Here is a 144,179-nt window from a genome sequence, read left to right as displayed (position 1 = left end):
GCTGCCATCACCACTCTTTGAACCCGGCAGTCCAGCCAGTTTTCCACCCATTTCATTGTCTACATACTCAGCCTATATCTCACTGGTTTGGCTATAAGGAGTCTTCCAGAGATCATGCCAAGGCCTTGCTAAAGTCAAGGTGTACAACACATGCTGCCTTCCCCTTTTCCACACAGCCACACATGTCACTGTAGAAAAAAATCAAGTTGGTTGGGCAGGATTTGCCCTTGGTATGTCTGTCTGAATGGGTTGCTGCCAATCACCTTCTTGTCCTTCCAATGGCTGGAAGTGGCCTCCAGGAGGATTTTCTCCATCACCTTTCCAGGGACTGAGCTGTGGCTGACCAGCCTGTAAATCCCTGGTTCCTCCTGCTTGCCCTTCTTGAAGCTGCGCGCCACATTCGCCTTTCTTTCATCCTCAGGAATCAAAGTAATCAAAGATGGTAGAGATGAAGCTAGTGGAGATGAAGACGGTAGAGAGCAAGCCTTGCAATGACACTGGCCAGCTCATTCCACACCCTTGGGTGCATCCCATCTGGTCCCATGGAACTGTGTGTTTCTAACCAGCTTAATGCTTCACTCCCACGGACCATGCTAGTATGCTCAGGGGGCTGGGTGGCCTGACGGCAAACCTTTCCAGTGAAAAGTGAGCCTAATCCTCCAGGTGGAATAAACTAGGATGGAATATTTTATCTGAAATGGTTACAGTTTGGCCAAGTAACTGGTAAACAAGCTCCTCTAATGGGAGCTGAATGACTGAATAGGGTTAAAGAGGTGTAATAGGTGTATGAGAGAGTTATTTTTTTCTTTTGGAAATTACTCAGACTAGAGATTTTGCAGGAATGTGACTGAGGTAAGGCCTCTTGGAGTCACTTAGCATGGTAGTAGCAACGCGACCTGTGTATGCAGTGTTGGATTTACGATTTTACCTAGCAAGTTCCTGTGAAAGAAATTATGAGCTTGACTTGTGAAGTGTTTTTTTTTAAAGTCTGTAAGAAAGCATCTTATTTAGTCTAGAAAGGATAAATGCATTATGCATAATGTAATGTGATCCTTATCTGATGAGATGTCTTCTTAGAGCACTGAAGTTTGAAAGAATAGCAGAGGCAAAATCTTAATGTCTTGGCACATTAAGTTCCTAAATACTTGTACTGGAAGCAAATGAGTACCAGAAGCACATATGCCTACATATATTTTAATAGTAGCACAGATCAATAAAACAGGCATATGAGTCACACCTAAATAATTGTCTGTCTTTTAAATCAGCTAAAGGCCATCTCAAGTTGAACACTGAAAATTCCTGTGGTTTTCTGATTTATTTTCTGTTACCAAGTTGAGATTTTAAAAAACTTTATTTTATTATTAGCATAAGATGCACTATGGACAGGATTGATGGCTTGCTATTCCAGTCAACAAAACAGAAAAAGGATTTCTTGTCTTCTTGCAAATGCTTCATACATTCCTGGAATTTTCCCCTTCTAGTCACAGTGTTTTATTTGGCAATTGAGAAGTATGAAAAGAATGCTTATAAAGCCATTGCTTATCAATCAGGAAGTCAATGGATCTAATTAAATTTATTTAAAGGGTACCCTAAATTCTAATTGTAGAAGACTATCAAATAAATGTTGCCACTAGTTTACAAGATGAACAAAACTGATCAAATACTGCCGGAAAACTTTACAGACATTTTAGCGACTAGAGGGGAATAAGGTCAATGGATCAAATGTTAAAAAAAAAAAAAAAAAAACACAAAAAACTAAAAATAAAAAAAAATATTGATAATACACTCCTCATTTGGCAAAGAGGGGATTTTTTGTCATAAAAATTGCTCTGAGATGCAGCTGAGTTCTACTCAGGTATGAGTACATTTCTGTTCTCATATCACAGAAGACCAATGCAACCTGGTTTATCCTCAGACTATCCATCAAAACGAGGATCTAATATGATCTCCACCCTTTGGATGTGAGAAGCAAGAAGAGAAGTGCTGAAGCTTACAATGATATCTGAAGCAAAGTGCAGAACTGAGTCCTACTCTTATAATTCCCAGAACAGTGCTTTAAACGATCCTTCCCAGAACAAACCAGAGGAGACACACTTCAGGAAGGAGACTGACTTTAACATGAATGTGAACACTGTATGTCTAGGACAAAGTGGGACTTATCTGTGTTTTATAACACCACCCTGTACATCAACCTATCTGATTATGATTTTTTCTCACAGAGCTGACGCACAAATCTCTGGTAAACTCAACGCAGATTCAGTAGCCAAAAGCTCCTAACTGGTCTGCCCTAACTCTCTGCTTGGCCTTTATCAAACAGTTTTACAGTCCTATCCAAAATTCATTTAAATCATCAAGCTTAAATCACACTTAATTATTGCACCATACACTTACATATAAAGCTTATTTCCTTAGCTCATCTAACATCTCTAGTTAACGCAGTTGTCTCCACTAAGGTATCTCACAGATCAAACCGGCATATGGCTTTCTCTATCTAATGTGAGAGCAGACAAAATCCAGTACCGCAGACCAAGGGTGTTTAACAGCCACCTTCATTATGTGACTTGTGAAATCAATGATAAATTCCCTTTGATAAGAGTGGGCTAGAACGGCACCATAGGGAAAACTTCCTAAATCATCAGGTCATAAATTTACCCATTGACATAAACTGGACTGCCTTCCTTCTTGTACTCAGCTGTTTACTGTCTTCAAATGTGTGCGTTTATTGCAAACCGAACTTGTAGACAGCTTGATTCACAGCTGTAATCAATGCTGGAGTTTAACATTTTTCTACATATAGAAGAAAGAATCCACCTTGACTCACCCATCTCCTGATTCAGTTTTACAGGAATTATCCTTAAAAATACTTTGCTTCTCATGAGTCAGGCTTATTTTGTAAAGTAATAGCCAAAACAGTAAATACTAGGCCCCGTAATAGACCCTTTTCTAAACAGTAAGTTTAGATATGAAGGAGAACTTCAGCCTCTGAGTACAATGTTAAAGATAAAGAATTACTGCCTGTCTCATTTATATATATACTGCACTTAACACAGAATTATTTAACCCTATTGCCCCCTCTATGATAACAAAGTGTAAGGAAACATTTATATAACCTTAATAATGGAGAAGAAATACGCTTATGCGAGGCTATATAAGATTTCAGAAGACCCGAGACATTCATGATTTTTTATGGGAGGCACACAAAGAGTTGTTGCTTACATCCTGAAATGGGATGAAAACAAAGTTTAATTTTAGGTTTTCTAGTTGGTCTTAAACCAGAAGACATTTTCATGAACAAAAACTAGGCAGGGTGGAGCGAGCTGTGAAACCCTTCAAAACAAGGCTGCTGAAACATTCAAGGTCAGGCTGGATGGGGCCCTGAGCAACCTGAAGTGGTTGAAGATGTCCCTGCTCATTGCAGGGGGGTTGGACTCAGTGACCTTTAAAGGTCCCTTCCAACACAAACCATTCTATGATTCTATAAATACTGTATTACAAAGAGATGGATACATATGTTATTTCATGCTACACTCTTATTTCCTTTGGCATATCAGACCTACAGATAACTTAAATGCTGATTAGATTCTAAAGCAGTGGGATGCACACACAACGGCTGCCATGACACTGCATTAAGAATATCAGTGCCACTTACAGCACTTTTTTGCTAGACTTGGAGTTATTGCTGTGGTGGAATAAAAATGGTTTGTTCTTTTAAAACATCGACCTTTAACCAGTGACTGTGCAGCTTTAAAAGTATTGCATACAGGAAACGAAAGAGGAGAAACTTATTTAGAATGAAATATCAAATGTGTACTGCCAAAGATGATTAATTAATCTGACAAAATTCTTTCATAGCTTTGCTACCATGCTCCTTTTCTTAATAAGATTCTAATTCTCTATTCTGGTCACTTCACAATGTTCTTGAAGTACAGGATAATTGTGTTATTATATATTAATCTGCATGCTTAAAAATGATATTCCCTTCTTAGGAATTTTCATAGCAGGCTTGGCTATTGAAAACTCCTGTTACTCAGGTGTTCCTGTTTTACTCCTTTACAGCACATTTAAACTAGAATATCACCGATTATTATGACAATAACTTTAATACACTTAAGTTCAGTACATGCTGTCTTTCTGAAGGTAATCATCACATTGCAGGACAGAGTCTAAGACTGAGAACCAACAAGCTCTTGCCCATGCAACAGTCACTGAGTGGTCAAGACAGAGCATGAAGTGGACCATTGCCTTCTCTCTCATACGTCATTAGACTACTGTCTCCTTGCAGTCAGAATGGCAGTGTCCTCCCTCCCCATGTCCATACATATATCCATTGTGAACATATCCACTTCAGTTTCCAGCTGCCTCCCCCTTTGTCACTCTCCCTAATCCTTAGCATCTTAATATATCTCCACAGTTCCTTCTTGACCATGGGAAAGGTCCATTCTTTTGTCTGTCCCTGTGCAGAAAATCTGTTTTAGTATTTTATTCCCTTTGACATCTGGAGAAAGGTGGTGAAAAACACATTGGCCACTTAAGTGATAATATCTCTGGAAAGCACCCTGACTTCTCTATTGAGCATCAAACCATAGGGTATTTTAGATAACAGAAGTAAACCTACCGACCTTCAGAGGATCAGCGAGAGAAATTCTGTCTTTGTTACTGACAAATATATAGTAATCTCCTGCCTGAGATTAGAAGAGCATGTAACTGAGGAACACATGCAGTCCCCAGCCATGCATTGCTGCCCCACACTCTTACCAACTGCAGCCAGCTTCAGTGGCATTGAAGCTGAGCAGCACTCGTGCCAGTAAAAGCTAGACTGTGATCCTGCTCTGCATTGACTCAGCTGCCAATTATTTCAGCTTTGGAGAAGCTGATAATTGACACAGTGAGTTTCAGAGCCCTTCTCCATGCTTCTCAGGAGGGAAAATAACCACACACAGTGAAGCAACATACTGCTGTATGGACATACTTCTGTCCTTAAAGGCTTCAGAAGAGCCATGGTCCTGCCTCTGCTTTTCCCCCTTCCAGCCTTACGTGAGACCCCCACGGAGCCTGCAGCTCTGGTCCTGGGACAGACTTTTCTTTGATGCAAGCAGACAGGGAATGGGCTTTGTACAGCTGAGCTGTGCTGCTTTTCCTGACAGTGGTGATGTATTTCATAGATTACAGTCCAGCAAATAATTATATATATACTGCCATTTATTATTGTAGTCTCTCAGACTGTCCATGACAGTAAATGGACCCTGCAGTGTCCGTAGGCTGGATAGAAGTTACCTATTTATACCAGGGTTCTCATTTGGCGGATAGTAGCCAGGCTCATCTCTGCTTCTCGGCCTGTCTAATGGCCAACTTTTTAATTGTCTATTAGAAATAATTTACTAAGTTGTTATTTGCTTCCTCCTTCCTTGCAACAAGATGTCACACTATCCTCAGCTGTTCATAAGTCACAACTCAAACCAAAACAACTCAAAGCTAGTTGACTTCAAAAGCTTAACCGCTGCCTTCAGGCACTGCCTTTTTTCAGCTGACCATCATTACTCCTTGGAATCAGCTGATTTGTATCAAGCTATTTCTCATTTAAACTTTGCCATTAGATGTTGAAGTTTTCACTCCTGTCCTGAAGTCTTTCCCTCCTCCAAAGCACTGGAGACCCCCTGGAGAATCCTGTGTTAACAGCCACCGTGAGCTCCGTGAAGACAAGCTCATCTTTCCTCTTGGAACAAAGCTCAGTTGTAAGCCTCTGTCTCCAAAACGAGGCCAATGACATCTGCTAGGATTGAAGGATCCCAGCCTTTCCCTTATTCCTGTGGAAAACAGGTGTGAGGGCCCTTCAATTTTCATGACAGCTTGGTGCAGAGTCCCAAGAACTCACTCAAGATCTCTTAACTAGCCCTGCCCAGAGAAAATGATAATGGTAGGCAGATATTAGATGTGTTCCAAAAATGGAGAACAGGAAAAAAAGGGGTCTTGTAGTCCACATCAAAATTATGTGGAAAATATGCCTGTGCCTGTTGAAGTCTAGTACATATAAACTATTTTTCTTTAGTGACTATAGACTTCAAGTCTTTACAGCTTAAAATGGATTGTTCTAGGGTTGTACAAATTAGTCTGTCTTACAGCTTTACTGCAGACCATGAGACAGTTGTTTACCCTGTTAAGACACAAAAGGGCAGGTTCCCCAATACCTTTCTGGTAGAATATGCCCAGGAGTATTTTAGGAAATTCTGAAAGGAGGCATGCAGTCCATGCGTGGTTGAGAGACTGACAGTTCTCATTAGGTCATGGGATATAACCAAGAACATGTGAGGCCTGAATAAATTTGGAGCAATTAGATTACTTGTAAAAAAGGAAAATATGACAGGTTGCAACAAGTCATATGCTATTCTTCTTCTTTTTTTTTTTTTTTTTTTTTTGGAACATACAGACTTGTAATCCCATTACATATGTTGTAAACAAACTGCCAGCCATAATTTTCCAAATGTGTGATTTAGGGACAAATCATTTCACTTTCCCTGTATTCTTCTCTTTTTTCCTTCTGTGATGGTGGCAGAAGACAGCATTTTTTCTTTAACAATTGCTGAGAAGTTACCACCCACACTGTATGCATGTGTGAATAAATAATGGTATATATTTTTACTGATTTTACTGTATGATTAAATCCAGGAGCATAAGTTGAAGAACAATTCAGCAAACTAAAATAATTTAACATTCACTGCAGCTTTCTTTTTGCAGTATGTAAATTTTAAAAAGACATGCAGGCATTTTCTTCCTCTTTCAGATAGACACTGGCCCTTAGGGGAAACAGAGAATTTGACACTGGAACTTTGTGGAGGACCAAGGTATCTGTTAAGGTCAGTGCAGCCTGTTGAAGTGCTCTGCTTTCCATGAGGTATGTCTGAACAAGCTGCTCCCATAGGCTTTTTCATTTCAGGTCCATTCTCTGTTGTCACTTATCACTCTGAATAAAACGGAAAATAACCCCAGCAGTGCTCTTAACAGTGTGTGTGCAGGCAGGGCAGCGCTGAGGAAAGGGAGCGGCAGGATTGGTGCTGAAACTGAGCCAATTTAGCAGGCACTGAATGATTCAAAGAAATCTATGACATGCTCACTATCATAATCTTTTTAGACCTTGTACTAATGACCAGAACATTGCCGTGGTCCCAAGGCTAAGTAGAACAGATTTTATCACAAGGCTATTTCATACTATGATAAAAGACTTGCCTTGAAAGATTTTTGTTTCAAAGATGAATCAACCTCCAGTTAGTTCTGCAATATGTGTGCAGCATTAAAGGTTGAGATTGTGCTGGACTACAGAGGCTGATGGGTGTGATTCAGACCAAAGTGTACTAAGAGCTCACGAACCAAGGTAGCATTCATGCTGCCTCACATTTTTGCTCAAAGATAGATTTACTTTCTAACATTACATGTACATATATATATGCAGTTACTCCACTTGCATAGATATGCAACTTATTTCCATCTTTTTGTGTGCTCAGTTGCAGACTTTCACTTTTAAGTAAATTTCTAAACGTATGGCTGACAACAGTCTGGGAAAAGGGGCCCAATTACTAAAAACACTAAGGATCTTTGATACTATAGGCATAGGATTTGTAATTGGACAGTCATAGAAAACACATAAAATTATTTCAGTTATACTTCAAATGAACTATTTGGCAAACAAAAAGTTGTGCAGAATGTAGATATAGCTATCTGTATTTTTTACTTGTGCTAATAGGAGTAATGCTAAATGCACTTGAAAAGCTTTGTCTTCTGGTCCCACCTTACACTTGTAAATGCTTTCACCACTAGTTATCTAGTTCAGAGTAGATTAGGAGTTTTCAGAACTGGAGAAGGCCAGGTCACAGAAACTTCCTGCTGAAATTCATATACCACCTCCAAGAGGAGAGACTCCTTCAGGTCTGAACCTCTGCACAAAGAGCTCTGCGGTATTTGGGGGTGCTGTTTCAGTGCAGAAAGGGGGAGGGGAAAATTAAATTGCAAAATTTGGATGCAGGATGGGAAATTCTTTCTTCAAGAGGCTTAGTCAGAGTGTGCCTGCCTTGTAACTTGACTTTTATCAGTATTGAAGTTATCTAGGCTTCCTTGACCTGAAAGACTTAAAAGAAACAACATATCTAAATAACAGACAACAAATACTGTTGTGACTGAACACAACAAAGAAAAATCAGGTTTGCAGCACCTTGGATTCATTACACTTTCATCAGAATCAATTCATGTGATTAATTTGATTACCACTTGTTCTTTTAGATTCAGGGGAGTCCTAACATGTAACTTTTCATACAGCTTTACTCTCACACAGCACTAATGACAAAAGAGTATGACAATCCCCAACCCCAAGTCACTCCAGTGCTCACTCACACCATGAAATCACGTCTTTAATACATGTTCTCCATTGCTTCACACCCACATGAGTTGTCTCTCATGCAAGACACCTGCACACCTCTGGGTGAAACCAGACTTCCAGCTTCACACCCAAAGCCCAGCTGAGCAACCCCTGAAGTTATTCCCTTGAAAGGTCCCCACTGGCCAGAAAGTGCTGCTGCTGCTGCCGCCTGTTCCCATTAGTCAGTGGTGGGACCTTTGCCTTTCTCTTGGAGCAGAATGAATTCTCTCTTCAGAAAAACCCACCATCAGTGCTACCACTTACATAGACTTCGCAAAGTGTATTTTCACTGGGAGAAAGTCTGGAGGAGCAGCCTCCATCCAGAAATCAGTATCACACACAGTGAGCAGGAGAAGCCCCCAACCCCCTGTGTACTTCTTAATGTCCCAGTCAGAAATCATGTCCTCCTGCCTGTCATCCATGTTTAATTAATTCCTCTTTGTGGGATGGGAATCCTCTCGGAGTAACCTGGAGAATCACCTTATGCAATGGAACAGAACTGAGCCACATTCTAGACACTTCCTACAAATTTCAATTTCATGGAATTTAGTAAGTGATGGGTTTTTTTAAAGTCCCCCTACTAACTTACAGGACTGTAACTGGTTATTAAGTTTGGTGGAACAGGTACACAAAACAATTGAAAGGCTCTTTCTGATTGCATGGAACAGGAATTTTCCATCCGCTACTGAGCAACTGTATTAGGAAAGGAAGTATTATAGACAGCAGCAGCAGCAAGAACAGCAGGCTGTCTGGTTAATCCTTTTTTTCTTGCCCCTTTCAGGAATGAGCAGGAAGTAAACACGCACTGTGTTCAGACTCATAATTTATTAGAGATTAAAGAGAAAATAATCCGATCTTCCAGATACCTCTTAATACCAAGCATGCCTAAAAGTGATGCTTTCAAACATCCCAGGGCCAGAAGAGCAGGCTGTGCTTTTACCATATAAGGGTCATTTGTTCAGGAAGAGACTTAATATTTCAAGGAAAAAGACAAAATGTTGCCTCACTCAGTGCATCCTATTATTTTCAGTGGAATGTTTTCCCTCCCAGCAATTCTGCCCTGAAAGGTAATGATCTGACTCACACTGTCTGGCCAGACAGGGACACAATGCTATCAAGCAATGGGTGGAGAGCAGGGAATTAAAAACTATATGTTTTAATGGATGTTTGGTATTGTATTGGTATTGTACCTGATTCAAGCAAAAATGTCTAGTAACAAACTTAACTAACAGCTTGTCTGGATCAAATGCAATTCCCAAACACCCTTCTCAGATGCAGAGGGACAGAAATGTAAATCTGGACTCCATTCAAATACGCAAAATATCTCCTTCCTAGTGGCTGAGCAAACATCCCATTATGGTTATACACCCACTAACACAGAGGGCTGAAGGGGGTTGCTGCAGACAAGTGAAAGACCTGGCCTACAGTACATAAAATCCACAGCTGAATTTTGTAACCAAGACCTTTCCTATTCTGTAATGGGAAAAAAAGATTTTAGCTCCATTAGAGGTCTTGCACTTTGTGCTGAAAAGTTCAGCTCTTCAGTTCAGCTAGATTACCAGTGAAGAGCTAGTCATAAAGCCATACCCAGCACAACTATAACTGAATTTACCAGAAATCACATGCATACATCCAAGGGTATAAACAAAACCCAGATAAATAGTTGTCCTTTACTCTACATCATAGTTGTCCAAGTTGTTCTTTCTCCTTCAGCAGTTTGCAGAATTCTTACCTACTTTGTCTGGAGCAGCTTCATTGCTAAAAACATCTTCTAAGATGAATAATAATAAACATCTTTGGTTACAAAACTACTGAGCAAATGTTTTCTTAAAAAAACCTTTTTTTTTTTTTTACATTAGACTGGAATGAAAAAAAAAAGAGAGAGAAAAAAAGCTGGAGATAAACCACAGAACAAGTTTTCAAGGAACAAAGACGCATGTGCACAAATATCCATTGCACCGCAATCACACATGCCTTAGAAGTTCTCTAACCATCAGTTCAGCTACATTCTGAGTGCAGCTACAACATCTAAGGCATGAGAAATGTCTGCAAAGTATAACTGCATTGACAAATATGAGTGTTCCTTCCACACATGGTAACTGTTTGCATGTACAAATACAGAAGTTAAGTGTGTGGCAGTTGTGTGTGTCATTTATTTCTAATGCTCTAAGATGTATATATGGCCCTGTCAAGGACAAAGAAGGTAGAAGCAAGTTTTTCTTTGTGTATGCTTCCTAACTGGTAGATAAAGTTGCATTAAGTTGGCTTAGATCCTATAAACAATGTGCAACTTTGTTTGCAAAAATTCTGGGAATTATCTGCCATGGCCACACACATAACCACAATGTCAAATACATTCTAGCCCCCTTGCTATTATCTCCTTTTCCTTGAATTGTGACTACTATAGACAAGCAGGTTAACGGGATTAAAGCGGTTTACTCATCAGTAGAAAATATTCTCTTGCCCACACCATTTCTTTGGGATATTTAAACAATTTTACATATGCAATACTACAACAGGAGCCACAAGTTTTGGAGAAAAACAAACAACTATCTTTCAAAATACAAGTCTTGATTTTTAAAGAAATGTTTTGGGGAGAAAAAAAAAAGAAACTTTAAAATGTCCTTATTTAGCTACAAAACCACCCAGTTAGGAAGACAAGAGCTATGTGTTGTTTTCTGCTCACACATCTCTTTGCCCAAGCCTTTCAGATCTATCACTTAACTAATCAGAGCAGCCCTGATAAAGCAGTAATGGACAAAAGTCCCTCATGAAAGAGGGACCTAATTTGGGATGGGGACCATTAGGCCAAGTCAGCTGCAAATGCAACAACAAAGATAAAGCACAGCTTCTGCAGCCAGGGATTGATTCAGCTGCACCACTGGCAATCTGGCACCACTCCCGTGGAGACAGTGCAATTTGCAACAAGCATATTGTTTCTGGGGAGCGAAGGAAGGATCTCGGGGAAGAGCAACTTCGTTTGTTAAGTATTTGGGCATGTTTTCTGCATCTGTTTTTCATTAGAGCCTTGCAACTGCAGCTGTAAGAAAAAGATGAGTCAGACATCCACTCCCTTGGTGCTCTGTGACCAGGACAGTCTAGTTACAGAAAGAAGAAGAACCAGTTTTTGGAAAGCTGAATGACTTCACCTGAGACAGTGAGTGCAGCCTATATAGTTCAAAGCAATCTCAAGCTGCACACAAAAGGGCAAAAATAAATCTTGTAAATCGCTGAGTGTGTCTTCTAGGTGAATGGAAATTAAGAGGCAGAGGGGACAGATGCTTTAAAGTGGGTGACAGACAGCAATGGTGAGACTTAGGAAGGGATTTTTAAAGCGTGGCTTCCCTCTTTTTAGAGAAAATATGGAAGAAAGTACATTGTGAAAAAGCTGACATCTGGTGAAGACACAGTCCGTGAAAAAGTCAAAGGCTCACCTAGCTAGATAATGTCTGGTTTTAGTTATTTTTGAATTATGGTAGTTGTGCTTCTTCCATTACTTTGCACTCTATTGTGGTGTTTCATGGTGTAATAAAACTAAGTAATCTGAAACTTTTCAAAATTACTTTCTGGCCTCCCTTACTCAAGAAGTCTTCCCAACAGTTAGCTATGACTTGCTTCCAGGACTGCTAGACTTCTGGATTGGTAGCTTAGTTTGGGATACAGGAAGTATTTTTACATTGACTTTTCTAGAAAATGTCATGTAGTTAAGTCACTACAACATGGACAGCAAAACTCTTTACTTGCATGACATATCTTTATTTTTGACACAAATATGTTTTTTTTCTGTCTGGAGATGCACGATGAGCAAAGTTTCTCATAACTAACTTTGCATTCATAGAGAAAGTTCACATATCTTTCTTCTTTTGTGCTCTCACATTAGCTCTCCCTCTTACTTGTTTGGTGCAGTGCAACTTCAGTGCAAAAAAAAAAAACAACCCTCTTGCAAACCTTCTTAAGAATACAAAAACATTCTTCCTATTGAGCTTAAAAGCTCCCTGTGGTATAGATTGTCTTTTTGGACCTAATTTGGGTAACACCTTGCACTGTCACGTTCTGTTATATGGCTAATGGTCCTAAATACCATGACAATACAAATGTCACAGTTTACTAGTGCATGTTAACTAACTTAAGTGGAAACTTTGCACTACATTTAACAACATATAATAATAACAATGTACAACTGTACAATAATAATAATAATGGCCTTCCAATTTCTTTTATATATGTGCATAATTTAGGAAAACTTGCAAAAATGGGATGGTAACATTTGGATTGTTAAAAGCACATTAAAAACATTCAAATTTGTGTACAGAAACCTAATTATTAGGGAAGCTAATTATTTTATTTTAAAATGCAACTATTTTTTCTTCCAAATCATTTTAATGAAATCATAGGATAATTCAGATTGGAAGGGACCTCTGGAATTAATCTAACTCACTGCTTGAAGCAGATCCAGTTAGATCAGGCTGCTCAGAGATTTGTCAAGTCAAATTTTAATTTCTTCAAGGACAGAGATTCCACATCCTCTCTGGGCCCTGTTCCAATGCCTGATCACTCTCATAGTTTTTCCTAATATCTAATGGGGATTTCCCATGTTCCAGGTCATGTTTGTTGCATCTCATCCTGTTGCTGTTCAGCACTGGGAAGAGTTTGGCTCCATTTTCTCTGCTCCCTCTCACCAGGCAGTTGGGGACAGCAGAGAGATCTCTCCTTCCCCTCCTCTTCCCCAGGCTGAACCAGCCCAGCGTCCCCCATGTCCCCTCATATGCCCTGTGCTCCAACCCTGACCATCACAGGGACCCTCCTCTGGACCTGTCCAGGTCCCTCTGCACAACAGTCTTGCCATCTAGCACATCAATTGCTCCCCTCAGTTTGGTATCGTTGCCAACTTTCCAAGACTGCCGTTCATCCCATCATCCAGGTTGTCAATAGACACATTAAACAGTACTGTGACACTTCCTCCTTGCCTGTGTCTCAGACTTTGGTTATTGCATGCCTGTGGATGAAGAGAGAGCCTGCCTGCTGCCAACACAGGGCACAAGCTTCCAGCCTCTCCTATCCCAAGGGTCTCCAAAACGCTCCTTGTCCACCCATGGCCTCTGACTCTTGCTTCTCCTTGTACTATGTGGCTTGGGTTTTTTCCTCTGCAGGATGTCTAAAAAGATCCTGTGGAGATCCTGTCCCTCCTCCCTGATGCTACACAGTCTACTCATCTCCTGCCACTCTTGAAATGACTTCTTCAAACATGAAATCTACGACTGAGATTCAGAAGAGACACGTCTTCCTTGTCACCTTCACCAACGTGAACTTGAGTCAGTAGACTTCAGGAAAACAACAAGTATCATGTGGCAGTTTGACATTATCATGAACTGATACCTTGTCCAGATATGAGCATTTTAACACCTCCATATGGCCTCAGAAGCCCATGTATGGCACCCGATCCTGTGATTGCCTTCTGAAGAGAGAGGCATCTCCCTGAATTCACAGCAAGTGCCGTGTTTCACAACAGGCATTTAAAATAAAGATTAATGTTCACACCGCAAATATTTCTACATCAGTTCTGCCCTGACGTTACCACAATGACAATGTTTTGCTCTCTACAAGATGCTCGAGGGTTTTGCTGAGTGTAAATATCCTTAAGAGAAGCTTCTCGTCTTAGACAAAAAGCAATAAATGACATGTGAAACAGCTCATTGTAGGTGTCACCCAATGACTTTTTAATGCCCTTCTGAAATGCAAATATCTCCTTGCTGCAGGGGTAGTTGTAACTTACTGTTTAGATACTAATAATCAGTCTGTGTTTGACTGACTCTAAAGAAGAGTTCAAACAAAAGGGCCTGTTCCTACATGCCCTGGCAGAGTTACCAGCAGCATTATCCACTGTGGCTCTGCAGATGGAGACCCACTGTTTAGACGCTCAAGTATAAGTGGTATTCCTAAATATCATGCTTGCGTGCAGAAATGATCACCGTCCAGCTCATAACTCAGGGGGAGGGGAAAGGTTCAAACTAGTCAACAAAAGCTTATTCAATGCCATGAAGCAAAAGTTCACAGTTCAGGCTCCTTCCTGCTCCTCACTATCTCTTCAGCCTGCAATCAGCTGACAAACAAAGAGAAAGTAACTGTAATTCAGTTTATTGAACCAAGAAAAGTTTTATCAGATAATAACCCAGATAGGTATTTTAATTCCAGTGCTTATCTTTATGACACATATACTGACTGACTGCAATAAATTTGAAATATTTATCTGAGGAAAGGTCTTAAGGGTGATTACTATAAGGAAGACTATGCTCTTCAGAACCTGTAAGCCTGAAAGTCCAGCTATATTTCCCCAAAATTCAAACAGGGTATTTTTAAAGAATAATTCCTCTCCCTTCAGTTTCACTCAGAGTGAAGTAGAGAAGGAAAAATTGTTCATCTGCTGTCACTGAGTACCAGTTTCCAGAGCCATCGTTCTCTGAGAGTTTGCAGCTCTGGACCCAGTCTCTGGCCGTCCCAGCTCTGACCTGGAGACAAACGAAACTTCCCCATGCCTCGAGTGAAGGCCATAACCACTGTGTGATCATCTGCAGTATCTCCTGCCAAAGTACACAGAAAAACAAAGAGACCTATAGCTGTGAAAGCAGAAATGTCTGACATTAATGTGTCTCTCTCATTTTGATGAGAAATTTCCAAACATTCCCACTAAAAACTTCCATTTCAAAAGACTTAACATTTCCTCTTCTGCCCTGTAACAAATAACCAAGACAAATATCTAATCTGAACATTCCCCACCCATGTCTAGCCAGGAGATGAGCTGCTTTGTACAGCCATTTTCACTGTCTCCGGATCTCTGTGCATGTAAAGAGCTTAATTTCTTGTCCCTGAACAAAGTGCAGCTGGCAGAGATAGCAACTTCAACCAGATCTGTGATGAATGAGACAAAGACACTGGAGGCCTGGGACAACACTGTTCACATATGCTGTGAGGAGAGCACAGGGAGGGGTGACCTGAAATAATCACTCATTTGTGCAGAGAACATCATTCTTGGCTTTGTAGATAGTGATCCCTTCACATACTGACTACTGCCAGGACACTGAGTCAAGGTGTTCAAATGGCGATTCAGGCTACGGTCGCTTCTACAGCTGTTGGATCAGTTGGAAGAGTTGTATCCCACTGCAGATAATTTTCTCTTTTTTTTTTCATATGCAGTAATATTAAGAGGCAAGGGTGATAAATTGTGTGGTTTCTGTGGGCTACGTTACAAAGTCCAAGAGTTAAAATTAACAGGCTTGAGGAGGTGATTTGAAAATGCCATATCAGCAACCTGTTAGACTTTCTTTTTCACTCCCCACCCATAATCACCTGCTTTTTCAAACAGGCTGACAGTGGTAACAGGCTAGTTCAAGTTTGATACAGGTATGTCATTAAAAGCAACAAGAAAATCCTTCCTTGATCAGTTAACTGCAATTCCCAAGACTAAGTCTATTCACTGCCAGAACGGGTATAATGACTCATCTCCTATGTTAAGTAAGAGCCAACAACTTACTACAATATTGAATTTCTCCCAGCCCTGCCACATGGAGAATCTGGGACAAATTAAGTTAATCTCCTTCAGAAACATGGCTCAAAACACATTTTTAAGATTTTTACTCCTGTCCTTGCCACAAACAGAGACATTGTCACCTTTCCAAGCTTGCAGGGGCAATGAAAAATAGAGCCTCCCTGAATGGGAGAAGAGGAGAAGGAGAGGTAAAAATCTCTTCTGATAACATCAAACTTACATACTAAGATTCAGGCTGCCCTGCATAGGCTTCTTATTGAGATGATCTTCTGCTCAAAAGAAATAACCTATACTTACATTTCTGAGTGACCATTTCTATGCTCATTTTCCCTGTAAAATGTTTGTCCAGTGACAATGAAACTGAGCTTTCAATATTAAGCCAAAACTGTCATCTATTTCCATTAAATTAACAATTTCCAACACCTGATAACAGGGTGTGAGAGGATGGAAGAAATTTAATTAAGAGGCTCTCTGCTCTCTTTGGAGATTTGTATCCTCACCTAAAATGGAAATAAATATCTGTATTGTATGTGCTCAGCCAAGCAGTTCAGTGTTACATGAACAACAGGAAACAGAAGACATTTCTTTGTCTTTATGCAAGTTTGAAAAATACTAAGAAAACAAGTTGAAGACAACAGGAAAATGACATTAGGAAATATATCAAGTATTTCAAGAGAACCCCCAATATTACTGAGGCAAATCTCTGCCTTACTATAAAGAATTCCTTCTTTCACCTAAGAAGCTGAACTGTGACTATGCCTCTAATTTCTGGTAGTCTGAACTATGCTGCAGATTTGCTTGATGTTGTCTTCTGCCATCTTCCTCTGTATATCCTGCCTGATGGGAAAAGGCCAAGGGGGAGGCAGGGGCTGTCAGGGCTTTCTCAGGCACCTGCGGGTGAGTTAGCTGGAGTCCTCTTCTTTTCATCTTTTATTCAGTATTGATGAAAAACTCAGTGAAAAATCTAGTGAGTGAAGAGAGATCGTTCTTATTCCATGCTTGCATAAACCCAGATTCCTGAATATGGGAGACTTGGACTCAGTAACTTCAGACAAGTTACTCATGACTGGCTTGAATGCAAGATTAAAGATAACCTCAAGTCATATGCTGAGTTACCTAACGCTTCAGTATCTCGTCCTTGGAGTGAAATCCAAAAGGCCAGAAACAGCAAGGAAAGGTCCCTGTGCATTGCACCAGAGGAGTGAATACCCAAGGAAGGTGCTGTAATAGAACCAGTTGCTGCTCAGGAAACCATCTGTAGCTTGGCAAACACTAGGCAGAAAGGTGTGCATGAAACCTCACTCCTTCCTCAAAAGCAGCCACTAGGTTCCCAGCTGCAACCAGGCAGTCACATCCTCCTGGACACAGAGCCCAGGGTCCTCCTCTGCAGATAAGCACTGGTCTCCAAATAAACTGAGCCAAACAGAAGTGATCCCTGCAGCAAGCCTTGTAGCGAGGTGCTGCGGGGCTGGTCCGACTTGCTTCATGCGATACAGAGCATCTGTGTGAAGGATTCAGCTAAGGCTTTAACTGAGGTCTTCAGCCCTCTTCTCCTCTCCCTATCACCAGGACACTGACTCAGCTGCCTTTAGAGATTAACCCAAATATCCCAAAACTATACATTCAACAGCACCAATCGACAGGAGTTTTTTGTCCCTGGTCTCCTGCCTTGACCACTCAAAAACATTGGTTTCGTGGTAGAAATTAGGTTAAAGTTTAACTGGCATTCCAGTGGCTCATACTAACATTGCAGCAGTATTGCCCTAAGTGTCTTGCACTTGGAGGAACACTGCTGTTCTTCCCATCCCCAACAGATTCAGCATTTAACAAAGGCAATCCTTTGTTCCATGAGCAGAGGTGAACATTTGTATTTAGGAGCAACAGGATTTCCCCCACACCATCTCCAGGCCACAGAAAGAGGCATGTGATTTATGTGCAGGCAGAATGGTTAGACGGGATGGCAACTACTTATGATCCTATATTAAGAAAATTACAGGATATGAACCATTTTCTGTGGGCTTTTTTTTTTTTTTCAGTGGATTTCTAGTTTAAGTTTCTACTGACTCCTGAAAAGCACCAAATGTACAATTACCTTTTTTGGCCAGTCTCAAATTTTTTAAACCTGGTAAAGCTATAAAATTCTCAGGTAGGTTTTTGTTTGGGTTGTTTTGTTTTTCTAAACACTCAGATCCTTTCAAGATCAGCTTTAATGCACCCACATATTGTATTTATTATCATTTACTTTCATGTGCTATCCACACTTAATAGGACAGAATAGGATTTTGCCAATAGTAGCAAACTCTACATACTTTTCCCAGCATCTTTTGCCAAATGGCCATAAAAGTCTGTCTGGTAGATGGCCAATGAATGCTGGTGGTCTATAACCACAATTTCTCAAACAATATGGAAAGAAATCTGCTCTGGAATATCTTTGATCTGCTAGCAAACAAAGCATTTATTCACTGGGATGAAATAACAGGCATTCTTCAAATCATGAATACAAACTTTCTGAAGAGAAAACAAAGATCTCTGCTGCTCCGTGCAGTGGGACCACAGGCACATTCCAAAATTTGATAATATTGTTAAAGTCTACTAAGCATTGGTACCTGTATTTTTGTCTCTATGATGAAATGAGTATGTTGTATACAGGAGAAGGGCTCCTATGGCTAATGCAGTTATTACTATATGCATCCCTAACTTGCTGCTACTGCAAGCAACACAACCCAGCAGTGCTCCTGCCTTTGCAGCTGAGTGATCAGGTGTATCACCCTGCAGTTGTAAGGAAGGAGTGGGCTGTGGGTCTATCCCATACGTCCTGCCTACTCAACAGGTGACCTTCCCAGCTATTCTCTGATAACAGTAAGTTAACCAGGAAGTTCCCAACAGCACTAATGGTAGGGTTTGCTTTCACTGAATTTAAAGCTCCTTTCAAAAACAGCCTGTATATTTTTTTTGCCTTTGCTGTCTTCCTTGTGAAAAAAGGCTCTAATAGCACTGCTAAATGTGAAAATCAAACACAAGCTTCTGTCACACATTATTAACTGTTCACTGCATCTCTCACACGTTTCAGGTGGGATTTAGAGACCTCCTGGGCAAAAATTTACACATGCACTTTCCTGTTTCATTCAGGTCCAGCAGCCCTGCAGAGAGAGCTCCCAGAGGCTTTCAAAGAGGAATGAAATCTTTACTGGGAGCTTCCAAACAAATCTGTCTCCACTTTTCAATTTCTGGTTGTATTTTTTTAATACAGAACAGCTCCATAAACTCCAGTGGGTGTAAACTCAGCCCAGCTTTCATTACAACTCACCTTAAGATCCATTAGGAAAAGAAACTTCTCCAACGGGCCACATCTGGCACACTGAAGAAAGCAGAGTACAGAGGCACATTTCCAGAGATTTCAACATCCCTGCTTTCCTTCTGATACCCATGTAGTTGGCTGTGGCACACCTGCATGTGTCCTTGCCCTGGAGCAACAACCGTCCTGAGGAGCTGCAGGGATGCACCTCTGCCAAGAGCCCGTTCAGACTTATCTGCAGAATGACTGAGCAGAGCCTCTCAGACCTTGTGGCAGCAGAGAACCCAGGTCTGTGTGAAAGGGTGAGAAATCCGGGTGAGCTAGAAGGCTATATGCAGGCTGGAAGAGGAGGTGGTTGTTATAAAACAGCCATCAAGGGGTTAACAGCACAGCCTAGAAATGCTTTGGGATAATGCCATGCGCCAAACCTCCTTTCCTTCCTGTTCATTCAGCAGGAGTCGTCCCCCCTGCACACTATTAGGATGCAGCTGAAATAAAAATAGCCTTTTCCCTGCAATTCTCTGGACAGGCTTCAGCTGGGCAGGGTTTTTTGTGCAGGAAGGGGGATGGAGCAGAAAGGGAGGAGAAGGATTCATCTGAGAAATCCCTTTGCAACTCTTGCCACCTCAGGCAAAGGCAGCTGCCTGGGTATCTGCACTAATGTCAAGGTGCTCCCTGCTTACAGCCTGTATGCTTCACCAGCCCCCACAAGAGTCTCAATTTCTCTTGCTGGCACACCAGTTCCCTGCAGCACTCCAGAGCAGTGGGATGGTTTGTGCTAATCCTGTTTTCACTGGTGACAGAGAAACACCACCATTAGACATAAAGCTATGACCCTACTCAAATCACAGAACAACACAGTACAGTAACATTATTTGGGATTTTTCTCACCTTCAGCCATCTAAAAATCAGGAAATGAGGCTACCACAGCTGTTTAGGGTTCCTCTGCATTCAGAGACAGTCACTTTCAGGAGGCAGCTGATCCTATTTGTCTTAAACACTCATTTTAGGGTGATTCTGATTTTTCCCTAAGACTAGATTAATATGCTCCCCAGTAACAGGCATTTCCCATCTGTAAGTTCCACCCAACTGAGAACTGCAGTTTGATGCCTTCCTAAGAACTAGACACATACGACTCATAAAGCTATAGTCACAATAAAATGGTGGTGCCAACTCTTACTAATAAAAGTATATCTGAAATGCCATAGAGCCTAAGTCTCACCAGAAGTCGGTGAGATCTGTTAGCAAGGGTTAGGGCTCTATGTTACTTTTGCAAATATTACAGCAATTGCAGATTGACCCTGGAAATCTCTGTCCAGTCCTGATGTCTATGTTTCAGAGTATATTCTGACAAAAAAGCCGCAAGAACAATCCTTAGTCTTGAAAATTTTCCTTGTAATAAGAGATACTTGAGAAATCTCACTGATTAATGCAACAAAAACTTAAACAGTGATTTGGTCACAGCCTGTCAGTACCTACATTTGGGGGATATTTCCAATACTATATGCTTCTTTCAACCAAGCAAGTAAAAAGACATGATGTCATTCAATGGCTGGAAGCTAAAACTAAACAGAATCAGGCCTACAATAAAGATGTATATTTCTTAAAAGGAGGAGGATTGGCCACTAAGGTGGTGATTGGTTCTCTGCTAGTGAAAGCTTTTTGATAAATAAAACTGATCTTTCCACAGACATACTGATGTGCAACTGTGGGGTCGATACAGAAATTACTAAGCGAATTTGATACTCCATGCAGTTTGGAGATGGTAGTAGTTACCCACTTGTCTTCCTAGATGTACAATAATCTCTTTGCTTCAATCTTTAGGGCTTTCCTCAGGAGTTCTCCGTGCCGCTCAAAAGATGGAAAGGAAGAGAAAGGACATGGGGAGGTATTATAGAATATTTGAGACAGTGATAGGTAACTGATGAACGAGCAATTCTCAAGTGGGTTTGTAGCAGAAAGCAGCAGTGTGCTTGATGCAAACCACAACAAAGTGATGCTCTACCTGTTTGATGTGACAATGACCATAAGAGGTGGATACTTGCAATCATTATGACACTGCAATATCTCATTTTTTTCCTTACTAGTAAAATCCATAGTGAATAAGAGAACAGATCCTCAAAAAATAAATCTTGGTTGGCATTTCAAGAGCTATGGCAGCCAGCAGTAAAAGGGAAGCAAGAAACCCTTCTAGACTTAAAACCACAGAGGAGATACAAAAAATTACTTTTTGTCCTCTTTCTCTGAACTTCTGGGTTTTCCTACCAGCGAAGGAATTGAGAACTATATCCAGACTGTCCAAAAGAGGAGCATGCCAGGTGCATCGTTCCCACCATCACACTTCGTGCTGGAGCGGGGCTCGGGTGCTTCAGGTGTGAATAAGACCACACAGGGTCAGCAGCCAAAAAAAGACATTCCCACCCCAATCCAGTAAAAGCACAGCTGGTGAAGACTTATCAGGCAACACACACGTACACAGCTTAGAAAACCTGCAAGTGGCAAACGAGGTTATGGCCAAGGAAAACAGGTGGAGATTTATCGATGGGCTCTTTGCAGTGTTCTCAAAATTCCCTGATAAAGGCAGAGGCTTAGTTATAACGAGTCTGCTGGCAGAAGCAGTGCATTTTCCTCCATCCAAGCGATTGGATGATCAGACTCGTATGATTGCCTTTTGTGTGCTGACTCACCAGAGGGCAGCAGCTTTCCAGATGTGATGTCAGCCCATAAAAACGCGAGACGTCCCTCTCGCTCTCCCGGTCGGACCGTCCCTCCTCGTACTTTACCCTGATGTCAGCAATCCCATTTTGCATGCTCGGCTGGCAAGCTAAAGATCGCAATGTTTTGGGATAATGGCAAGTCAGGTCAGGTATCTGATGCATGGTTAATCCACAGTTCAATCTCTCAGTGTGTCTGTAGTATCAAAACACTCTCATGCAATTAGTCTGCAATGAGTAACACATCTAGGATGATCTGCTGCCTCATACAGACAAATTTTTCTGTCACTCCATGGCAAATCGAAAAGATTTTTTTAAAGACTCGTTACTTTAGCAGCTAGATATGCTGGCAGCAGGACACCCCTTCTTCCCCCCAGTTTTCTACTTTTAACTGAAGGATGGAGAAAATTACATTTATCCTCTATTAAGACAGGCAAAAACTCTGTCTTCCAGGAGTATCCCCTGATGGGGAGAAAGTCTAACATCTGTGTATCTCTGGTGATGAGTGTGTCTGCAACTGCCCTTCGTTATTAGCTCCACTCCCTTTCCTATCCCCTCATTTCCCATGCCAAAATCAGGATAATATTTCTCTCCCAGTGGGGAGGCTAGGAGAGTTTCTGGGAGGCACTGTGTTACATGTGCCATACAGCAGCACAAAGCACAACAAGCAGGAAAGCTTCATCGCAGCAGCATTTCTGTTCTCGCTGCCTGGCTTCTGGGTGGCCTGGTGTAAAAACAACGCCTCGAAACTTCCAGCAAAGACTTGGTGGTGTCATTCATTACTAAACTGGAGATAAAATAACTGCATAGACTGAAGGACTGAGTCCACTTCCATTTCAGCTGAATGGGAGCAGTGCCACTGTTCACAGTAGGGCCTGCAATGTGCCACCAGCGACGTGCAGAAAATGCCTTTAGCATCCATCCCAAGGGGAGACCATTGAGGGGGTCCATGGGACATACATCCCCTGAGCAGCCACCAGGGCAGGACTGCCCAAGTACACGACGCAGCCATGGCATAGTGAGAGAGGGAAAAACAAAACCCACTGGTGGTTGTTCTAAATACCTCTGGCTAGTCCAGTGCTCCTGGGAAGGTGAGAGGAATTGGAACAAACATTATGGGAATGCAAACTCTTATCAAAAAATCCCTATCAAGAGACTATAAGAATTTGTTAAGTACCAGGGAAGCGTGCTATACATGCGCGGGACTGCAAGCTGGAGCACAGTAGGTTCATAGCAACATGTTCAAAGTACAAACCCCTCTCCTCCCACCCTTTGCACTTGAGACCAAACTTCTCAAAGATCCTTAAGTGTTTGGTTTCATGTGGAAGCACTAACTCAGAACAGAAATTGTGATTTCTGCATAACAGAGGGGACTTCCACCTTCCACCAGCAGGTACCACTTAGAGATTAATTATTTGGAGCTTAAACATGTATTTTGGGTACTACTTGACCTGAAGCAGCAGTCCCAGATGAAATGACAAGTCTTTTAGGTTAGTCACTGTACACATACACACTGTCAAGAAAAGACAGGCCCTGCCCTAAGTCATTCACTGCCTAAATACACTGAAGGAAGGACAGTAAAGGAGGGACATGGAGAGGTGAAAGGGCTTAGCCAAGGTCCTACCACAGCAGAGCAGGAGCAGGTCACAGTATCCCCCGGTCAACTGGCCTCTCCATCGTCATTTCTGCAGTGGGTGCTCACCAGCTTTCCCCTCCCTGCAGGCTCAGCTCTCTGTGCTGTTGATATAACTTCTGGAGCAACATGAGAGGTGATGGTACAGAGCAAGAAACACTGGTGGGGAAGGGATGCAGGTCCTCCAGCATGTCCAGGTAAACACAGCACACCAGAAGGAAACTGAACAAAATGGTTTCTTGTGAAGGAAAAGACCTTTCCCAGTGACCCAGTGGAGACAAGGGAGTGCTTGTGGCTCACCGCCCCGGCAGCAGGACCACCCATGGCCACCCAGCCGCCGTGGACACACACAGAGGGGCTGCACAGATGCCCTCCCCAGGGCCGTGCGCTCCGGCAGCCCATGCAGGACCCTCTCTGGCTTTTAGCACACAGGCTCTGGCTAGAAGTTGTCTACATGGGGAAAACGCCTTTTCTCCAAGGTACCAAAGGTTTTATGGCTACACTCAGGCAGAAAGGGACTCCTCCTCACCCGTGAGCGCCTCTCCGTCTGGTCCATAGTTGGAAATTCAGCCTTCAAGAGCGAGGGCTAGAATCCTACTTTTCTTACAGAAGTACTGGCATGCAGTAAACCCTTCACATGCCCTGTACAATTCATCAGGGCGGATATACTGTTCTTTAGCTACTATCCCAAATCACCTGTTTTTTTCCTCTTCAACTGAAATCTCATTTGGTTCAAGTCTTTCTAAAATATCGTAATTAAATTAGTAAAATTGTTTTCTCTATCCCTGTTTTACTAAACTTGTGTACAAGCAGGTTTTTTTAAGGTATTGGTGGGGGGGGTAAATCAGGATAGGAAAGACTATAGCTTTGGATTTATGAGAAGAGCACAAATCTAGCATGAATCAGGTTGCATGGAAACATGTTTTTGCCTAAAGTGTTAAATTTTTTTTCCAGGGTCCTTGACAAGGAATTAATAATGATGTAGCCAAACAAACGTTTAACCACTGTAAACTGTGGAGACTTTCTGACAGCTTTAACAAAGTTTGTCCTTCCAGCAGTCCCTGTCAGGTACTACGATATTGCTCACCCTCAGGAAGGGTGGCACAGAAGACTCACAAAATTTAGATTTAACAAGAGCAAGGGGAAGCAGGCAGGAAGGAGCCACATGAATTATTTGTAAAAGCTGCAGCCCTGCAAATTAATTCTTAGTGCAGGAGAAAGACAGTCCTGCAGAGCTTACAGCAGTCAAAGGGCACCCTGCAGCATCAGCAGGGCTGCAGACAGAAGAGGGGTCAGGTAAAATGTAGGACGAGGGTGCAAAGAAGAGCTGCTGGAAGCTGGTGCCATCCATTTGGAGGGCAGTGAGTTAGGTTCCCCAACTCATATTTTGGAAGGAGCTCCCTCTCCGTGGTGGGGTAACAGCACTGCAGGTTTCACCTTGGAGAGCACAAAACAGCCCCACTCCTCCACAGGCTCACCCCACAGATGTAGACATTGCTTTCCGCTGTGGCTGCTGGGTGACTTCAGAGGAAGGCACTACCTGCTAAGCATGTCTGGCCTTCTAAGAAATAGGAAGAGTTTTTAAACACCCACCCTCCCAAAACCACAGTTCCTTTAACAGATGATGATTTTATCACCGATGACTAAAATTGAACACTTGCAAGCCTGCAGCTCTATTTTTGTTACCAGGCTTAAAACCTCAGTCCCTGGAGCCACCAGGACTTCAGGCCCAGTGGTGTCCCCCCAGGTTTCCTCTGAGACCAACCTCCTTCTCCCAGGACGCCTCTGGAAGCCCCCGTCCTCGCTCACCCTCCCCTTCCCACCGCAGCAGCACCCCAATTCTCTTCAAGTTGGGGACAGTTCATGCTCTCCAGCGGGTTTGTTGCCTTTTGCACCCTCTTCATCTCAGGCTAGTCACAGCACTGCTCATTCTGCTTTTCAGTTTGTTGCAGTATGAGGGATAAAGCGTGTAAGTAGCCATGGAACCCATCGAAGGGGACACTTCGTCATTTTTTTTTGCTATCATTTGCATGACAACTCTTCATTAAAGCTTGTACAGCATTGTCCTTCGCAGCTCAGCCAAAAATATCTACACTACCACATTAATACAAAAAGAATTATTTAACAACAAGAAATCTAAGCTTCAAGGAACCCTTTTGCAGAAGTAACTCTCGTTATGTAGGGTTAGGTTTCTATGCATAATACTGATTTTCAGAGAGTTGATAGCTTCCTAAGGAAAAAAACATCATTTAGATCATGCAGTATAAAACCAGCTGGCAGCTACTGGTAGCAAACAAAATATAGCTGCAAATGTTTACTTTTTAATACATAAGCAAGAGTCTTGTGTCTTCCTGGAGCCTGACTGGAATTCAGATATTGTTTGACTTTTTCTCCCCCACAACACATATTTGATCTTATAATACTTTCGAAACCTTGAGCAAATAGAATACTGCAAGTTAAACATTACTAGTCAAATGTACCCATTACCATGACTTCAAAACAAGTGCTCAGAAGAACTTAGATCTGTAAGCAAATATTTTAATGAGGAATTAAGAATAACCAGTCTTTACCACAGCTCACTTTCCTAATAATTCACCTGCCAGCTCTGTGAAGATTTCTGAATACACCACCATCCCTAGCCCTTCCTACAGCTTCTTTTTGTTGGTGGGTGGCTGGGTTTTTTCCCCATCAGAGAAGCCCAGAGCATTTGACATCTGTTCGTTATTTACCCAGTGCAACACACTTGGCAAGTGCAGCCAGTTCTCCTCATTTCACCACAAGAGCAAACCAAGGCACAGCGAGGCAGAGCCTCACTGCCAGTGTTAATGGCTTACATGGCACTATGACAATTTACACCAGGTAATGATATATCCAAGGATGTTAAATTAGTTGCCAGGGCTATGAAACAAGTTTGGGCGTAGCTGATAGCAGAGGGAGACATTGCAGTTCTGGTCACCTCTGCCAACAGCACAGCACCTGCAGATTGGACCACTGGCAGTCCCCAAGAAAATGCTGTAGGAAGGGAGTTTGTTGTCAGGAGTCTCAAGAGTACTTTATTTCCTTATTTGAAAATTAAAAAAATAACCCACTGGTCCGCATAAATACATGTATTTGAGACATATTTAATAAAAATATCTCAAATATTCAAATGCAAACATGCAATGTTTATTTTCAAAATTATAGTCACTCATCTCCTCTAAACTGAATTTCCTGTGAGCAAACATAAAAGAATGAAATTTAAATTCAAGGGTTTCAATTTATTTTTTTTTTTAATTTCTAAATGTAGACGACTGATTGCTGACCCCATCAAAAACAATGCCAGAACTACCAGTTATCTCAGTGGAGTCAGGATTTCACCCAAAATAATACGTGAACTCCTGCAGGTAACAGCTGAGGACAAGGATCCTGAAAATGGCACCTTTGGTTGCTTTTATAGCTTGGGGATGAGAGGCAGATACTTTTTTAAACTGAACATAGACTACAACATGCTGGCTTTTATCTCTATAGCTTTCTCAGTGTCACACTAAAGCAGTCCAACAAATATCTTTATTAAAAACAAAATGTCTTGCATAAGGTAAAAGTTGATCTAAGCATCCCTTTAGAAACAACAGTATTGATGTTACCAATAGCCTGAAGTAATACCTACACTTTTATTAAAAAGGATCTCTGGATTATTTTATTTCACACAGACTGATGTTACCATAGCTTCTCTAACCTTCTATGTTTGGAAGTATATTTTTCTATTTTAAACATTATTCTTCCTCCTTTGTTGTCCTCAGAGCTATATTTTAAGATAGTGTGACATTAGTTCTCCAGCAACAAAGCAGTTTCCTGACCCAAAACTACATTTTCATCTCCATATCAAATCCAGTGCAATTATATTTACTTCAGTAATTTTCTCAGAGCTTTAATAAGGCAAAGCAACTTTATTTATTTAAAGCTTTTTTGAGTGCTTGTTATTGTTGTGTGTAAGTGCCAGAAGGAAAAGGAAGGAACAAATAGTAATTTTCAGGATATAATTTTTTAATTACAGAATTCTGCACCAGGCTAGTAAGAACTGACGGAGTTCTACGAATAGAAGTGTGTTAAGAGGCTAGTACGTGTACCTGTGAAAGCAATGGAAAGATGCTTTAATGTTCTTTAGTATTGCTAGCTCCAGAAATTATGGGGTTTAGTTGCCTTTTTCTTGAGCAAACAGGTGTTTTCAATAGCATTAATTCAGAGCCCACAAGCTTTGAGACTATGTGGTCCACCAAAACCATTAACAGATCCTTTTTTTATTTTAACAGACAAACGAATGCAAGCTCCACCCTGGCCTTGGAGCCAAGAGAGTGGGTGTAAGTCAGTGCATTTGCTTTCCTTCTGAAACAGAGATTTCTGAGTAGTGTGAACTTCACATTTGTCTCGGAATACCCATACCATTTCTTCTGGTGCATTCAGACATAAATTGTGTAATATGTAAAACAGTAGAGCTTCATCATGTTTTGATTTGTGTCCCGTCCTGTCCCCCTTTAAAAATTGTACAGCGAAGACCATTAAAAAGGTAAAGTTATTACAATAAAAAGCTGGGTCCCCAGCTCAGGCAGGTTCTGTGGCTGATGAGAGGACAGATACTTCCACTTCTGCGAATCCTTTCTTGGGCAGGTTTGCCTGAAATACACACAAGTACAGGAAAGTTAACTGACTTCAACTCAGCAACCTGACCAATATTACAAAATAGCACTAACTTTTTAGCAACCTATAGTAGAACAGCTATGCTTTTATGGTTATTTATTTTTAAAAAATAAGGACTCCAGGACTGTAAGAGTCATTTCCTCCCTGGCATTAACAGAACTTAGACTTTTTTGTATATATCTCGTCTTCTGGGTTTTACAGACCCCTGCTTTGGGACACTCAGTGGGTACAGAGCTGTTGTCTTCCCAAAGGCCTTTCACCTTTCTGGCATTAAAAAGGGATATCTGTAATGTTTGCACTCTAATGGAAACCAGACATGGCAAGAATGAAAGCAGAGCCTGAATCCCACAAAGCAAACTTTGGCCCCAAGAGGCTTCAGCTAAAGCTAGCTTTCTTCATCTGTCCCCTTCTGCCTGGATTTCTCCTTGGCTAGACAAAGGTCTCCATGGCCACCAACATTTCCATGCCATCTTTCACTGTTGGCATATGGTGTGTGTGGCCTCTCTTTCCCAAAATCAGATTTTAGTGAGACTGGAGCAGCTGAAAGGAAGGTGCTATGGGACCATCAAGAATAAGCTGTTTCCTCCCTGTATGTGAAGAGCATGTTTTTGGGGGCATGCACTTGAACAGCTGCAGTTCTTTGGTTTCTTTCTCGTAGGAGCATGACAGCTCCTCAGCTTTTGTTTTGCCCAGTGGTAGGCTCTGAAGTGATTTCCATCCACCTCTCTCAAGATACTACAGTGACAAAAATAAAACCCACCAGGCCCATTCCTACCACAGCCATAGCAATTACTTTGTGGTTACAGCCCAAGGCACGAGGAGAAGCCCAACATGGGCTCTGACATAACGGCCTTCAGCCTTCAGCTCAGGAGCCAGTCACAAACTGTAGACAAAAATATTTCCTCCTGAAATACAGAGTTCCATGAAACTAATGTGCTTTGTCAAAAATGAAATGGTGGTTGTATTTTGATGGGAAATTTATTCTAAAAACTCTTTAATGTTCAATCACTATTTAAAAGTGGATTTTTTTTAATTAATCAAGTGGCTTCAGTTTCCGTTTCAGGACTTTGAAAGCAAAGCCCTCTGGTCTCTCTGTCCTTGAAAAACTTTGCTGTTTTGACTTTCTACCTTGTTTCTGTAACAAAGCCTGAGAGCTGAAATGCAGCGGGGTGGAAGCTGCCTTCTCAAACACGCTAGGGAGGGCTAGCCACGGGCCCACCAAACCAACACTCATCTAATAAACACCACTCAACCCCTGTTGGCTCCATGCAATAACAGCCTTGGATTTCTTTCAGACAACCCATCAGTACCTTCCCCGCAAGCCTTTGCTCCCCTCCTCATTCTCCCAGGCCCAGGGAGTACCAGCAGCAGCTTATGTCCCTCACTCCTCTTCCCTCCTTCTACACCAGGGGTATTTTCTCAACTGCTTTCCATTCTGGAGCACACTTCACTTTGTTCTTCTGCAGAGGAGGAAAGAAGCCAAATGAGAGCTTTTTAAAGGGTTTTCCTTCATCAGAAGTCTTCTGAATGTTCACTTGCACTTGAAATAAAACCGAAAGTCAGGGCCCTTGAGTGCAATGCAGCAGTGCTCCTGGTTTTTTACTGCTCTTGTTGAAGCAAGTAAGCTACAAAAACTTGCAATGGACGTGGCCCCAGATTATACTTGACAAATTGGGTAAGTGTACTCTTGGCTGTTTGATATCCGATTATATTAGAGGCCAGATGCAAATGACACACGTATTACGTTGTACAGATATACATTTGTCCAGAGCAAATCCAGTCCACATCAGAATAAAAATCATGTTAGCAATACTGCCAGATTTGAAATACTCATGTATTTTAGCCCTTGCTCTCAACTGTTACCCTTCAGGGCATTACAGAGTGTCTTGGAAAACAGCTAGCATTTTGCACTCCTCCTCTGCATAAAACAGCTGAAACTGTGTTTGTTTTTAAAGTTGCCTAATAATTGAGAACTTCCTTGCCAAGATTCAAGCCTGAAGCCAAGTGCAGAGACCATATGAACATCTTGGAGTGGGGGAAGGACAATTTTTGTGTAAAATAAAGAAATAAATTCCCTATCACAGGGAGAAAGTAGAGGAAGATCAAAAATCAAAGCACTTAAAAATGAGTAAAGGACCTGAAACATAAACATGGGGGGGGGGGGAATTATATTGTTTCCCCATGGATATATCCTTGTATTATTGCTTCTAAGATATTCTTAAAGCAACCATTTTTTCTAGAAAAGGGGATGAGAATAAATTGAAATTCCACAATTCTTTTAGAAGTGCAGCTTTCATGGTTCCCTGCATTGACAATATTAAAGACACTCAGATTTCAGTGACATGACATTTTTAAAAAGCTTGGAGCATCAGACTTCCAAGTCAAAATCTTTTTCTTTGAAACACAGAATATCAGCTTTTTCACAGGACTACAAACTTAAAGCAAACAGCCAACATAAAACTGAACAGATAGTTTCCTGAACCCTCTCCATAAAAGCTGGCAAGACTATCTGTCATCTGGCAGTTGCAGTATCACTCCGAGACTCAGGGCATCTGGGTACCATTCCCAGCTGTGTCCCAGTACTCCTTTATGCACTTTGGACAAGTAATTTACCTCCATATGCCTCAATATTCCAAATGCAAAATGTAGAAAATAGCTTTATGCTACTCCATGGTACTCATATTATTTATACATGTACACGTGGCCTTTATTACTCCAGCCAGAAGCATTTTTCCCATATTCACTTGCAAAAGCTGTTGAAATTCACCGAGGTCTCCTTCGCTGGCTTTAGTATTGAACACACAGCCTTCGCTATTTAGTTTTAAATAAATAAATTTAGGATGCAGTACACCTTGAAAACCACCAGCTCAGTACAAACAATAATAATGAGAAGAAAGCAGCTGTTCATCAGTAAAGATAAATTCCTTGAAGCTTGGAGTCGTTCATTTAAAATACTGCAAGTTAGATCTCTCACCTTGCCTGGAATCCCAAGTCTCCCCTAGGCTCTTTGCAGTGGTCAGAGGAACCTATCCCTTTCAGAAAATTTAGGTTTGAAACAAAAAATCAAGACTTCTCCAAAGCCTGAAACTGCTTTTTGCCTGGTATGACTCCTGAGACCAGTGTGCATGTGTGTATTTTTTTCACTGTGTCCACTTTATGAATGGGTAAAACAAACCACAGAGGTTAAATGATTCACCTACAAAGCCTTTGGACACAAATAGAAGGTCTTGGTAATTTGCATTTCCAACCACCAGATCTAAGAAAAAAGACCAGTGCCTCATGCCAACCAGAGGTAGGTACCAGACAAGTCCATTTCAGAAGGAGGAGGAAGCTCTCCAACAAATGTGATGCAAGTGCACTCGTTTTAACTGAAGAGGAAGCTCTGCCCTTAAGCCATACCCTTCCTGGTTCATAGAAACCTCTCCAAGAACCAATTTACACAGCTGAGTTTTGAGTTTCATAGGCTAACGCAGTATTTTCCTTACCATTCCTTGATGTGAGAGGTACATCTCATAGCAAGCTGGCAGAGATGCTGTCACTGGTTACAAACTGGGAAAGAGCCAGGAGTTCTCATAATCCTGCATATGCCACAGGCATCTAGCTGTGGCCTCAAGCAGGCAAACGTCTTCCATGTTTCATGCTACCAACTAGAAATAGTATCTGCAATCTGTGAGTGCTCCAAGGCTCACCTCAGTCACTGAGCTCCACAACTTTCATTAAAGATTGGAGGCACTTCACATAGTGCTCCTCTTACACCACGACATCAAAAAAGAGCAGTGCAGCCTTGCAGCCAAGCTTTCAATTTCAGACCTCCATCTTCCTGCTCTGAAGGAATGTTGCTAGTCTGTGAGTATTCCATTCTGTTATTATTTTGAAAACTATTTTGGTTAGGCTGAAGGCCTAACCATCATAACCATCATACCTGAAGGCTTCCTGAGAAAACGCAACAGCTTTTGCATATAAAACTTCTACTTCGTGAGGCTCAAGCCCCTTCTATTCCATCTCCTTTGTTTGTGTTCAAATTTGCTTCTAGTAAATAGTCTTGTTTTTCAGATTCAACCACTACGAAGAATTTCTGAAAATTTCTGAGAATTTCAGAAAATTACTGAGAAATGTCATGTAGTAATACTGTGAATGAGTTCCAGGAATTACTGAAAGTCACTTGCTATTTATTGCTTAGTAATACAGTGCTTGAGGTTTCCTGTCACTAGCTTAGTTGTTCCAAAGCTTAAAAAACTAAAATACAGTTTCACATGCTTTGCAAATGCCTTCTTCTACCGGATCACTTTACAAAAAGAACTGACCTGGTATTCAAGCACACATGAAGAAGATTGGAGGACCTTTCTTTATTCATTTTGTGACCAAACTGCTTGCAAAAACCGTGCGAGCAAGAACAAAAAACGATAACACGGAATTAAAGTGCAGTAGGCATCATTCTCCCGTGATCTCAGGCAAATAATTCTGTCACCCTTACAAATAACTCAAGCACAGCATTTCATGTTCATTTCAATTTGCAGCTGCTAGTCCACATTGGATAGGCAGCCCCTCACCACCAGGAGAAGGGCTACTCCACAACTCCTGAGGCCATCAGCTGAGACCACAGTGCAGCTTTCATGACCACAGGGAGCTGACTTCCTCAGCAGGAACACAAACACTCCTGTTCCCGACTGAAGCACAGCAGAGCATCTCAAGATGCCCTGCCTACGTGACTGAGGACCACAGACTCACGCAGCCCATCAGGGACCTTGGGAGGACTCCAGTCCAACCCCCTGCCCAGAGCAGGCTCAGCCATGGGGTCAGACCAGGTCGCTCAGGGGTTTTTGTCCTGTTGAGGCTGGCAATACTCCAAGGATGGAGATGGCACAACCTCTCTGGGCCCCAGCTGCACTGCTGGGCTGTATTCATGGGGAAAAGCCTTTTCCTTATTGTCAGGTTGAGCATCTTCTGTTTCAGTCTATGACAATTGCCTCACACCCTCCTGCTGTTTGTTGCTCTGAGGAGCAGCTTTTTCTTCTCAGTAACCTCCTCATAGATATCAGTGGGCAGGAGGGCACAGCAAGAACAGGGCTGCTCTGTGGTGGGCACAAACAGGATGCCCCCAGCACAGGCAGTGCCCACAGCAGTGTCAGGTTGGTGACAGTGACGAGTCCCATCTGCAGCCCCAAACAAGGTGAGGTAACAAGTCTGTCTTGGGGTCTACCAAGGGAGTCCAGCCACAAACAGCAGGAGACAGGGCTGGGTGCGCTGTGGTGTAGCTCAGGCCAGAATGGCCTGATGGGCCATTGCTTCTGTCTCCTTGCCACTGCTTCTGTCTCCCCTGATAAGCCTCAAAGTCATGACTTTTCCAAGCTTGGGAGAAATGGTAATATTTGACAAATGAAGACAATCTTGTCAAGAAAGTAAACGCCATTGGTATCCTGATCCAGGGAACTATTGGCAAAACCCCAGCCTAGTCAAAACTGAGAGATCAAGACAACTGCAAAGCCCCAAGATGAGAAGCTTTTTTTGAGAGCCAAAGCAGGGTGTACTGACCAAAAGGAGAAAACAGGGGCAACTTTTACACATGTTTACTGCAAAACAGTGAGCAGATTATATATTGCTCTGGATCCATTTTAACTGCCCCAAGGGGATGCTTACACAGCCAAAGCCACCTCCCTGTTTCATGTGCTGCCACCCTCAGCAGTAAAAATACAGGCTTGTCTGGTGACAGAAATAGCCCTATGTCTCAAGCCCAGACAGAGCTGGTACTTCTGGGAAATTAATTCTGCTAGTCTCTGCATGTTTCCTTAAAGGGAGACCAGTTAGGTCACGTACTCTCCCTTGGAGACCATCCAAGATTTTAAGGGATTCATCTTTTTGCCCCATAAAAAGTCGTGTCTGTACATCGGCACAGCACTCTGATGTGGTTTTCCACCTATTTACATGAGTAATGTCAACAGTGACATGAAGTGGTATGGCCACCAGCTCCAAGGCAGCACCCTACAGCCTTTCAAGGATGTAGTCCAGCTCAGGTCTGCCAGGAAGAAGGCAAGCCCACCAGCACCCTCTCAACAAGGACAGAGGAAATGAGATAAAACAGTGAGAACTAGTGCAAAGGAGGGACTAGAATCAGGAATACTCTGATTCTACTGCTCAGGTAAAATTGGGTGTGCTGGGGATTTCCAAAAAGAAGGGTAGCAGCCCAGAGCTCAGACAATTTGGCTTCTGGGGACAGGAGGTGAGGACAGCCTTTTGTTTTACAACCCCAAGGAATAGGCAGCAGGTGGGAGTTTTAAGGGCTTTGCTAAACTGGCAGAGATCTGGGGCTGATTGGCATGCTTGCTTAGATAGAGTGTATGATCATCAGAGGGAGCAGCCTCCCTACCCTCACTGTCTATACTCCCACCATGGTTCCCAGCCTCTGGCTCTCATGTCCTCCCTTCCTACCCATAACTCCCATCCTTCTGCCCAGTTACTCCGAACAACATCTGTGATTATATAGCTCCTCAAATAAGGAGGTGCAAAACCACATCCCAGTCTCCCAGGACTGACCTCCTGCCTGGGACACTGGGCACACATGACCCTTGTATTACAAATATGCTACCAGGACTGACAGCCTGATGGATAGAAGGCAAGTGGTTCAGGTGATAAGCAACGACATTTTTACAGCTGTCTGCCAAGAGCAGTGTGGATGTTGTACTCAGCGTCTTGTGCTTAAGAAGAGCATCTACATAAAGAACTTGCTGAGGAAGGAATAGTGGCACTGTAGATTTGTCCCACATTGATGGTGTTATGTGAAGGGCACAGGTCAGAAAGAGAAAGGAGTAGCTGAAGGGTAAAAGAGAATGGTCATCTGCTTGCTCTCTGTGCAGTGAGTGGGCATCGCTTCACTGAGACCTGGATGAGTAAAATTGGCTATTGATTCTCCAATTTAATGTTTTAAAGAGCAAACCACTTTAAATCAATGCACCTCTGCAACTTCCTTTTACACGCTTTGCTGTGCAAGAAGAGGGGTGGTAAGTACATACGTCTGCTATGCAGTTTTAAATATATTCATTTAGCTGGCAGAAATTACAATTTTGCAAAGATCACTAGAAGCAATATATTACTCTTAAGTCTTGGAAACGAAAGAAAAATCCAAACTGATCCAGTGGCAGACATACCCAGAAAGCAAACAAATGAGAAATGTTTCATCTGTTGTTCTCACAGAAGAAGGAAGACAAACAAAAAGACTAACTCACAGCTTATTCTCAGAGCAGCCCTCTCATGAGGCAACACAGGCCAACACTGAATGTTTGCAATATCCATGAGTTCTTATTTCTGTTGCTATTACACTCTGCAGCTTTACTCAAGTCATTTAGGGAAGCATATTTTAGGGAAGCCACTGACTTGGGAGCGCTTCTGGTTTTGGAAGTATGGTTTTTAGCAGGTACATAATATTTCCTCCTTTCTGATATTTTGTTGTCAGCAAAGCTTTTGAGGCTGATGTTTCCAAAACAGGGCACACAAAAATCAGGTTAGCTAAAATGAACCTTTAGATGCACTTGTGAAGTAGGTTGTGTACTTAGTATTCTGGAAGTTCCCAGAAGGCTCAGAAGCAGTATATGCACTGAGAGGGAGACAGTTAGCTCTTCTGTAGTAGGCACATTTTGTCGCACGTATTCAGGAATATTTAAAGAATTCCCTCCCACTGTCATATGACAGCTATTGCTGTGGCACTGGAGAAGGGAGGAAGCTATGCCTTTATACCCAAGCCAGTGCTATAGGAGGCATGCAAACTGTGGGTTTTTATACCAGAAAACAAAACCACAGCTAAAAAAAACTTTAGTCAATATTTATTATTTAAATGTTAATTTCACAGCAGTGTTAAGGGAGGAGAAAAGTAGAGAGGCCAACCAATGTTTTCCAGTTCTTCACCCTTTTCCTGGAGAAGCACAAATACAGCACAGTATCAGAAACAGGAATGAGAGCACAGGTCCTGGTCAGGACAGCCTCAAGATTCCCCACATCTTTGACAGAGCAGAGGACATTCAGCGGGAGATACTTAGGAAAGATGAATACCTGACATCCTCCTGAGAGGGAGCTGTTTCAAGATTCAGTCAAAATCACGTGAAGGAACGGAAAGAGTTGAACCATGGTCTTTCACACTTCTGGTGAGAATTTGGACAAAGGGGGAAGAGAGACAGAACCAAGGAAGTATAATCCAACCCTGCTTCTTTGTCTAACTGCAGGAAAAATCTGCGGCCGTGAGCTCTGAATAGGTGCACTTTTCCAGCTGGTTGGCACCTTTTAGGGTCTTCTACTTCATGAAGCCTCCTCCTCTCCAGAGAGTTTCCTAGTGGTGCCTTAACACCTTGCTGGCTTTTGTGAATCGCCTCTGTCTGGCACCTGGCTCTGCAAAGCTTTCATCAGGGATTTAGATGGCCCTGAGATCCAGTAATGACTGAGCACTACTCTAACAGTACTGGTCTAGCAATGACTGGTGATGACTAGGCTTTCTTCTGTGAAACAACTTTGATTTTTCTTTCATTTCACATGGGAAGGCAAAGACTCCAGTAACAACATGCCTAACTCAGTGGAGGAGATCTGAAACAATGCAGTCTACCAGCCTCAGCTGCCGTTTCTATGTTGGGACCTTAAGCTCACTAGAGCTTTGAGATGGACTTGCTGAGACGTTTTTCTTATAATGGGCTCCCCAAAGAAATCCAAAAAGCTTTCAAACTCACAAAGACAGTTTTATTTTAGAATTGGAAAAAGAAAAAAGTTATAGCAGTGAGGTCAGCAGAAATTTAAAGACGTTTATAACTACTTCTTTCCTGGTACCGGTGTCCCTGTTGCCATGCCTGACTTCAGCCACCTCGGGGGCTACCCAGACTCCCTGGTCCCTTAGGATTTTCTCTGTCCATCACCATAAGACCACCCTTTTGGACTTGTTGGATATATCCTGCCCTCTTCAGCAGTCTCTGCTGCAAGGTCCCTGCTCTTTCCTCTGGGTCTAGACAGGTATCAGGGCACCTCTCAGTGTTTGGGACCATACTTCCCTGAGCACATTCAGTTGCTTTTGCAGGAATGGGTACTCTTCTCTCCCTTCTAGAGGTGTCCACCCAACACAGTTCTTATAAATGAGCTTAAAATAGGAGCTGAAAGCAAAGAGGAATAAATAGACACTGTTCACCAGCCCATCAGATTCACAACAGGAAACAAGTAACAGAAATTTCCCCTACATCACTCTGAAAGCAAGTCTTTCAGTAATGCTAGGTTTTGGAATTAAAATACATTTTCATTTAAATGGTTGACCTGTTTATGTATTGGTTTCTTTAATTTTCATATCAGTCTTGTATCAGCTTCTGATTTTTTCAGGTGCAGATCTTAGTCATTTTGACCCTGAGGCAAATTATGACTACATCAGCATGTGTGAAACCCAGAACTGAAGTTAGATAACATTGCAAACAAAACCCTGAGAGATTAAAGACCTTCTATCTTGAATACATGTAAAATGCAAATATTGTCACCATTTTGCTCCTTAAAATGTAAAAGAAAACTTTGCACTTGGGCCTATTCCTTTGTAATTTGTAGCACTGTTTCAAGTTCTGCATCTATTACTCCGACTCACCACTTCATCAAATGTTTAAACAAGTGTAAGTAAGGAAGGGAACCAGACATGAAACCCTAATCCATCTCAGGTTTATACGGTTATGCCTCAACATATGGCTCAACATTTTTGGATCTCAGCTATGTCTGCTAACCAATATGAGTAAGGGAAGCTCAGCACGTGATATGCTGATTATTTCAGGTATGAAGACAGATGGGAGCGAAGCTGGGATACCAAGTAAGAAGGAGAAGCGGAGTTGCAATAGTGTAAAGATTTCTGGAGTTAAAAATGGTGACAGGTATATCTGTATGGCAATAGAAAAGGAAAAGCCAGATTTGCCCTTCACACTGGTACATACTAATCAATGATAGCTTCTGCTGAGATGTATTATGTTCCTGCATCTCTCCAGTAGCACCACCTGACAGGTACCCGTCTCCCTTTCTTTCGTGTTTGCTGCGGGACACGTGTGAAGCACTGACAACGCATTCAGACTTTCCAGGTTTATCTGTTAATCAGCACTGCAGCATGGCTCATCTGCACAACCCCTTCTCTGACAGGAGAAGAACAGAATAAAAACTCTCCCTATGCTGAACCCCTGGATAGCAAGAGCTTGCAATATCCAAACTTTTAAGTTCTTTCTTGGCTATGGGTAGCAGGCTTTGGAAAAGGTCTAAGAAAAGGGATTGAGAATACACCTCCTTAATCATGTGTTTGCCCTGATTATGTCAAAGGAGTCAGTCCCTTTGACCTCCCTGGCTACAGGGAAAAAGCTCTACTTCTGAGAACCACAGACATATCTCAGGACCTTCTCATACCCTCTTGTACCAGACCCACTGGTTTGGGAGACAAGAAGAAAGACACAGAAGCTCTCCTCTTTCTCCATTTCTCTCTTTTTTGATGACCCAAACGGGGGAAGATCCTGGAAGAGATGCCCCTGGATTTGGGTCACCACAGTGCCTGAGAGGATGCTACAAAAGGACTAAGCAGCTCTAAAATGTCTTTTAGCATGCCACCACTGCCAAGCCAAGCTAGTATACCTAGGAGCACTGCAGTAAAACCACCCAGGTGCAGTCACTGAATGCTGCTGTTCACAGGAAAGGTGGTTACGTATCCATCCTTGAACACCCATCAAGTATGAGCATCTGATCTCAGCAGGCTATTTTGCCATAAACATCCCCAAATCTTCTGACAGAAACGCCTGGAGTCCTGTAACCTAACAGGCTATTTTCTATTTAGTAGTAAGAATTTCATAAGAAAGTGCATGAAGAATGATGACCCAGAATGGTGACGCAGCTATAGTATGAAACGAGCTAGAGTACTAAGAAATCAATGAAGTGCAGGAACCTGGTCAGAAACTGCTAATGAAAGTAATCAAAAGATTACTTCTCCAGTGGTATTTGGAGACTTTCCAATAGACCAGAAAACTAGGAAAGGTTGTGACTTCCTCCTGGACAATGGAAGTCTACGGAAACAATGTCTTCAGATAGGACTCCTTTGTCTCTGACCAGAATCATGTCTTTCAACATAAAGAGAGACCAAAGATACTTTAAAAGTCCTTGTTAATCCTTCCAACAACTCCTCTGAAAAGAGAATAAGCACATGCAACTAATGGAATAAGTTCAAATTGAGCAATTTGTTCAATGCCACAGAACAAAGAATAGCCAAACTAGAACACTATCCCATCCCTTAGCTATCCTGTTTGTGTTCTTACCTGGCACGAACAGTTAAACTAATAGTGTTTATTTATTTCATAGGAACTGTTGATCACACTATCTCTGTTGCTTGAAGATAGTGAGCAGGGAGTATCTGCCTACAACATTACCCAGCAAAAACTGTTGCAAAATGAAACCAGGAAGTCTACAGACTCTCTACTTTTTTCATTGATTCTCTGGCTTTTAATAAGCTGAAAAAGCCTCCAATTCTCTTTCAGTCCCTCTGTTTCTGCTATTCCAGAAACCCTTATTATCAGTTAAGCATTTTAAGCATTTATTCTTCAGAATTCCCATTAATCCCCATTTCAGGTTTAACTTTGTTGACTTTATGTTCCATTCTATTGTCCTAACCTGCATTAAATTTTCTTTTCTGGAAGAGAATTCTTTAGACTCTAGGGATATCTGAGAAGCTATTTCAATCCAAGCTGCCCCATGCTGAGCCTCATGCTTTTCATATCCCTCCTACAGGGCATCAGTGTCTTCTTGTTGTCAAAGGTCTCGTTTCAGCTTACAAATCATAACCACAGCTCTAAGCACATAAAGATCCTTAAAACATGTAAAAAATGCTACTTTTTTTTTTTCCCCACAAGTCGGAGCCAGAGTTAGAGGTGAAAGAGCATGAGACATTTCAAACTCTCCCATTGAAGCTGCTTCATTTTTTGAAGACAGGGCAGGAACCTAAGCCCTGCCTCCTTTCCTGATGGTACCCTCCCTTTCAGTACCATAGGTGTTGGCTCCACTGTCATTGAACCTCGGGGCTGAGAGAGAGCAACTGGAGGGTATGCCATTGCTCAGTGGTCAGAGTACTCATCTGGAAAATGAGAGCTGTGGTCAAACCCCATGAAGAAAGGAGGGATGGATTCAAGTTCAGGTTAACGAACAGAAGGTTTCCAACTCCATCACATCAAACAGCTGTTTTTCTGTGAAATCCCTCCTTTAGTAACAATGCTGTGATAATTCCTACTGCATCCAAGCAGCACAGAAATGCCCAGCTTATTCCAGCAGGCATCAGGCATGGCTGACACATCTGGCTCTCCAGTGTGTTTTAAGATAGAGATTGTTCTGGTAATGTACCTAAAGAGCTTCAGAAATGCAAATTTGTGCATAAAGGTCCTCAGATATCTCTGAGGTTAAACAATAACTAAGCAAAGATCTCCAGAACATAAATTTGGCAGTTAAATAACCATGCCATCTTACTGTGGTCATTTCCAAATGACACCCAGCTGGTGGGAAACATAGAAACAGGAACACAGTGGGCTGTGTCAAGATGACCTACATCTCCCTCCACCATGTGTGTTATTGCTTAAGGAAGTCTGACAACGTTTCCAAATTCCCAGAACTGCAGTTTTCACCAGGTTGCAGAAGACTAATGACTAGTCTGCAAGACTTGGACTTCAACCAGCAACTGGTGGACTTTGTTTCATTATTATCTAATTGCTATCTCCTTTTATGGCAAAATCAAGCAGAATGGCCCACAAGCAATAATGACCTAAGCCCCTATGCTCTATGTTGTATTTTAAGATTTCTTCTTGTTCTATTCAAGCTGCCTTTTCAAACATGTAGAGATGTGCCAATGGCACTTTAAAAATAAACAAAATAAACACAGAAATGGAAATGTAGACTCTGTAGCATCCTGAACTTTATGCATTAGCAGGTGATTGATAAAATCTTTAGGTGGGAAACAGTAGGCTGGATCCATAGCCAGGGCTTGTTAGCGTAGGTCTGTGTTAATCTCCACCACAGTTTGCAGCAACGGGGGGTCTCTGTGGTGTTCTGTGGTGACACAGCCACTTCTACTTTGTCCGCGAGCACAGCCTTGATAGGTTTTACTCACCATCATGAGTAATTTTTCTTGGCATGTAGATACACCCAAATTTACCATGCAGAAAAAGATTGTCACAGTATTTACTCAGCTGTGATTGCAAGCCCAGCTGCCAACAGAGGCAAGAAGAGGTACTAACTCCCGTCTCTCTGATACGGCTACAGGAGCCAGTAAGGGAGATAAACCTGCAAAAAAAGTAGCACTCCGCTCTCCGGAGCAACCCAAAGGGAGAAGAAGGTGTTTCTAGCCCAAGTCATATTGTCATCTGCCCACTGAGTGATGCAGGTTCTAAAGATGCTGACTGCACTATTGATGTATCTAAAATGGGTGGAAAAACATGGCGTCTATGTTGGACTGGAAGATTTTCACAGCAGCTAGTAAAATGGTTTCTCTGGAGAGAAGAGCCAAAACTTGTTATTCCAGCCCATTTTTTAGGGCTAATTGGATCTTTAATCTGGTTTCTAGTTCTTGAAGTTCCTCTCCTTCCAGTTGTACCACCAAATGTCCCACAAAATGAAACAATAACAGCAAAAGGAAGAAGGATAAGACGTTATAAGAGAGAGAGAAAAAAACACACAGTTTCAGAAAAAGACTGTGTGAGAAGGAAGCTTTAAAAAAGGAAAAAGGCTTTCATACATTGCTCAGAAATAAGTATTTTCTCTTAAGTGAACTGATGGCTTTCAAAGCAAGCATGCAAAAAGCTTCTTCTTTCCTGTTTGCCACTCATTGTGACAAATTTTACAGTTCTTTGTTTCAGGGTGTTTTATAGAGCATGAATGAGCAAAAGTGAGAGCGACTTTCATGCTGGGGAATCAGGAGCAAAATTTGTACGTGCAAGTTTCCAAAAGCAGCTGCTGAATTTGGGCACTCTTCTGAGTACTCACAAGGCCTGATTTTACAGGAGCCCTGAGTGTGTACAAGTCAGCAAAGAATGAGAAAACACAGTAGGATATAACCGTTGATAGAAAGAGAGAAGACAACACCCTGTGCTGTGCGATCACTTGACAAAAAGGGAGCTCTTGAATCTAGAGGTGGAACCTGCCATGCAGTTTTGTGGTGTACAGTATCTGACCTCAACATCTTGCACACTAAAGACATTTTTATAAGAATATCAGCACATGTGGTGGTAGCTCCAGGCACTCAGAAAAAAATAATCAAATTCAGCTCTCGTGTACCAAATCACATCACTGTTATTGCTCTAAATTAGAAAGGTGTTTGTTACGGATTCCAGCTCCCCTGCTGTCAAATCCTTTGCTCCTCCTGCATCTGAACCCACCAAGGGCTAAATCCAAGAATGACTGCTGAATAAAGCCATGTGTAAAGCACACACAATGAGCATTTTGTTCAAGCCATTTAAGACATATTTTACAATAAATCTTTTAATTATCAGAGGCATTTTAAAAATGTTTTGCCTTTAGTCACAGTTTACAGATTCACTATGTACAGTATTAAGTTTGGTATTTGATGCACAATGCATTCTTTTTTTTCCTTTTTTTTAATGCTTAATCATTTTTAAACCACCCCATGTTGCTAGAGAGGGCCAACCAGGGGTAAGTAAACATTTTTGTCCATAGCATATGTTTTCATATTTAATCTTAGTTCAGGATGCAATAGGTTCTTTCTCAGAATAGAAAGTCAAGTGACTATCTATACAGGTACAACTGCTTTATAGCATTGGTTTCTTTATGGTGTTTCCCTGTGGGTTTTTTTTTTAAGATCAATCATTGTGTATTCTAAAGGGGAGCTGTGACATGGTCTTGGAAACATTTTTCTTTAACACATATTCAGCTAAAAAAAAAAAATCTACTTTTGAGATGGGCACAGACCTATAGCTGATTATGGCACTGATCTTGCAAAAAATATTTCCTGCACAGTGTTTTATTTTTTACAGTCATACTGTATCCCACTCATCTTGCTTGCAGAAGCAAGACTAGCTTGTTGGAACCAACCATGGTACAAATAGAAACCATTTCTTAGACTTCAAAAGGAATGTAATGTCAGCTTACCTCTCTACTGAGCTTTGTCTCTCTTGTTACTGCAAATCACAATAAAACCGAACTCCAAACTCAGCTCCTAGAGAGCATCTCCTCTAGGCTGCAAAATTCCGTGACTCCCCCCAGGAGTCTGCTTGGAACTAATGAAATGAACTGCCCAGTATCAAAACTGTCTCCTTTTCAGGAAGATCTAGCATCAAAGTGACTCAATTGAAAACCCTGCTTGCTGATGCAAGACCCATGATGGGTTAGTAGAAGAACCATATTTCCCTGTGTGGGAAGCCTGTATGTTAAAAAGAGAAAAGGACTCCCCACACATCTCATTTTTCATATTAAACCTGACCCAGCGATGACTTCCTCAACAAAGGCATCTGACCCAAAGGTACTGGGAAGGAATACAAGGTTACAGCCACCTCCTCATCTGCTTATGACTCCTTTACTCATGACTTCACCCCTCATCCTCTAAGAAGTGAATTTATCCTCTATTCACTTCTAAAAAGTGAATCTATCACGTTGTCATACTGGGGAAGCTGTATTTTTCTTCTTCCCTGCAGTGGGAAGCTGAACATTACCTCTCCTCTACAAACAACACAAGAGGCTAATGAGTTTCATCACACCAGAAAAACAGCAGATTCTACGCTGCATACAGGGAGGCAATAGGGAGGCACCACTGCAGTGTGTACATGCTCTCCGACTTGCTTTAGATGATTTTTAGCTAATGTGGGTACACAAAATAATGAATTTGCAGCAGCATAACGCTGAGTGCTTAGCAATTGAAAGCACTTTCACCCTGACTTCAATAACCAGGCCAGGTAGCTCAAAAGGAGTGCAAGTATGCCTGTGTATGTCCCCTGACGCTGTGCAGAGATGTCCTGAAATGCCTGGTGCTGCCATGAGACACCTGCTTTTGCAAGCACAACTGCCCAGCATTGCTCCTTGCTGCTGTGCAACATCCCAGATACAGACCCTTGTGCTGCTGCACAGGGTGGTACTGATCAGCTACGGATTTGTAGATTCCAACCTCAATGGACAACGACCCTCAATAAATAGTGCAGAGTAAATGAGGGGGTGAGGCTGCTTGTTCCTCTTCCACAGATGGGGAAGCTTCATCACATTTACACCAGTTAGACAGTATCATGGAGTAGGAGTCAAGCCACAAGTTGTCACCTGATCTTGCCCCACTGTGTTTGCATCTTCCTCAGCTTGTGCCAGTGAGCAAGTGCCTACAGGGCAAAGTACTTCCCATTCATTGTTGTTCATCGGTTTGTCATTTGCAGTAAACACTTGGAGATCCCATGGTGTCAAACAGTTAATAGATAGAGTCTATTTTATAGTCTATAACAGTTACAGAGTCTCCTTGTGAGTGAGGCCCTTGTGTGTGAGGCCCTTGTGTGTGAGGCTGATGTCATCCAATGAGGTCACTGAAAAAAGCCAGGTCAGATATACTCTGACCCTGCTTAGTCATCCCCTAATATTAGTAACTTATCAGAGAAGTCATGAAAGGTTTCAAAATGTGGACAGAGTGTACTGTTTATCAACTGTTATTCCAAATTATTTTGTAAGCAATATGACAATGAGCTTTGGGAAAAATTTTCATTTCGTTAAAGCCACTGAGTCACTATAGCTTCTATTTAGAAATCTTCAAATGAGGCTTCAATATCTTTTAGTACAATGAAATCAGGGGAAAGTTAGCGAATGTGACAAGTTGGCCTTACATCACTATCTGTACATTTTGCAGCAGCAATCACGGGGTATTTTGCTGTGCTTCAGCTTGTACATGTCTCCAAGGAGCAAGTGCTCAGTAGATCTCTAATTAACAAGACCTAACTTTCCTTCTGCTCCTTCAGCTTGAACCTATGGCCCAGGGATGGGACTATTTCCTTTAACTAGGTCAGTTCACTAAAACAAATGCATGATCTGAAACCAGGGAGCTGACCTTGGCAAGCAATGACTGCTGCACTGAAACCCTGCTTTGCGGTTTCAGCAGTTCTTCAAGATTCATGCCTGCAAATAGTTGAGGGTGTCTTACCCACAAGAAACTTTGTGCACCTGACTCCATGCAGAATCATCTCCTTGCTGGTGTAGGTCCTACTTGAACAAGTATTTATGACATGGGGTTGTTCAGCCACACTTGAGGCTCTGTACTTATGCAAAATAGAGTTTAGTCATCCCCCAAAATCTCAGTATTGCAACTACAGTGAGTGGAAAGGAAAGGATCCAAATCTGGGACACACAGATTTTCTGCTACATTGCGAGATCTGGGGAACAGGGAATGAGGTTATGAAGCTCTACCTTTTGCTCCCAAGCTTCTAACACTCTCACAAACAACCATTACTTTGAATTAGACAGCTTCAGCACATGTCCCTGCATTCCCAACTTCACAAAGGGACAGGCATGGTACACATGAGCACTGCACACAGAAATTTGAGAGAACAAGTAAATGGGCTCACTGAAATCAGTCCTGTTCAGAGGTCAGTTCTTTGTGAGCAAGGTCCTGGTATGTAAACCAGGATTTATGTAAGAGGAGACCGTCTGGATGCCTGTGACCCTGGTCCAGGAGTTGCTTTGTGTCTTAATAAGACATACTACAAGGAACTACGTGAACAAAATCCATCACAGCTGCCTTCTCTTGGGGCAGCTGTTCTGCAAAGGGCCAATGATGCTGCAGGGATAAAAGGCAACCATATTTGCCCTGTGAATTTCTTTGCTTTCACTGCCCTTTTTCTAGTATTTGCTGTTTAGTATTTGTAATTCCCATTCTTCCCTTTTTGCCCTGTTTTCTCCTTTCTTCCGCTATCTTACATTTCCCATTCCTCACAGCAACCACTCTCATTTCCATCTGCTCCTCCCTGTGTGGCCTCATCCTGAACAGGACATCTCCTGAACTTTCTGTCGGCTGCTCTAAAGCTGGTACATGCCAGAAGCATCAGGTCATGCAAGGTTCAAAAAACAAGGAGACACAAATTAAAACTGACGGTTCTAGCAAGAGGGAAGGATGAATTCTGGTTTTGCCAGGTCAGAGCTGTTTCTTTCTGCATCTTAGGAACTAGACAGCATTAACAAATGTCAGGACTACTGAAATATGCAAACAAAGGCATTATCTCTTTTACTGGAATAACAGAATACAGTGTTCTTAGCCTCTTCTTTGCAAACACAGAGGCACAGCACGCCATTTACTGATATTTTCTAACAGAATTCAGTAATTGCTGGGTGTTGGGGTTTTTTTCCCGATCCCCCATAGGCATCAAACCTCAGGCCGACATTTCAGGTTGCTCCATACCCGGCGGCGGTGGGAGCGCGCCGCGGAGCGCAGCGCAGCGCAGGGTGTGTCCCCCCTCCCGCCCCAAAACGGCCGCGCTTCCTCTAGGTGGCACACGTACCTCTCCTAAAATTCACACTGAGGCGGGCACCCGCCTCCGGCATTGCATTTGGCAGCTTTTCTATCGGTTATTGCAATTAAAAAAAAAAAAAAAGCATGTCTGCTGCCCCGGCAGGGAGTGGGGCTGCCGTCTCCGCGGGGGCGAGGCAGGGCGGCAGGTGGGAGATGGGGCATCGTGTTTGCCATCCCCGATAAAAGCGATGAGTGCAAAGAATAAAGGTCGTCATCAGGCAGAATGCTCTTGAAAAAATGCCGTTGGCTTTGAAAGCTGAGGTAGCGCATCAGAAACTGTGGAAACTGTTAAAGTCAGACTTACCAAAAAAAAAAGGATATTCAAATATAGCAACTGTGTGGAGAGTACAGAAAAGCCTAATTCTGCCCCAGAGCAGCCTGCCATCTCCCACAGACAGGGAGAGGTGTACCATGAGCCCCAAAAGCAGGAGTCATGTCTGCTGGAGCTGCAGTGTGCCAACACCTTTGTGTGTGCAGACCCTGCCTCGTCTGTTTTTGCAGCCCGCACGGTCAGGGGTTACATCTGTCACAGGTGTGACCTCCATCCGTCTGCTACTCATATTAAAAGTGGTATCTCATTGCTTGCAGGCATTACCCACAGATGAATGACACGTTCGCCACACATCCCATTTCTCCACTACTGTGAGCTGCTGTCTTACAGTAGTTTCATTAAGCACTTCCTCGCTGTACTCTTACCTCTGTGTTTGGAGGTCCTGGTTCTTACTCCTGACACTTGAAAACAAGCTGTTAAAAATGTTTTTTGGGGGAAGGGAAAAACAAATAAGCAAAGAGCCATATTAAACTTATTGTTAGAGGCCTCATTCATACAGCACTCACAGTAGTGGTGCTCTGCTTTGCTGTCACCTCTAAGCAACACCACAGGTTGCCCACAGGTAATGACTCCACATGTGCCATACAGATATGCATACAACCAGAAAATGCAAAAGGATAAAGTTAAGATGATAAGGAGCAATTCTCCAAGTCTTCCAAGATTCTCCAGTTTCTAAGTGCTGATCATTAAGCAAGCATTTTTTGACCTTTTAAAATTTGCTTTCAAAAAAACACATAAAACTCTGCTAGTCAGAAGCCCTCCCCATTCAACTGAATAGACAGCAAAGCTACATCCAGCACATGTGGAGGAAATCACATGCCTGGTACACGCTGTAGGCACATAAAAATGCCACAAACCAACACTAACCTGCTCTTGGGAGGCCAGCACTCCACCAGCTGCCGCAGCTGACCCACCCCTGTACCCAGGGTTTTCTGCCTTTCTGTTTGGTACAGTCACTGCTGTGGAGTCCAACCAGCAGGGCTGCTGCAAACTAATGAAAGAAGACATGACAAGCAGGCTTAGGCTTTGACATTAATGGTCTGCCTCTGCAAAGGAGTCTGTGCTGCCAGCTGCAGAAACCCTGTCACTCCTCAGTGAGGAGTCAGGCAGCGATCTGAACCTCACATAACAAAATTTTGCCGTGGCAGTAGCAGAAGAAAGGCTCCTGAGCTGTAAAATGTTAGACTTTAAAGGGAGCAGCCAGCATGTGGCGTACAATCAAGCAGATGTGCTGCATTAGTACGTTAAGGATCACTGCAAGATTACACACCGTCTGGAAGATGTATTGAACACAGCAGCAATCAGTTACTGAAAGAAAAAAAAAAAAAGGCAACTCAGCTTTCCCTTATTGTAAATAAAGACTTTCTTTTTTTTTTCAGTAGAAGCAAGTATTTGCAATCACATTCCACTCCTAAATAAAACCTGGAGGTAAATAGATACAGCTTTATAGAGGACTGCAGAGTGGTTAGAGGTATCTGAGACTATAGGAATGGTAACTAATGTGCATGTGTGCTATGACAGGTGGTCCCAGTGCCATTCCAGAGCCAACAGAAAGTGAAACACCTGTGTTTCCTAGGCAATCGCCTCTTTTGTGAATATGTAACTTGAAAACAAACACATGCCCAAATGTGCTTGATAGCAGCCATCGTAGGCTGTCCCAAAAAAAACCCAGAACAGCGTGTGATAACTTGTTGTAGCACACATGGCAGCTTGCACTGCAGCATCAGCAGGCGCAGCAAAAGCAGATTAGCTGTATCGTCCCTCCATGCACAGCAGCTGCTTCTGCTGACTACTCAGCCTCTGCAGGAAAGCAATGAGGAAATCAGAAGCTATCCCTACCTCTGAAACAGGATGTCACTAACTGGTTGTTCAGCATCACAAATCATCCTGAGCTGGTTTTGTTCACAGAAAAAAACATGCACGCCCACACGGAGTGCCAAACCTATCGTCTTTTCCCCACTTTGAGCACCCTCTGTGGCTTACAGCCAGGAAAAACAGCTCTAGCAGGATTAATTCTACAAAAGGCGGTGGCGCTATAGAGTAATTACTATATTTAGCCAAACTAAATGGAAATATGAAGAGGCATAGTGTAATACACCAGCATGAGAAGCAAGGCTAGTCAGGTAACTCTGTTTTTAAGAGAGTATCTTAAGGTTGCAATCAGTGAGGAGTCTGCTATCACCCCACAGATAGGAACTCCAGTGTCACAGTGCCTCTTCCACCGTGAGAAGACTATACTTGTTGATAAAGAAAGATGACTCAACCCACATTTCTAAACAGGATTGTTCTTTGATAAGTAATTTTAGCAAAGCTTTTGTAGGAAACACTGCATACATAAAAAGTTTAAAATGCAATGTGACACACTGTTTAACATGCTTTACCACTAAAATAAAATAAAAATTAAAAAAAAAAATCTGCCAAAGTGAAGTTTTAATGACAGAAACATTAACAGCTTATCCAGTCTAACAAGAAAAGGATAAATCACAGATAGCAGGGATCTCCTCAGGTAGAAACCACTTCATTCTAAGTCATACCATAACATGCTCTCTTTATTGCTTAAAACCTCCTAAGCTATACATGTATTATAAAATATACAGTTCTATTTGATGAAATCATATATGCATTATTTAAATCACAAGAATGCCAGCATTGACAAATTATAAATTTGAAGTTATTTTAAAACATTTTGTGTCACGACGCTCTGATTTTGCTGGGCTTGTCTTAAAATATTTGATACTAAAACACACTTACTGTTCCATCTACTCACATTTCACTGACCCTTTGATAAATTACAAGGCAAATCTCTTTCATTATTCTATTTACAGAAAGCATCTGTGTTCTCATGTTAAAAATAAACCCACTGTATCTTAAGTCCAAGGTCACGGGCTTTTAGAAACCAACAGAGTATCAAGGTAGGCCTTTCCTGACCACATGGTGTTTCCTTGCTTATCCATAATTATGACAGCTAAGAACAATAAAAGTGCTTTTATAACTGAATTTTGGATGTAGAGATTCTTGTATAGAAAACTGTTTATCACTGAGGATTAAAATATTTGTACATATGTAACACCAGATTTGATTGCCTGACTAGTCTTGTTTTACTGTGGGAGATGTTAACTTTTGCTATCAGCTGCGTCTACAGACCTCATCATAACACAAGCATCCCCTGAAATTATTTAAACAGAAAAGAGTCTTACCAATAAAACAGGGCATTTAACTGTGCCCAAAACTGTAGAAAGGATATACTTCAGGTCACAAGGCATGAGCCAGAAACACCAGTAAACCCAAAGTGGAGCACAGAGAGAGACTAAATCATGTCTTAGAAACCTAGGGAAGACTTAACAGTCCCTCATTCACCCAGCATAAACATTTCAGCAGTTAAGTACAAACTCTACAAAGCACAGGTTGCATGGACAGATACTGCACACATAATATGCACTCAACATTTTACTGAAGCTTATTTTACTTGTGTAAACACTTTGCAAACAAGTTAACTGGATAATGGGTCTTATCAGGTAGGCTACTGTATGTAAAAACTGCAGGATAGTAAAGGAATCCAAATGCCAAACACCATCCCATCATCAGTCATCCAGAAATACTGAATACCTTCAATCAGATCTACTAAGTTCCCCTCCCGCACAGTTTTGGCCTTGATTCAGGCTCAGACTCAAAACTCATCCCTTGGCCCTTCACCCTGCCTCTAGAGCTGCCTCCTGTTAGTTTTGGCAGCATACCCTGCTGCTATAACACACACTTTTTAACAAATTTATTGAGAAAGAAAGAGAAAAATAGTCCATATTCAAAAGTGGAATGCAAGCAAGACAGAAACTAAAACTTCACCCTATGCTTTTTTGTCTCCTGTACTGTCCCTTGTGCAGCACAGAAACCTACACTTTTGCCTGCCTAACAGTGGGGTTTGACCAAAGCCTCAGATGTCAGCTGCGTCTCCATGTTTCCACATTCTAGCCATTGCAAAAGGGCTTTGAATGACAAATAGCAAAAGACAAAGCCAGTGAGCAGACTTATTTTTTATGTTTAAAAGACATCAGGTAAAGTTGGAAAGTAAGTTACTTTCCAATGACTTTTCAGAGTGCACATCTCCTTTATTTTGGAAGACTGTATGAAGTCTGGGGGAAATCAGAATTGAAGAATGGGGGAAATCATGACATGCCAAGAGGCAAGGAACTGAAAGTTCAACATTTGGAAAGAAACTGCTTGAGGAACTGAAAATATTATTCTAGTTTTCAGCTAAATACTTACTTCTAGCATTTAATGAATGCTCTGGAGAAAGAACGCTGTGCTTAGAGTCAAGCCATTGCTCCACCATTCTGATGAATTTTTAAGTACTTTGGTCTGGCCAGTCTGGGGAGTGACATTATCTCATTTCCTGCTTTTTTGATAGTCCCAGTTTCCAGGCTTATGTGATTAGGTAAAAGAAAGATCTTAGCTTTTTGCAATAGGTTTGAAAATACAACCCCAGGAACTGATATGATTAATGGACAAGCTAAAGATCACCAAAATGTTTGGGGTTTATAGGATGATATTTTAAAGCATGTTATATGGTGACTTATGGCTCGGGCTTTACAATAGCTGGACTAACAGTATAGAGACTCCTCGTACCCTCAGTAGTCTGCCAGCCAGCCTGGGAAGATCAGGTTTGGTATTCCTAACAACTAATTTTCAAGATGATCTACAAAGGAGAGTGGGCTAGAGGGAAGGAAAACTCCTAATGCTTTTCTTCTTAAAATTTCACGGGCTTCACAAAAGCAAGACAAAACTAATTTAATACAAATTCTTTGCAGGTCAGCTTTTAAAGGTCAGCTTTTAAAAAATGTCTTGACCTCCTCCCTGTGTTCCTTACTTAAAGGTAGGACAGGCACAGCTGCCAAGTGAAAAATTCAGAAACATTCACTAAACTCTCAGCTAGCAAAGCTCACTTTGCAATCAATTGACAAGAGGTTTGAACAAAAACTGAAAAAAGTAATTAGTCCTTGATGTCCATGGGCTCAGGTAAATCAAAATTTCATATTCCAAGATTTCTGTATGTTGAAATAATGCACTAAATTGCACTGCCTCCAAGCCCCCAATCCCCTTGGGAATAATTCACATCCTTGAGAATATGAGTTGACTGTAACTAGGAAATCTTTCTCCTTTGTTCCCTGTGGAAATATAAATACATATCTATAGAGATACAACAATTGATAGGGATAATTTACTACAAAATTAAATTGAACCTACAGATTCTCAGCATGTCTTTATATGCAGCTAAACTGTAGTGAGAAAGTCAGTAGCTTTTGGCAGCTAAACTTGACCACCGCACTCTTGATCAAAATAGAAAAAACGGGCACAATGTGACTGATTCTCCAATTCAATCTGATAGACGCATTACAGCTTAATCAGAAGAGTTGTCATTAACAATATAAATCTATGCACATACATTTGAGGACTGGATTAAATGTTTAATTAAAGACCTGCTCATTGTGAATTTGATGTAATTCAGTGACATAGTCATTGATTGTGGAAGATGCCAAACATCTGCCTGACATGTTAAGCACTGCTTAACTCTCAGACAGCATGTTACCTGACTCACCCCCTTCTTCAGACACTTCAAAGATGACAGTTCCCTGCAACTGCAGAATCACAAAGCCCATGAACAGGGTGCACAGTAGCTTTTACCATTTGACTTTATATATTGAAAATGTCTCAAATTCACTAGCCTTTCTCCTGCTGCCCCACAGGCCTATGAGCACAATCCTTACACGTGTAAGTGAGCCAAAGAGACAGAGTGATTCGTTCAGCACTGTACAGTTAAGTGACGGGGACATGAGAATTATTACTTAGATTCCAAGTGGTTTTGCTACACAGATGCCACAAAAGCAAGCTGAGGCTGTGCCAGACTTTGTGAACTGGAAAATGTGTCCTAGAATCTGCATTCATGTCTTGCTCTGTAGTCAGCTAAACCGTTGGATATGAAGGCATCTAAAATAAAAAATAAAAAAAATCAAAAATCAAAAACCTAGATCTAGAGAGCACATTTTCTGATGCTGTGGTTTATCAGCAGTTGCATAGGACAAACCACAGGATGAAACCATTGGGCCGTCCATGGATCAGGAAACTCTTTCTGGTGGAACAAAACTAAATCCCAAATAACAAAATCAGGGATAGCTTACAGAGGTTATAGTCCGCTAGCATCTGCTTTTGTTTTGGTAGCTTACAGCTCTCTGACATAAGAAAGTAATTGATTTATCTTCTAGTTTGAGCTTCCTCTACCACTGATTCAGCTATTCTGGGAGAACATTTTGTCGAAGAGTCCCAAGGAAGCAAATGGCATATCCAATGTGGTTACCAAACATGGAAGCAAGTTTCAAGGTCTCTCTCACTGAATCTGTAATGCTTACACCTTCAATAAGACTAACAGTGCACATAGAGAGCTCATTGCAAACACAGCTAGCCAAATAGCCATAAAATTGCCAGAAGTGTGTCCATGCAGTGTTTTGTAGTACTCATGTTCACTTTTTTTGAAAGAATACATAAAGAACAACTGGGTAAAAAAGAGAAAATCCACTTCCAAGACAGTGTAATTACTATTAAAAAGTGACACAACTAAATTTGAGTTAGTGGTTATACTTCCACTTGAAAGAAATCCAAAACCAGCATGTTTTTCTCTTCTGATTTATTTGCATATTTATTTTGATCCGGACAAGGAATGTTAGATCACCAGTGCTGTCTATCTTCCTCCTTCCCAAATAAAGAGAGCCAGCTGAGGGAAGAGCAGAACCTCCTACTCCAAACATAACTCCCTAAAAGGTGTTAGCTGGAAGAAAACATATCTGTGACAAACTTGCCAATAACTTTTTTTCCTGTCCAGTGATAATTAGCCTAATTTCTTGCCAGACCAAGCAGAAGAAATCAAGGAAGAAACAGACCTTTTCACAAAGCCAGGCTCTCCCCTGCTAAGGTTAAGTGTCCCTGATATAGGCAATTCGTCTTTGAGGGGAGCACCGAATGGTCACCTTCCGCTTACAGGTAAGGAGGCCGCCAGAGCTGGCACGTAACTGCTGTGAGGTGCAGTCGGTAGGAGAACTGGCCTGTGAACAGCTCATGTTTTTGGAGACTGGAAGCCGGTTGCTCTTGCAGCCATGTTATCACCCAGCTTGAGGATTTTAAAACCTTTCTGCCTGTTTTATTTGTATGATTTTTGTTTCATTTTCAAATCCTTACCACTGTATCCCTAAATATTCCTGTTATCCTATGATACTCTATTCTTCTTGGCAGACATCCCTGGTGATTTCCTACAGGAGTCAATGATGTCTATTCTTCCCAGTGAAAGCAGTAACATAACTGGTGATGGGGATTTTTATTAACACCTGCACCTACTTTATCAGAACATGATACATTAAGATTATTCTGCAGAAAAAAATCTATTGACAGGTTTTTCAAAATCCAAAGCTCTTTAACCTGTACTAAATTACACTTCATTGTGGCACTAAGTTGTTTGCTCTAATGGTAAAAAAAAAATGTTTTGGAAGAATTTCAATTTCTCTGGAGTCAGATCAGTGAAAACTAAGAAAATCTGCTGTGAGTAACATTTTCCATTGTGGTAAGCTGCTTTTGAGTAATATTGAGCTGATTACATATTATGCATACTAACAATTATCTTCCTGAATCTCTCGACATTTCTCTTTTTTCCTTTTGACTGTAGAAATCAGTATCAGTGCGGTGCTTGTAAGGTCTACCTGCTTGCCAAGCGATTTGTATTTATTTGGCATTTTGTCAATGTCTATACACATACTTAATATGCCTGCAGCACACATTTGTAATACAGTTACGAAAGGCATGATGCCTCCCTAAATGATTGTTTTAAGGTCATGATTGCACAACTTATCCTTGCACAATTAACTTTGAAACCGGAAGGAGCCACTTCCAACTGTGTAACAGCTTCTTTAAAGCTACCATCAACTGGACAGTGAAACTGTCCTTCAGCCAGCAACGGCATATTCAGAGCAGAAGGAAAACACTGTCTGAGATTCCAGCTCCAAAGCAAGTAGTTTACAACTGAAATATCTTATTTTCTCTCACGGGTGGGTTTTCAGTTCTTGGCTGGGAGAATAACCATTTATGAATTTGCAAAGGCAGCCTTTTTGAGGGCAGCCTTCTTTTCCCTAATTGCACAGTGTGGTTTTTTCAGAACTGCAGGAAAAATCAGGAAGGACTCCTTACTTTGTCATTCATGTATGTTTGACAGTGTTACTTCTGGAGGTTTGCAAAGATGCCAGCCTCTTCTGAAAGCAGTGTGAAGGAATATTTTTGGGGTTGGTTGTCTTATTTACTACATAGCCTTGGACTAACAAGTGAGTTAAACAAATGAGTAGAAAGCCTATCTTTCTTTAGACATGATTTTCATTCTTTTTGTTTGTTAAAATAACATGCCCTGCTTAAAACTTTCACACAATTCCAGTAGACATGGACTGGTTTTGTTTACCTTATGGATGTATTATTGGCATCAAAGCCCTGTCAGAACCCTTCTTGTGTCCCCAGTGCATGGCTGTCCTGTAGCTGAGAATCAGGATCAGTGTACTATCTCTACTGAACTGATTCTGCAGTATTGCTATTTACTCCAGCTGCTGTCAAAATTAGCTTGCACTCTTTTTAAGACTTAAGTATACTTTCTCTGTTTGGGTGTTTCCACTGTACAGTGGTCTACATGCCAGGGTATATAGATTTAACTGTTCCTCTTGTTTCCTTTTTTTTACTATAGAGGTCTGAAGTATCTTTATTTTCTCATTTTTATGGCACCCAGTGCTTGAATAGCAAATTCATTAATAAAGAAAGAGGAAAAAAAACCCAAAACGAAACACCAGAACACTAGGAAACCACCAGATTGCATAGAAATGCTCAATTATTTAACCAAAAGCAACTATTTATATCAAGAAGCTCTTTATCATGAGTGGAACTGCACTCATTTCTACATATCTGAGCGTAGAAAGAGTAGCCAGTGTGAGTGAAGAAGTAGAATTTGGCACTAGGCTGATTCGATTATAGGAACATGCCAAGCGTTGCAAATAAAACCACAAACTTAACCTTTGCATAGACAGTTTTCATTGGCTTCGCTGCCTTCATTGGCCACGCCAGTTAGCATTCTTCTGTTTGCTGCTGGTGGAAATTGCCTGCACCATTTGGTGCTGAAAACAGAGAGCCTTCTTGGTAGTATAGCTGTACCTTTCTAAAGAATTAGGCTAAGGAAGTAATGTCATTGTTTTGATAATATGTGCTAATTGTTTCAGGTAAAGATGCAGGTAAACAAGCGGGCGGCATGATTAGCAAAGGATTAAAAAGCAGAGAATGGTGATATGGAGTAGAATTATGATGGCAAACTCCCCAAGAGAATGAGCTTAGAGATCCCCTGTATCTGACAAAGGTCACGTCCGTGCGCGAAGGTGAGGAAATAGGTCACTCGTGACACCACACAGTGAAAGAAGCAAGGGCATTTATAAACCTCAAGAAACATCATCGTGAAAGGTACCCGAATGAAAAAGCGTGGAGCTCTTACTTCCTCTGAGCCGTCGCACAGCACCACGGGCAGTCAGACCCAAGAAACATTTAACTGCCTTTGTCGCGCAGGCGATCCATTCATGGGTGGGTACAGCGGGGTTCACAAGGCGACCTTCAAGACGCAGAGGAGGATCGCCCGCCGCCGCGCTCCGCCGAGGCGGCGATGCGGTGGGTTCGGCGAAGGATGTGGCTCCTGTCAGCCCCGGGACTTCTTTTCCTGCGGAGCGGCGGGTGGCAAGAGGCGGCGGAGACCGGGGGGGCGGCGGGGGGCCCCGGCCCGGCGGGCGGCGCGGCGCGGCCGGGGGGAGCTGTCCGTGGTGCTGCCGCCGCCCGTGCCCCCCCCGCCCCGCCGCCCCGCCCCGCCGCATCCCGCCCCCAGCCGCCGCTCAGCACGGGGATGGGCGCTCGCCGCGCGGCGTGCGCGGGGCGGCGCGAGCGCCTTGCCCTGCCGAGGAGGGCTTGCCCGTCCTCTGCGGCCTTTGTTTGGAGGACGGGTTCAAAGTCTCGGCTTGTGGCATTCTTTTATTTAAAAAAAAAAAAAGGAAAGGAAAAACAGCCGATTCAGGCGGAGGGCGGAGAGAGGCGTCGCAGCCGCGGCTCGTGTCTCCGGGAAGTCTCGCTGCGCCCGTTGCCTATTACTAAGCGTCTGTGCCAACTAAACAAGCTCGGAAGAGCTCGCAGTTCGGCCTAGGAGAAGGGGAAAGAAGGGCGGCCACCGAGGCCTCGGGTACCGGCGGGTGTCTGGAGAGGGCGGGGAGGCAGCGCCGGGACGGGCGCGGGGCCCCCTCGACACCAGGCCCGCGGTCCCGGGCCCGCTCTCGCTAAGGGCGAACCCGTTCTCGTTAAGTACAGCCTTTTGTTCCCCTTGCTCCCTTTGCTTCTACCCTTCCCCCCGGCCTCCTCTCCTCTCGGCGAGGTCAGGCGCTGGTTAAGACGCCGCTGCCCTTCAGAGCGGGCCGGAAAAACAAACAAACAAACAAAACCAAACAAACAAAAAACCAAAACAAACAAAAAAAAACCCCAAAAATATGGAGAGCCCGCCCCGCCGCCGGACGCCCGCCCGGCAGCCCGGCCCTCCCGGCCCTCAGCGGGCAGCGCGGGGGGCTCCGCCCCGTCGGGGCAAGGCCGGAGGCCGGGGGCCGGCCGCGGCCGCTGCGCTCCGCCGCCGTGACGGCGACAGTGGCGCACGGGCGAGGCGGGGCCCGCGGGGCCGGGCCGGGCCGGGGCGGAGCGGCACCGGCTGTGCGGAGAAAACCGGCGGCGCGAGGCTCCGCCGCGTCCTCGCAGGTGGCGGCGGCCCCGGCGACAGCAGCGCGCAGGCACCTCCGGGCCGGGGCTGCCGGGGCTGCCGGGGCTGCCGGGGCTGCCGGGGCTGCCGGGGGCGCGGAGCGGCGGGGCCGGGCGCTCCCATGGGCAGGGCGCCCCCCGCGGGCCGGGATCGCCGCCAGCCCCGGGCAGCGCGGGGCGGCCGAGCGGCGGCTGCAGCGCTGGCGGCGCCCGGCCGCCGGCGGGTGTGAGGCCGGGGCGGGCCGGGGCATGGCGCGGCGGACGGGCGGCACGGCGGCGGACGAGCTGGCCAGCGCCGCGGCCCGCGGCGACCTGCAGCGCCTGAGGGAGCTGCTGGACGGCGCGGCGGACCCCAACGCCGTCAACTCCTACGGCCGGACCCCCATCCAGGTAGGGAGGCCGGGGCGAGCGGGCGGCGGGGCGGGGGCAGCGGCCGCTCCGCGCCCGAGGAACGGCGGCGGCAGCCCCGGGTCAGCCTCCCGGCGCCGGCCGCCCGCGACGGCTGCCCTCGGCTGCTGTCGAAGCGGCGCGGCGCGGCGGTTCCTCTCCCCTTTCTCGAAAGTCTACGACGGCCGCAACAGAGAGGTTTTAGTCTTAGCAACCCTTGACTTTATTTTAACCAACTGAGATAGGATGACTCAAAACCGAGAACTTTAATGCTCATCTCGCAATAAACGTGCAATAAAAAGCAACGAGACACCTTTTCAGAAAGAATTACCCTTTCGTCATACCTCGTCTTCTGCTTTATACGTCTATTAGTATTTTTCCTCTCCTCTTCCGTGAAAAAAGTGTATTCACCGAGCCTCACGGTATAGTCACTGACCCTTACGAGCAGAAACACCCGGGTGCGATAGCCTTGCCCAGCAGACCCTGCAGGTACAGAGCCAGCAGTCCCTGTGGGGCTCAGTCTGCCCACACTTTACGGTATAGATAGAGGTAGTGCCCGGAGGAGTAGTAGATACTGGATTTATAAAGCTGCGTTAATTTCCGAGGTAGTTCGAGCCAGCTGATGCTTAAATTTTCAAAATAAAACGAAACTGGAATAATGTGAGAAGCTATATTTAAGTTTTACGGCCACTGCTTGCGAAACTCTCTCCTACAAAATGTCGGTGCAGCATTTCACTCGAAACACCTATCTGTTGCCGTCCTCCGACATGTTTTTTTCTGCACCTTTGCGCAGCAGGGATTTAGCCCGTGCGCTGAACGCACTACCGACTGCCCTGGGGGAAAGGCAGCTTAGAAAACTGCGGGGCCGGGGGGGAGGGCTCCCGGGCACTTTGGTGCTGCCTTGGGCAGGGGGTCAGGCTAAAAGCGCGTTTTCAGTCTCTCCCGAGGGCGAGGGAAGCGCGGGCGCCGCGCTGCAGCGAGGGCAGGCTCCCTGCGCTCGAGTGTCCCCTTGCCGAGGACCTCCGGGAAAGGCGTCCCGGCTGAGAGCGGGACGGCGGCAGCCCCCGGGAGCCGCTCCACCGGCACGGTTCCGCGGTGGCCGTTGCAAAGCGGCTCGGGACTTACCCTCGGTTCCTGCGGAGATCCGCCGGCAGAAGGGCGAGCCCCTTTCCCCGGTCCCTCCGCCCCGCGCCGGCCGCCCCCTTGCCGGCTCTTGTCGCGGAGCAGCCGCGGTGCGGGTCCCGCGCCCCGGCCCGGACGGGGCTCCGGCGCCGCTCTGCCCCACCTGCCCCGCCGTGTCCCGCGGCGCGGAAAGGGGGGTTTCCCCCGGCTGCAAAACGCCCCCGCCGGGTCGGCGCTCTCCGCCGTTCGCGGCGCCTCCGGAGCTGATGGCTAGGCCTCTCCCGCGGATTGTCCGCCCCTTTCCGCGGGGGAAACCAGAGAGCCTGAGCGGGGCGGGCGCGGCGCTGACGCTGTCTCTCCCCGCAGGTGATGATGCTGGGCAGCCCGCGGGTGGCCGAGCTGCTGCTGCAGCGCGGAGCCGACCCCAACCGCCCCGACCCGCGCACCGGCTGCCTCCCGGCGCACGACGCGGCCCGCGCCGGCTTCCTGGAGACGCTGGCGGCGCTGCACCGCGCCGGGGCGCGCCTCGACCTGCCCGACGGCCGCGGCCGCCTGCCCCTCGACGTGGCGGCGGGCGGCCCCCACGGACCGGTGGGCCGCTACCTGCGCCACCCGCCGCCCCGCGCCTAGCCTCCTCCTGGGCCATCCCCTCCCCTAATTTATTGCCCGCGGCGGCCTCGGGAGGCACGAAGTCGAGCAGCACGCACACGGTTTCAGTAGTCCCCGGATCGCGTCTCCCTGCTCGGGTGCACGGAGGACCAGCGGGATACGCATTGTTTTGTACGCTGTACTTTGCACGTGTCTGTATGCTGTCTTGCACTTGAAACCCCACGCCCCTCCACGCCCCCCTTTTTTCACGCGAGAGCCCCGACACTGTGAAGAGAAATAAATATGAAGGAAAACACCCTCACAGAGATGGCACAATAAACCCTTCGTGTTTTGACAGGACCGCGTCTGGGCTTTCTGTTTACCCTCCTCCCGGGGCTCCCCACTCGCACTTCCCAGCCCTCCGTCTGCAGGGGATGGGAGAGGCTCCGGGCTTTCCGGGGCCCGAGCCGACTGCGCCCGTTTGATTTCAGACTCGAGTTAAATCGGACTCAAGGGGCGCTGAAGCCAACCTCTGCCTCTCCCTAGCAAAACCGGCTGGGACAGCGGGGAACTGGGGCTTCCTGGTGCGATTGCGGCTTTGGCAAATACCTTCTTAACACCACGTAAGATGCTGTGCATGTCTGTGCATGGGCCCGTGGCGCATCCATGGCTCTTCTCATGAAGGTTGTAAACATGGGACCTGGAAGGAGAAAATAAAGAGCGATTTGTGTCTCTGCAAGCCCGATGCCGCCCTCGCTTGAAGTCATAGGTGTTTTACCAACTTGCAGATGACCTTCCCTGAGTTACTGTACGATTAACAGTATTTTGAAGAAATCACGGTGGCTGCAAAAGGAAGGCGGCGTGGAACTAAAACTGAAAAGTCGTAGGTCCGAGCTCGGCCCCAGGGCCTCCCAAGCTGCTCGAAGGCGGCACGTTTGGTAAAGAAACAGACGAGCCGCTGCCACAGCACCTGTGCTGCTGGGGGAGCAGGGCGGGCGAGGGTAGAGGAATCACCCGAGACCTGGTCCGTGCTTCACTGGCTGCCCCGGCGCCCGGAAGCTGGCCCTGAGCATCCCTCGGAACAGCCGCAGCGGCAGCCCAGCCTCCGCCAAGGGGAAGCGGGCGGCCGGGAAAAGCCGCTCCCGCCGCGGCGAGTCCCGAACCACCACGGCTGCGCTGCGGAAAGGGGCCGGGCAGCCGCGGGCAGGGCGGTGAGGCGGGCGGCGAGGACAGCGCTTCCAGCCCCTGCATCCCTCCCCGGAGGCCACACATCCCGCGCTGGGGACGGAGAAGGGGAAGCAAGGCGGGGCAGCGGGAGAGCTCGGGTCTCCTTCCCCGGCGCAAACGCGGGGCACTTTGCAGAGCTACCCGTAGAGAGTTACAGGGGAAAAGCATTTCTCTCCATTTCACGTTCCTACACAGCGTCCAACTCCTACATATTTCATATATAAACATTAAAAATAATATATATACTTTTATATAACGTGTGGGAATATGTAATTTATTACAACACAATTTTATGCAATGCGTGCTTTATAATTTCTTCGTATAAGCTGGCACGCTCTAAATATGAAGTTATGCCGTTTCTGTACATAATACAGGTATGTAATACCTAGATAAAAATATACATAATATGCCTATATATAAAAACATTATGATTATGTATCAAGCCTACGTATTTGCTTATCAATTATTTTTATACGTAATACACTTATGTTTAATTATAACCATATTATATGCGTATAAAATATGTTTTAAAAAATCACATTACATTTAGTCTATATTCATGCTTGTTTGGTATAAGAATGCCTAGAATATCTATTTTATACATATCTTTAAATAGAAAAAATATAAAATTACAATATGCAATGACAACACCTGATGAAATTGTACCGTGTTCTGTCTTAGTGCATGGCATAGCCATAAGCAAGCCAAGGACAACACTGGGGACATGCAGTCAAGTGCCTGCACCCCATGCCTGAGGGAACCAAGATGGAGCCAGGACCATGCATGGAGACAGGGCAAGGCTAGAGCCTGAGCACCCTCCTTACAGAAAAGTAAGGGTCTAATAAACCACGCTCCCAACCTTAGTTAGACCAGTATTCCTATTTTAAAAGGTCATTTTCTCCGAGAACCAGAATTCGATTTAAAATTTTGAGCATTTCCATTACAGCTTATGAAACAACAACAATAATAATAATATGGATTATGCATAAAACGGGCAGGGAAATAACAGACTTTCCTAGGCTGACTGCACCAAACGAGCAGAATATGCTCTCAAAACCCAGCAGGGCTAAATGCCCAATTACTATAGATCTGCCTCACACCACAGGTCCGGACCCCCTCCCCGGGCCAGGCCCATAGTGGGGACTACTCACCCCGTGGGAGGATGGGGGTCCCCAATGCGATCCCGCTCAGCCACAGGAGCTTCCACAGGCACTTTTTCTTCTGGCAGTAGCGCTGGCTCTGGGGCTTAGATCCCTCCCTGAAAAGAAGAATAGTAATTGTTAACAGCAAACTGCAGCAGCAATACATATTTCAAGAAAGTCCTAAAAACATTACTTTTAACGTGGCAGATAACTCACGCTTCTTATTGTTAATATGGCAGCTGTAATTGAGTACATGTGCACACACGCACGCATACACACACGCATGCACACACACACAACCCTCTGCAGCAGGGCTTGTGCCCTGTGCACGGCAAGATTGGCGAGATGCTCCTCGGGCCCGGCTCGGCCATGCATTCAGCGTTGGTGGGTATTGGTTTCTATTGCCAAAACTGTCACTTCATCCTCCTCCCACTGTCACTCCGGCACCTGCATCGTGCACCCAGGCAGGCATTCATTTCTCTCATTTTTGCCTTGCCTGTCGGGGAGGAGTCGCCACGGGAGGGGAAAAGAAAAAGGGGAAAAAAAAAAAAAAGAAGCATCTCTCGAAGAGCTGCTTTCATTTCGAAATGGCTGTTTTCACTCACTCATTTCCCAGGCTTGAAATCGGGCTCAGTCCAGCAGAAAACATTACAGGCTCTTCTTTATTAGCACTGCTGTTAAGGTCACTCCGTGCCCAGGCAGAAGGAAACGTCTATTGACATCGGTGTTAGGACTGTTTGTCCAGCCGAGAGAAGGAGGTGTTTGTTACGGGGGGGGGTGTTGCATACGCCTATATTCACCAGCCCTCCCAGGGACTGTCGCGCTGCCTCCCCTCTCCGGAGCCTTCCCCGCCGGCTCCCTGCAGTCCCTGCGCACCCTCAGCTCCGCGCCGAGCCGCGACCAGCCGTGCCGAGCCGTGCCGTGCCATGCTTCCCCGCCGCGCCCGGGAAGGGCGAAGATGCGCCCGCAGGACCGACACCCTCCTTGCCCATCACCCTTTCCCGCGCCTCGCACGGAGGTACCCCGCGCCCCGGGAGGGGGGGTGCGCAGGCAGAGGGGTTTCCCGGGGAGCGGGGGGGACGGTGGATAGCGGGTCCACCAGAGGATAGAGATCCTCTGCCGGGTGGCGGGCCTCGCTCAGCACCGGCTGTCGGGGGGCTCAGCACCCCTCCGGCCGTCCCCGCCGCAGCGCCTGGAGCCGGCCCGGGAGGGGAGCGCCGGCAGGTTGCTCCGGGCTTTTCAGCGCTCCTCCGCCGCTCCCCCCCCCCCCACCCCCGCTCCAAAATCTCACCCTTCAAACGGAAAACAAAGCGGTCCGGCACCGCGGAGCACGGCCGGGGAGAGGGTCGAGGGAGAGGAAACAGTTAATCACCCGTTTCGGTTACCGGCGGGGGGAGACGAGATCCGCTTTTTTTTGTTGTTGTTTTTTTTTTTTTTTCGCTCCGCTACGCAACGGCCCCGCGTCGCGTTCAAATGACCATGTGACAAGGAAATAGCTGCTCGCCCGGGCCAATACTGGCCTGCGCTGTTAAAGCGGCAGGGATCCGCTAGCCGCCCCTCCGGGCCACCAAGGCGGCCCCCGGGGGGACGGGCGGGGTCGCGCTGCGCCGGGCCGCCGCAGCCCCCTCCCCGCCGAGGGGGTCCCGAGGGCAGCGGGGTCCAAAACCAACCAATTACAAGGAAAAAAAAAACAAAATACACTGCCCCCCCCCCCCCCCCCCCCAGCAAATGGAGCGGGAGGCGGCGTGTTTGGAGGGGACAGACGGGGGAGGAGGGCAAGGACATGTCGTCAAGGCTTTATTTGAAAGCAGGGGAGCGCCCTGCGATTGGCCGGCCTCCACGCCCGTTTGGTGGTGGTGCTCCTCGGGGCGAGCCGGTGGGAGGGGAGAGGAGCCGGCGGCCTCCCCCGCCCCCATCCCCCGCCGCCGGTCCTCCTGCGCCCGCTTTCGAGGCGGGAGCCATCATCATGGGAGGCGTTTAAGGGCAGAGGGGGGGGGAGCAGAGGAGGGAGGGGGGAGAGGAGGAGAGGGGGGAGGGAGGTAAGGCGAAGCGGGGAGTCGAAATTAGTCAAACGGAAAAGAAAAAAAAGAAGAAGAGGGGGAAAAAAAAAGAAAGAAAGTCCTCTCCAATGAATGGAGGGTGAGAGGGCCGACTCACCGGTGGGGCCCCGCCGGGGAGGTATTTCTAGCGCGGCACGGCGGGGGCTGCCCCGCACCCATGACCCCACGGATAAGGTGCACCGTCCGCTTTCGGCGCGCCCGCAGCCTGCGCCGGGCCCGGGCGCTGGGCTGGCGCATCCTCCGCGGCGTCGTCGGGGCGCTGGGGCGGCGCTGGCCGCTGCGCCTGGCCCTGCTGCTGGTCCTGCGGCGGAGGCGCCGCGGGAGCCCCCGGCCCAGGTAGGGCCCCGGGGAGCGCGGCTGTGGGGGGCTGCGGGGGGCGGCCCCCACGTCGCGGACGGCCCGACGGGGCGGCGGGAGCGGGAGCGGGAGGCGGCGGCGGCCGTCCCGGGCGATCGGGGCGCCTGCTCCCCGCGGCAGCCCGGCCCCGGTGGCGCAGCCCGGCCCCGGTCGCGCAGCGCCGCGGAGCCCTCTCCGCGCCACATGCTCGGATTGCAGCGGGAACACGTGAGGTTTGCACAGGCGTGGGGGTTATTCTTTCTGGTGTGTGTTGTTGTTTTTTGTTTGTTTGTTTGGTTGGTTTTTTTAAACGCAGCAGAAAACGACGGGTTCTTGAAAAGTTACAGTAACTTATTTCTGCCCTTCTTTTTCCCCCTTGAGAAGTTTTTCTTTTCGTTTTCTCTATGGCTCTTTTAGAAAAAACAAACCCACCACCCCTTACCAACATTTGCAGCCGATTCCTTGCCAGCAAGGAACATAACTATTGCTCTGAAGAGAGAAAATGGCCACTGTTTTCCGAGCGTGTATTACTTTCCACTGTTGTAAATGACAGTGAAATACAGTGCCCTACTTTGCCTTCCCTTGCTGTTATATAAATACGCTCAATAAGGGTCAGAGCGGCCGAGCAGCGTCAGAAAGAGTAATTAAAATACACACGTATAAAGGACCTTGAGAGACACCCGAGGTTCCGGCGTTTTCAGAGACATTTTCCTGACTGCGGAATGCAAAATCGGGTTGTTGTGGATCTGCACCGCGCAGCTTAGGCCTCGATCATTACACATAATTAGACACATGCTGCAAAATAAAGCGAATATTAATTTTGATGAATATTTGAGGATTGTTCTGCAAAATCCTCGCAGGGGGTCATTAGAGGAGTCCACAACCTCCTCTAATCCAGAGTGCAGACTGGAGAAGAACAGAGGTAGGAGAGAAGGAAAGTAGAAATATTTGCCTGAAAATATATACAAAAATAGAGACTATATTATAGGTATATATATACATATATATTTGAAAAATTTAAACCCTTCAAGCTGTAGCATTCAAGGTGTGGAAATAAAGCAATTCACAGCTTGCCTGCTCCAGTCTCTGGTTAGAACACTTTCAACACTTTTCAAATATCAAATGTGGGGAGTGTGCGTGTGTGTGTGTGTGTATATATATGTATATATATATATATAAAAATCAGAAACAATATCCAGTTTTCCTTGTTACCTTCAAAGCCCTAGTTTCTTGCATTTGTAGTAGGCCTAATTTCTTCAGCTTACACTAGATGGGGGAAAAAGAAACTATAAACTCTGGCTGACCTGAAATACATGAATCTCGAGTATAAAATGTAAATATGAAGGTACTGATTATCTCCAAGTAAATTCGCTGTAGCAACGACAAAACCCTCTCGTGGATCAGGCAGTGTAGCTATTTTTTTTCTCTCTATTTCCACACTTGCTGTAAATACTGCTGCTCCCCCCCCCGAGCTTGTCATCGGGTAGATCGAGTTCTTATAAAATGCCAGCCAGGTCTAAAATAGTCACTGAAATGTGCCGAAAATCTGATTCTGAAGGGGCTGGGAAGGGGTAAGACAAGGGTGTGTGTTTAATCTAAAAAAATATGAGATTTTGGCTCTTGCCTAACCTTACTCCTTCGGTAATAGGATGTAACAACATTACAGCCACAAAAGTAATACATTAATATTTTGGCAGCTCGGAGACAGCAAACCCCGAACCCATAGTGTTTCGGGCACAGTTTGCAGGAAGAGAGTGGCCTCACGTTCGGGTTGGATGGAAATCTATTTCAGGGAAAAAATATAATTTTGGAAATAAAGAGAAAACAGCTCTTTTTGCCCTTATTTCCTATTTAGAGAGACGGGTCCTATTCTCACGCTTTGCTCAGAATTAAATTGCTTGATTAAATAGACGGAACAAAGAAAATTTTAACACTCCTCGAGCGGTATTATAGAGAGAGGGAGTCTGTTGTTGAAACAGTGTCCACGAAGCTGTTTCTGAGCTCCGAGTGGGTGTGCGTTGGGGACCGACACCCAAAACCGGGCTGATGGAGGCAATCCGACAGCCACCCACCCACCCGGGCAGAAGGTCGGCCGCGCCGCGGCAGATTTTTCTTGCAACAGCTAAACCTGTTTATTTCTTCGGACGATGGGAGAGATTTTATTTGCTTTTCCTTGTTGTGTGTGTGTTTATTTGTCATTTGTCTTTGCTTCGCTATTTGTTTTTTTAAGGAAGGGAATATTTTGCCTGACGAATGCTTAATTACTTTTTGTAAACTGCTAGGTGATTATCCAGAGCCATTAGCTCGTTTTACTATCTGATGACTCTGTAGCCCAAAATGAGGGACCGAAATAACATAATCTAAAATTTTTTGGAAGGTTTCTAAGAAAATTGTGAAAATATATGGGGATAATTTCACAGCTATGTAGGCAGCATATATACATTCAGAAATGCGCTCTGCGCAATTTTGTATCGCACGACTTGGAAAACAGAAAGCGAAGTATTTATTCTTTATTCTTTTATTGCAGGCTGTTGGGTTGGTTTGGGGTTTGGGTTTCTTTTTTTTGTTGTTGTTGTTGTGTCATTTTTATGTTCAAAAGAAACCTCTATGCATAAATTCTAAAGGTCTAAAATTAAGGTGCTAAATTTTCTTGTTCTTACCCAATATGTGTAATGAGGATAATTATCTTTGCAAATACACTGATACTTTAAGCTGAAGAGTAGAAAGATACTGTTCAACTATTTATCTTCATCGGGTTTGTTTCATTTTTAGCACAATTCCAAACAACTCTTTTTCCTCCCCCAACAGTAAATCAGGTTACTTCCAAGCAACCTCTCCATTGCACCCCCCACCCCTGTCCCTCCTGCGCCTTTTTTGCCTATTTACAGGCGAGAAAATCTCAATATTATGTTCTCTATACTTTGTCTCTTTGTAGTATTTAATTAACCCCTTACTACCGAGTATTACCCTTATCTACGAATGCTTATTAACGAAGTACTCCTTAGATGATAAAATAACTCACATAAATGTTTTGAAATACTTAAAAAAAAAAAAAAATTCATTAAAAAGGTAGTACTTGCTAAGCCTTAAACAGGGCGTAAGATGGCCGCTTTTGGTAACTGAAAATTACCTTTTCCGTCCTGTATGCTATTATCAAAACATCTCAGATCAATTTGCAGGATTGCTGTACCTTAGTATTAAAATGGATCTGTTTTCAGTGTCAAAGATCTGTATTGTTGAACAGTGGCTTTAAAAAGAAATAAGAGGAGGAATGTAGGATAGGGAGACTGCTTAACGTGGGTCGATTTTTTTTTTCCTTCGGGAAAATATCTTTACAATAAGGTTTCTTTGGGGAGAGAAAGTGGTTTCTCCTCCCTTCCCCCAAAATACAAGAGTCGTTTTCAAAACACATTAGCACAGACTCGGCTATTATTTCCGTAACTTCAGATATGACCGTGTGTTGTCATGTTTCGATTAATTTGAGGTCGTTTGTTGGTAACAGAATTGTGCAAAATAGGATTTTCATTTGTGGGGGAACAATTCGTATGACTTCGATAATGCAACTTAAAATTGTGTCTTTTTAATGGTCCAGTAGCCTCATAAGTGATTTGGAGATTCAGAAATCTCTAGCATGGGACCGGATTTGTTGTTTTACACCATTCTGCGATTTGCTAGCTTTTAACAGATTTTAGCAGGGATGGAGATGCAGACAGGCCCTCTGACTCCTGTGGTAGCGTCTGCACTTACAAATATGTTGGCTTGTGAGTGTATAATTTTTTTTATACTTACATATTCACAAAAAGACAGGTATACATATATTTATACACACACGCACAGATGCATAAAATCCACTATCAATACTATTTCACAGAAAGCAAGATTAGCCAGCGATAATATGCAACCCTGCCGTGCCTCACTATTGATTTGAAATTTTAAGACACCTGACACACGTAAGCAAGGAGGTTTTCTCCTTGGATTTATCTCTACATGGCTACCATTAATGGCAGAGAGCGCACGAAGGACTGGAGGTCACTTTGCCTTTTGGGTGGGGCATCCTTTCCTCTTATTTTCTCAGACTTTACGGACTTTTTAAAAAATCCACTTTTAAACTTTATTTGTTGCTTTTTTAATTTTATATTTTTTTTAATCGCCCGCCAGCCCTGGGGACCGTTCTGCACCTCGCGCTGCAGCAAGGCCACGGTGCGTGGGAGCCCACCGCAGGTCCCTGCCAGCGGGCGCCTCGCCCCACGCAAGCCCCCTTCAAACGCCGCACCCTGCCCTCGTAACGCCACTTTCCCCAGAAACTTTCCTAGGGAGGCTCAGAAAGCCCGCAAATGAGGGAATTTCAGTGCAACCTCTGACTTGTCTACGCCGGGATAAATTTGTGTTTATTTCTCCCCATCCGAGGACGCCTCTGCCTTTCGGCCGTCGGTACGTGTAGACATAAAATCGCCATTTTTCCCCTTTCGTGTGCCCGCGCGGCGGGGGGGAGATTAACGCCGAAGGGAACAAAGGTGCATCGGCGCGGCAGATACTGCTTCTGTGGCAATTGCACCGGTTTTCTGCAATTAAAAAGATGAGATTAGGGAACTGACACTGGGGGAGAAAAAAAAAAAAGAAAAAAAAAAAAAACTAAAAAACTTCCTTAATCTGTTTTCTGTATTTGCTCACTTCACTGTCCGACCTCGGCGGTGGCTCCGAAATGCCCCGCTCTCCGCGTTGCCCTGCGGGAATGCGGGAGCCTTAAACCCCCTCCTTCACCTTGCCCAGGTCTGCCCGTGGCTTCGGGGCGGCGGAATGAAACCTGCAAGCCGCGGGTCGTGGGTGCTGCGCGGCCCCACGGGCGCTGGGGCCGATCCCCCGCTCCCCTCGACGGGGGGGTCCCTTGATGGGGTGTCGGGGGCCCGCAGCGGGGAGCCGCTTTGTGCAGGAGGGATGAGGGGGAGGGCGGGAAGCAGAGGGAGGAGTCAGGTGCTTGTTTTTTGGCGACCTTCACAGCGGCAAGGCGAGGCCCTGCCCAGCCTCTGGCTGCCGGGCTGGAGCCGTACCTTATGCTGGCTGGGTCTCGCCGCGGTTTTCCTGCCCGCGAGAGGCTCCCGCAGGGCCGGGGCGAAGCGATCCTCTTCTGCCGGGTGCCATTAGGTGGATCGCAGACTTCCTGCGGGCACGGCTCTCTTCCTCATCCGGGCCGCCCGCTCCTGGCTGGCGGCGGGGCGGAGGGACGGACCCCAGACCCACGGTTCGGAGGGGGTCGGGGCAGGGCAGGGACCCCCCTCCGGAGGCAGAGGCCAAACCCGCCTCTCGCACGGGCGCCCCTCTCTGCCCCGCTACGGCTCTGGTCCCCCTCCGGCCCGCCCGCCCCACGCAAGACAGCCACGGGGCGCGTCCCACCTGCCCGGGCCGGGGCGGCTGCGGCCAGCCCCGGGAAGCCCGGAGAAGCCGTTTGCCGGTGGGGCTGCGGCCCCCTCCCTGCCTCGGCACCCCCCGCAATGTGGGAGGGGCGGGGGGCGCAGGGCCGCAGTCCCCGGCCCTTCCTCCTCCGGCACCGACGGCGCCCGGCAGGCAGGCAGCCCCATCCGCAGCCGGCCGCGCCCTCTTGGGGGGCCGTGACACGGCGCTCCCCCGCGGGGGTGCCGAGCGGCCCCCGGCTGGCACCTGGCGGAGCGGTCTGCGGGCGCCCCGCCGCCCCCCCCGGGAGGGTCGCGGATTTCACGGCAGCCGCCAGCACCGCGCTCCGCTCCCCGCCTGGGCCGGCGGCGGGGGGCTACTGCAGCGCCCTGCCCCCCCCGGGGTGTGCGCAGGGCGGGTACGCAGGGCCGGGCCGGGGGCCGCCTGCCCCGGGGGGGCCGGCTCGGGGCCGGGGGGCGGCGGCTGCCCTCGGGGAGGAGGAGCTGCGGCGCAGCGGCGGGCGAGGTCCCGGCCAGGGGAGACGGAAAGCCGGGGCGGCCGTGCGGGTCGGGCCGGCGGGGGCCGATGGAGGGGTCCTCCCGGGGCGACGGCTCCGGCGACCGGCTGTGCAGCGCCGCCGCCCGCGGGGACCGCGAGGAGGTGCGGAGGCTCCTGGACGCGGGTGCGGATCCCAACGGGACCAACTCCTTTGGGAGGACCCCGCTCCAGGTAGGGAGCACCGGCGGGTGGGGGGGCGGGTAGGGGGAGCCGTCCTCTGCCACGCTGGCGGGGGTGGGGGGCGGATTTCGGGTTTTGAACGAATTCTTCTTGTTACGGTGGGAACGGGACTCCAGCCGCAGCTGCCTGAATGCAGGCAGGCGCTTTGCTGAACCCTCGCCCTCCTGCGAGTACTAGATGGAGTTTAGGGGGGCACCGCTGGCAGCAAACGAATTATGCTAGAGGGTACTTAAAAGGAGAAGTGGGACTGCAAAATCCGCTTCCAGATGGGTCCAGGGAGCTGACTGCGCTTCCATCAGCTTTTCTCGTTTGTTTTAAATATAGCCTTAACAGGTCTTTTTCCCCAAGGAAATCCAAGTAGGGTCCTTTATTAGTATTTTCATGTGAAAGAACAGCACAGAAGATGGCGTAGAAATTGTCACTGAGTAGAAATTGTAACTTGAAACTAGGTATTTATTAGTAGTCATCACCATTATTAGTAGCATTTTTAATATTCGCTATTCATCAATAGTGGTAGTATTCATTGGTAGATATTGCAAGTACCAGTGTCTAGTGGAGTTGCTTTCCAGGCATTTTGAGAGCTGGAAGTGAGTTATATTAATCGACATATTTAAGCTGAAAGCTTTTAAATGCTCATTGAACGATTAATGTCCTGTGATCTAAACTGGACTTGTGTATTTCATGAAAAGGTTTTCTCGAGTTGTCATTTGAAGCGATATATGTAATGATTCACCAGCTAAGCTGAACAGCCATTTCGGTCCTTGCACTTTATATGGAAAAGGAAATATTTTACTTACGTAAGTTACTGAGAAAGGCACCTAGAAAGTTATTCGTTTTGTTTCTGTTGTAGGTTCAAATTCCAGATGAAAAGGGTCTCAAAATTGTTGTAATTTTTCTCTTTCCTCCCCTCATTTCAGAGTGAGACTGAGTTCTGTTTCCCTTACCAGCACTTTGCAAAATGGCTGCCACTCTGACATGTAGACTCTCTTTATCTTTCTGAAAAACTTAACCTCTATAGGAATTTATAAATTATGACATTTATAAGCATTTTCACACTTATATTTTAAATAAAACCAAATATCTGTAGCCCATAACCAAATTTTCTCGAGAAAGAAAATAGAGAGAAAACCTATTGTCTCAAGGTATCTTCTACAGTGTTAAGATTCAGTTTATGGAGGTTAAAATTCCATTGAAAATGAGCAGGAGAATGCGGGAAGTAAAACCCCAAGTGTAATTTTCTCTTTTTTGCTTGTTTGTTGTTTTTGTTTGGTTGATTTTGTTTTGGTTTTGTTCAATCGTGCGTGATCAGACCTTGCCAGAAGTTTCTGCTTTTGGCTCAGCTGCAGAGTGGCATTAGGGGTTCAGCAGGAAAAGTTTTGTCCACTACCCATGGGCGCTCAGCAGCTTTCCTCGTTCCTGTGAGAAGCAGCACAGGTTTAGCCGGAGCTGAGAGAGAGAGAAGCGATTGATCCCGAGCTGGGGAGGGGAGAAATGCCCCCCGGGCACCCAGAAGAGCTGAACCCCTGCCAGGGCCGTCACACCCAGCCGCCCGGCCCGGCCGCCGTCGGGGTGCTGCGGCTGCGCTGCTCGCTGGTGCGTCGGTAGCGCAGGCCAGGGCGCGGGGGCTTAACGCACGGCTCCTCAGGGCTGTCACAGGGTACATAGGCTCTGGGTGAGCATCTATATGTATATATGTGTGTATATGTGTATATGTATATGTGTGTATGTATGTATATATGTGTATATCCATATACGTGCATATATGTATATGCGTGGGTATATATGTGTGTATGTACATACACACATATACATGTACACGTATATACCCACACGTATACATATATACACATAGATAGATATACACATACATACACACATATACACACATACATATACAAATATACATATATACACACACATATATACATATACACATATACACACCTATATATGTGTATATATAGGTATATACACGCACACAATTTACAGTATAATAAATGGTACGTATAAATGGTATATCCAAATGGCTTGTATATTGTGTGTGTGTATATATATATGTACGCGCATATATATAATATACCTGAGTATATGTACGTGTGCTCGCGCCCGTGTGTGTGTGTGTCTATAAACAGACCGCAAGTACCGTATATACCACGGGATGCGTATAAACGCTATAAACCGTGGAAGAGAGCACGCACCTATGTGGTGCCTCGTCTGGACATCACACGCGTGGTGGCTCACGTTTTAGGCGGTCACAGGGCACAGAGGGGTATCTCAGGCTGGAGGGGACCCGCGAGGGTCGCCGAGTACAGCCGCGCGCGTTTACGCCGGTCGCAGCCACGAGCAGCCGGCACCGGAAAATTTTGCCCCACGGACGCCCCAGCCCCGCAGCCCCCCGGCCGCCGCCCCCGGCTCTCCGCGGCCGCGGTGCTCCGCGGTGCTCCGCGGCGCGGGCGGGCGCGGCGCTGACGCTGTCTCTCCCCGCAGGTGATGATGCTGGGCAGCCCGCGGGTGGCCGAGCTGCTGCTGCAGCGCGGAGCCGACCCCAACCGCCCCGACCCGCGCACCGGCTGCCTCCCGGCGCACGACGCGGCCCGCGCCGGCTTCCTGGAGACGCTGGCGGCGCTGCACCGCGCCGGGGCGCGCCTCGACCTGCCCGACGGCCGCGGCCGCCTGCCCCTCGACGTGGCGGCGGGCGGCCCCCACGGACCGGTGGGCCGCTACCTGCGCCACCCGCCGCCGCCCGCCGCCGCCGCCGCGGCAGCCGGGCCGGCCGCGGAGGGGGCTGCGCGCTGACCCGCCGCCGGCCGCCCCGCCGCAGCGCCCCAGGCCCCGCGGCAGCCGACCCCCGCCTCCCCCCGCCGCCACCCTCTCCCCTCGCCCCCTGCGCGCATCTCCGCGGCCCGCGCCGGGCCGTCCCCCCTCCCTCTGCCCCGGAGCTCCTCCCGCACAGCCCGGGCGCCCCGAGTCCTGCTTCTGCGAGGCGACGCACGCTGCTGAATTTTCTAAGGAAAAGCGGAAAGAACCCAAAGACGGCCGCGGGGAGCGCTCCTCGTCCTCCCTCCTCCGCAGGCTCCCCGGCGGTCGGAGGACAAGCAGCAAACGGTCCTCCGGTGCTCGGGGGCGACCGAAAAAAAATTCGTCGTTTCCTCGCTGCGTTTATTGTTAACTTGATGCGGTTTATGGAAGTGAGAACGCTCTGTTTCCCTTAGCGGCTTGCTCACTGCTCTGCAAGCCACTGCCTTGATCTGCATCAGATACTTGTCCTGTTCACGACGGTACTGATTTTGTTCATTATCGCACACTCCTGGAGAGCTTCGCATTTTACTGCTACGTTGAGATTCTTTTATCTAGCCGTCCGAAATAGTGAACACCTTAGCCATCCTGTTTACAAATCTAGTTCATCTTCAAATCTTCTCCCCTCATCACCCAACTCAACTTAGAGAGTCTTAAAATATTTAACACTGACCGAGATGACGATTTGGGAACTACTGCGAATGTTTTGTGTAGACGTATTCAGGGAAAGCTATTCGTGTGAGAAACCAGTCGGTAATCGTTTAGCTACCGCCCAGTTTTAACATTTGGAGATACCCCGCTCCTTCAGAAGATGTGGGCAACGAGCTCGGTATTTTTAAGACAGCTTTCCGGGTCTCTAAAACGGACATTAGTAAACAAAACCAAATGACCGAGCCTGGTTATAAATCTGAATCTTTTCACACGCATTGCCTTTGTTTTTCCTGGGAGATTTCCATCCTTTACCCAATGTTCGTACTACTATGTGTAGTTAGTACTACTGTGTGTAGTTAGAAACTACCACTGTAGTTTCATCACACTTATGTGTAATTAAATGCCTGTTGTTATTCAACAGCAAAATATCAAAGAGGATGGCTTAAAAAAAAACCCCAATCCTTGTGTTCAACTATTAAACGGTCCTGTACGCAGCACTACTCGGTGTTGAGCGGTGTTATTTATTTCGGCTTTGTTTGTCGGTTACACTTTTTGTGTCTGTGCACGAACACGTATACATACACGCAACACATTCACGCAGGTGGAATACACAGGGCTTACAGGCAGATGTGTGTTAATCACTCACATACATACTCGAGTTTAAAAGATCCATGAAACTCGTTAATTTCCTTATTTAAAAGGGCCCTTACAGAGCAACAGGAAAGTTCAACTGTACTTCGTGCCCCTGCATGACTTTACGATCTTTTTAAGAGCGGAAGATTTTTTTTTTCTTTTCCCGCTAAAAATGGCCGATGGCAAGCACGCACTGCAGAATAAGGCACCACGGGTGCATACCGTGCCCGAAGGCTATTTTTTTCCGATTCCCGAAGATACGTTGGTATTTTTGCAGCCGTGCTGAGGAGCCTGCACTTTGCTCAGGGCACAGATCACGGGGGCAGAAGAAGCGATCCAATGCCCCGTCGTTTCGCCTCTAGTTCACCAAGGAACGGCTTTCTGCCGCTCTTTTCTTTAAATTGAAGGGGGAGGGCAAAAAAACCCCAACCCACTGTCCCCTCAAAAAAAAGGTTATTTCCAAGCTCTTTGGGGGCCAAATCCCGCCCCGACCGGCGGGAGAAGGGGCAGCAAACCGGCCTGGGGCGGGGGCAGGGCGGGTGCGACGAATGCGTTTTTCTCCCCCGACCCCCTCCGGCTTGCATGCAGGCAGCAGCCCAGCTCAGCCTTGCGACGCTTGGACCTGAGGGCAGGTGATGGTCCCACCCGCCCGAGCTGCCCGGCGGACCCCGGCCGGCGCGGCGGGGCATCCCTGCCTTCTCGGCTCCCCGCTGCCCGCCGCCCTGCCCGCAGGCTGCCCGCCGAAGGAGCACCCTCTCCCCGTGGGAAGGAGGGCCCGAGCCCCGGGGAGTCCCTTCAGAAACACGGCAGGGGGGCGGCATTCACGCTGGGATGTCCACGGGGTTTCCATGCAGCCTCTCCCCACCCGTGAAAGTCGTGCAAAAAGATCGTGATTTTTTCCCACGGGCCTTGGCCGCGGAGCTGTCGAAGCCCAGAACTTCCTTGGGAAGCCAGCTGAAGTGAAGAGGATGGAGAGTTTTTGGGACGGAGTTACGCAGGCTGATTTCGGGGGTGGTCTAAGCGTGGTACGTGACTGAACGGGCAAGGCACCCACTGGACTGAGCAGCCCTCCTTTTGCTGCTGCCACCACGAATAGGGAAGCAAAGGAAGAATTCTCACCTGCTTAGGAAAGTGCAGGAAAAGTCTTCCCCTCCAAGTGTCCAGCCCAACTTCTCTGAAAAAATATTCGCAACCTTTTTGTCTCTATAAAAGGTCTTTAAAAAGATAGGTTCATCACATTGAGGTAGCAAGTTCATGCTGCTTTCCTTTCTGTCGTAAATGTGCATTCTCTCTTTGGCCAAGGAGGCAGCAGCACTAGTGTTACAAAGCATGCTTCAGTTGTGTGTGAACCCCCACATCTGAATAATTTGACTAGGCATTTTCCATAGTGGTGTCCTCTGTCAAGCTTTTATTTTTTAAAATAAAAATACCTTCAGGTGTAATGCCACTTAGAAAAAACAAAGTGTTTTCTATTACACATTTTGGAAATTTACTTTTTGAGAACGTGACTCCCAAGCTTAACAACAGGCATCATCCCCTTTAAATTCACCTACATTTACCAAAGTTTAGTGTGTCTAAGGGTCCGTAGGCTTTGCATATTGTGTTCACAGTCTTTGAAAGCTTCACAGAAGTGAAAAAGAAAAAGCATTTTAGGAAAGAAAGTAATCACCTGACCTTGCCTGGGTCAAAGGTGTGGAAATACATTAACTTCACTGCCTACTTACATAGAAAATAAGCCTCAAGCACTGTGAGTTTCAGGAGGAAAATGGAAATGCTCAGAGCCCTCATAGAAGAAAGTGAAGAATTTGAAGATGGGACAGGTAAGCCACAGGACCTGGTGCTGGAGAGACGACCTCTGAAGACATTCATGTTTTACAAGAGCTCTGGTGGGGCAATCATGTCCAGCAGTAGAGATGAGGGGTGACCTACCCAGTGGTTCTAGAGGTTTTTTTTTAGGCAGGTCTCAATCAATCCTAATCTGACACTCATTGAAGTAATTCACAATTTATTTCTTTCTTTGTTGTCTTTTTTTTTTTTTTTTTTCCTTTTCCAAACTTACAGGAAAAAGAGGTAGGAATACTTTAATATACTGTATGAACAGAAGTTAAGACAGAGCACTCCTTTTCTCTGTGGAAAACAGACCAGAGGACAAATTTCTCCGCATTTCTCTCTCTTTGTTACCATGTAGTCATAAGTACCTGCATGCTTTTGGTAGAAACACTTGCTAAGAAAGTGTTTCTGTGCTGGAGAAAGCCCAAGAAGGGGAAGTGAAATGAGGGTTGGTTCTTAGGAGTTGAAAACCAAGAACCTTGCAACTAGAGGCTTCAGGTTGCCTCACAGAAAGGTACACAGATGTTTGCCACTAGACCCAGCATCACTCTTGGTAGCGAGTGTAAGCTCAGGACTGAGGGCAGGCTGTGAGAAGCCCTGTTTGCACCTACTGCTCCAGCCAGGGGCTGTGCAAACAGGGAGAGGGTTTCCGCAAAGGATTAAGGGGACAAGACACTTAGAGTTCTGCTCGCACCGTCAGCAGAGGTCATGGTATTAGAAATACCCTACTTCCTACCACCGAACTAGGTAGCTCATGCTGCCACTGATGTAGTCACTCTTCGCAGGAAGCAGCCTCCTACATGTGATTTCTGCACAAAGACATTGCTACTTGAGGAGGCGAGAGCGGTAATCTAGAACATAAGAGTTTGATCTCCCAGGTGGGGAAAGTCCCAAGATAAGCATCTTTTTCTCTACATGGTGCTGGTGGTTGACAGCACGGACTGGGTGAAAAGGTAAGAAAACAGGCATGTTGAGAGCTGGGAGGATGGAGCAGAGGCAGAGGGTGTCCAGAACAGGGGAAAAAGAGGTGCCTGGAAAAAGGGGAGACAAACATGGCATTCTGCCTAAGACTGAAAGGATGCACAATAGACATTTACCTCTACCCCACACCATCCCAACCTGGGTCAATGGTTTTGTGTGGTTTCTAAAACAAAGCTCTTCCTTGCAGACATCCAATGCCATGGCTGATGAGCACTTATAATTAGACAGTGTACCCTGTTTGGTGGAAATCATGGGAGAGAAGACATTCCTTGCCTCAAGACATCAAGCATTTGAACACTGCTAGCTTTGCGGTTTGTTTACATCTGTTTTCACCTTAGGCTCTGAGCAGGCTAAGGGCCAGAGAAGGGAATGACAGTCAAGCCAAGGTACTAATTAACACCATGGAGTGGAGAATTGGTATCAAGTATGGAGCAGGTCCAAGGACAGAGCTGATTCCACTATCCTCTGCACATGCATTTTAAGGGGAAAGCTACTCCTGCCATCACCTTCCTCCTACTGGCTTATCTTGCTGGCTTGTCTTCAGGCAGATGCTAAAGAATGATTTTAAATATCTGACCATGGTATGAAAACAAATAAAATGTATTTCAGAACCTTCTTACACAGTGGCTAAAAGCCCATACAAAAGCTGCTTCCTAATTAAGCACTAATTAATAAAACACAGATTCTAAGGTCAAATTAAAAGATTTCCATAAGATAAAATGTCTTCCTCCTTTTGCTAGAGGAACCATGCTGTAGGAAACCAAACAACTGGACAGACTTCATCTGTCCTGAAAGGTATGTTTCACTTACTACAGGCTTTATTCTTGGTTCCATATGTTGCTAAATCTGGGGACTGAACATTGTGCCCAAACTTTTTTTTTTTTCTCTTTTTGAGGTGTACATAGAAATCACTGGGGTTTTTTTAACTCATGTTGTTCCCTTAAGCAATGCTATTCGACACTGCACATCAAGATATTCTACAGATTTGCATCATCCATTTCTTGTCTACAGCTGTATAGAAGCACACAAGATATTGCAATTTATGAATGTACTTCATTTGCATATATGCTCCTCCTGTGTTTTTTTTCAGTAAATGTTCATGCAGTTCTGTTTACTGATAGCAAGACAAATGGTTTCAAAAAATGTCAAGCTCAATAATGTGCAGAAGAAACCTGATTCCACGAGGAATGCCTGCCCTAAGGCAGGACATTTGACAATACTGAGAGAGGTGTATGCATCCAAAAAGAGCATCCTGCAAACAGACTAGTCCAGCAAGCTGGTTCACAAAAATTATATACAGAAGTTACTTTCGCATTTCATGTCAGTCAACAACAATTTATAGAAAATCCCAGTCTACATAACCATGAAAAAAATAGATTATCTTAATTAAAAAATTGAGAAACTCGGATTTATGCCACATGAATTCAAAACATTCTGTTTTCTGATACTGCTACTGAGACTATAAGGCATTATCTTGCTCTGCCCTGAGTAGAGGACTGAGTCAGAGAATTCTTAGTGTCGTTCATACCTGCCTAAGGTTTCTGGAAGCAGGTTATGTATTCAGTGGTAATCACAGAGCAATAATATTACTCCTTACTGCTTGGTTTCATGAGAATAAAATTGAAAGGCAATAGAAAATACAGAGTTAAGTGTGGACTTTCTTACCTACACAGAGTCTTTTTACTGTCTTTCAGTAAAACCACCAAACTAGTGTTATTTTCTCCTATCCAGTTCAACAAAGATCAAGAGATCCAGACAGCCAGTTGTATGTTAGGAATTAAGCTGTTGAACAATGACTTTATTGTTCATTTACAAGAATTAGCAGAAAACAGACAATCCAAAGTTTGATTTTTTTCAGCCTAAAGCTTTTCCCATAGAAATAGGGTCCATTCCAGAATCAGTTCAAGACTGCTGAAAACTGAATTGCTTTTCTTTTGGAGTGCAGTTCCAGGGCAGCTGGCTGACTTCATTTTTCACAGGTGCTGTAAGGAAAAGCCCTGTCCTCCTGCCACTTGGCCATGCAGCCCCATTGTGCTGATGCCACATTGCACCCTTTCATGACCTGCTTTAACTTGCTAATATAGTGGAAGCTGTTCCATTTGGGGAAGGGACTACATCTTTTTTTTTGCCGGTTCTGTGAACTAATGAAACCTAAAGAGAAGTTTGATGTGCACAGGAGCCAGAACAAAAATAAGCAGCAGGGAGGGGTAACAGAGATGGGGAACAGCAGATGCACTGTAGGGAGTTGAAAAATTCCACTAATACCTGTGAATAATTCTGGATGGGAATCTTTGCAATCTCCTACATTTATGCAGCTGGGCCTCCACTATGACACCGCGACGTTCAGACAGAAAATGTATTTCCAGGTATACCTCGTCACGCATGACTTTGCACCACAAATTGCATGAGCCAATTCATAGCAAAGGTGGTGGACAACTTGGCAATTATCTAAATAAACAATTGCTAACTTTTGCAAAAGGGTGATTAAATTTTAATTTCAATTCTCTTGCACTGTCCTGCTTCAGTCAGTACTGCAATGACAGTGGGGAGAGGAAGTAGTCGTTAAAACAGTTAAGCCAGAGTTTCTGTCTTAGAGGGCTGATCCCGCCCAGTGCTAAGCACCTCCTGAATTAATTTCTCCCCTTACTGATACTCAGCTGGTTTTGATAAACAAAATACTCTCTTACTGGTTACAGTTCTGGGAACCTCAACTGCTCTCAGGTCTGTTTTGAGTACTAATATAGAAACTAAATTCTGATGTCACATGCCACCTGTGCTGATGCTGAGAGATGCTTTGGATGTTGTTAATATGAAACAACGTGAAGTGTTAGCTAAGTGAAAATGAGATATGAGTGGGCAATCTCATGTTAGCAAGATAGATCAATGTTAGGCTGCGCAGAATGATTTAGAGGAAACAGAAAAGGGAGGAAAAGGGTAAATCTATGGCTTGTCTCACAGTCTAGTTCGTATGGTATTTGAACCTGCAATATTGTATCGGCATAGTACATTACACTGTTAACACACACACTGGAGGATGCTCCGAGCAAAATAAATTGAGATTTTCTCCAAGAGAAAAGGACTTTAAAAGCCTTGGGTAGCTGGGGTAAGCAAAGTACAACATGCAAACAATCAGTGAGAAGCAGGGTAGGACACAATAGCAACTCCACAGTCAGAAAGGGCAAACAGTTTGTCATGATACAAATAGGTGTGGGGTGCTGGCTTGGAATATAGGCAAGGGCTGGTTAGGTCTGAATGCTACCGAGTCCAGATCCAGAAGTCTCTTCAGTCAAAGCGGAAGGAGATCTGTCGCCTGTGACACATGTGCCAAGATGAAGAACTACTAACAAATGCCACTGGAGGGACAGTCAGACAAAGGCTCCTGCGAGTGGGTGTATGTCTTCCTCTTGCATTTGTTATTTGCATGTTGAGCTTACTCTGCAGTGACACTTCTGCTTGTGGTCTGCGTGGATCTAGAGATTTCATGTAGTTCCAAGCTCTGGCATTTCCTTTGGAGCCCAGTGGAAAATTTTACAAGGAATCAGTTGGCTACCAATTCTGTATTTCCCAGTCCTTGGCTAATCCTGGCATGCCTTCTGCTTGGTGCACCTGTGCTATTTACAATCACTCACTTCAATTCAGTCTCCCCTCCATATACATAGGGAAGAAAATTAGGTTTTCAGCATTTATTTCTGATATACTCACTGTTTCCCAGCTGCATTTCTCTATTCCCCCAAGGCAAATGCCGCACAGGAGCATGAGAGACTGACCTGTTCTTCAGCAGCTCCTGAAGCTGCTAAAGCCTTTAAAGCATTCAGGCCACACAAATCAATGAGTTAATTTAGGACAATTCCACTGGAAAATGAGAAGTAGGCTTCAAAAACTTAAGGTTCAATTTCATTAGCTAATACTTTACTAGGCTTTCCATGGTTCTAATCAGTCTTGCATGAGACATGCAATTTACTCACAGAGAAGCTGTTTCATTTGCTTCAGTGATCGCTATTTAAGTACCTCTGTTGAAGCAGTCACTGTTTAAATGAGGTCTTAAAATGTAACAGTTTGGCAAACATACACAGACAAACCAGTCAAGTCTTGAAAGGTCCTGCAGAAGGCTTTGTTAATTTTTGTAAGAGACAAGATTTGGTATAAGAGATGTCAGTGTAAAACTGTAGCGGTAAGTGTATAACAGGTTATGTTTAACACACAAAAGACACAACGTTTCTGTAAGAACAATGACAGCAGTCAAGCTTGAGAGGCATTAATTTTGGAAGTCTGAGATAATTGAAAACAGCAACAATTTAGCATCCTGTAAGCCACTTACCAAGCCAAGATGTGATTTTTCAAGAACGCCAAGTTAGCATTTAACACTGATTCTGATGTTACGATATAGGAGCATAAATAGGAGTGTAAATGCTATGCATGAGAAGAAGGCACTCCAAATCCATCACAGCAAATGGACTGAATAATAGTTGTAAAAAATAAAATTGTCATGGAGAGACAGTCAAACAGAAGAGAGGTAATTTCCATCAGTGAAGTCCTCTGTGTGTCATTGTCTCACCCGTCAAACCAGAGACATTTTGAGTCTACGAACGGCCACTGTTCTCTGCTAGAATGTTTACTTGGTTTTAGTAATGCAGTACATTCAATTAGTATCTTCTTGTTCTCTATCATATCTGCAGTACTTCGTACAACACATTTGATGCCTTTCTTAGGACTGTTTAGAAAGACAATTGAAGCCAGTTATTTGGCCTATCTTTATATAATAACATTAACTATCCTTTTCTTGCCAGTTACCATCTTTGTTGTGTAGTCTGCTGGATAAATATCTCCCAATAAATTTAAAAGAGTATAAAATGTATGCTAAATTTTGCAAAAACACACTACACACTACCACTGTGTTACTGACTTCATATTAATTATACATGAGACACCTTCAGCTACCAACCCTGTGTTGACAGAGCATATAGGCATCATAGAATCATAGAATGGTTTGGGTTGGATGGGACCTTTGCAGCTCATCTAGCCCAATACCCCTGCCATGGGCAGGGACATCTTTCACTAGATCAGGTTGCTCAAAGCCCCGTCCAATCTGACTTTGAACACTTCCAATGATGGGGCACCTACCACCTCTCTGGGCAACCTGTTCCAGTGTTTCACCACCCTCATCATAAAAAAATTCTTATATCCTATCTAAATCTACCATCTTTCAGTTCAAAACTTGCCCCTTGCCCAGTCATACCTGGTGAAACACCTCCCTCCACTTTTCTTATTGAGAATGGATTTAAGTATTGAAAGGCCACAACATGGTCTCCCTGGAGCCTTCTCTTCTCCAGGCTGAACAACCCCAGCTCTCTCAGCCTGTCCTCATAGGAGAGGTGCTCCATCCCTCGGATCATTTTTGTGGCCCTCCTCTGGACCCGCTCTGACAGGTCCATGTCTTTCCTGTGCTGAGGGCTCCAGAGCTGGACGCAGTACTCCAGGTGAGGTCTCACTAGAGCAGAGTAGAGGGGCAGAATCACCTCCCTCGACCTGCTGGCCACCCTTCTTTTGATGCAGCCCAGGATACGGTTGGCTTTCTGGGCTGCGAGTGCGCATTGCTGGCTCGTGTCCAGCTTTTCACTCACCAGTACCCCCAAGTCCTTCTCTGCCAGGCTGCTCTCAATCCCTTCATCCCCCAGCCTGTTACTGATACTGGGGGTTGCCCCGACCCAGGTGTACGATCTTGCACTTGGCCTTGTTGAACCTCATGAAGTTCACATGGGCCCACTTCTCCAGCTTGTCCAGGTCCCTCTGGATGGCATTCCATCCCTCTAGCAAATTAACTGCACCACTCAGTTTGGTGTCATCCACAAACTCAATCCCACTATTTTATGTAATTGATGAAGATATTACATCGTATTGATCCCAGTACAGACCTTTGAGACACCACTTGTTACTGGTTTTCCACTTGGACATTGAGCTATTGACTGTAACTCTTCAGACGTGGCCACCCAGTGAATTCCTTATCCTTACCTAGCATTATTAACTAGCCTTGCATACGAACAATTTATAACAGAAAAATCTAACAAAAAATACTAACTATGGACCTGCTCTGTGCCAGGCTGTCCTGTGACACTGTAGGTACTCAGTATATAAAACAAGAAAATTAACACAATGATTATCTTTATATATCACTATGGAATGTAAAAAAAAAACAAAAAAACCAACAAACAAAAAACCAAAAAAACCAAGGGGCATTGAAAATGGAAACCCAGAAACAACTTTCTCTTAGAACATCCAAATATGAACTTTATGGCTCCAATCCGTTTCGCTAAAACTGTCTAGGGGGCAAAGGTAACAACAATAAAAACCATTTTTAAGGCCAGCCATCTGATTTGGTAGTAAAGGTAGTAAAAGGTGTGTTAGGTCTGTAGCCTTCTTCCTCTCAAGCTTCAAGCTCTGGCTCCCACAGTCCAAGTTCTTTAAAAAAACACCAGGAAATATGGGAAGTTGGTTAAGCTATTTCCCCCAGTATCTGAAAAGCACCTGTACTGTACTGGTTTTGCTAGGGAGAATATGTCCAAATTTAAAGGCTTTCACAGCAGGAGACTGGGTGTCTAACAGAACAAGACTATCAAGCTAAAAATCTTATGTACCTGCTTTTTTATTTTCCTTTGGATTAATTTTTTTTTTTTTTTTTTTTACATTACTGTGAGAATCTGTACCTTTCATGCATCTTATCTTTCCCTTGCTTGGCTTGGCTTGCATTCCGATCCACTTCTGTCTCAGCAATCCCTGTTGTTTCAGGGACTTAGAACCTTAAGTTCTAAGCAGCACAGTATTTTCTAAAAGTGGTCTTTCTAAAGGTGGTGTTTACAAGGTATTACCACCAAACTGTTCCATGAATGGCAAAAGCTGTTGTCAGACAAACAAAATTCAATCACTAATGACTAGAAGGAAATTAAAAAAATCAATTTCCACACAGTTTGGAGAAGCATAGGTTTCATTTGTTTTATTTGCTAGACAAGAAGCAGTATTTTATTTTATTGAAGTCAAACTGTATTAAAAATGAAATGCATACATTCAAAGCACTCGAGCACATTCATCACTTAAAACAGAAACTAAAACCAGACTTGTTCAGATCAATGAAGCAGCAAAAGGCCAGCAGAGTGCTCAGGACACTGGCAGCAAAGTACTTTTCTGTACACTTCTGTAAGTCACAAAAGTCCATCTTCAGGCACAAATTTGGCTTAGGCATTTCCTAAATTTTTTTAAGGAGAACATTCATTCATTACACAACTGCTGCTGTGAAAGAACCACCACAATTATCAAACCATGTTTTCTAGCACGCAAACAAAAACCACTGCTTTAAAAAAACCCACTGAAATAAAAAATATGGATAATGTGCAAAAATAGTATAATTTTATTTTGAAATTGTTTTTCTGGTATGTTTCTGGAATTAATTGTAACCATTTGCCTTGTTGAAGGAAAAGATGGGAGGCAGAAATAGCAAAGCAAATAGCATATCTGTGAATCGGCTTTCTTAGATCTTATTTCATGAAACCGCAACAGAGTATTACCTAGCCTTTCCTTTCTTACATCAACTAAAAGGTATCACTGAATAGAGGATGACAGCTTGGTACTGACTTTTTTTTCTTTGGCCACTGTCTGATCCCGCTTGACAGTAAAGCTATTCCAAGTTTAAAACATACTCAAAATCTAACTTTAGCCATCTTATACATTATCAAGCATGATAAAGATTATAAAAGCTGTCTTATACATTATCATCGGTCAAATGTTTACCCCATTCTTTTATATTTGTAACTATTTTTGAAGATATTATAACCTCTGGAAGTTCCAAAGTGATACACTCTTCCTTGTGAGCACCCAAACTTCAAGGTCCATCCAGGTCGTTACTGCTTTGGCAGGATGACGGAACACTGCACTGTTGTCTGAAATACAAAGTCAAAGTAGATGAATTCTTCCTCTGTCAATGCAGAGCAGAATTACTTTTCAACATAAAGGCAGACTACATAGCTTCCATTTGGATTACTAACGTGCAACTCTTTCCATGTGCATAGTATCTCAAACTTCCTCCAACGCCACAAAAGTTAAAAGAATTGCAGGGAGGGCATACCCTACAACAGTTCAAGGACTTGCCATTACAACTTTTTAAACCTATGTAACAGGCTTATTGTATTGGCAACAACAATCATATTGCAGAAACACTAAATTAAGGACTTTAGGCTCACAGGCTACCAATGAAAAATTGTGCAGCTTGCTTTTCGTTTTTAAGGCTAGCATACTGGCTTGCATGCATCACATTTGTAGGAAGCTCTTTATGAATATAATCAGAATGCTCTGAAAATGAAGTTCCTTAAAAAAAAGTGGTTTCTACATGTTTCTTCATCAATTTTGAAGTACAGCTATCAAGAACAGAAACCCTTCTCTAAAGGTGCATTGATTGGGAGTGAATGGAATATTCATGTTATGCAAGGACATGCAGCTTTGACATCAGCCACATTCAAGGGTAGGACCCGAGAAACACTTCACTCTCAGCTTTCTTGAGAGGTCCTTAGCTTGCAAGGACCACAGTATGTAGACCAATGCAGCTACAGTTGAAGTGAAGCCTTGATGAATTTTCCCCCTCCACCTTATTCACCTGAGCCAATTCACTCTAGTCACAGAAGTATCTTCACTGATTTCATGGAGATATTTATTGAAGAAGAAAATTACTCAATAATATTTACAAGGTCAGAGCTCTACATACATAAATTATGAATATGAGTTTCAGTTTGTGACAGACTAGAAAAAATGACTGAAAAAAGGTTAACCTTTACAGCCTTCAAAGCTACCAAACATGTTAAAGTCCAAGTATGTCAACGATGAAGTGTGCTGAAACACATCTACAGAAACCTTACCCAATCTAAACTATCCCACAGTATTCATCTACCACAGCTCTCTTAATCAAAGTACAACATTATTCCTTGTATCAGAGGTCTGACAAATATAATTTCACATAGGCTAGTACAGAAGTTCAAAAAAGTCAGGTAATATCAGCATGTCTCCTCACAGAGTCAAGAAGTTTATCTGAGGAGCATTCACAGAAGCTCAGACCACAAGCTGATTTTCTTATACCCATGCTGTAAGAAAAATCAGTTCTAATATGACATTCCTTTCATCATCCCAGTACATATTCTCTCCTGATCCTCATGTGGTTGAACCTTACTGTAATAAAGGAACAGAGCTCAATTCCCAGCTGTTACAAGTTAAAATTCTTTTCAACAAGACAGTTTTTCCTCTCTCACCAATACTTTTCCTAACAAAGATAAAAAAGAATATACTATATTTATTCCCTTTTGAAATCTTCTGCTGTCACTGATTTGTCTACTTCATTCAGCAATGAGCCCACATTTTACTTGATCAGCTTTTGATAACAGTGCAGGGGCTGAAGTTATTGTTGTCTTTGATGTCCCTTCCAAGTGTCAACTACAGGCAAGCTTTGGTTTTCCTGAAACCATCCCTACATGCCTGCTCTTGGTTCTGGATTCCTTCTTTGTAGCTTGCCTCTGTTTCCAACCCTTGAATGCTGCATTTTTGCACTGGAGCTCTGTTTCCTGTTTAGCCAAGTCAGCCTCCTGATTGGTCTTTCTGTGGATCACTCCTGTGCTTGGAGAATGCTGCCCTTAAAGACCTGCCAGCTTTCTGGAACTCCTTGCCCCTTCAGAGCTGCCTCCCACAAGACGATACCTACTAGTTCACTAGTTAAACCCAAGTATGCTCACCTGAATGCCAGCATCTGTAGTCTGCTACTTGCCTTCCTTGCTCCCCACAGGATGCTGAACACTATTTCATGAGCATTACAGCAACAACTGCCAGTGATTATCACCTCACAAGACAACTCTTCTCAGTGAACAGCAGATCCAGCTGTACATCACCCATGGTTAACCCATCCTATCCAGAAATTTCCCTGACACCAGCCAGAAATCACTTGGACCACTGTGATCAATAGCATCATGTGATCTGATAATTTATATTATCTATTAATAAATTACCATCATCTAATCTGGTAGTTTCCTGATCCATGACATAAATACAATGTTGTCATACCCTATTCTGAAAGACTAAGGGCTTTGTATCCTGGCCACGCCTCAAAATGACAGGCTGTAGGAAGATGCTGCGCCTGCAGAAAAGTTTGCTCCAAACTTTTTTTCCAAGCTTACGTAACCTGAGCCTGGAGAATGATCTCTTTTTACAGCAACAGAGCCAGGAGACACTGACCTAAAGACATCTTAGGCACTTAAAAATAGTAACTTTCAAACTACGCTTAAACTCACTGGCATATCATGCATGAAAAGACACATGAAAAGGAACAGATGGCAGGCAGCCCTTGGAAAATTTTTGCTTCAACACTCCAGGGTTTCCTAAAGACTACTGTGAGATTCAGAGGTGACACCACTGCATGTGGGTGGGTGGGATGCACACCTCCATGGAAGGAGACAGATAAATGCAGCTGGGCAAAGAGACTGGCAGCATATTCTCTCCTGCCTGGTAAAGTTCCTCCCAGTCATAGCAGACAGATTACAGAGCTCAGAAAGGAAAAGTTGTGTCCACGTAAAGCTTTATGGTTTCACACGCTTCCCCAAACATGAGAAACAGACACTGGCAAATGCCCATTTGAGATGCCCAGCTGAGGCCTGGGTATAGGTTGGCATGCTTTACATTGTCACTGATCACAGAGTATCAGCTGCAGTGTTGCTCAGCTCCTCCCTTGACTGCATTCCTTACCACATTATCACAGGGCATGCAAGAGGCACTGCCTTCAAGCTCTAGGAAAAGGTGCCTCTGGAAAAGACTTCAAAAAAATCCATCATCTGACCTTCAAAATGCCCGAAGTAAAATACACAGAAGAACATATCTACAAAGAGAACAGTTTTTAAAAACTATTTATGGTTCAACCACCCTACAAAGGCACAAACATACATCTCTCTCTGCTGTATTGCATAATTGCCTCTCCCCTTATTCACTAACACAGAAGCCTAGGACCAATCCTTCATCTATTTTACCATTTAATGCCTCAAACAGAAAGATTTTTAGCCTTTCCTGCCCTTCCTAAGTAAAATCAGAGGAAGCCTCCAAAGCCTCAGACTTTCCTGTCACTTTTCCAGAGTACTTGGTTGTGTTAAATCAGAAACAACTGTGACTCCTACTCTCCTGACATAAAAACTCAAGCCCCACTGCCAATACCTAGTTCTTGTTTCCAGTTCTTCTAATACCTTCAGATCAACTCCCTTTCTCAGGTCACTCAAACCAAGCCACTATCAGCAAAAAGCACACAAGGACTGCCAAGCCCAAGTGAACTATCTCAATATTCATCACTGATACCAAGCAGTAGCAGATGCTTAAGAGAAAGAGTGTAAGAAGCTACATTAGAATGGAGTGACCCTTCCTCTGGTGCATCATATTTTCTTCTTTCAGCAAATAGTAGTTCAGGATCTGAGCTGGAGGAAGTGCTTGAATCGGTGTTTTAAACAGCTGACAGTTAACTGAAAGAAGGGTTAGCGTTCATTAAAGGGGAACCTTGCAAACTCAGCGCCAGCTCTTTCCAGTTACCTGCTCTTTCACTCCCAATGAAGAATCAAGACAATCATGCAAGGGAAAGCAACAGGATGCTGCTTACTGAAGCGCACCTGCCAGAATTGGAGGCAGATGCCTCAGTACCTAAGCAGTGTTACATACTTGGGAAATTTCCTTGCATGCCAGCATGACCAAAGTAGCTGAGGAATATCTAGCGCATTTTTTAGATTATTTGTTCAAACTCTGCGGTTTTTTGTATAGCTAGGCATCTGTATTCAACAAAAACTGTGGCCCAGCCCTCTGAAAATGTTTTCTGTGGATTAGAGGGGGGAAGGAATACCGACTCTGTTGTCTCCCTTATCCATCCATGACACAACTTCCTGAAGACTGCACGGGGGAAAGGGAAATGTATAGAGGGGACATTAAAATAGCTGTTCCAGATAACTGGGTGAGGAAGAATCATAAATATAATCCGAGACTTCAAAATAAAAAGTAGGTTTTCTAGTGAAGAATCAGCAAAAGACTCATTTCAAGGATTTGGGTTAGACCTCCATGAACCTGACCTGGTCAAGTATGCTTAAAAGTGTCTGGGGTGAATTTTGCTTAATATGTCTTTCCCTTAGGACACGGACTAAACTAGAGATGACAGTCACTGATGAAAGAACCATACTGGAAACAAAACTGAAAACTTGATCCCAATCAGAAGACATGGAAGATTTTTACAGCACATACAGTTCTGTTGATAGCTGAATTTCAAGGACACACTTTCAGGTATATGAAGACATGACTTAGGTCTGTGTTAATCTTTCTTACCCATTCAAATTTCAGTCAATACAGTGATTTTCAGAAAAGAGAAAGAAATAACTTAGAGGAGAGAGTAATCAGAGACTGGACTCCCTCAAAAGTTTCCTCAAGAGGGTTCCTCCTTTTCAGACTGCTGCTGCTTCCACTAACAGAGATACTTGTGGCCCACTTCTGCCTGCTCTCTGTCTTTCACATTCCAGTTCTCTCTCCCTGTCTCCCACACCATCTCAATGTAATCCTCAGTTGCTCTCGCGCTTCACGCTCTTGTACTCTTGGAAGTGTCTAGTTGTCACAAAAAGCCTGTTGAGAAGATGGACAGACATCGAAACTATTTTAACATTGTTCTTTCCCTCTACGCTATAGCCAGAAATGAATCTCAAGCATGCCTGTGACATAGAGGTGATGTAAAATATGTAAGTAAACCCTTGCCTAAGAAAAATTCTGCCTAAAAATTCCCTCACCAATATATTTTGAATTGTTTTTCTTTTCAATTTTTTTTCATGCACTGCGGATCTGAAACCTGTGGGAGTACACGATTCTAATAATTTCAAACTGGTTCTTACCCATATCTTGTAACAAACTCCTCTCCTTCTACATATTAAAGAGAGCATAATGCTGTTGGTTTGGTTCAGTCTTCTCCGCTTGGCTCTCCATTGTTCTAAGATCTAAGCTAAAGCTGAGTAGAGGTTTCATTTGGATACTCACATAGATTGGTATCTTACCTGTGTTATGAAGGGTAACACTTCAATCACCACATACAGATGTCCTTAATTTTTTTACCTTTTTTAACACTTCTTGTAAAACCAAAGCTAGATCTTCGCAATAAAGCTTGTGAGAGTCCTAACAAATTTGTTTGTACACCTTGAGTGGATTCGGTTTGCTGAAGCATCTACTCTAAGAAGTTATGATTTAAGCAGAAACATATTGGAACATATACCTATATTATGTGTACATATCCATACACTGTCCCCAGTACCCATCAGCCTCATGTGTGTACTTACTTTCAGGGTGTGCAGGGTGTCAGTCCATTCCATGGAACCTATCTGAGGTATAGCAGTAAGGAGTATGCTAGTAGCCTTATTTGCATTCCCTTTCAGCGTCTTTAAAACTTTATCCACTGAAACCTAGAAATACAATAAAACTGAGTGGTATCTCTTGATTTTGATGGCATACATTTTGAATACCCAAATAAATTCATTTAATTCATACATCTCTAAGTGAAAAGGTGAAGCCTTAAAATGCCACAATCCTTTTAGATAGCAAAAACTTTTTTCCTCTGTGGGTGTATGTCTGATTGTATTTTACACAAATAGGAGAACTAAAGCAAATACATCATTTTGCACAGAGCTGCAAAAGAAAAAACACCAGACCAATTACAGGAAGACAAGCTCATACACAGAGCTTACAAGCTTCATACACACAGATGCCCTGATTCAGACAAGAGGAGACAAAAGGTTTGCTAGTAGTGAGGCGAGTTTATGAAAATGAATGAGGTAGCAACAATTTATTCTGTTCTTACTTTCATAAGTGTTCATCCAGAATAACTCAGTGATACTGATGGAAGTAAGAACAGATTTAGTTCAGTGTCATGTTTTAATCCCAGCCGGCAACTAAGCCCCACACAGTCGCTCGCTCACTCCCCCCCTGGTGGGAAGGGGGAGAGAATCAGAGGGGTAAAAGTGAGAAAACTCGTGGGTTGAGATAAAGGCAGTTTAATAGGGAAAGAAAAAGCCGTGCACACAAGCAAAGCAAAACAAGGAATTTGTTCACTACTTCCCATGGGCAGGCAGGTGTTCAGCCATCTCCAGGAAAGCAGGGCTCCATCACGCGTAATGGTTACTTGGGAAGACAAACACCATCACTCCGAACACCCCCCCTTCTGCCTTCTTCCCCCAGCTTTATATGCTGAGCATGACATCATACAGTATGGAATAGCCCTTTGGTCAACTGGGGTCAGCTGTCCCAGCCATGTCTCCTCCCAGCTTCTTGTGCACCCCCAGCCTGCTCGCTGGTGGGGTGCGGTGAGAAGCAGAAAAGGCCTGGACTCTGTGTAAGCACTGGTCACCAGTAACTAAAACGTCCCTGTGTTATCAACACTGTTTCCAGCACAAATCCAAAACATAGCCACATGCTCGCTACTATGAAGAAAATTAACTCTACCCCAGCCAAAACCAGCACATTCTGTATGCGATCTCTTATCAAAACCTACAGGTTCTCATCCAGATCCCTCAGGACAAGACCCAGAGGAAAAACAGTCTCACTCACTGCTTCTTCATGTTCCTTCCAGCAGTCATAATCTGTTGCCATGGCAATACTAGCATAACTCATTCCAGCTTCTTTCGCAAGAATCACTTCAGGCACTGTGGTCATGTTGATAACATCAGCTCCCCAGCTGCGAAACATCAAGCTTTCTGCTCGAGAACTGAAACGTGGGCCTTCGATTGTGATCATTGTCCCCTTGGAATGACACTGGAGTCCAAGCTTCTTGGCAGTCTCAATAAGAACCTGCAAAACATGCCAGTATCAGGAAAAGGAAATAATTCCCCTGGTGCACTGCTTTTGCATCCCATCAAAAAACTTACATACAAACAAAATTAGCTTTATACAAAGCAGTCAAGCTTCAAATGGCTACAGCTGTCCAAAGCCAAGGATCAGTTTCAGTTTCCGCATCCACTAAGAGATATTAATAGTCCTACTAACAGGAATGATCTTGAACTCATCTGATTTTGTTAGTATCAGTTGGATTATTGTTTTCAATGCAGACCAAGAAGATTGGAAAACAGAAAATTTTGCATGATATTTAGGCTGTGCTTACACTGAGAACAGAATGGTGAGAACACTCTACTGAGCACTGCATTGCCACATGGTGGAGTTGAGCTGGTGAGAACAGTAATAGGAAATTTATTTTTTGAAAGTAAAACTTTACAAGCATATACTTCAAAGAGTACCCTGGGAATCTGTAGAGAAATTATTACCACATTTTCCCATGCCAGTGACTGAGCTGTACACTTTACATATACCATGTACTTCACATTAGCCTTTACAGTTCCAACTAGGACCTTGTATATGGCAGAATACCATGGCTTTCTCTCTTGGGTAACACCAATTGATACAGTAGGAATAAGAGTGTACCAGCACATGTAAATGGGACGAGGATACACATAATGGTCCTGAGGAGGAAGGGGAAAGTAACTATGATGACATCTGTTTAAAATGACCATCAACAGAAAATAAAAGTTTGAAAAGAAGTATAAAAACAGCATGAAAAATTGTGACAGGATAGGAGAGACCGTCATAACACAGCAGCAGTGAAAACCTAGTCTGACACCACTAGAAGCTGCCTTGTCAGCATCACGACCTTCACACAGGCCAGGTGGAGCAGCCTCGCTCCAAAATGCTGTGAGAAGCCTGCACTCCAGCTGGCTGGTTGACCCACCATACATAGGTGCAACAAGCAGCGATACCTCAAGTGTGCTAATGTGACTTTGTGGGGTGCCTCCTCGCTGCATGTGGATCAGTGGACTGTGTGGAGCAGCACAAGTACACATAAAGCCGGAGTACTCACATCTCCACTGCAGATGTATGTAAACAGGGAAACCTGCACTCCCAGAAAAGGGTGGGTATGCATGTAACCCACATGTGCTGGGGAAGGGTATTTGTGCACGCAACTGCGCGAATATGCATGTAGGGGTAGAGCAGAGCTTCTGGGGATTAGCCACAGAAGGACACTTAGAAATTCGTAGGTGTTTATTAACATGTTGTAAGTTAATCTAATATTAATCACACATAATATTGTGGTTTATTGCTGATATTAATTCTGAATATATGATTCACTGATTGCCAGTTAATTACACATTGTTAATAAATCAACAGACAACTTCAGTTGTGATTTGACTTAAACCCCAGTTGAGCAGTATTTCCACAAAACTCTTTACAAAGTTCCAACTTCTGTCTCTATAAGATGTTGCAGTGAGCCCCAGTTTCTGAAAGCAGTAATAATCAAGGCACCTTACATTATTCAAAAGTTTGCAGTTGGAGAAAAGATAAACTCCTTTCAGATTCTCATTTTATTTACAGTGCATAAACCAAATAAAACAGAGTATTTTCACATATTTGCACAAATGCAATTTAATATAAAGTTTTCAGATGTTTCCATGCAAAATTCCTTTATTAGTCTATTACTTTAATAGTTTCGGGTTTATTATTGCATTTATCTATGAAATTCCCCTGAATTAGGATAAACTGGGCTGAAATGATCCCAACAATTTTCAGGGATAGTTCCAGGAAAAGTTTCAGTCACTTTTATGTGGTATTTTCAAATGAAGTGAAAGTATCCCTTTTCAGCCTCACTAAGAGCTCAAAACCACATGTTCTTTAAAACATCTGTTAGGCTGATTACAACGCATAGACTAATGAGATAACGACCACATGTGAGACTGGGAAGTACCTAAATGTTTTTTCTCTGTTTGAAAAGGAGTATTTCTCTGTTCAATTTTCAAAAAAAGTAATATCCAAAGAACATTGTCTCTAGCTACTTAACAACCAAATGAAAACTAGCCTTGGCATATGTTTCCTGCAACCTCAGGAAATGGCTTATGCATATCTACTTAACTTTTTAAAAAAATGAGAAAGAGACACAGTGTGAAGTACTGCCAATCCCTTCAGTAATGCTTTTTAATCCATTTCAGAAAGTGTACAGATGGCTCTCAATAAACTCTTTGTATCTGTTGTGACACGACATCATGCTCAAAGTCAGTAAGCAACTATATGCCAACTAATCTTTGGTAAGAGCATGAGGCTAGGCTCTTGTTGCATGAAAAATGCAAGTATTTTGCATAATTTGCTGCTCAATGGAAGAAGGGCAAAAGCATGCACATGTATAATATGTAGTGGTTTGCTTCCTCATGAGATTTAAAATGTCTTCATTTCACTGCGAAACACCTTGATTCCCAGTGCACTGAAGCATTCTTCTACTAACAGTGCTGTGGACCTGCTGGTAGATATCTTGAAACCACACTGTGTCTGGCCAATTTACAAAAATAGCCTTTAATGACGCTGAAGTGAATTGGTGACAAGAGCAGAATAACTCAGTAGTAAAAATACTTGTATGTGCTCTGGGTACAGATTGGGCCACCTGCTTCACAATTCAGCTTTGTCCTACTCAGTGTAGTAACTGACTGCACAGACAGCAAGTCTCTTAGATGGATATGACTGATTCTGTAAGCATTCCTGTGCCTCTGGAGAACGTACCTCCTTGCAGCTTCTGATCAGAGCATTCCATAACAGCACAAAATGTGCAGTTCAATCTTCACCTTCTCTTTTCCTCAGGTCTAAGAATACGCTAAGGTGGCATATTTAATCACAGATACACTCCTCCCAGAAGCTTATAAAGGTGTTTCATACTGCTTATTCTAAGTGTTTTTGAAGCCTGAAAATCTTAAAGTGACAAAACTAAAAGCAAAAGTTAAGAATAAAAGGCTACTGTAATTTGGCTTGCTTCTATGTTTAACATCCTTTAAACTAAGCTTTGACTTTCCACCACCACTCACTGCTACAACACACAAAAGCACAAATGAAATATTGTCATTTCTGTGAATGCTGAAGTACTATTTATTTAATTCTTTGTATTAAGTATGTAGAGTACCTCTACCATAGGTGCAGTTTTATTCAGAGCAAAAAGGAACTAATTCCTAATTCTGTCTTCCTGCTTTGTCCACTTTGTTGCTCTCTTGGCTTGTTACCCGATAAATAAAGATCTTTTGTCCTGTTATTAAGACCTCGGGGAAATCTAGGTTGCCAACTGGCATCTTCTGCATACCTCCCTTAGGAAGACAGCTCCTATATACACAAGATCTTTTACTTCCCATGCCTTCCAAATGTTACATTTTTCCTTAATACTATGACATATCTGAGAAACAGGAATAAAGAGGTGCAGATTGCTGCTGTATTGTAAGAATATATAATTCACAGAATCATAGAATACTAGTTTGGAAGGGACCTCAAGGATCATCTGGTCCAACCTTTCTTGGCAAAAGCACGAAGATGGCCCAGCACCCTGTCCAGCTGAATCTTAAAAGTGTCCAATGTTGGGGAATTAGTCTACTATATCATGAATAAGTGCCATAAAAAACCCAGTTCTAAATACTATTACAAAATTCACTAACCTCTCTGGTTTTGGTGCAGAACGGCTCCGCCATTGGAATATGACATACTCCTGAAAGAGTGGAATGTTGCCCATCGTACAAAGTACAATATCTTTTAGTTGTCCTAGAAAAGCAGAAAACATGCTCAGAGAGAAGAAAAGGGAGAAAACAGAAGAGAAAGCAAGAAATTTACACAAATCAAAAAACATAGCATTCCTGGGAGGGAACAAAAATATCAGTATAATATTAATGACCACCTCTAATCCTGTTTTGCCTCTCTACAAACCTTTCAGAATTGAGCTCAAGAATATAAAACTGTTACTCCAGTAGTGCATTGCCTATTACTTTGAGAAAATCTATTGTTAACGAGATGCTGAAATGCTGATTTGTTCCTAAATGACACAAACAGCCACATTATACTGCGATTCTACCCAAAAGAAATCGGCTAAATTGAATAGTCAGGCAAGTAATCTCTGAAAAAAAGAGCACAGTAAGCTTTCAGGAAGGGAAGGAATCAAGTCTGAATTACCACAAAGCTAGTCAAAATACAACTTGTTCATATAATTGCATTCCTACACTGAAAGGATGGGAATTTATAGGAACAGCTTCCTGAACAAAAGAGGTGTGAACTGAGCCAGAAAAACCCCGGAACAGGATGTCGTCATAGTCTCAGAAGGATTACACACATGCACTGGCAGCTTGCAAGTAGAAGAATCCTTTCTCCCTTCTTTCAATTGAGAAACTGTTTCCTTGCATGGAAATGGTCAAACACGCTGCAGAAATTACCATCCAGCATGCCATTTTGACAACTAGTGGAACAACAGTTCCTGCTATCACTTTACCTTCAAATGCACTGCCTCAAGGTAATTCAGCCAACTGGACGGTGAAAACCCTCTGGAACAAAATTCTTTGAGACATTCCTTTCCTTCACCCAGTGTGTCACATATTGTACTTTTCAGGAGAAAAGTGAGGCAACAGCCAAATTCAATCCACAGTTAAAACACAAAATTTCTGCTGGTAACACTGTTCACAACAGCTCTCTAAGTCACCAGTGAAAAGGAGGTTTTAAATACAAGTTACATGTTAGAGTAGATTTGAAGAAAAAAAAAAAAAAGAACCAATAGAATAGCCTTAAGGATGAGATTATAAAATAGGAAAAGAGATCAGCAAATTAAAAACATATGCAAAATGGGATACAGCTGTTAAAATCAGTTGAAACAATAATATTAATTTTTCCTTTATGGGATGCTGAAGAGCTGCAAATAGCATGCATGTGATTTTACACACTTTTTTTTCAGTGTCTGCTAATGAATTATTTAGAATTGGAGGAAATGGGAAAAGTCATAATCTATTTCCTGCATTATAGTATTTCAGATGTTGTTAGTCAGGCTCTTTCACTCAGAAAAGTCCTGAGGAAAGATCATATATGTACAAATATTAATCTCTGACTTTCAGATACCCTATGTATTTGGAGAGAACGGCCACATCACTATATGGTCTAATAAAGAAATCCCACTATGTTTTAGCACCATACATACAAACTGCATGGGAATAAGTAACAATGGTAACACCTGTGACTGCTCTGAGCAATGGACCACATGTGTTTGGGCTCAGAGGGAGTGCAACAATTTATTTTCTGCATGGAAGGCTGCAACTCTGCGAAGGCCACAGCTACTTGATATGGGGCCAGCTGATGTGTCTGCACGTTGCTAGGCTTAGGGTGAAAATAAAGGGTAGATTTGAACCAATCTCTGATTCTTGCTACCTATGAAGTAATGGCTAGCACAGAGGAATGCCTTTTAGCAAGTCCTCCTTTCTGTAGCCCTGCTACTCAAGTCAGGAGTTGGCCATCCTGATCTGTCCCACTCACCTGTCTGCAAGGTATGGGGCAGCAGCACATAATTTTCACTGCTGCAATACCGCTCCTCTGTATCCCTTGCAGAGAGAATGAAGGTTACAGAATCACAGATGCTTTCCCTGCCTTACTCTCATACAGACCAAGAGCCAGAGAGCAAATGACAGTATCTGCCTAACGCTCCTCTCATTACAGGAGTTTCAAGACCTTCCCCATGTACCCTGAGTGACTCCTTATGGAGCCAGCAGGAAACAAGAAATAAGGAATTCAACAGCCACCCTTCAGTCTGCTCCTTAGATCTCAGTTTTATATGTGGAGAAGTCTGTGTGCCCTCCATCAGAAGGACAGCCTGCTTAACAACAGAGCACGACTGACTGTTATACAATTGCCTGTTTACATTAAAACAGGAAGAAGTCACCAAGTGCCTGCCTAGAAACTAGCCACACTATTTGTAGTAAAAGCGCACAATCCAGATGGATCAAGGACAGCATAAAGGGAAAGTACAGAGGCCCCCAGTGGGGGAGATCAGAAGCAGCACCTGAAAGCATTGGACTAGTAACTACAAGCAAGCAGCTAAGTCAGGGCTGCACAGCTCCTGCTGGCCATCTGACTTCTGCAGGGCTCTACGGGGAACCCCCACCAGGCCTTTGTGCTGCCTCTGTGCCAAACCGTGGATGGTTGTAGAGGAGAAAAGGGAATTCTTTCCCTGGGAAAGGGGCATGTATGTTTTCATGCATAACTGCTTGTGTATCAAGCTCAAGGAGACAGTGGTACTCAGTGCAAGCAAACCCTTGCACTGTTGCATAGTTTTGCTGTGCCTGCCTTGCCCTTACCGCTTTTTCAAACTCAAAGCTGCATGTACTGTAATTTTGAAGGCATGCCCAGAGTTTGTATTCCCCACCCTACAGCAATAGCCACACTTTTAATCAGACAGTAAGGTGGCTTTCACTCCTTCATCTTGATTTTATCACAGTAACACAAGATTTTCTGGAAGTGCTGACTATGACTGATGCTAGGAAGCAAAATCCAACTCAAGTAAGTGAACAAACCAATCATTTCCATCTGTGATGGAACAGTCCTCTACCACTTGCCTCACCACCGTCCCCCTTCTTCCAGTAGTGTTGAATTATCGACAAGCTATTAGTAATTAAAGAACAAAATGAAAATTCACACTGGCATCTGCTGTACAAAAAGCAGTCTCAGCATGCTCTGCCTCTTCAGGGACACTGAAAGAAAATTCTCCCATGAAAAATTTTACAGTGTGTAACAAGACTGTAATAATTGTAGTGGTGTATGTGACACAAAGAATTCAAGCAATAAAGTTGGCAGCTGTTACAGGATTTCTTTTATGAAGCTCTTTTCTGCATCTTCCTGACTGAGCGGAGTCATCTAAGTAAGTAAGTACCTTCTTACTCTTCTTTTCCTAGCAAACATCAGCAGCAAACCAAACAGAAAGTATTAAAAAAGCCCCTAATCAGTCTGATCCAGCCAGGTGACTAACAGCGCTGTAATAAACTAACAGGAGCCAAAGGCATAAAAAAATTTCTTCCAGATTTTTTTTTAGTCACTTGTTTCAAAGAAGAGAACAACTGTTGTAGCCCATAATAGCACCTGTGGTTACTTTTTGGATTTGGAAGTACAGAGAACACCATGTTCTGGTACCATATTTTGGTACTTATTTAACAAAATGTATCTTTTATTGTTTAAACACACACACTAATAGATAAGCATGAAGAAAGCAGAGACTTTATATACGAAATCAAACACTTACCAGGAATGCTAATGATCTGCAGAACGAAGCTCTCAAAAGTTTGGAAATGCTATATAGTTCTAACTACACCTATTCAGTATTCCCCACTGTAAGTCAAACCTATGCCATAAACTAAGCAGAAGTCCTACACAACTCCATGTATTGAGATCCTGTCATAATGCTACAGTGTGAATGCCCAAGGGGAGCAAATTACAATTGCTGCCTACAGCTTTCTGTGCAATTCTAGCTCTTCTCCCATTCCCATTCACTATTCCTTCTTCTTGCTTCATACCTGAAATGAGAATCATGATGTGCTCCCTGTTGACAACTAGAGCCCAGATACCAAAAGGTAGCTGGACACCTAGAAGGCACTGATATTAATGATAGCTTGAGTAAATCCTTCCCATCTAGACCCAAGCCTCTTTCCTATGTAGTGCCTGGCAAGGGTTAATCACTATATAGAAGCCAGGGTACCTTTCAACAAAAATAACCAACTGTTTTTGCAGTTTTAACCTGTACCTTCTTTCCAAGACTGCTGACATAGTTTGTTTGCAGGACCCTGATCTTTCATTAGAAAGTATTTCAGAAAAATTGCATCTTTTCAGACTTTGGTGGACACTTATTCTATTTTGTCCCATGAAAGTATCTTCCCATCAGCAGCATTGTTTTCATAATGATTTATGATATATAATGCAATCACTCTTACAGATGATACAGCCCTGTGAAAGGCAAAAATGCAGACCCTACCTCCAAAGAACCAGCAGTCTAACACCCACTGGCAAAGACCATCAGGGAAAAAGACTTATCACAGAAATAAAATTGTCAAATGAAACAGACTATTATGACTTGTCAGTTTTCAGAATTAAAGGGCAAGCTAGACATGACTTTAAAATTTGTATTACATATTGTTTTCCACACTGAAACACTTATTGTTGTTTTGTTTTCCACACTGAGAAGCTTCTTGGTTTCCTGAAGCCATGAAACAAGTCCCCACAAGTTCCCACTCTTCTACATCGAAATGAAAACTTACTTTCCCAAATGAAATGCTGCTCATATATGGGCTATGCCATTACTACTGGTGACCATCTGAATAAACTCTAAATGAAGACACAGGTCACAGAATCACAGAATAGTTGAGGTTAGAAGGGACTTCTAGAGGTCATCTGGTCCAACCCCCTCCTCAAGCAGGGCTAGCTAGAACTGGTTGCCCAGGACCATGTCCAGGCAGCTTTTGAATATCTCCAAGCAAGGAGACTCCACCATCTCTCTGGGCAACCTGTGCCAGCGCTCGGTCACTCTCACAGCGACAAAGTGTTTCCTGATGTTCAGACGGAGCCTCCTGTGTTTCAGTTTGTGCTCACTGCCTTTGGTCCTGCCACTGGGCACCACTGGAAAGAGCCTGGCTCCATCCTCCTTGTGCTCTCCCTTCAGGTATTTATATACATTGATGAGATCCCCCCCTGAGCCTTCTCTTCTCCAGGCTGAACAGTCACAGCTGTCTCAGCCCTTCCTCACAGGAGAGGTGCTCCAGTCCCTTCAGCATCTTTGTGGCCCTTTGCTGGACTCTCTCCAGTATGTCCCTGTCCCTCTTGCACTGGGGAGCCCCAAACCACACACAGTATTCCAGGTGTGGCATCACCAGTGCTGAGTACAGGGGAAGAAGGATCACCTCCTTCAACCTGCTGGCAACACACCTACTAACACAGCCCAAGATACTACTTGCCACCTTTGCTGCAATGTAAATGATCCCTGTCCTTTCACTCGTCTTTACATCAGATAAATATACTGATTTGTTCTATAACCTTTTTTTTTTTCTTCTTGAAAAGGACATGTTCTTAAAACCCAAACTTAACCAAGTTGATTATTTCCTTTCCAGCTCAGAAGTTATGATGCAGACTGGTAAGTGCTGGAAATTTAAAGCTGTGGGAGGAGATTAGCTAGCTTCAAAATGAATTGTTAATTTTGATAATGATATTTCGGATGAAGGATGGTCTTAGATTTCATATCTGGGTTAATTTCCTGTCTCTGTTAATGTCTTTCTGCCTAACCTCTGCAAGAGTGAGTTTCTCCATACTTTCACCCCTCATCTGTAGCAGATAATAACTCTGCAATCATTTCAACTGTTTACTGTTCAAAAGTGCAGGCTCTCTGGGCCAGAGGCTACTTCTTACCATGCATGCAATTCACAGCTTAGCATGGTTAGGCCGCCCCCACCTACCTAGGAGTCTACCGGATGATAATGCTGTCAAAATAACTGGTGCTTTACTTGCAGTCATCCAAACTGTGTACCCCAGTATGTTTAATATCTTTCCTACATAAATCAATATCGATACTAAAATTACTCATTTCCAAGTACTACTGGCAGAATAAGGATGATTATGATTTAATCTGTATAAAAAAAGTGATCAGCCTAAATATTTTTAGACTTGAAAAAAAGAAAAAAAAAAACAACGACCATTGTCAGCAATACAGCTGCTCTCCACCCACAAATCAACTCTAGTATAACAGGAAGCAGTTTATATGGGGCTTGCTCCTGCAAGGTACTTAGTCATTTAGATATACTGTAGTTAAAACATATTCTCTTACAAAAAAAAGCATTTCAGTTACACACACACACAAAAATGCCAGTAAGTCAAAACTTAAAGAGCACTGCAGAGAACAGACCTAGGTATGCATGTTCAGTTGTCAATGAAATATTGCCAGCAGCCTCACAAAAGCACAAAGAAGCTGCATAAACCATTCCAAACACTTCAAATAGGGTGGAATACCAATAAGACTTCCAGATATAGTACACCTATAAGTACTAATAATAAATTTACTTCTTTAAATGTGCAACTATATTTTTGAAATATTTGGTGTACTTGGTGATCTTTAAATGTAGCTTTTTTTTTCTCTGCTTGCTTGAATTTTTCTAAACATCAGATAATCAAGGAGGGGAGGACTGACTGGAGAACACGGACTTTGGAAAAATTTTACTTCTGTATGATTTTTAGCAAATCAAAAATGTTAGCATCTCTCCTTGTTTTAAAACAACCTCCTCTTTTCTCACTGTGTTGCATTTGATCTCTCTTCTGTAGAGCCTCATTATTACTGCATGTATTTTCCTACCTGGCTCCTACTACGCTTTCTTGCACCTCTCCATCTCATTTCAGATTCTTCTTAAAACTTCGAACAGCCTGGGCTCTTATCCATGTTCCTCCCCCACATCTGAGAATAGGAGATCTCTTCTCTTCAGAATACTCTTCCCAAGGAGCTATACTTTAGTTCATTCAAGGCCATTTTTCAAAGCCTGGTATTTCTTCTATGTTAGAGCTGAACTTCTTGTAATCTCATTCCTGTTTCCTGTCACAACTTCTTGTATGAATCCCACTTCTTGCGATAAGAACTGAGGCTATCACCTCATTCCACAAAAACTTAATTTAACATTAACATGTTATTACAAGGTTTAACCCTACTTGTCCCCTTTTTTCTGCCCCAAAACTAAGAACACAATTAAAAACAAATGTTACTCACCTGTCAATGAACTGGTCAATTATGACAAGATCACCAGGTTGTATTTCCTCTCGTAATGAACCACAGGCAGTAGTTACTAATACGTGTGAACAATTTTCTTCTTTTAATGCCCAGATATTGGCACGGTAATTGACGTTTGATGGCATAATTGTATGATGCCTTCCATGTCTGCAAAGATACATGTTGCAAGACAAATGAATCACTGAAATTGCCTTCCTTCTCCCAGATAAAGAGAATTCCAGGAAATGTAATTTCCCTAACAACATTGGAAGTGGAACTGATAATTTCGGCTACTTCCAGTGTAGCTTGTTTTTGTAACTGTATTAAGGTTCTCTCAGTATATGATTTAAGAAGTAGTGATGTAGTTTTCTTTTTAAATGCAAAATTTCTAAGTTCAAGACTGTAATGAAAAGAATCTGGAAAATACAATCCAAATATACTTTAGCAGCTTCAACAGTACAAAAAGCATTTTCCTCTGAATTTTTTGAGTCAGTTCCATAGATTCTGAAAATCCAGGTGCAGCAAATTAAATCTTCCATACACTACAACAAATTTGTAACATTTATATACACCTCTACAAATTTTCTGCTCAGAAGTGCTGTTTGTATTCTCCCACCTAGAAAAGAGCAGCACATCACAGGAAATTAAAAACAGAAAGAACACACTGTTTTAATCTTTTACCTTCCCAAAGAAAACAGTAGAATCACCACATTTTCCTCTTTGCTCTTAAAATGATCTGACAGTTTTCATAAATTAGAAGAATGACTTCACACTGTTGCAGTATGTTTTTTCACCAAGACAGGAAATATTTAGTCTTATAAGCAAACTTTCATGTTATCTCTGTCATCGCTACAGAGGTACATTACTCACATAATGATTGAACACATTTGAAAATTATTTTCAACCATGTAAGAAGCAAAGAAGAATTTAATTTCCCAACTGATTCTTTCACAGAGACCAAAAGGTCTTAAGAACTTGATCAACTCGGAACTGGGAGCTGCACACAACATGACCAAGCACTGTCAGGCAGGATTCCCATGTTGTCATTAGCATTTCTGATAGGCTACTAGGCATGTATTGCTTAATGTTGCAGTTGTTGTCATAATCCTCTTCTAGAATATGCATGCCCTTTTTTTTTTTTAATCTGGCAATCACAAGCAACTCTGTTATTTTTTCGCAAAACACAAAGTGAAGTCACAGGTACCTTAGCCCCAAAAGTAAACTCATGGGGGTCGTATGTAAATGGTCTTAAATCCCAGTGAGGATGCAAACCACAGCCAAGTTGTTCAGCCATCTGTAGCCCAAGGCCTACTTTGATACAGCACAGCTATGACACCTTGGCTTAGCATTTCATTTGAGAAAATGAGAAAACTGTTGTCCAGGTGTAATAAAATACATGAGCAAAGTCCATGCAAGATAAGAAAAGTAAAACCACAGACAGAAGTGTAGTTGCAGAGATGGTAACAGTCAGCAGCTTAATGGAAAAATGCTGCTGTGAAAAGAATTGGAGTCCTGAGTGCACCACTGGGTTGTAATTGCCCTGGCCAGCCTCACCCTGGGCCTCCACCCAAACACCCAGTGCCCGTGAGCCTAGGTGCTCCTGCCTCCAAGCTCAGGCCCCAGCTTTCACTCCTCGCCTGAGCTATGTCACAGGTGTGCCTGTCCCCAGCCCTGTCTCCTGGATGGCCTTCAGACCCATGCTGTAGTTTGTCTCCAGACCTGTTTTCTGGATGGACTTTGGACACACGCTGCAGCCTTGTCTCCAACCCTGTCTCTGGCCCCATCTCCTGCTGCTCCTGCCTGGACTCCCTGGATGGATACTGGACTTGATTCATCACCTTGACTCGTCTGGGACTGCTGATGGACCCTGTTATCAGCACCTGGCTCTGCCCATGCTGTTCAGATGCTGGGAAGTGTTAGTATTCTTATGTTTAATCTAGTAGCACATTGGTCCTAGATACCCACTCTTACATTAGTGTGAAATTTCCACACACTCATCCATAGATCCTGCTTCCAGAGTCTCTTCTGCTTATGGTAAGAGATGTCTGAATAGAAATGGCTCAGGGAGGAAGAACTACAAGGGATGCAGCCTCCTAAGCAATAAAGGTAACAGCCAGAGGACTCAATAATCAAAGGGAATTATTTGGAAGAGTCTGCAGTGGTACCAGAGATACAGTTCTTCTGGAAACAGGCAATTTCTCAGTTTCACAAAGGCAATTTGCAAACACAGGGAGCAGACAGATTACTGAGGTTATCAGGCACAACCTACCTACCACCAGAGCAGGCAACCTTGCAGGTTGCCATTCTTCCTAGGGCTGCACCCCTCACTGGATTTCTCTTTCCTAACCTAGATGGTATTTTTAATACTCTCAGTGCCTGCAGCATCAAATTTCTTCAGGAAAAAACCCAGACTTCTGCTGGACTTTGCTAGCAACCACACAGAGCAAGATGAAATGAGTAAAAATTCAGTTCACCTAATGTAAAAAGAAAAAACTTTTGAGAAAACAAAGACACATAATATAAAACCCCTTAAAATGCTCATTTACCTTGCCAACAGCACACAGTCCACATTTTTTATCTTTCCTAATATCAAAGCATCCGATGGCTGCAAAACAAGCAAATAAGAGTGAGTTACAGCCTGACAATCACATTAGAAACCTTAACTGCTACTTAAAAATAAGCAGGCTAGTTATGAGAGGAAATACTGGTTACCACTGTAGTCTCACATTTTCTTTAGCTCAGAATAAGCCTGTAATTTGATATGGCAGATTAGTAAAACGGTCTGGAACAGGAAGATCAAACTTGACACCAGAAAGATTATCACAATTTTTCTGTGTTCATATTAACATTAATATTGCAACTCCTTACTTTAGAGTTTGAAAGAGTAATACTTTCAAATACTTTGAAATGGTATTTCAAACAGTGCTACACATACAAAGAAGCATGTACATGCAGCCTTTAAATTGGTTAGCACGTCTCACTCTCTCCTGTAAACTTTGGTTGCTTTTTGCTAAACAGGTGCCATTCCCTACTAAAAGCCCCCTCCAACAGAAATCACATTTAATCTGTCCCTTTCCATAACACTCCCCATTCTCTTCTCTGTCCCCTTTTTACCACAGCCCCCTAGCTCACACTTATGTTCTAGTCTCCTCCAACCCACTCTTCACCCCCCCTCAGCCTCCTGATGAACTCCCTCTTCCCTGCTGCTGGGAGTCCCGCTTTTGGGATGTGAACTGTGACATGACAAAGAACTTCTGGTACACTAGCGGCAGTAGTAGTGTTGTATTTGGTCAGCCCAGGGGTCAGGAGAGAGCATGTGCTCTCCTCTCACAGCTATACAACAAGAACAGGCATTCCTCCTGACTAACCAACCAGCCAGGAAGCTAGAGCATTTTGGTTTTAGCTGCCCACCTGGGACACGTGCCCTGCCGTGGAGATGGTCATATTGCCCACGTAGGGCAGCCCCCAAGTCATCAACTACAACAAATCAACTGCTCTGTGGGCTGTGTTCTGCTCCTGGGCTATGTTCTGCTCCTGGGCTATATGCATTAGGGATCTGAAATACACAATGCTTCTAGCTTCCTTTTTTGTTAAAAAATGTAAGGCCTCTGTTTAATTAGATGCTAACCTGAATTTCTGCTGAACTGTGGTGCAATTGGATGCGCTGCTTCTCCCGCCCAATTCAGAACTGAATGCATTTCACTCTTTTTATTGCAGTGTAGAAGAAACTGTAAATAAGTTGGAAGCTACTCTGAGACAATCTCTCCTTCCATGCCCTGGGATTTAAAGCTGAAATAGCTATTACAAAATTGTGATTTATTTACTAATCACAAGTTTGCAAGTGTCTGGAAGGACTCACACATTTGCATTTAGAAATGTCCTGTTGCCTGCTGCTTGATATAATTTTATTTGTATTTTAATGCTAGCTGCATGATTTCAATTATAATTTAGTTTTACAGCTGTTAATTCTTTATACACATGAAAATTTACAGAGATCTAGAATAAAGAAATATGTGAGTCCCACATAGCTGCATTTTAGAGATACTAATTTCTAATAAACACACCACTTTCTATTCTGTATTGCAAAGCTCTTTTTGGTCATTTTTAATGTGAAATCTCTTCAAAGCACCATAATTTACTCAATCACCTAGGTTTAAATTCTGCCAGACACAGATTTACTACTTTTTTTTTTTTCTATAAAGGGAGTATTCCAGAATATTTATTTTTAGAACTGTAGTGTATTCTGCCTTCTTTTAAAAAGTCCCTATTCAGTATTAAACTATTGACATTTAAATGTTTAATCTATTTACCTTACTTTACACATACTCTTCTGAACCAGACATGGCTTTAATAGTGAAATTTCACACAGGGCAAAAACCTTGCTGTCTAGTTGCCAAGACATTTTGATGTTGCAACATTCCAACGGTTCACAATAATTAGCATTTGGGGTTTTGGTTTTTTTTGCATTTGTTTTGAGAGCACACGTTTGCTGTGTGAAGTAATAAATACGCAACTTAGCTCACAGTAGGATATAAAATACTCTTAAAAACTAAAGAGGACTTCAGCCGAAATTCCTTGCCTCCTATCAAAATGAAAAGTAAAGATCAGTAAGTTGAAGACTGGACCGTTTGCTTTACAAACGTGACAGACTCAGGTTTATTGCAAGTGATAGATTCAAGTTCATACCCATCCCCAAAAGATTTGGGGTAGAAAGGTGCAACTTAACTGCTATTTGATATTCATCCCCACCACAGAAATCCACTGAATTCTGGCATACACTGCTGATGCAGCAAGAATGCAACAGCTTTCAAATCCAACAGGCTTAAAAATCTAGTTGCAGCAGCCAGGGTTTCTTTCCCTATCTGCTGCCATCCTAGTCACTTCAAAAGGATTTAGGGTGGCCATGTAACAGGACCAGTTGTCATCTTTATACAGATCTCCAGAGAACACATTCAGGGCATCTTCCAGGTGACTGCCTGAATACCTTTCTTGCACATGATCACTAGAAACATGGCAGAGAAAAAGAAAGATTTGGAACAAAGAATGAGCTGCTGAATGATGAACTGACAGTTTAAGAAAAGAATTTGCAGATACTGCATCATGGGTCATTAAAAGTGAGGAAAGAAGGATAAATCAGTGTATGTAAAGTTACAAGGAAGTGAAAGATACAGAAAATTTCAAACTATGTGTTAATCACTGAACAGAGCTAGTATATGCTTCCGTTCCGCTCTCTTTCTCCCACAAGTTCTTTCCAGTGGTGTACCTCTCTACTGTTATCTCAGTTGTAGTCAGGAGCTTTGAAATGCTGATAAAATAATAAAAACTTCCAACAGAACAATCTGAATTTAAAGCTGTAATACAGTATTTTAAAAGCAGGATTTAATAAAAGGCCCAATAAAAAGTTCTCAAACATTAATAATTCATATACATGTTTAACTACTTCCCCCTTCCACAAAATCCAAGTCAGATATGTATTACTCAGTGTTGCAAAACAGAAAAGGAAGCAAAGAACCCTGGGCAGTTAACCCTAAGTTATGACAGTAACAAACAATTGAAATAAATCCCCTTTTGCTGTAACACAGTTATGCATTAAGTATTGTCCATGTGGTGCTTACAGAACTCATTTTTTCCTTGGTCTCACCTCAAAAGCAAGCTGGAACAGAAAATAGAATTAACAAGCCAAATAAAAATCTAAGGAAAACTTGAGATGGGAAAGTATCTCATAGGTTCCCCAAGCCTTCATTTAACCTCTGATCTAGTTTAGGAACCGAACAACATACATCGTTTTGGGTACGCAGAAGAGGAGCTTAAGTGTTACGTTACATGGTCTGATTTTGCTGATGAAAGTATACAAAGCTTATTTGCAAGGTGGAACCCCCTCCCCCCACTTTGTTTGCCAGATACACCTATGACCAAAAAAAGAGGGGGGCACCTAAAATAATTCTGTAGAACAGAAAGATATTTTGCTGATTTGGGGAAAGGTGATTCAGAACCAAGTTCTGTCATCCAGAAAGCAAAACAATCTAACTGAAAGTATATTCTGAACCAAGTTTTATTAGTAGCTTCAAAATTCATTGATGAAGATAAATGCTGTTGCAAGCAATTTTCTTATCCTATAAGAGAACAATATTTTCCATATCTGGAGATGGAATGCCAAAAGGTTTTAGGGTATTTTCCATAGAATACCAAATTTTTGAGGCAATTAAAATGGTGGAAGTGGACGAGGGGGAAAAGAAGGCTGGAATATTAACAGCTGTAAGCATACTTATTTTTTAGAAAACTAAAGTACTGCACTTTCACTAGTATTACTAATGTGACTTGAAAGATCATGGGAGGACCACTGTCAATGTAGAGAATTGCAAAAATTCTCATAGTAGTTTCCTTTAAACTTTTCCAGATTTCACCTGAAAAAAATATCCCCACATTCCCTAATGATCTAAGTTTAGTTATTAAATGATTCTTATGATTCGAGAAGGCCAAAGCAGAGACAATTCAAGAACTCTGTATGAACAGAATGTAAGCTATTATTCTGTTTCTAAAAATAAACAAACAGCATTAAAGAAATGTGTATTTTGCTGTTGTCAAATGTCAAAGGTGCCAAGGAACGTCACCACCAGAAAGGTCTTCAGCTAAAAGTCTTTTGGCTATGTCCTTGCCAAGAAACTTAATAATTAAAACCCAAAATTTAAGGAAAGTAGAACTGTACATTTTGCATTTTTACAGGTTAGAATGAAATGGATATACATTTTTTTAACTATGCCTTCCTTGCATTTTCCTTTTGGCATTCAGACATTCATTTTCATTCTTCCTAGTTTTGCTTGAACTAAATAGGCTTGATGTTGCATCTCTAATTCTCTCAGCAATTAAAAGACCACAAAGTTCTGAACAGTTTATTTAGATTAAGCCCTTTACCCCTTAAAATTTCAAGCAGATTCTCTCTCAATTGATGTCACAGCTCTATGAAAAAGCATCTTTATGGCAGAAAAATCCCAATTTGGTTTTATTTCAGTAACAATCAAGAACAAGGCACACCTTTAGAAAAAAAATACTAACATAAACCACAAATTTCTAAACTTTTCCAAGCACACTTAAAAAAAGGTTCTCATTTGCCATTTCGCATTCAGCAATAGCTGCTTCTCTCATTTCTGTTGTTCTAAAATAAGAGAGGCAAGCTGTGTAACACCTCCTTCCTGAATGCTAAAAAGTCTCATCAGCAAAATAAGCAAGCATTGATCCACCTAATGATACCAATTAAATTTGTGAGGTTTGTTTCTGCTTCAGTTGAAGTCCATCAACATGACCCACTCAATGCACTTCATGCCACTGTAACTTGTGGTCTAAGCCCTGCACGGCTTACACTAAGGCTGATCCACCAGTTGCTCCATCATGATGAAAATGCATTCAAACACTGAAGTTAATGCGATTCTATGCAGGAGTGAATCTACATGAAACACCCATCAGACCAATGGCCTGAGTTCTTAGGAGTTCAGATCTACAGGCAGAGAGAAGAGAGACAGGCCAGCAGGGGTAAGGACAAAAGCTTGCTCTTTGGTTGTGCTCCCTTCCACAGATACAAAAGCCCCATGAAGTTGCAGTTTTCCATCCAGTTCAGCTTAACAGTGCCAGTTCAGCTCACCACGTTATCTAGAATCCATGCTTTGGTTCCTACCATGACATCTCAGTTATACCTCTTGCTCCACCCATACACAGAGACAGAACATTCACAGGCTTTTCCTTTAAGTTTAGCCTATGCTAAATGCGTAATACACAAACTCAGATACAGCCAGTCTGTTGATCAAGGTTTCTCACAAACCACAACAGGTAAGCAAGATTTCTCTTCCCCTATTCATGTTGCATTCTGTGAAGAACACAGAAAAAAAAGACAGTAGCTAAGCTGCTTCCTAAATGAAATTTAAAAAGCCTTCTGTACTGACTAAAGGTGCAGGATTGAGGAAGCTTTTTCCACTCCCTTGTGGAGCAGCCATCCTGCAGGTACTGCTACTCTTCTCAGTAATACTAAACCCTACTGTAGGTCACCTATCACGCTACAGAATTTGGGCAACCCAAATCCTGTTGCATCCCAGTGCTGTGCCAGAACAGCCCTCCAAATACTGTGCTGCCACTGTGCCTTAACTCCGATCTGAACAGACCTCTGTGAGGGAAGAGAAGTGTTTCATCCTTCCTGGATACAAAGGCTTCGGTTAATACCTGCTACAAGCATACTGCTATTTTTGCTTTGTGATCAGTCTCCAGACACAGCCATGCTGGCACCATCCACGACTCTCAAAAAATAGGGAATGCAACGGCAACTTGTTTGGTTTAGCCAGTGGATTCTACTTCAGACCAATGCTGGCTACTGTTTGGAGAGCAGGGTACAGAAAATGGAGGAGGCAAGTTCCCTTCATTCTCTTGCAGTTTGTTAAGAGATTTTGAAGGATGGTGGAAAAGTCAAGTGTATTTTTCTGATTATGTTTTCTCCTCTCTTAATCTTTATCTCCTTCCCCTTCTTGAATGGTGTGCACACAAACTCCGCTTGCTCTTTACACTTTTACTTCCCCCTTAAACCTTTTTGGATGGAGGGACGGATTCAGATTTTCAATCGCACACCACAGCACTGAGCTTTCTGGCAAGCTTCTACCCGTAAAATGGCTCTTGCTACCACACGCCAGATGTTTTATTGTATGTATACTAGCTTACACTGGTAGATTTCATAAGATACAATTCCGATGGCAATTATAAAGCACCCAGACTCCCCTGGTCTTATGACATTACAGAATATCTGAGATCCAGTTCTTCTGTGAACTTCCTGTGTCAACTAGAACCTCTCTCCCCCTTGATTTCCTGTCTATAAAACTCTCTTTCATCCTTCATCTTGCCTGTTCCTATTACAAATCCTTTGGGGCAGGTACTGTCCTTCACAACACACTTGGCACTGTGTATAGAGCAACACCCCTAGCCTCCACTCCCTTTTGCTGAGGAAAAGGGCTGTAGCAATGTGAAGGAGAGTTGGTCAAGAATACTTGTGCCACAAAAACAGTTTCAGAGCTTCATTTTCAAACCAGTTCCAAATTATGTGCTTATAAGCGTGACTGTAAGGAAAGCATTGGTATGTAAAGCCTAATTCAGTGGTTACAGGGAAAATGGCGGCCTGCAATTCAGAAAGGTTCCTGGAGCGATCCGACATATACTACAGGTGACACAACAGCCCAAATTTGAAACAGAGGGTTTATCCTATCCCTCTTGACTGCAAATTCAGGACTGAGTTTATAAATTCATCCAATCTACAAACAAGAAAAGGTATAGTCTCCTTTGCACATCATCTTTGTAACACCTTGTTTCTACAAACTAAGAATCACACAATACATAGCAACCAAAAAGAAACAGTCTTGTGACAGTACCTCCTTTATGCATTCATTTAACAGTCTGAAAATTCTTAAAGCATACAAACATATTAAAAAATGTCAAAAAGTCTCAGTAATAAAAAAAAATAGGTTATACAGACCTTGCCATAAGGAGTATCAACATATTTTTCTGTTCTTCCTTCTAAGATATCCGGATCATCCAGGCCAGTTCCACCAATAATTCCGATCTTACACAGAAAAGTACATATTAGTCTTCTTGAGATTATGCTTCATTTAACAGCATGTCTGAAAAACTAACTAGGCAGCTACAAAATGTATTTTCTGCTTGAGATGGGGTTAGACTACAGATCAACAAAACATAATACGCCCAGCACAGTTTCCTAGAAATGTCAAATGACTGATTTTAAACAACTATTTAACTTGCCAATTTCTCACACTATGACTCTCCTCTTTAAAGATACCAAATTTAAAAAGCTACGGAAAATGCACCAAGATGTGCCAATTCATTTATTCCCAACACAAAAATGAAGGGTGTTATTTGGGAATGCCTCTAATGAGTGAGAAATATCTGTATAAAGCATATTATAACAAAGGCTTCTTGTTTACATGGGGAAACACAGTCCTATACATAACCACTATACTGAATACCAGGCATTACTATATAGTATTATACATACAAAATAATTAAAACCTTTAAAAAAAAAAAGTAGGTTTTTGTGTTGACTTGCCAAGACCTAAGAACTTCTCCGTTTCTGTAAATAGTCTCTGTACAGCTTCTGAAAAGGGTGACAGCTCAACAGCATCTTCACAGGTGAAATTAAAAGAATTTGCTGACAATTTCAACTGCTGTGAGCACTGCTGGGTTTCTTCACATGTTTACAATTAGGTCATCTGCTACCTAAGAAGGTGTAAGTGCTCTATCAAACTTTGCCTGCAGCTCGATCACTGTCTCCTGTGTAGACGCACTGGTGTCAGGTTTTATTCCACTCACAACCTTTCCCTAAGTAAAAACTGAACAGACTCTTGCTCCTCCTACTTTTTTTATTAAGTCTTTTCAAGTACTTTTTCCCCAAATTTTTATGAAATTGACTAACAGTTTCAAAGCATAATGGAAAGGGAAAAGAGAAGGCAAAGCAAAGTGCCACTTAAATAAAATACATTTTATTTTCTTAGGAAATCAGGGTAAAAGTCCTATGTTGTGTTTTGATACAACTTGTAGTGAAGAAGCATGAAGTGACTCACAATTACCACCTATCTGCCATGCGTTAGTAATCACTGATTTCTTGTTCTTGCTTATCTGTTCTAGTTGTAATAAAGAAGTAGTAAAAAAGGGGGAAAGAAAAAAAAAGGTAATTTGAAACATATATTCTCACTAAGACTAAACTCACTTGTGATTTCATACTCCAGCTAAAGAAAAATGCATCTGAATTTTCTTGTTTCTGATTCATCATTGGAAAGTATCTTGTTTTGGTCTTTCTAGGGATAATTCCATTTTCAATCAAGTCAAATTTTCTCTTGAGTTCAGAACACTTCTAGCTCTTTGGATGGAGTCAGGCCTCCATACTGCCAGGCCCTTCACAACCTCAAGCTTAGTAATGGTATTTAAAAATAATGTCACCATTTATCACACACAGAGAAAATGCTACTGTTTTTTTTTTTCCTCCAATGAGACCAGTTGTTTCAAAGTTTGTCTCACTTCTAAGCTGAAGAATTTATATCATTGCTGAGTTGCTTGTCATGGAAAAAAATTTGGAACCATTCTAGCATGACTTATTACTGCATGGTTCCACCATTTTTTATTCTTTTTCAGGACAGAAAATCTCTCAAGTATTTGAGAGATCTCTCAATCTCTCAACTTCCAGCCTTCAACGTACAACACCTCCCTTCCACAACACACACCCAACTGTCTCTTACTCTTTTTCTTAACTTCCACATTCATAGAGACCTCATTTGTTCAACCTCTAGATTAGTTGGCTCATCAAGCATTTAGTTTCAACAAGCAGAGGTTCTGTGATCTTCGTTACAGATCAAATACTTCTCTGAGAAAGCTTTCCACACCAGACGGTGGTGTAAACGCTGATACGCTGAAGTAGTTTTAACAGATCTCCTATTTCCTTTTGCTACCCCCCTGTGGAGCACGAGGAGTAGTGCAAAGGAGAATACCAGTAAAAATCCACAAACTCTAACCCTGAGTATACTCAAGCATTAGGGAAGACCTAGATCACTGTTTGCAGTAGTACTGATGGGTCTGTTCCCATGTTACTCATGTTGCTTATTTATCACAAACGTTCAGATTGTTACATTGCTCATGAAAATCCTGGAAACTATACAAATTTTAGGATCAACAATTTTTTGCCTTAAGAATCATGTAAGAGGTGCGCAACAGGTGCAATCATAAAACTCAAAATCAACAAAAGACCACCTTTAACATTGTTTATCCATGCATTCAGTAAACATGGAAGATTGCTACATTAACAGAAGCCAGGATCAAAATGGTGACTTTTTTTTAATCTCGGGGGAAAAAAAGGTTCCTTCAGTAACTTAATTAGTTTTAGTTTGATATAATGCTTGTTTTATTAGTGCCCTATGACTTAAGATTGAGAATATTCAAAAGCGAACGCTTATCCACCTGAATTTTTATGTCTGTCGAAGTGAAAGTTGTTGCGACTGAGGAAAAGAGCACAATGACGGAGATATCAGCTATGGTTACATGACATGGAAGTTATTTTGGAACTGCAATACTTTAAGGTCCTTATTGAACACACTGATCCAGCACTGTAATAGACCTTTCCTGTGCCAGAAAGCAGCATACCTGATCCGTGGCAGCACAGAGCTCGGTCTGTTCAAGGCAGCATAGGCCGTGAGGTTGCTTTCAGATTTGCTCTTGGGCTCCCCACTCCTGCTGCTGCAGTGGCATCAATACAAGCTTGTGCGGCACAGTTCAGTTCCAGAGCAGGCTTTTACACCAATGGCCATGCTGCCAGAAATGGCAGCAGTGCAACAAGCCGGCAAAACATGCACAGCTCCCAGGGTGGAGAACCCACAGCATGGAAGAAGAGCTAGACCACCTTGAATCTGCTTTTGCCTTCTTTCTCCCTGCAAAACACCTCAGCAGCAGTTTGGTCAATGTTCAAGCCACCTCAGGCAACAGTGACTAGAGAAACACTGGGCTCACAATAATTCACAGGAAATCTGCTACAGTGGAAGGGAAAGTTAGGCCAGCAGAGATTTGTTGAAGCAGCTGCTTCTCCAACCATGTAATGCCAGCTTGGGAGCTGGCAGCTCCAACCCTAAAATTAATTTTACCTCTCTGCAAGAGAATTATTCTTCCTCCAGTTCACATAATCTCCGTGAGTATCAGCTGCACCTGGGGGCCGGAGACCCAAAAATCAGATTCTATATTAAATTCTGCTTTACAAACCTTCTAGGGAACTATTAAAAGGAATGCAGCTGCTCTAGGCTCAGTGGGGAGACACCCTGCCAAGGGACCTGAGGTCTACTTCCACCTCCAACGCCCAGGCATTGAAGGCAAGGAATGGCAGAGAGGAGTTGACTCAGGGAGAAAAGTCTCACCTTTCCTCAAAAGGCAGAGACAGTCACATCTAGGAGTGACCTCAAGAATGGAAAGATGCAAGACTGTATGCTCCATTCCAGACTTTGCATCCTACAAAGGGACACAAAGGACATAACCTGTAAAAATTAATGGAGGCTGTAGCTAAGGTTATCTGGAATTAAATCTAAAGTGAAATGGCATTGCAGTGGAATGAAACATGAAGTATTTTACTATGGTACAGTCCATCTCAAACATTGGGATGAATATCAAAAAGTGAAACCTAACAAAAGTTATCACACCAGTAACTACAAAGTCAAAAGCATTTCTCTGTGGGAGTCCAAATAATGATCACACTTAAGGGTATGCCTTTCTTTACCTGCTGTTTGGTGAATTTCCTCGAATAGGTTCAAGCACAAGGCACAGAAGTACCAGTGCAGTAACAGCCTACACTTGTCCATCTGAGGGTCTTAAACACTAGTAGATGTTAAGCGTTGTCATGATCAGTTATGTGACAACTAATAACCAATGAATACATCTATATTCCTCTCTTCTGTTTTGGGGATAATGAGAAGAGGATAGCATTAAAAACTTTCACTTAAAAGGAGATAAACAGCAAGCTGCATACAATTTACAGTTAAGAGAATAAACCTGCTGGCTCTGTGAAATAAAGACAGCTTATAACTGGTTTCTACACACCAAAACAACTGTGAGAGTTACTTCACCTCAGAAAACAAATTCATATTTTGGTCAAAACACAAACCTAGAGTTTCAGCCTAACTGGCCCGCTCACCCCCGATGCAGGCCGTCGCCTTTGGAGCCATTTTTTAAACACACAGGACGAACAAGCCTTGGGCGAAACTTTTGTACTGGCTCAGCTTTGCTGCAGCTTCGGGATTTGTGCACCCTGCGATAGCTACAAACCCGCCCCGGTCCCTCTCACTGACAAATCCAGCACACCGCAGCCGAGTCGGAAACCCTGAGCAGGAGAGGCCTCCGGCTTTCATTAAAAAAAAGAAAGAAAGAAAAAAAAAAAAATCCGTCTCTTCCGGGACGGCCGCGGCAGAGCCAGCGGGGACGCCCGAGCCGACCGCCGGGACGCGGCGGGGAGACGCGGGCAGAGCCGCCGCCTGCGGCAGCGCCGGCGTATGAGGCGCGGGGAGCGCCGTGCGGGGGCTGCCCGCCCCGCGGCGGAGAGGCTCCACACGGGCGAGGCGGGGGCCTGGCGGCGGCACTCGGCCCGACGCCGCCCACCATGGCGGCCCTTCTCCCGCCTGGGCACCGCTGAGGGCCGCCGCGCTCCCGGGCCCGCTCCCGGCGGGTGGGCGGGGCGGAGGGGCGGCGGGAAGGGAGCGGGGCGCGGGGGAGGGCAAGGCGGGCGAAAGGCAGCGCCAGGAGGGCAGCGGCGTGGCCCGCGCCATCCCGCTGCGGCTCCGCAGGCCCGCAGCTGGCCCGGCAGGCGGGGAGGGGTTGAGGGCGGCGGTGGGCGGCGGTGGACGCCGCCTCGCGCCGCCACCGCCGCCTTCTTCCCCAGCCATGTGCGGCGCGGACCCGCGCTTACCTTCACGGCCGCGGCGGCGGCCATGTTGGCGGGAAGGGCGGGGGCAGCGGCGGGGCGGTGCCGCTGGCAGCCGGCCAGCCCGCCGGGGCCGCGCGCTGCGTGTGGCCCGGCCCCGCCCCGCCCCCGCCGGGCCGCCCCCGCTCCCCGGCGCCGCAGAGCGGGGCCGGCGGGGCCTCGGCGGGCGGGAGCGCGGCCTCGGCGGGCGGGAGGGCCGCCGCCGCCGCCAGGCGCCCCTCGCTAGGGGGCAGCGCCCGCCCGCGCTGAGGGGAGCCCGCGCCCGCCAGCGCCGCCGGGGGCCTCTCCCCTGGCACCTCCTGCTCGAGGAGACGCAGGGGAGGCCCGGCAGCCCTGCGGCGCGGCAGGTCTGTGCCTGCGGCCCGAGTGGGAGAGGCCGGGGGCGCCCGAGGAGTCCGCTCCCCGGGCCTGAGGGACCGGTCTCCGGGTGTGAGCCCGGTACTAGCTCTTTTGCCTAATGCTGGTCACACAGCCGGAATTCTTCAGGAAGCGGTTAGGAACATACGATGCAGAACAGCTCCTTGGAGTAAAATCTGGTTTGTCGTGATTTTGTGTCACAGCACGCGGCGTAACTGCTTTGTTTTTTCCCTTTTTCCGCCAGGATGTCTCTTCTCCAGAAGTGGATATTGCCATCCCATTGTTTCTGAGTATTTCTGTTCATATGCTGTTCTACGCTTCACCAGTGACCTCATCAGAACGTCTCCAGTGTACTTTTGAAACATCGCTATCATCTGGTCTGTAAGCCCTGAAAAGTTATTACATCCTTGAAATGTATCCTCAGTGAAGGTTTTAATACTTTTTCAAAAGCTTTCATCTTGGAAGTACTTTTTTTTAAGTCAGTGAGAATGCTGCTATGTTTAAATACCTCTTGAAATCACAGCCAGGCTACCCATCCTGCTTTCTTTTTAATACTTCTGATCTGCATGTTTACATGCGACTCTCCGGGAGTCTTCACTGACCGCGTGTAAACAGAGCGATGCTGCAGCTGGTGGTATGTAAATACTTTTCTAGGTTATGCTGCAGTTCTAGAAAACCGTATTCCACAAATGGCGTGGTGTAACAGAAATAATTTACCTACTTAAATGTGTAAGCATGGGCTAAAAATGCTAAGCAGTGGCACAGTCTCTCTGAAAACTAACTTTCAGATGGTCCATATTTTGGCCGGACCACCTACCATATTCCAGGAGACACTGGTTTATTTGACTTCCCCCCAAAATTCCTCAATTTGTCAACAGAGGGTGGAACTAAACAGCACCACAAAATCGCTGGAGCACCCTATAAAATAGTGACATGAAGCAAAAAGTGCTGATTAGTCCTGGATTGCCAGAAATGGTAAAATGAGACCAAAATTCCAGCTCTAATGTATGTGAAAATGCCTTATTTATAGTACTTGTAACTAAGTGGAAGAGGTTTGTTTTCAGTTAAAAACCAATTCATTTAGAGGTTTAATATGGTTTAAATTAAGGGTGGTCTTTTCAATATCCAAAAATGATTCTGAGAACACACTGGAACATATTTGGGGAAAAAAAAAGGAGTTTTATTTTCTTTCTGAAGTACACATACATAGAAAGTACATATATTTAGCTCCCCAAGCTAAATATAGCTTTAAGTGATATGAAATGGTAAACATTGTATCATTATATATTAATAATTACAGTTTTCCTATTTGTGGAATTTTTCTTGTTGCCACAAGTCCATACAGTCTGTTTAAGCAGAACATTTGTTTTACCATAACATGATCTGAGATTTTGAGAAACATCCATAGTTTTGATATATTTATGTATTTTATTACTATAGATAGATATAAATATCAAATGTAGAACTTTCAAAAATAGCCAGTATCTTGTTAATTGGAAGTACTTATTTTTAAAAGTATTTGTCGTTGATTTTCTTTAAAGCAAGTTTACCTGTTGGAGACACCTCAGCCATCCAGACATGCCATTCTCACGAGCCACCCAGTGCTACCTGTCTGGTAAAAAATGTCACATATCTGCTAGTAAATGCAGTCTCAGATTAATCACTGAACGTAGGTCCTACATTTTATCGCAGCTGAGAAATCTGCTGAGATCTATGAGGCAGTTCATTGTATACCGGAAAAAGGATATTCCTAGTAACTTAAGGCAGTAGCAGCTAGTGCTGAACTTGTGTTTCAACTGGAATCTGCTGTCTGTGCAGCTTTAAACTTTATCCTCTTGTCTTCAGTGTATGTTAGAGATCTTCACACACAGCTGGGATGTTTGTCATGGAGGCTGAAGTCTTCTTACTGCAATTCAAAATGTGAGACTATACTGATGAGAAATGGACTTTGGAAAATCACGGTTTAATAAAGGGAGAAAGAAGGACATGGGTGAAGTTACATGTTAACTTCTTCAGTGCGGTGCAGTCTAGCTATAATACCTTATTATGACTGAAATTTACCCGATTTTTCTCATTCTAAGTTGGCCTTTCTGTTGGAGGTATACATTCTACTTTCAGTCACAGAATCTTTTAGTGAATCATTGTTGGCAATTCGTTCTGTTTAATTCTACTACAATTTTGCTCCCTTGAATTGTTTATAAAAAGCTGTGTCAGTTGTGTTGCAGTATTCATCTTTTACCACAACTATGTGCAATCCATTTGCTTTTCTGGTTCTATTTTTTGCTTCTTTATGAATATGAGAGTTCACTTTGTTTAAATAGTGTGAAAATATTCACTATTTGAACTCTCAGGGACCGTAAGTTAAAAGAGTCCTTTCTTACTCCCATTTAAAACCAGTGGTAGCTATTACTGCACAGGCTGTTCCCATGGGAGTTTGATACTGTAGCTGTCCAGGGAGGTACTAGCTTTTCAACTTCATGTTTATGGGCTCTGTACTATATGTATTTTGTAGGAGTATTACTCTATATAAAGCTCTATATGTATCCAGGGTAAATCTGAATGCAGAACAGCAAGCAGAAAAGCCTGCTCATGGTGAATTGTTAATGACATAGATAGTTCAAGAAAACTTGAGCTGGAAGCTCAGAAGAAGCCTCATTAGATGGGGTTTCCGAAGATGTCTAGTCTGAGCCACTGTTTTGGCACATTCCAGACAGTGGGTGGACAGCTTATACTCAGAATCAGAAAAACGAGCTGAAAAACTGTATTCTTGCAGACAAACTAAGTACCTTTTCAAATTTAATACCTTGCTAATTTCAATTTAGCAGTTAACTAGTAAGGAAAACCTGTATCAATATGAAACTGCACTTCTTCAAGTGAGCTCACTGCTAGTGATCAACAGCTAGTGAATTTCCATTCCTTACACCAGCTTATAACCGAGGTTGAGCCATACATGCATTTAAGCCTTTAAAATGATTTAACTGTTCAATAACAGGTAAGAAATAGTGCTTTGTGAAATAAACATTTTTAAATGCTTTCATTTCTGTAGACAGTAAGCTTTTGGTAATTCAGTTTTGAATAGCTTAAAATTAAAATCCTGTTAGAGGACTGAGAGATGGAATCCAGTTCAGTGACTGTTCATCAGTAAACTGTAATCTAGAAATTCTTAACGCAGCTTTTATCATTGGGAGTAGTCAGCTTTGTACAGCAGCCATTTGAAATTGGAAGCAGGTAGTCAAACATCACCCCACCAAAACCACCATAATGTTCAGGAAAACATTGTGAACATGGATGTTTAGGATGAACATACACTACTAAAAAGACACTGGTTACAAGATTACTGGAGGGGTTGCAATTTCAGTTCACAATTCCATTTATGACATTACAGAAAACCTTGAAATAAAATCATAGCTTTGTATTTTCCCAGAGGATGCACTTTGTATTTTATATTCTAAATGATAGAATGTAAATCCATTTATCAGAATAAAAATGAGTCATTTAATGGGATTTCATTTCACTTTTTCAAAAATAAAATAAATGCATAATGACTTGGAGTGTCTCTGCTTTGATTTCTCAGTGTTTCAGGTGGCTGTGTTTCTTGGCTTAATTTAAAATAATGCGTAAGAAGTAAGTCTCATTTACACCTTACACTGCTCAATAAATAAAAAAGACCTTTAGATGAAAATAAGTGCTTTATACACCATTAAGGCCCTTCAAACTTAAATGTAAAGTGTCATTTTTTTAATACCTCGAGAGAATCGTGGTGAAAGTCCACATGTAGTCAATACCTGAAAACCCTTTCCTTAAAAGTTCTGGTGGGAAGGTCTGACAATTTAAGGTCCCTACAACTATCTAACAGTTTTGGCCATATGCCTGTCAGAGTTGTGAAATCTTGGCTAAAAGAACTGAAACCTTGTTTGTGTAAGAAGCACTTTAATTACACAAATAGTATATTATTTAGTTAAATATAGAAAACTGCATGTATAAGTAGATAATTCTTCACAGTGCAAACCTAGGTTGGGAGAAGAGGGTCTAATGTTGTGGGCAGATAATTAGGACATAGTGACCCTTGAGTTTTAATCCTTCTTCTGACATCAAATACTTTTGTGCATTTTAAGTAATTTACACTGTCCCTCCTCTAAAGTAATAATCTTGATGATAATCAACCTTAACTATGTTAAAGGGGTGGTCAGATTAGCTAGAGTGTATTTGTGAAAACGCTTTGAAGATGAAAAGCACTGTATTAAGGTAAAAGGTCTTACTATTTTTTTATTACAACAAAAGTTGCTGTAAAGAAATAACAGTGCTGTGTACACATAGCTGAGCTTTGAATTGCTTTTGCTAATGTTACTTCAAAGAAACAACATTCGCATTGAAGAGAGGGGGAAATAAAGGGTCGGTCAAGTCAAGTTTACCTTCTGCATTCATTCATGCAGATCTCAGTGTCAAGAGTTCCTATTATGCTGCACTGCTTGTAGACTTTGTTGTTTCTCTCCTACAAATTCACAAAATTTATTTCAATAGTGATGGAGTATTGGGCACATGCTAAGAGAAGAGCATCTTCTGTGTCCTGTATCAGCCAAGACTTGATCCAAAGAGGAAACCCATATTTACCATATGCTCTTACAATGAAACTACCTTTCTCTTGCACATTCCATGTAAATTTTATGTTTTCTCCTGTATACTGGAAATAATTTGTTGGACTCTGTCCCCAAAGTAATAATTTAAAATTTGAATTGACTTCAAAGAAAATGAATGTCTCTGGTGTTAGGACAAATAATTTTTAAGCATAAATGAACTTCAAAGCTACTGTATGGAAGCATCCAAGGATCATATTCAGGAATATTTGAAAACCTAAGTTTCCAGCTGTTTATTACAATCCACTACCTAGAGTTTACTGTTTCTAGAGCTCTCTTTTGGAGCAGAAGGGTGTGTGAACTCTCAAGAGCATGCCAGCAAAAGGCTAACTGAGGAAGTTCAAGCAACCTTTATCAATAGCTGAAGTGAAGATGGCTGTCTTTATGTTGACTCTGTTATGGGACTGTAACACTTTACATTGGTCCATCCATTTGCAAAATGAACTCTTGGCTAATTTGCAACAAGTGGAAGTATCTCCAAGGAACCATTTTAGCAATGCAGAAGCACCAGAAAATCCCTTCCCTAGCATGATTTTTTCTCAAGGAGGAACCATCAAGAAGCTGACCTCATCAGCTTCAAAGCTGTGATGTGCTCCTTGGGCACTAAATAACCTTAGTGAGGTGAAGACTGCACAGTCCACAGACAGAGTAACTGCCAATTGCAGGTGAAAGGAGGAGAATTTTTCAGCTTAGAGGTAATTTACTGATGTAGTATTTTGGAAAGCTTCCATGCAAAGAAACGCACACTGTATAAGGTCAGGTATATAAAATCTACTACAAGATAAGATAGTGAGGTCCAGAACCTTGATCTATGACGTTACTGACACAAGTTACTTACTGCAATTAAGCAGTCATACTTTTCTTCCCAATTGTAGTGTACCACCTCCAAGTCCCCATTACCTTCAATGATGCCACAGAGAAAAGGGAACCCCAGATCATGTAGGAAATGATTACAGAAGATGAGCATTATTTCAATTAATAGCTGCACTGGTCTGCTAGAATTAGAGGTGTGTGCTTCTCCCTAATACTGCCCCATACCAGTTAATTAGTTTTTGTGCATGAGGTACATGAGTGCATCCATATCACCTGTGCATAGAAGTGCTTATAAAATTAATCTAGGTAGCTATAGTATGAGCTGTCTCCCCATGTGGGTCTGCTGGAACTTGCTCATCTACCACATGCTTCTACTTCCAGCATTTTTTTTAACATATGCATCAGCTTAGCTCTACATCCACCACACAAATATTAAAAGGGGAAGAATGAAAAAGACTGGCATAAATTTTCCATTGGCTTATGTGGAGGTGTAGTTATTTGAACCCCAGCTAGATTTTGTTTACCCATAACTCCACTTTGACTGTGTCTTGACTTCAGGTGCCCTCCTGGGCTCTGCTCAGGCATCGCTTCTGTATGACTTTGATGACTAAAAGTTAGGTCCCAGTGATTGTAAACTGCACCCCAGGGGACTGGCCCGGGAGGCACGGTGACTCAGAGGCATCTGACGCAGACTGCCTTCCCGCTTCCTCCCAGCCGCTGGCGTGCAGGTACTCACTACTGGCCTAATGCATCCTTCAGTTATTACCTGCCCATCCCACACAGCCTTCCTGTGGATGGTGAGCAGCAGGAGTGAGGCCAGATCTTCACCTTATTCATGCCTCTGCCTGCTTCCATTAAGTGGGTTCACAGTCCCATTTCTCTACACTTAGACCCCTGGTCTAGCAGGTCCTCTGTGGAGGTGAACAGGTACGTGGGCATTTAACACTTCGTTCTGAGGTTTGCTGATGCTTCTAGCCAATATCTGGCTATGCTGTGCCAAATAAAGCCCACATCACTCTTTCATGTGAGTCCATTGCAGGTACAGCTTATGTCCTTCAGCAATGTGATTTAACTCTAGCAGTGGAATAGCTCCTTTTCCCTGTATGAGAGGCTTCTTTGCTAATGTAGCCTGCGTGGCAACAACTGGTTAAGCCTTGTATATGTCATCTTCTACCTCATCATCCAGCTTTAAATAGCAATTAAAAATTAGGTCCATGCATGTTACCTGAAAAAGAGGAGTTTTATATGCCTTCTTTATATTGCCATCTTCCAAAATAATAGAAGAGGCTTGAGCTGAGAAGGTGACAACTTAAAGAACAGTTTAATTCAGTAACTATTGTAAAATATTAGGAGTGAAGATAAAGAGGTATTTAAAAGTTTATACCTAATATTTTAGTTGGTCTCATTATAGGGTGACTAACACAATGTAGTAAGAGGAGTAAAATAAAACCCCTAAGTCAAAGGACATACTACTTTCCAGCTTAGTAAAAGGACAATGCTTTGAACAAAGAGTTCATGTCTGCTGGTATCCATTACGTGTATGGCATTCATCTTATTGTAGTTGAGAAACACGCAATATTTTAAAAGTATTTCTCCTAACAACACCCAAATGAGATAGAAAAACTACTTACAGATGATTGGCTAAAGGCTTGATAAAGAAAGAGGTCAGGGTGTTGAAATACTGAAGACCTCAGCTGGTGCTCAGGTCTCTATGTAGGTGACCAGTTAATGGGGAGAACTACACACCTTGTAAGGAGATCAAAGTATCCCAAATGCCAAGAGAGACATCAGTCAGAGCTTGCAGAGTAACTTCTGTGTTGTCCCTGCTACAGGTTGAGTCTTTTGGCAAACCTGAGCAGGAGGGCAGTGCAATTGCAGCGAGTAGTTCGGCCATGGTCATGTGTGAAAAGAGACTGGAAAGAATTTCCCAAAAAGCCTTTTCCAGGAGAATTCTCTGAGTCTCAAGCGAACACAGAGGTGCATCCTGAGACATCACTGCCCAGGCATCTGACTCTCACCCAGACTCAGGCACAAGGAAAACAACTCCTTGATTGTGACAGGAAATCTCCATCAGATGCTCATGTGACAGAAGGAGTTTTCAGAAGCTGAAGTTTTGTCTATGAAGAAAAGTCTATCTAATTTCCACTGTTTGCCTTTAAGCAAGATTTAAGAGATAGCTATAAGGTGAAAATCACAGTTCTTGGGATCAACATCCTTTGCTGCTGTTTTTTAGCTGCTGTAATAAATAGAACATGATTAACTAGAGTATGATTGTGCAGGGTGTCTCTCTTCGGAAACTATGCCTTGCTGTAGCCACCAGTGTACCTTTGCAAGGAAAAATCTTTAGTGTAGACAAGCAAAAGTGCTATTAATTGTGAGGCCAGTGCTTTGCAACTGTACAGCATGTATTGAGATGGTCTCTGCTTCTAAGAGCTGTTTACACAGATCCAAACAGGCAGAGAGGACATGAGACAGAAACAGAAGCAACTAAAGCTACTTGAGCAGTGAAAATACAGAAACAGGATCTTGGTGTCCTGACTCCCAATCCCATACTTCTTCCACTGAGCCAGACTAAGTTACAGCCACTGAGCTTCCTCAAGCAATGACAAGTTGTACATTTACATTTACATTAAGAATTCATCCTGATGCTGCTGTGCACTCATTATTCCTCCACCCTCCTAACAGCTCAACCATCTGCAAATGTCCCTGCTTAAGAAAAGAACTTTGCCAAAGCTTCCCCAACTTTCCTTGGGACAATGCATAAGAACAGATTTAAATTTTAATGATTTCAGAGAATTCTCAAACAACTGTGGAAAGCAGAAGGAAAGCAGCAGAAGACCATGATTGTCTCTAGAGTTAATCAGCCTGAATGAAATGAAATGGGAATAGTTTTAGGAGCCTAAAAAAACACATGGATAGAATGAACTGTTTAACAGGTTTGTGAGCCCTGTGGAATCACCACTGTGCTTCTAAAAGTGTCTTTTTTCCTGTTTTCTGATTTAATAAGAGTAGATTTATTTAACAAGATCATCTTCTTTTTCTAAGCAATTAATATAAATCTTTGGATGCTAAAAGGGGAAGGGTTATGCTGGGGTAACTGATTTGTCTTATTACTATAATGCATTATCAAAGTCATTTGAGTTTAACAAGCTTTAGCAAACCATCAAAAGCCGTTCGCAGTGTAAAACCCCGCAGCCATAAAGACAAAGCAGAGGACTAGAGGAAACAATGCACTGCATAGACATACTGTGGGCCCCTGTATGGATGTTCGCAGTGGGCCTGTGATTGGGATTTGTGCAAAATTAAGAGCTGTACAGTCTGAGATACCACATTGTTGAAGAGCATTTCTTGGCAGTCCTGAAACAGGATATACCACACTTTATGGATTTAGGTAGGAGCTAAAAGACAAAAATATTGCTGGAGGATGCATTATGGAGATGGGGTGCTTCAGCTACTAAATTAAGAGACATCTAAAGAAGTAATTCTCAATCCCCTGTTTAGAAAGTACTTAAAGTCGCTGCCTTTGGTGGGCTCTAAGGAAACCATTTTCAACACGTATGTAGGAAAACTGCTTACACTACAACAGACTGCATGATCCCATGACTCATTTGAATTGTGGAAAGGAAGATTAACTGGGGGAATAAAGAAAGATTGGCAGAATAACAAAATAAATATAAAACGATGTGTGAGCCGGCAGGACACAGTGCTATCCTGTGTGGGTGTGCATACTGATGGTCTGAATGTGCTGCTTACTATTGTTGTGAAAAAGGTGCTAGTTTAAAAAAATGGCAGGAGGGAAGTGGGGGATTTCAAAAGCTCTTGGCAAAGAGCTACTGACTCAGTGGGAACAGAATAACTTCAAACCCATCTGAAAGCCAGCAGTAAGTGCTCCTTTATCGTCGGTATTATTAACAGCTGTGTCATAGACTTTGAGTGAAGTTAGCCTTATGATAATAGCTTTTTATACAAGACACAGAAAATAATGGCTATGGAAGGGAAAAAAAAACAAGCAACAAACTAGAATACACAGCTAATATGTCTAGCTACTTTGGCCTGATTATCTAATCTATTTTTCATCTGATATTCTTGTTAGGGGAAATTTCTGTTTAGTTCTCTCTCTAAGTCAGTAAGAAACGGAAAAGAAAAGAAAAACGGAAAAAGAAACGGAAAAGAAAGCAAACAAAGTATTCTTGCCATGAGTTGATGCTCTGCATTGTATGTGCTCTGATGTCCTGGATCTCAAAGGAAGATGACAAGGCCTATGGGAACAGAACCCATGCTGGTTCCCTGTGAAAGGGTCTTTGCACAGGCTGCCCAGGGAAGTGGTTGAGTCACCATCCCTGGAGGTATTTAGAAGACATGTAGATGTGGTGCTTAGGGACATGGTTTAGTGGTGGACTTGGCAGTGCTAGGTTAAGGATTGGACTTGGTGATCTTCAAGGTCTTTTCCAACCTAAATGATCCTATGATTCTATGATTCTATGATTCTAAGCTTGTGATCCTTCCAGACAAATATAGCCATTTAATAGCTTTTGGCCTTTACATTCCTCTACAAAGAAGAGTAAGGAGGAGATGAGGATAGAAAAATTTTAAGTAATGCTTATGCTTCACATAGTTATTTTAGAGGATTCTCCTAGGGACAATTAGATATATTCCACCATTCTGCCTCTGTTGTGTATCTGCACCCTCTTTTCACCCCCTCCCATTAACTTTTGAAGTTACTGTCCAGTGTCAATCCAATCCAAGAGGGAGAGAAGTCTCAAAGACACTGGTTGCTCTAAGATAGGTGAAAATATGTGGCTGGGCAGAAGAGGAAGAGCCAGGTAATAATCCCCTCTTTCCCACCTCTTCTTCTAAAGGAAAAGGCTAAAAACCTGTCCTTTTATTGTCAAACGGAAAATCCTTCTGAAATGTATTGGAAACCAGGCATCAGTGTTTCTGCTACTCAGATGGCTACTTTTTTTTTTTAGTTAGTTACATTCTGGCCAAAGAAGCAACTGGGATCTAAGACATATTTTTCAAATTCACCTATAAGAGTTAAAACACTTTAAGCTGAAGTCAGCAGCAGTACATGCATGCTCATCATTAAGAACAGGGATAACTGCTTTGAGAGAATGGACCTGTTGGGTCAGGTTCAGTTTTAGAAAGATGCTTGCAGTCCAAATTCTGTTTGCCCTTTCTCAGCTGTGGTAATCTTTTTCATCTCTGCAGGATGTAATGACTGGACAACATGAAAGGAAATGGAAAGTCTGGAAATCTCATTTCTTATTGATTTAAACCACAAGCTAAGAGGCACTTGGAGAAAAAATGTATCCTTGGGCACAAGGAGTGCAGATTTACCACATTATTTTTTTTTTAATAGCACATTTTATTCCTTTTTGTACTTTTTTCTTTTCTTTCATTGTAAAGCTTAGATCATATATTCCTATATTCTTCTCAGTCTCCTTTGTTTCTAGGCTTCTGTTTTGCCCATCTCATTTGTCTTCCCCATTTGCCTGATGAATTCTTCCACCTTTATTTTGAGGTTTCTGGAAAAAAAGAAAAAAAAAGGAAGTAAAAGCCCAAGAAACTCAGATAAAAACCAAGACTTCTTGTAATTATTTGATGTCACTGTGCTTTACTCTACTTCCAGTACAGTGGCAAATACATATCTGCACCAAGCTTTCTCCAAGAAATTATGTACTGGAATAAATTTTAGTTTGGATTGTTCACTGGAACAATTTCCTGTAACTTCATCATTCTGTGTTAATACTGTATTGATATTTGGTTATATTGAGTTTAAATAAACAACTTGCTGACAAGCTTTCAGCCAGCTTACCTGGCATTACCTGCCGCATTGTTATTACACAACACCTTTTCTGACTAGGCTGAAGAAATAGAGTTGACATCCCATTTAAATATGTTGTCTCTCTCCAGTGAGCTGTCAAGTGTATCACAATATCACGATATCATGCTAAACAGAATGTGTAGCTGCCATTTGGCTGATTAATTGGTATTTGCTGATAAAAGTTTGTAAAATGTAAGAAATTATTATTATTCAAAAATGTGCATAGCAACATGTTACTTTGTGCATGAGCAGAAACACTCTTCTTAAGGAAAACTTAAGGAAACCTGTTCCTTAAAAGGAAATTGACTCATGTATTGCATTTTGTTATTTCAGTCTTTTTTTTTCTTTCATCCAGGACCCAGGGAAACATTCTTCAGACTTAAAAAAAAAATCCAAGGGATAAGGTCTTTGCTTAACAGTTAAAAATGAGGCTTTCTCTAGTCAAGATATTTGTTACAGGGGTAGTTTAAAAAAGTGTCAAATGCTCTCATTATTATCTGACCAATAAACTCAGTCATTTTTATTTTACTATACTAGAGCAACTCTTCTAGAGAAGGGCTTGTGTTAGACATGGAAGATGACAAAATTCCAGGCAAATTTGAAGGCAATTGTTGGGCAAAATGGCTGGTTATAACATAGAACAATATTAACCTAAGCAGTTAATTGTCTCACAACTTACCAGTTGTCTAAATCTAAGATTTTTTAAAGTAAGTGGGTGCCTAACACTCATATCTAGCTGGTGGATAGTTGTAGGGTAGTTAGACATGTTTGGGATTTTGCAAAATAAAACATACAACCATCCAGTATTAGCAGACCTTAAATAAATTTCACAGTTAACTTAAATACTGCTTAATAATGCCAATGTGACTGTATTCTTTATGCTAGAATGACAGTTTATCAAACAGGCACAAAACACAAATCCTCACAATAAATATAAATAATTTATCATCTATTCAAACAAATATGGCACATAACTGCCATTCATTTATGAAGCTTGATTAGACTATTAACATCTGCAGCTCAATTTGCATATGCAAAGAATCAAGTGATGCATTAAGGGAAATAGGTGGTGTAAAGAACTTAAAGCAGGCTTCTGTTCACGTAAATACAGTATAAATGCCATGGTAAAGTCTTGTGGTAAAGAGGCTTCAGGCTATTTCTTTAGTATGTAATTTGGTCTCATGCACATATAACGGAGATAGAGAGACCATTCGTAATAATAGACTAGATTTGTATGGGCAAAGAGCAACAATATTACATGAAGCTTTTTGAATACAGTCCATACAGCTCATGGAAGAGAAAGGTGGTGTAAAGAAGAACCACGCTCTTTTGCCTTTGAACTGAAGATATCTAACATTCAAGAAAAACTTATTACAAGAGGAATGATTAGTAAAATCATTCAGGATCTGCTTCTCCAAATCTTAATAATTTCTGTAAGTTGGAAGTACTTTGATCCAAAGTATCTGCCATGTTCAAAGTAGAAAAAAAAGACAGGGTTGCCTTAAATTTTATTCCACAAAAAAAGAAAAACCAAAATACTTCACCTTCCCAATCTTCTGGCACTGAGCTCAACCTACCATATTTGCTAAGAATCCATTAGTAGTATTAATTTTGTAATGCTCTATTACTGAAAGCAACCAGCACTATTTGTGAGTTCCTTTGATTTGATGTCACAAGCAGCAGATGAGAATGTTATTACTTCAGGTTAGAAGCTGAATCATTTCTTCATTGACCTTTTGTGCAGCTTAAATTGCACACATATGCCTTACATTACTTTTCTTCAAGCCTAGTCAATGTAAAAATAATTCTTTTTATGAAATCTCTGAAGTCATGAACACCTACAAGATTCACATTAGATGTGTTAGTTTTTTTCTGAAATATTTGGCACTTGTCAAGGATTTTGAAATAAGACTGGTAACAAGCAAGGGTATCAAATTGTTTTTTGCTTGCTTGCCCAGAGGATTGTCTTATATGACTGAGTCAGCACGAGTATTAAATCCACATTGATCTTTAGGCGTGGAAGTAGTCGTGTTAGCTTCAGCACCTGAAGTTATGTGCTGAATCAAACAGCCCCTGTTCAAGCAATATATATTCATGCAAAATTGGAGAAAAAACCCTATATAACCACCACCACCCCCCCTCCAAATAGTATAAAATGCTTGAACTTAAAATAAACTCTGGTGTCTTTGATGAATACCATTCACAGCTATTTGAGAACCAAGCATTCAATGCCCAGTTGTCAAGTAGATGAAGGATTTGGTGTCCACACTGAAGTGTGATAGTCAGGAAACAAAATGAATGGAGGGGAGGCACCATGGGTGGCCATCCATGGCCAAACTTTAACTGTGTCTACCTCAGGAAATGGGGAGGTTCTGTTCATTTATCTGCTTTGCCATGAAATCAGTTTCTTTTTATATTGGGCTGATCACCATGGCAGCAGAAGTGGGCCAAGGATGAAGGCATTTGAAAAATCTTCTCTCACTTTACAAAAGTAATGGTGTTTCTTACTGAAATACAGTACCTGAGAGAGTGGCAGAAAGACCCTTTCACCTCTTTATGTTGGTGGTTTGAGTCCTGCTGGGTTAGTGGAAAAATATGGTTATGCACATGTAAAATGGTTTGGCAACTGTCAGTTCATTGTCAAGCAGACAGGGACCCCACTACGAAGTCACCTCTTCTTTGTCAACTGCTTCTTCTAGCAATGAGGCCAATAATTTCTCATCCCAGTATCAGCTCTCCCAAAACAGGATAATGATATATTGCCATAGCAGTAGGTTGCTGACTCTGTTAGGCTTGGTGTGTATATTAATAGGACTTTAAAGGTCTTAGGCCCATTGGTACACTACCATTCACAGGGGAAAAAAAAATCTCTAAAATGAAACCTGTTAAATGAGTTAGATATAACTGTTCTCGTGCTTTGAAATGTTTAAATTAATTTCCTAAATAGCTTGAAAACATTGTTCTGAATAGGGAGTGATAAAGTTTGGTAGTACTCATGTATTACATGATGTTTAATTGCCCTGAGAATTTGCTTTGATTACCAAAGCACACGGTGAAAAACACCAACTGCTCAGGTCTAACAGTATGTGCTCGTTTTCTCTTCTTTCAGGCTGATTACAAAAAATCACTATTGATTGCATAATTTCACAGATTCTTTCTTTGGATTTCACTGGGAAACTCCTGATGAAATGGGTTTGGCTGATGCAGAGCAGGATGTTTGACAAGCACTGCACATGTAATTAGTACCTTTATACACTGGCAGGGAATTGGTAACTGGCAGCACACTTAACAATTGAAAAATATGCCTTTAACAAACTAGTACAATGCCGGTGGTATCGTTTGGCCTCATTTGCTGCCCTACCCTGACTTTTCCTCAAAGTAGTCTGACCCATACCTTTTTGATTTTTTACAGAATATACTTACATTTTTTCAACAGCCCTGAAGAACTGGTATTATATTGTATGACAGGAACCTGCAGAAAAGAGCAGCAGTATATTACACAAGATCACCTGTTGGAATCCTGCTTACATACAGGAAGAACATAATTGTTTTACGGGCATAAAGAGCATGTCATGCTACTTCTAAATATGAGTTATTACCCATAGACAAACTACCCACCATGAGAAAGAACTATTATTTAACACTTCAAATCTAATGTATGATCTTATGTATCTGAAAAACATTACTTAAAACATTCACCTAGTAATTACCAATTGGTACTCTCATCACTTTTTTGTTCAAATCTGGAAGGACTTTTCCAGGCAGCAAATATTTCATTGCATCATTGGAGCCTGAGATCTGTGAAAGAAAAATAAGAATATCATCATACTTGCCCTGCAAAACTAACACAAGCAAAATGTGCAATTAATATGTTACCACTGTATTAATGCATAAAGCCCAAGAAAATGTGGAGGAATTGGAAGACTTCATACATGACACAGCTATATGGTTGTTACTACTGAGATTTGCTAGCAGGACTTACAGGATTGAAGTGTTGAAATGATTGGTGGAGACCTATTTACAAATTAGGAAAAGGGGGACAGTGGTGGTATATTGTTGATTTTATCCAATTTATTGATAGCTTGGAGGTGAGGTTATTTGGTCTGGTAAATGACTGGATAAAGCACTGGTAGAAAACCTTCTAAAAAAACCCAGTCAATTCACATTTAAGAGCCAGTGAATTAAAATGCTCACCTCTTCTCTAAGGCACCAAAAGAAAAAGGTTGTTATCCAGGAGAAGTGCAGTTATGAAGATGCATGCTAGAGAATTTGAGCTGCCACCACCGCTAATATGGCTTTGGATTTTCTATAGTTCCCAGAATTTCCACGTCCTCTACCACCAAAGTAATGCAAAAAAGTGACCAATGCTGTGTGACAGCTCATTCTGGTAATGCTGGCATAAATTTAATCACTAAATTAGCAGTAAGTGCCTGCAAATGATTAGTGACCTGCTAATGTCTTCTGTGCAAATTGGACACATACCCATCTATTAATTTATGTACTTAACACTATGGAACTGCCAGTGTTCCCAAGAAGAAATTGTTATTGCAGGGAGACATTTCTACAAAAGTGTAAATAAAACATAGTTATGTTATGATATTCTATAACTGAAAAGAAAAAAAAAGCAGCTCAAATTCCTTATTTTTGAAAAAATTGGCTGCTTCCATCAAATGCACCTTATTAAACCAACGAATGTTTGAAGCATGTGTGCAGTTCAAAATCTAATCAACAAAATATTTCAGGTTAAGCTTAACTTTCTACTCTTCTGTATGTTAAGATGGCTTACCTTTTTCTACTGATTTTATTTTTTATTTGATGATTCTTTTTAACCAAATTTTTTTAAAGAGCCAACTTCCCAGGGGAAAAAAAAGTTTTTGTGATAAGGGGAGGAGAGATAATCTTACTCAAAAAACAGCTAGGCAACAGAGGGAGGCAGTCATGCAAGCTTGTAGTGTGCCCTGGGAACATGGCTCAGAGGTGATGGGAGCTATGGGACAGCTAAGTTACAGCTTCTTCATGGACCAAACGTAATTTCCAGTTTCTGGAGAAATGGGGGTGGAAAAAAGCAGTTAGTTTTGGGGAAAAGTTACAGTTCTTTATCTTACAGTTTCATTAGAAATACTAGTGAGAAAAAAAGCCCCAAACATATTTATATGCATACATCTAGGAAATTATCTATTAGATACAATATATGCCATATATTTTGGTAGGTGCAAAATATGCAGCTAGTCTCCTAGAAGTTGTATTTAGCTTCACACAGGGATCATTACTAACTACAACTTGGAAAGATATTAATTTCCAGAGCCTGGGAAGAACAAGAAAAATAATACAGAAATGCTGGAATATGGTGTACAGGAAACTAGTTGCTCAAGTGTTGTCTCTGAGTAACACCATCTGGGAGGCATTTTCCATTCAGATGAGTTTATTTTTTTGTTGTTAGAGAACATCAATAAGTGCCTACAAAACACCACCTAAAAGTAGGTGAAATCAGGCTTGAAGTCCCATGGGCCTTGCTGGGTTCAGGTAGGGTGAGGGGGAAGATAAACACCAGTGAATTCAATCAGCTGCGTCCTGAAGGGGTGACAGGGATGGGGGTCCCGCGTCCAGAGCCCTCCATCCCGCAACCTTCAATAATAACTGTCTCCTCTCATAACAAAACCATGCTGATGAGTCATGACTCTGTTGTAGACGTTTGGCCCTGCTTAGCCACAACTCAGCAAATCCCAACCGATGGCAATTTATAGCAAATACGCTGTTAGCCTGCATAAGAACAAAAGGAACAAATGAGTGGCTTGGACATGTGCCCAACTCTGTATAGTGCATACATTAGGGCAGAGGCAACCTATTTAGTCATCTCTTCGTGCTTCCAGCCTTGGCTGGTGAATTTGCACATGCAAATATTATGGTTGATTTGAAAACCTCCCAAAGCTTTGTTCTAAGCGTTTTATAAATCAGATCACTGGGGTAACACTCTGTAACAAAATTCATTCGAAGTATGTTTTCCTGAAAAGTCACAAGATAAGCCCCCTTCTTCCTTCACACCTCAAATATAATTCTCAGCATTTGATGGGAGATGTAATGGGACAAAAACATATTGTGATGAGGAAACTAGTACAGACTACAAAATTCTGTGTCTACGACTTAGGGAGGATCAGATCTGTGTCTCATTCATTATCAGTACTTACTCAGGAAAGAAGAAACTCAGCCACTTTAAATGGTCCATCCTATGTCACACAGCACATAAGGCGATACATACTTTGTAAATTGCAAATGGTACAGACGAAGAACCAAAGCAAAGGAACAATCCTTGTATGAATTTCTAAGAGGAAACCCCATGGCTGTAGGGGTCTCAGTCCAAAGCAGGAGAGAGGGGACCACTGAGCCACGATAAGACCTTAATGTAACTTCGTTTATATTACATAACAAACATAACAAATAGGTTTAGCATTGTCTGTGGTGAAAGACTAATATACTAATGTACCATTGGCCCAGTCTAACTATAAAGCCTTAGTGTATTTGTAAGACCACAGTGAAATTGCTGACATGCATTGTCATGAAGACATTTAGCATCCTGCTCATTTAACATGGTTTGTGGAACTTAGAACAAAAAGTGCAATAATGGCATGATTAGGATGCCTAGGGCAATTATGAAAGCAGTGGTCACCTCTAAGCCAGTTTCAGGGAACAGACTCCTGGGGGAAGAGCTGCAGGATGAAGACACGATATAAGAAGATGCTATGACTGGTCACTTTTGGATCAGCTCAGCAAGTGACTCAGTAATGATGAATCTGTCCAGAAAATGGAGGAAATGAAGCCCAGGGGGCCATAGGTCATGGTGTCCTAAGCAGCTAAATGGACAACCTAAGGATAACAAGGGTGGGGTCAGCAGAAGAGGGCAGGCATTGATGACACTGGGTCATGAACATCAGCTGCTATGGTGGCCATCCTTTTTTCCAGATCACCCTGACCACATGCAACACCCTGAGGCCCTGTGACATCCGTGTGGATGCTCAGGGACAAAAGCGGGGTCTTGCAGACCTTGTAGCACCTGGAGAATCCAGGGATTTGGGAGCAGCCATCAAAACCATAGCAGTGTACTGCTAACTCTTCCATGACTGCATGCTGCTAAGCTTGTTGTAGCTATCCACTGCCATCATCATAGTTATCTCATCGTTATCTTATCTTACAGTTGAATACTGCTAAACCATAACTGTAACCACTATTGTTGTGCTTGCATTATTATATTTATATATTACAGTTGTATAAACTGTCACACTGGACATGCTATTAAACATCATTATATAGACCTGACATAGTCACAGTCTCTTTTCTTGTGGGGTAATGCCTCTGCATGCTCCTGCATCCCTGCCACCAGAGTTTCTCTTGCTATCCCTACAACATAGTTAATTTCCAGGACGAGCTGTGTAAAAATTTCTGCCTGTGCCTCCTCCACCCATCCCAAGAGGCACCTGTAGATTACATCCCCTTTAGTGTGTCAGCATGTGCAGTGACATTTCAACATGCCAGAGTGGGCAGATGGTTTGTAAACAAGGTCTGCCTTTCCAAAATGCCCCAGGTGATCTAAAAAGGGAGATGTAAACCCATCAAACTAAAATTAAAAAAAAAAAGTATGAAACTAAAAGACTGATAGAAGAAGGTGTGCTGTCAATGCCAGGGATGGACCTACTGTTTTGTTTCATGGCATGTTAAATTTACCAATTAATTCTAAGCAACTAGAGAAACCTGTTTTGATGGAGTTGCAAATACTGACATGAACATGATGCTCAAATGCCTCTTCTCTGGACAAATGTGTTATTTGCTCTAATCTATGAAGAGAGCCTCTTGATGCATAAAGATAACTTAAAAATTTGCAATAATATGGAAAATTTTCTCTATGCCAGGCAGAAATTTTAAGTCCCAGTGGCTTGACTATATGACTCTTAACCCAACTGTTTTCTGGAATAGCTATTTTGGGGCTAATACATTGGCCTTGTAGCATAGCTCAGTAAGTAGCAGACTGAGACTTTTTTACACCTATGTGCAGCTCTGACTCCAGCAACAAAATTGTCTTTGCTGAGTTTTCCACTTGCCTGAGAGTCATTAAAACCCAAGGACATCTGGATGTAAACCATTTCCATTCCAGTATTGACACAGATCAGAAGGGCAGGGATGAATAAAGCTAACCACGGACTGTTTCACAGAGTAATGCCATTATTTGAATTGTTCCACAACCAAATCTCTGACACGTGGCATGAAATTTTGGCTCCATCTTCAACACGATAATGGAGTAGTGAGGTGCTGAAAATACAAGTAACCCCTCATTCTTTGCCTTTCATAGAGAAGAGACAATCTGACATTTGGGGATGCTCTCCTCTCCTCTTGAATGATAAAAGAAGGGAGTAACATTTCCTGGCAGTTTTGAGCGCTTGAGAAAAGTCTATCTCATGGCAAACATGGAAAACCCTTGACTTAGCAAGTGTTCCTTTGCACTTCTCCTGGATACATAAGATGTCCTATTAATAGTCAAGTAGTCTCTCCAGTTCCTCAGAGAACACTGAAGGACTTGGTTAAGCTTCATTTAGGATACCCTGCATGTTAATGGCTTTTACTCTTCTTGTAAACAATACAAAAATTAGACAAAATTAATAATGCACCAGATGCTACAATTGCAGAAATTCCAACCTGAAGAATTCTCATCCAGAGATAAAGGAAGCCAAAAATGAATACAAAGGAATCTAGGAAATATAAAATAGAACAGCACTCGGCCTACAGAACAAAAAAAAAAAAGGAAAAAAAAAAGAAAAAAAAAAGAGAGAAAGATCCTGAGCCATCTGGAGCTGGATATTATGTCTATTCCTGCCAGACAGATTAAAAAAGTGAATCAAACACAAACATTTTAGGTATAATTACTGTTTCATCTTGCAAATACGTTTGCATCCTCAGAACTCATTTCATCTTTATCATGAACCCCAGCACCCTTGAGAAAAGGTCTTGCTCCTCACCCATATCCAAGCTGTGTCTGCTACAGCGAGGGAAAGGAGGCTTGGCATTACAATCAGCAGGTGCAAAACAGAGGGTGGCTTCACCTCTCTGTGTCCATTTTTCCCAGAGACATCCCAGTTGCTCAGCCAACCACTGCCAGGGCACAGCAATACCATGGCCATATCTGCTTCCTCCCAGAAAACCATCAGCTTCAGGGGTGCTTGGCACTGCCAGAGTGGCAAAAATGACTAGGGCATACTGTAAAGAGAAGCTAAGCCAAAGCATTTAAAATCAGCAGTAAGGACCTTTTGATCTCTAAAAAGGTTATTTTCAAATTGAAATGGCTGAGGGTCTATGAATTGGTGATACTGAGTTTCTCCCTTGAATATTGAAAGTCTTAGACCGTCTCCTCTTACTTTACAAAACATACACCACATAAAACCCAATACATGACTGCACATTTGCCGAGTGTCTTGTTCCATGTACATCTAAATTTCTGTGATCTTTTTTTATGCAGCAGTTCACCACCATTATATATCATAAATTAAAAGCATCAGTAATTGTATTTATCATCTGGATTAGATTTAGTAACTGGAGTCAACTTAAGTTCTATATCCTGCTTACCCTGGAGATATATGTATTTCCAGTTCAGAGGAAGTGTTAGGGCCACTTTGGAGTGAATGATACCAATAGCATGATGACTACAGATAAGTAGAGCAGATGACAGAAGCAGAGCTCAAAATATACACCTTCACTTGTTTAGGAAGTTTGCTCCATAGTCCTTCTAAGAGTACCTGATGGCCACATGTACACACATCAGCATATATGTGTGTCTGTGTCAATGCATACAGACAAAAACAATCATCTGTAAGTGGAGTGTTATCTTGGTATGCATGTTGTGATCAGTTGGTTTGCAGTATCATACATGGCACATCCACAGCTATTTCCTTCTTCTAAACCACCCGTTCGTCAGTAACCGTGTCTCTCAGCCACTGGCATAGGCTAGGGCATGAGCAAGGAATTGAAGTGTATTTCTTTCCTTTTCTTGTTCTCCAGTACTGGACCTTCTTGACATTAGCTTAACAGAGAGAAGGGGCTAGAAACACCTCTGGGAGCTGTACATGCTACAGGGGTGCAGCTCGTGCTGTGGTTTGCTGTCTACTGAAAGCTCCACAGCCAGCAATGTCCTCTGGCTTCTTCAGCCCATGACATATTTCCTGCCCGCCTTGCTGCCTGCCAGTAGTTACTAGCCCTCTCTGGAGAAAGTCCTTCAGGGAGAAGGAAGATAAGTATTAGATTTTCTGTTCTGAAGAACAAGTACAGTGCTTCACCTTCACAACAAGTTCATGCACGTGCTCAGGTTGCTCCTGCTTCTGTTTGCTTACCTGGCTCTCTCATCACCAGGTGTATATCCATAGCGTATAATGCTCCTGTGTGTCTGCTGGAAAACAGGTACAAAATGCAGTTTGGTGAGTGCACAAAGGGGCATGCCTTTGAGGAAGGAGACTGGAGGTAGTCCTGACCTCTCAAGTCTGTGTGAATTTGATCCATAATAATGTTTAAAATAAAAAAAATGGTATTTGTTTTTCCATGGATTTATGTCTAGGGAAGGGTGCTGAATTCTCCAAATGGAGGGTGGAGGGCAGAGCAGGAGCCAGAGGCAAACACCACCTCCTGAACCAGGGAAGTGGTGAGCAGTGTGGAGCTTGGCTCAGCCCTCTGAGGCAGTCACTCCTGTGTTTCTGGTGTCAATAATCTAGCTACATCAGATCTTCCAAAGCCACAAATGTCTGTGATGTCAGCACAACTGCTGCATACAGCAAAAATGTGAGGCACTGATGGGCTGAAAATTCCTCTTTTCAAGCCTGTGTTTATAAAGCCATCTGGATGCGTGTCTGGCTGTAAAACTTATTTTGAACAGAACTTTCTTTGTACATTTTACTAGGTGCCTCCAAGAGTGTGATTTCGATAGCATGATGATTGGCAGATAAGTGAAGCTGATGACAGGAATTAAGTCTGGGGCAGAGATGTGGATCTGTTTAAAGAGGGAATACTTGGCAGTACATGAAGGGGTGGAGACGGAGAAGGCCAAAGATGTGAAGACTTACAACTGTAAGAAAACTGTTCCTCTTCTTCTGGAACCCCTTGGACACCATACTGTATGGGCTATTTATTTCTCCTGATGGCTAATTGAAGATCCCACACATGGCCACCATTCAGATCAGCCCTGAAGCAGAGCCCAAGCCCCCTGGGGATCCTCACCCTTGCTGTAAAACTGCTGCTTTGGAGTTGTTGCCCTGTGAGCAGCACAGCTAATCAAGGCCAGTTTTGCATGGTGTGGGGTGTTATGTCCCCTTTGCACCCTCCCCTCACACCCCATCCTCTCCCAGGAGGGGAGACCCCTGGTTCTGATGGGAGCCCTGCTCCCTCCCTGGGCAGAGGACAGTGCATGGCCAAGAGGCCCCTAGTGCATTACTTGCACAACTGCAAATGATGGCTGGCGTCTGCAATCCCCTCTCTGCAGTGTCACCGTCAGCCTCCTCCACTGCCTGTGTGAAACACATCTCTGAACCTTGCTGCATTGGCTCAGATTTGGTCAACAGGTTATTAAGGCACAGGCAAAGAGAGGAATTAATACAGTTATTATTAAGTAGGGTGGCTTTGGCAGTTTCCTGAGGGAAACCAGGGTATATATACAGAAGCAGTGCCTGCATAGCTAAAACAAGTGAGGCTGGGGAGGGAAAGAGGTCAGGGAGCTGCAGTGTCCCTGCGAGCCTCTCCAGTGCTGTGCGTGCATGGCCTCCTGTGAACAAGGACAGGGTGCAATTCTCTGTCCCCACTACTGCTTTGACCACGTCTTGTGTTAAGCAGTTTTGCTTCCAGTAGCATTCAAATTAATCTTTCCCTGGTTAAAATGTCACTGAGCACCTGCCACTTGTCATCACTGGGTTCCTGCATTGGGTTACTTCATGCATATGCCCTCAAATGAGTAAAAACATGCTATGTCTGATTAGGACCACTCGAGCTGACAGTAGTCTGTAGAATTTTTTTTTTTTTTAATGTTATAAGAGATATTCCTATTTAACCCTCAAGGTTACACAAAGACAAGGCTACATGAGAAAGACAAGCCAACCACAGACTACTCTAGGCTAGGTTCATTCTCAAAAATGAAGTCTTGTCCTGTTTCTCTCACATCTCTTTCTGTATGACTGGCTGTTGGCTCAAGTTCAACAAGATTTTGAGCCATCCCTCCATCTTGGCAGGCTTTCTCCACTTTTCTTTCTTTATACTTACCTGCCACGCAGACCCTCAGTCTGTAATATTGAATTGACAGTCTCAGTGTCTGCTCTTATAAATCTTGGTGCTTGTGCTGTGCAATGTTTTCTCTTTCTCAAGGATACAGCCATTCCAAACAACACATTTAATTTCTTCCACTCTCCAAATCCCACACCTTCATCAAAACATTATCCTCCCTGACTTTGGCAAGCAGGGGCCTAGATCAACCCTTTCCATTCCTTTTTGCTGCTGCAAAAGATCACTTTCTTACATAGCAGCTTAGACTACCTCAACACTACTTCCCTCTTCTTCTTTCTCACCAAATACAGGTGACTTCTTGTCACTGTCAAGATTCTTCATGTTCCAGTCTCCATCTTTCTTTCTTTTTTTTGTATCGATAAGGTGACTGATACTGCAGAGTAGATTCTACATGTTCCAGTCTCTATCCTTCTCTCTTTTTTGGTATCGATAAGGTGATTGATACTGCAGAGTAGTTCACAGTGCCAGAGTTTGCGCCATTTCATTTTCAGGTGAACATCTTCAGACTTTCTCTCTCATTGCCCTTTACATGCAGAGGAGATCAGGAAACCACATCAGTGAGATGTACTAGCATGATAGCTGCTTCTGTGTAATTGCCTTGCTGTGCTTTATCAGCTCTTAAAAAGGCTGTTATTTCATGCCATATTTGCACGGAGTACAGCGCAACTAAGCTCTCTTAGGCTCCCTGACAATACAAATATAACTCAGAACAGAAGGAACTCAGATCTCCTGAAGTTTTAGCCACTGGAGCTCACAACCACTGGTGCTCCCATGTTTACTGCGGGAAGAACAGAACTGAGCATTTTCTCTTCTGGGTATGAATTACTGTCTTATGAATTCAGGTCTGCGCCGAGACGACACATTACTCACATCATTAACCTTAAGTCCTAAGGCACTTTTCACAAGCTTAAAGCTGAGCATGTTTTTAAAAGGTTTCAGGAATGTGCTTGTAATCTTTAAAATTGCCACTGTACTTTAGTTTTCATGAAACTTGTTCACATGGAACAAATTCACATTTCCTAGACTTAATTCCAATAATAGACAATTTCTTTTAAAATATCACTACCAAGGTTTTATTTAAAGGGGACTTTAGGACCAGTGCAAATTGAACCAAGAAAATATGTAAAAAGGAAGCAAGTTACTTTTGCCAACAAGAGAAAAAAAAGGCTTTTTTTCTTCTGGCTGAGTTTTTACATAGATCTGTTTTAATAAAAGCCTTTATGTGCACATGTTGTCTCTTCATTGTGGAAAAAAGGCATGGGGGCTCTGTGTGATATAAGGCAGGAGGGAGCTGTGAATAAAAAGACTGAATCTGTCCTACATGAATTTGGGCAAGTAATTTTACTTCTCTTGGTCTCAGCCTCTCGCACCAGAAAATGTCAATGCTTGCACGGCACTGTGGTCTAGAGAGGATGAACTGCTGCAGGAGCGCCAGCTAGTATTACTGTTAGTAAGTTTCTGACAAGTCAGAACCTCTAAGAAAGCATAGAAAAATGGTGAATGTACCGTTACATCCACAACAAGGCTATGACTTCATTGCACAGTCATGTAGGAGGAAAGAGATAACTGGCAAAGGGGTAAAGAAAATAAGTAAAAACAAGGCATGTGAACTTTTGCACGTGCTGCTGTTGAAACACCCAGGAACAAACTCCAACCAACCTTTCAGATGTTTCAAAAAATTATCTCAACCTTTCCATCTCCCCCCACGCAAGCCTCACGCTCCTATGTGGTCTCTATCCTCCTCCATAATGCATCAGAAATATCTAATCAACTATTGTTATCGTCTTTTGTCAACTATGACATTAGACCAGTTCAATCAGATGCAGACAGTGAGGTCAGCGTAAAGCATTCAAATGATGACAGAAGCAGTTTGCTATGCATAAAGGAGTTGGTTATTATATCACATGTTTAAATTTATAGGTTTGGTTCATCTTTAGCTAAATATCTAGTTATTTAACAGCTGTTATGAATCAGCCAGAGAGAGGATTAGTTAAAAAAATGTGGTGGTAAGAAATGCTTTAATCTTGAGCTACAATAAAAGAGCAAGTCTGGTCAGGTCTTGTCTAATAAAGGTAGTTCTCCAGTAGTACTTAGGAGTCTGTCACTGTTCATACAAACCAGGAGATGGTTTGATATAGTTAATCCGGCCATCTTCATATTAATCCTAGCAATTTCAGAGATAGTTGGGAGAGATTTTTTTTCAGGACATGGTACCATGCTTAAACATTTTCAGATAAGGTAATTTTGCAAATGGGTCCTAAAGTGGTTTGTCTTATGCAGAGCCTTGTACACTCATCATTCTGTCATGACTCAAGGTTCTTGGGATTTTCCATGATGGCAATA

At 43.1% G+C, this 144,179-nt stretch overlaps 3 protein-coding genes and 1 long non-coding RNA gene across 7 annotated transcripts; 3 read left to right on the top strand and 1 right to left on the bottom strand.

The window, feature by feature from the left end:
• Positions 1–57,771: 57,771 nt before the first annotated feature.
• CDKN2B (cyclin dependent kinase inhibitor 2B) lies at positions 57,772–60,375 on the top strand. Its single transcript, XM_072860524.1, has 2 exons — positions 57,772–58,313; positions 59,799–60,375. Exons 1-2 carry the CDS (start codon positions 58,173–58,175, stop codon positions 60,060–60,062), a joined length of 405 nt encoding a protein of 134 aa, XP_072716625.1. The 5' UTR covers positions 57,772–58,172; the 3' UTR covers positions 60,063–60,375.
• Positions 60,376–63,194: 2,819 nt separating this feature from the next.
• On the top strand, positions 63,195–74,859 carry LOC140651258 (cyclin-dependent kinase 4 inhibitor B-like). Of its 2 annotated transcripts, none has more exons than XM_072860523.1 (2): positions 63,195–63,407; positions 73,399–74,859. In XM_072860523.1, exons 1-2 carry the CDS (start codon positions 63,348–63,350, stop codon positions 73,705–73,707), a joined length of 369 nt encoding a protein of 122 aa, XP_072716624.1. In that variant the 5' UTR covers positions 63,195–63,347; the 3' UTR covers positions 73,708–74,859. The 2 variants fall into 2 exon arrangements, with proteins under 2 accessions (XP_072716624.1, XP_072716623.1); XM_072860522.1 differs by lacking the exon at positions 63,195–63,407 and adding an exon at positions 70,675–70,902.
• Positions 74,860–84,778: 9,919 nt separating this feature from the next.
• Positions 84,779–118,016, bottom strand: MTAP (methylthioadenosine phosphorylase). Its single transcript, XM_072860510.1, has 8 exons — positions 117,894–118,016; positions 112,923–113,009; positions 105,967–106,025; positions 103,421–103,588; positions 96,324–96,426; positions 92,425–92,664; positions 91,161–91,283; positions 84,779–85,730 (listed from the first exon to the last, which is right to left on the bottom strand). Exons 1-8 carry the CDS (start codon positions 117,915–117,917, stop codon positions 85,692–85,694), a joined length of 843 nt encoding a protein of 280 aa, XP_072716611.1. The 5' UTR covers positions 117,918–118,016; the 3' UTR covers positions 84,779–85,691.
• A 10-nt stretch (positions 118,017–118,026) lies between these two features.
• Positions 118,027–120,868, top strand: LOC140651254 (uncharacterized). 3 transcript variants are annotated; one of them, XR_012042326.1, is made up of 3 exons: positions 118,029–118,400; positions 118,510–118,899; positions 119,807–120,868. It is a non-coding gene; the product is annotated as an uncharacterized lncRNA (long non-coding RNA). The 3 variants fall into 3 exon arrangements; XR_012042325.1 differs by having other exon boundaries at positions 118,041–118,400; positions 118,510–118,642; XR_012042324.1 differs by having other exon boundaries at positions 118,027–118,400; positions 118,510–120,868.
• The last annotated feature ends 23,311 nt before the right edge of the window (positions 120,869–144,179 follow it).

The sequence above is a fragment of the Ciconia boyciana genome, chromosome 4 (genome assembly GCF_034638445.1).
Source record: "Ciconia boyciana chromosome 4, ASM3463844v1, whole genome shotgun sequence".
Taxonomy (NCBI): Eukaryota; Metazoa; Chordata; class Aves; order Ciconiiformes; family Ciconiidae; genus Ciconia; species Ciconia boyciana.
Note: the sequence above shows the minus strand (reverse complement) of the source record. Positions and strands in the feature narration are given on the sequence as shown.

Bases quoted from the DNA above. Each gene is read 5' to 3' on its own strand.
- MTAP (XM_072860510.1), bottom strand. From the start codon at position 117,917: ATGGCCGCCGCCGCGGCCGTGAAG. The intron at 113,010-117,893 runs GTAAGCGCGGGT...TTTCTGTGTAAG, and splicing joins CCGCCGCCGCGGCCGTGAAG to ATCGGAATTATTGGTGGAAC. The intron at 85,731-91,160 runs GTAAGTACACAC...TTTGTATTTCAG, and splicing joins ACACCCTGCACACCCTGAAA to ACAACAGTGCAGTGTTCCGT.
- LOC140651258 (XM_072860522.1), top strand. From the start codon at position 70,759: ATGGAGGGGTCCTCCCGGGGCGACGGCTCCGGCGACCGGCTGTGCAGC. The intron at 70,903-73,398 runs GTAGGGAGCACC...CTCTCCCCGCAG, and splicing joins TTGGGAGGACCCCGCTCCAG to GTGATGATGCTGGGCAGCCC.
- CDKN2B (XM_072860524.1), top strand. From the start codon at position 58,173: ATGGCGCGGCGGACGGGCGGCACGGCGGCGGACGAGCTGGCCAGCGCC. The intron at 58,314-59,798 runs GTAGGGAGGCCG...CTCTCCCCGCAG, and splicing joins ACGGCCGGACCCCCATCCAG to GTGATGATGCTGGGCAGCCC.